This window comes from Mesoplodon bidens, assembly GCF_964165515.1.
Source record: "Mesoplodon bidens genome assembly, chromosome: 7".
Taxonomy (NCBI): domain Eukaryota; kingdom Metazoa; phylum Chordata; class Mammalia; order Artiodactyla; family Ziphiidae; genus Mesoplodon; species Mesoplodon bidens.
Window position 1 is genome coordinate 60,571,765 of NC_138164.1, and position 119,985 is coordinate 60,691,749.

A 119,985-nucleotide genomic window follows, 5' to 3' on the forward strand; every position below is an offset into this window, starting at 1 on the left:
GTGACTGTACAAATTTACATTCCCACTAGCAGTGTGCAAGGATTCCCTTTTCTCCACATCCTCACCAGCACTTGTTATCTTCTGTCTTTTTGATAATCGCCATTCTAACCGGTGTGAGATGATATCTTGTGGTTATGATTTGCATTTCCCTGATGATTAGTGATGTTGAGCGTCTCTTCATATACCTATTGACCATTTGTATGTCTTCTTCTGAGAAATGTCTTAGATCCTTTGCCAAATTTTAAATCAGGTTAGTTGTTTTCTTGCTATCAAGTTGAGTTCCTTATATATTTTAGATATTAACTCCTTATCAGATGTATGATTTGCAAACATTTTCTCCCATTCCATAGGTTGTCACTTCACTCGCTGATTGCTTCCTTTGCTGCACAGAAAAACTTGTAGTTTGATGCAATCCTCTATGAGCCACTTAAGGGCAGGGACCATGTAAATATTCATCTCTGTCTTCCCAAGGTTCAAAGGATTGGCACAAAGTCATGCTAAGTAAATGGTTGATGCGTGTAAAATAAGTAAATGAATGTGTGCTGTGACATTATCTCATGTGAGAAGGGGTATGTCAGAGGGAAAACACTTTGTATAAATGCGACAGTTTGAAACTCAGCTCTGTCTCGGTCGGTTGGCCTTAGACAATTCTCTTAACCTCCTGCAATATCCTTACATGTAAAATCCAGTGATAATATCTCATTAACAGGCTTCTTATGAGGAATAAATTGATGCTCTGAGCATAATGCGCTGTACATAGTGGTCACTCAATAAAAAATAGTTATTATCAATTATTATGAGGCAACTGAATGTCAGAAAGGCTCACTTAGGGTCATTCAGCTTTTAAATAGAGGTTAGAAGTCAGATCTCCACGTCCCGTGCTAGACGCTTGAATGAATTAATCAGGCAGAACTTCAGTCCCTGAGGAACTCGCAATCAAACACGGGAAAGAGAAAGTAACAAATAATTAATATATAGTATGGCAGATGAAATAGCAGAATTGTGTGTAAAGTATTGGGGCAACACAGAGATGGCAATTAATTCTGCCCGGAGAATTCGCAGCGATTGTGACACGAGCTGTAGTGGGCGATTTCTAGACACTGAGCCTCAGAAGCTGCCGGAACCAAAGTGCTGCGGGAGTTGAGTGAGTCTCGGTCGGATATTGTTACCGGACCGGATCGAGGCCGTTCCGTCAGTGTTTTCGGAAGCCCGGCGGTCGCGGCTTCTTGGGCCGATCTTCAGCTGGCACAATTACAGGCCGCGCAGCAGCAAAGGATGAATGGAACTCTGGGAAAGGTAACGTAGTTTCCACGCATGCTGGGCGCGGGGGAGGTGGTGAAAAGAGCTGAGCTGCGAGGTGGCCGCGGGGCTCTCGCGCTGCTGCAGACGTCCGGGTAAGAGACTTGGGAGAGAGCAAGGCCCTTCCCAGAAGCACGTGCGGCGCCTTGTCAAAGGGTTGCGCTTAGTTGTCTGCTCCCGGGGCGTTAACCCGCGCGCCACGCCCCCCTTCGCGCTACCCTCGCCTCGCATTGGCCGGAGCCCCGCATTGGGAATCACAGCGGAATAGGTCCAAATAATATGTTCGACCTTGAGCAGGTCATTTTAATTTTGCTTTAGGTCATCAGCTTCCAGATTTTTTTCTAAGAATACCGTTTTGACTCGCTGAACAGATTGGGATGTGAGGCTACTTGGCGACAAGGGAAGGGTAATAATAAAAAAACATTTTTACTTACAAAACCTTAATTACGTGACTGCAGTAAAACCGTGTGAACCACGTAAAGCATTCCTTGACTTTCCCTTGTCCTCTTAACAGATTTCAGCTGTGCTTTTTCAGTTGTACCATGCTGCTTAGAATAATGACTTTTTTTTTTTTTTAGTAATTCATGGTAAAATTTTATTCGAGGCATTAACTTGGACACTGTACTCCATGATACACAGCATGATCATTGCTGCTCATGGATCTATTGGTCCTAACTTCGGGGCAGCCCCTGAATGTCTCTAGGTTTGTTTCCTTAAGGTCCCAAACCTCACTTCATGCTTAATGAAGTAACTCTCTGTTGTTCACTTTAGCCAAATTGTGAGAATTTAACTAGATCTGGTGAAAGGATAATAGAAAAAAATCAAAGTTTTAAAATTTAACTGTTAAAGATGGTCAGATTGGTGGCTCCATGCTCCTGCTCTAAGAGCCTTGATTCTGAGGAATGCTGAAAGGGAGGGATCATTGTTCAGGGAATACTGTTTTTAGCCATTCTATACTCCTGAACAGCCCATGGAAATCTGTCATAGGCTATCACCTAAAGATACAAGGGCATATAGGGCCCCTCTGGGTCTGACGCCACTGTTCCCTTCCAGACTCCTTTGTTACTGACTTCACTCTTCCGTTCTGCCGTATTGCTCTGGCCAGGTAGTCTCTTCTTTATTTACCAAATGCTGATTCCTAATCTTTGATCTTATGGAGCTTTCTCACTTGGAATGCCCTCACCTTTTTCACCACCTATCCAAATGCTCCATGGTTCAAGGCCCAGCTCAGGTCTCATCTTTTCCTTAAAACCTGTCAGACCATTCCAGCCAAAGTGCTTGTTTATTTTTTGAACTCTTAGCTGGTATTATCTTTTGGCATCTAATCATATGCAGTCTTGTGACCATCCTTGTCTCAGCCTGTCTGGAAGTGTTAGTTAATGCTTTACATTTATAAGGAAAACACATGGGATTTGCATCAGACCTGTGTTCTATCTCTTGCTAGCTGTGTGACCTTAGGCAGGTTACTTGACCTCGCTGTGCTTCAGTTTCTTATCTGTAAATGCAGATAATGGTGCCCATCATATGGAATTGTTGTAAAGATTATAGAAGATAATGTAAGTAAGAGTATTTTCTAAGTGTGAAGGACTATACAAATAGGAATATTGATATTCTATAGTTAATAAACTGCTTTCATTTCCATAATTTTATTTGAGCTTCATGATATGACATAATACTGGAAGACACAACAGATAAGGAGGTGGAAGCTACTGGTGCAGTATCTGATACATAATAGGTTCTCAAATGCTTTACCAAATGCCTGAATGTATGAATGCCTTGCTTATAGGTCAACAGTCTCTTTTGTGGTAGTGCTGAACTTGAGCCTAGATTTTCTACCCCTCCTAAAACCCCACTGCCTTTCCTCTTCTGAGTATTTTGTATCTCCCTAATTTGATAATAATCTTGGTTTCTCTCATCTGTGAAATGAGGAATGAAAACCTTCCTTGACCTTCCCAGTTGTCAGTCCTTCCCTTCTTTGTGACCTGTGCAGCCCATTATACTGATCTCATTTCAGTGTAATAAATAATTTGCACATCTACTTTCCTCATTAGAAAGATTGAGGGTAGGGACATCCCTGGTGGCCCAGTAGTTAAGAATCCGCCTGCCGGGCTTCCCTGGTGGTGCAGTGGTTGAGAGTCTGCCTGCCAATGCAGGGGACACGGGTTCGTGCCCCGGTCTGGGAGGATCCCACATGCCATGGAGCGGCTGGGCCCGTGAGCCATGGCCGCTGAGCCTGCGCGTCTGGAGCCTGTGCTCCGCAATGGGAGAGGCCACAGTAGTGAGAGGCCCGCGTACCGCAAAAAAAAAAAAAAAAAAAAAAAAAAGAATCCACCTGCCAATCCAGGGGACACGGGTTCGAGCCCTGCTCCAGGAAGATCCCACATGCCGCAGAGCAACTAAGCCTGTGCACCACAACTACTGAGCCTGTGCTCTAGAGCCTGCGAGCCACAACTACTGAGCCCACATGCCACAACTACTGAAACCTGTGCTCCTAGAGCCCATGCTCTGCAGCAAGAGAAGCCATCGCAATGAGAAACCCATGCACCACAACAAAGAGTGGCCCCCGCTCACCGCAGCTAGAGAAAGCCTGCACGTAACAACGAAGACCCAATGCAGCCAAAATAAATAAATAAAAATAAAATAAAAGAAAAAATAAAAGAAAAAAGAAAGATTGAGGGTAGGCAACTGTATTTTCTTCATGTCTGTATATACGCAGCCTACAGTGTACTTGACCTGATAAATATTGAATGAATAAGTGAATGAAAAAATGTTGACATTATGTGGTAAGTACACAGTAGAGCTGGGACTAGAACTGCAAACTCTCAGCTCAGTGCCTGGGACCCTAAGAAATCATCTCAAATTTTAGATGAGTGAGAAGCTCAGCTTTACTGGAATAAAACTGGGCGGGATCACATACCTCTTTAGGTCAACAGAAGTAGTAAAGCAGCGTTGATCCAATTAAGACACTAATGCTGATAGTCATCTGACTTCAGAAAACATACTTTTTGATCAAGATGGAAGGATGGTGCCTGTGGAAGTCAACATGCACAGGGAATTGGTAGTGACTCACCTGATGAGTTACTTTGCAGAGAAAATGGATGGTCCTGGAGTGTCAAGCTCAGGTCTGGATGTCACTCACCCTCAGATTACCATTCTTTTCGGGGATTACCATACCCTTGAACCACAAGGATATAATTAGGGGAGGGGTGGTGATCACAAAAGATATGCTAGCCTTACCAGCCCAGAAGGAGCAACCTTGGGGACTGATCGCGTAGTAAGATGTTTTCAAATGAAAACACTGAAAGCTAACATGGAGCAGAGTTCATATAAACAAATAGCAGTGAGGATTGAAAAAAATGACAAATCAACAGACATGAATTAGGAGGACATAAGAAGATATGAAACAGGAGGACAGAAATTTCAGAGGGCCTAGCAGGGCAGGGAGTCCAAAAGCCCAGCAAAATGGTCAAGAAGTTGGCTATTTCCTGGTCACTACTAGACTGTAAGTTCTGGAGGACAGGGACATTTCTCTATTTTATTCATGGTTTTATCTTCAGCACTTGTCACATACTAAAGTACATTGTTTAATAAATGAGGAACTGAACAATCACCACAGTTATTGTCACTGCTCCCAATTTGACCATTAACAATGTGCCTTGCACTTGCTAAGTCCTTTTCATATAATATCTAATTTAATAGTATCAACAACTCTATGAGTTTTTGTTTTTTTTTGTTTTTTTATTTAACTTATTTTTTTATACAGCAGGTTCTTATTATATGAGTTGCTTTATAACCTGTTTAGAGATAAAGAAGTGAGGTTTGGAGAGATTTACTAATTTGATCAGCAAATATTTATTGAGCACTTGCTATGTGCCAGAGTATGCTAGATGCTGGGATGTAGTAGTTCCTGTCTTCAAGGAGCTTATATTTCCAGCAAAATAGACTAATTAAACATATAACTACCTTTTGCTGTATACCTGAAACTAACAAAATATTGTAAATCAACTATACTTCAATAAAAAAGTATAATTACTTAACTAATTGTGATAAATGCCTCAAAAAAAAAAGATTCTGTGTGCTATATGGTGTGTATAACAGCAGAATTCAAGTAAGTCTGAGCAGTCAAGCAAGTTTTCTTGGCGATGTTACATGACTAAGACTTAAAGAATAATAGAATTTAGACTGGGAGAGCATGTGCGAAGGCCCTGAAATGAGAACACGTTTGGAGTTCCAGAGGGCCCAGAGGAAATTGGAAGAGAGAGAAGCAAGGGAGCTTGTATCAAGGGAGAGTGTGAGGAGTATGGGGATGAGAGTTGGGGAGATGGTAGGGGATTGGGCTTACATTTCAGTGACCACAGTTGTTTTGAAACATTTAAGTCCTGGAGGAAGGTAGGGAATTGGGCTTAACAGAGCTCAGCTGTGGCCTAAAAGTGCCATCCAGCAATATGGTGTGAGGCCAGATATTCCTTTCTTCCTCCCTTCCTCTCAATCTCTCTTTCTCTCTTTCTTTCTTTTTAAAATCGAGATATAATTCACGTACCATGATATTTACCCCTTTAAAGTGGATAATTTGGTGGTTTTTAGTATATTCATAAAGTTGTTCAGCCATCATCACTAATTCCAGAACATTTTCATCACTCTAAAAAGAAATGTTGTACCCATAAGCATATACTCCTCAATTCCCCCCTCTGCCCACCCCCTGGTAACCACTAATCTACTTTATGTCTCTATGGATTTGTCTGTTCTGGTCATTTCATATAAATGAGATGATATAGTATGTGAGGCCAAGTATTTCTTTTCTTTTCTTTTTTTTATTATTTTTGCGGTACGCGGGCCTCTCACTGTTGTGGCCTCTCCCATTGCGGAGCACAGGCTCCGGACGCACAGGCTCAGCGACCGTGGCTCACGGGCCTACCCGCTCCGCGGCATGTGGGATCTTACCGGACCAGGGCACGAACCCACGTCCCCTGCACTGCACCACCAGGGAAGCCCCAAGTATTTCTTAAGTGACTTGCCAAAGATCATACAGCTAGTAACATGGAGGAGCTGATATTCAAACCCAGGTCTGTGTGAATCTATAACCTGTGTTCCTAACTGCCTAAAGACTCAGTGCAAAGACGGGCTTTGATAGTCACCATATTAAACACATTCAGAAGAGAATGGCCAAAGGCAAAATTACAATCAATTTCGAAAGAACTTAGGAAAAGGTCAGCTCGAACACCGCGTATTAGCTGTGTGCATCAGACATATTAATTAACATTTCTGAGCTTTGGTTTCCTCACAGTAATATGGGGGTAGAAATATCTACTTTACAGAATGGTTGTGAGGGTAAATGCAAATGATGTTTGGCATAAAGCAGGTGCTCAACAAATGGTAGGATTATTTAGGCTATTATTATTATCATTATTATATGAATTTCGCTGCTATTAAATTGGTATTGTTCTTTTGAGAGGTAGTATGGCAGAATGGAAAACATGGGTTTTAGAGTCAGATTTGGTTTGAATTCTTGGCACTTCTTACCAAACCTATAACTTTAGGCAATTTACCTAAGCCTCTGTTTTTTCTTCTATAAATAGAGGCAATTATTTCAATGCCTCTATTAGAGGATTGGTGTAAAGATTGAGCAGAGTGCTTAGCACAAAGGATGTACTCAATAAGTGATAGTAACAATGCTATTTTAAATAATATTTGTTAATATACAAATATATTCTGTTAATATTCATAAGACAGTTGCTTGCCTCATGGGCCCCTTACCTACTTCTGTCACCATCCACCCCAGGGCTCTGGTGTCTGAAGCTACTCACACACCATAGATTTTGCCCCGTGACTTCAGTTCTTAAGTAGCTGTGTAGTCCTTTTCTGGTTCCTGACTCCCGAGCTCATGGGACAAGTATTTTTGTAACCCACTGCAACAGCTCTGTCCTCATTCATTCATTCAGTAGAGTCACTGGCCTTTTCTTCCATTTGGTCCAGAGCTGGAGCTGCTCTTCATTTGCTGACTGCGGGGAGAGAATATTTGTGGATATAGTCCCAAAATAGATTACTTTTGTCCTGATAAGTGATGCCGAGCATTGCAGGGGAGAGGAAGCACGTTTCCCAGAGCTGAAAGGGAGAGTTCACACCACAGTTTGAATGTCTTCCAGACAGTTGTCAACCTTTAAAAAGGTTTGGCTTGGGCTTCCCTGGTGGCGCAGTGTTTGAGAGTCCGCCTGCCGATGCAGGGGACACGGGTTCGTGCCCCGGTCCGGGAAGATCCCACGTGCCGCGGAGCGGCTGGGCCCGTGAGCCATGGCCGCTGAGCCTGCGCGTCCGGAGCCTGTGCTCCGCAACGGGAGAGGCCACAGCAGTGAGAGGCCCGCGTACAGCAAAAAAAAAAAAAAAAAAAAGGTTTGGCTTTTAGATAATTAAATCCATAGCTATTGTGGAGACTCAGAAATATGAACAATTAAAGTGAGGAAAAATCAGTCTCATCTAGATCTTTCTTCCCATCCAATACCTCTTCTGTATGAAGTGACCCACTTAAGAATACATTCTGTTCACTCTGATTTCTATTCTGTTTGTCGTGGTTGATAGATCTTGCACCTGGAGGGACGTTAGAGTCATCTGTTCTAACTCCAGAGAGGGGAAAATTACTAGCCAATCACTAGTATGGTGACCAATGTGGGAGGAGCCAGCCAGAGCTCCTGTGTCCTGGGGCTCCCAGTTGCCTGCTCTGTCTTTTATTCTGGCCAATAAAAGGTTAAGCATATTCTACACATGTTTACAAAGTCTTTTAGTATCTGATTTAATTGTCATTTTTAGGATTGTCTGCATACTTTGTCCTTCCTTCTGTTATTCATATCCTTCCCAATCTTCATGACCTCACATTCTCTGAGAGACTTTTCCTAAATTTGATCATTTCCCCCGCTGAATTCCTAAACACTAATACATTCATTTATGGCAGAGAGGGTGTAGAATAGTGGAAAAATTATAGGCTTTGGAGTCAGAGAAACCTAAGATCCTATGCTAGTTCTGAAAGTAGCTGTTTGACTTTGGGTAAATTACTTAATCTCAGTTTCCCCAACTGTAAAATGGGATAATAATACTTATCCTGTAATGGAATTATGATTTAGACACATGGTAGGTGCTCAACAAGATAGATGTGGGTGGTAATAAATGGTAGCAATGATTGTCACTTATTCACTTCTTCCTAATCATTTATTTATTTACTAAAACAACAGGAAGATGATATGACTCTTGCCCTTGATCTCTTGGTTTAGCATAGTGGCCTATGGGTGATGTTAAGAGTTTCAGTGAATCTCTTGAAGTAGTATGCAAACGTTTCTTCCCCCTTACTTACTTAATTTATTTGGTTCTACATACTACATTTAAATTTTTTTTTTTTTTTTTTGGCCACACCATGCGGCATGCGGGATCTTAGTTCCCCGACCAGGAATCGAACCCGTGCCCCTTGCATTGGAAGCGTGGAGTCTTAACCACTGGGCCACCAGGGAAGTCCCCACCTGCTACATTTAAAAAAATTGAAGTAGAGTTGATTTACAGTGTTTCAGGTGTACAGCAAAGTGATTCAGTTATATATATATGTATATATATACACATATTATATATATAGATTCTTTTTCGTATTCTTTTCCATTATAGGTTATTATAAGAATATAGTTCCCTCTGCTAAGTATGCAAACTTTTGTATATTCGTGTCTATATGTATTTGTCTGGGGAGAAGGATCATGATTTGGGGGAGATTATCAGCAATATCTGATCTATAACACCCCAAAAGCTAAGAACTTCTCCTGGCCATCAACACCTGGATTCCCTGCCAGAGGTGCTTGTTGTTTGTGCACCTATTTTGACTTAATCATATAATACTGTGGTATTGCTTAGCTGTTTAATACAAATGTGTATTCATATCTTCAGCCATTCAAATTCCTATAAGACAGGGGTTGTGCTTACATTTTTTAAACAGCTTTATTGAGATATAAGTCATATACCATATAATTTGTCCATTTATAGTATACAATTCAATGGCTTTTAATATCTATAGAGTTGTGCAACCATCACTACAATCAATTTTAGAACACTTTCATCGCCCCAGAAAAAAACCCATATCCCTTAGTTGTCATCCCCAGCTCCCCAGACCCCCCCAGCCCTAGGCAACCACTAGTCTTTCTTTCTCTATAGATTTTCCTATTCTGGCTATTTCATATAAATGGAGTCATACAATATTGGCCCTTTGTGACTGTCTTCTTTTATTTAGCATAATGTTTCCAAGTTCATTCATGTTGTTATATTTTGTTTTTACAGTCCCTTTCATATTCAGCACACTAGTTGACACATAATAGGCTTTTTTAAAAAATCTATTTTTATTTTTAAAAACTTTATTTATTTTTGGCCTCGTTGGGTCTTCGTTGCTGCGCGTGGGCTTTCTCTAGTTGTGGCGAGCAGGGGCTACTCTTCGTTGCGGTGCGTGGGCTTCTCGTTGTGGTGACTTCTCTTGTTGTGGAGCACAAGCTCTAAGCACATGGACTCAGTAGTTGCAGCGCATGGGCTGTAGAGCATGCGGGCTTCAGTAGTTGTGGTGTGTGGGCTTAGTGGTTGTAGTTCGCAGACTGTAGAGTGCAGGCTCGCTAGTTGTGGCACACAGGCTTAGTTGCTCCGTGGCATGTGGGATCTTCCTGGACCTGGGATTGAACCCGTGTCCCCTGCATTGGCAGGCGGATTCTTAACCACTGCGCCACCAGGGAAGTCCAGGCTTTTTTTTCTTAATTTAAAAAAATATTTATTTATTTACTTACTTATTTGGGCTGTGCCGGGTCTTAGTTGCAGCATGAGGGCTCTTAGTTGTGGCATGCAGCCTTCCTAGTTGTGGTATGTGGACTCTTAGTTGCGGCATGCGAACTCTTAGATGCGGCATGCGTGCAGGATCTAGTTCCCCAGCCAAGGATCGAACCCAGGCCCCCTGTACTGGGAGCGCAGAGTCCTACCCACTGGACCACCAGGGAAGTCCCCATAATAGGCTTTAAAAAAATAAAATTTAGAACAGTTTTAGAATTACAGAAAAGTTGCAAAGATAGTACAAAGAATTCCCATATACTTCATATCCAGTTTTCCCTGTTATTATCTTACATTAGTATGGTATGTTTTTCATAATTAATAAACTGATATTGATATATTATTATTAAGTCCATACTTTATTCATATTTCTTTCATTTTTTAAAATCCAGTGTGCTTTTTCTGTTCTAGGTAGGATCCCATCCAGTATATTATATTACATTTAGTCATCATGTCTGCTTAGGTTCCTCTTGTCTATGACAGTTTCTCAGACTTCCCTTTGTTTCTGAAGGCTTTTACACATAATAGGCTTTTAAGACATAAATGTTGAAGGAACTGAAATTGTTCCTCAATAGTGGACAGGATTTTCTCTTTGTGTTATGGGACCTTAAGGGCACTTATTATTTATTATCTAGTTACTTTATAAAAAGAACTCCTTTATGTTAAGCACTTCCTTAGTAAACCTATAGCAGTGATCTTTTGAGTAGGTGCCAGCAGGGCAGAGTGAGATTAAAATAACTGGGTTGTTGGGAGTAAGATTGTGGGGAGTGGGGGAAGCTGCCCCTGCAACTGCCTCCTCTCATTATTATTGTTTTGTTCATGTTGATATATTATTATTATTATTATTATTATTATTATTATTATTAAGAGAGTGTGGTGTAATAGAGGCATAGTCTTTGGAGTAAAACAGTCCTCTTAGCCACTTATTAGCTATAATTTCTTGGAATATAAATTCTATGGGCCTCAGTTGCCTCACCTGTAAAATTGCCTTGCAGTGTTTTGAGAATTAGGGAAGAGTTCAGAAAGTCCCTTGCATGGCGACTGTGCTTGACACATACATAATAGTTGTTGATTGATATTAGAAAATATAAATTAAGGACTTCCCTGTTGTCCAGTGGTAAAGAATCCGCCTTCCAATGTAGGGGACGCAGGTTCGATCCCTGGTCAGCGAACTAAGATCCCACATGCTGTGGGGCAACTAAGCCCACGTGCCACAACTACTGAGCTCATGTGCCACAAACTACAGAGCCCATGCACCCTGGAGTCTGTGTGCCACAACTAGAGAGAGAAAACCTGCACGCCACAACTAGAGAGAAGTCCGCATGCTGCAACGAAAGATCCCACATGCTGTAACTAAGACTTGACGCAGCCAAGAAAATGAATAAATAAATAAAATAAATAAGTATTAAAAAAAAGAAAATATAAATCAAATTAGAAAGGGGAAATAGGGTGAAAAAAAAGCAACCCAAGTAGTGCAGGGGGGTTGGGCTTCTGTTTTTCGAGCATTTTCTGTAGTGGGTAGAATAGGAAAGAAGATGGCCTTGGTTTACCTGCATGTTTGGTATTAACTGTAGGGCAGTTTCTTTGCTAGACAAGAGACTTTGGTTCCATTTTGTTATGTGTACTGTGGGTTTCTAGCCTCTTTGTGAGAGGTACTTGGAGATCTGTGAATGCTTACAATTGTTCTAACATGGCTATTTTGCTGTAGGCGCTGTGTCTGAGGAATGACACCATTTTTAAGCAAGCCTTTTCCCTCTTGAGGTAAGGATATTAATAACAGTAAAAATATAGCTAATATTTGCATTCCACTAGGTGGTTCACACAGCATTCTTCTTTCATCATCTCCACTTACATGTTTACTAAGCATCTCAAGCATTAACTCCCCTGCAAACTTACTCCTTCCCCATTCTCAGTAAATGACAACTCCATTCATCTAGTTGCTCAGGACAAAATACTTGGAATCATCCTTGACACTGTTGTTTCTCTCACTCTACATCTAATTCTTAAATAAATCCTGTCAGCCTTGCTTTTGAAATATGTTCGAATAATGCAAGGCTATTGCAAGAACGACTTCACTGGTCCTCTTCCCTCAGTTTCACGTCTTCCTATTCATTGCTCACCTATTGCCAGGGTTAACTTTCTAAAACTTAAACTTGATCATATCACTTTTGTGATTAAACTGCCAGGAGCTTCCCACTGCCCACACAGAGTAAAGACAAAACTCCTTAACACAGTGTTTGAGGTTTTCATAACCTGACCCCTGATTACCTCTTTTACCCTGCCCCCTTCCCTGCTGCTTAAGTGCCACTCACATCCACCTGCTTGCTGTTCCCCAGATATACTATTTTCATACCTCTGCCTAGAATGCTTTTCCTGTGGGGCTAAATAATCGAGAATAGTTCTTAATTTTTTTTTTTTTTTGGCGGCGCGCGGGCCTCTCACTGTTGTGGCCTCTCCCGTTGCGGAGCACAGGCTCTGGACGTGCAGGCTCAGCGGCCATGGCTCACGGGCCCAGCCGCTCCGTGGCATGTGGGATCTTCCCAGACCGGGGCACGAACCCGTGTCCCCTGCATCTGCAGGCAGATCCTCAACCACTGAGCCACCAGGGAAGCCCGAGAATAGTTCTTAATTTTGAAAACCTCATTTCAAATAGTTTCACCCCTCATGAGCATGCTTTCCTTTGTATTACACCAAATCTTGTACATGATTTTGTTCTGGATAAGCACTGTACTGTGGCTCGCATCTGTTTACATACCCTCCCAACTAGACCATAGATAGAGACATTTTACTTACTTTTGCATCCTCAGGACCTAACAGATTGACCCATAGTAAGTACTTAATAACGTTTACGGAAAGAAGAGAAGGAGGAAATAAGGAAATATGTAGCATTGATATATCCTTAATGAGGAGCATACAAGTTTTGGTAGCTTTTCAAATAGATGTGGGTATCTAATTGTATTCAACATACTTTCTTCCTCTTTTTAGGTTCAGAACCTCAGGAGAGAATCCCATCTGTTCTGCAGGTAAACAGTTATTTCCTGATGTAGTCTTCCTGCTTTAAGTGACCCTCTAACTCTATAATAATTTTGTCTAAAAAGATGCCTAACATATATTTGAGAAGAGTGCCTGGGACCAAATCCTACCCCTCACATGGAACAGGACAAAGGGCAAGAACATAAAGTAGTGGTTTAAGAGCAAGAGTTCGGTAGTAAGTTTGGATTCCAACTCTACCACATACTATTCTGTGACTTTGAAGTACCTCTCCATAGCTTGGTTTCCTCACTTTAAAAAATGAGGAGAATTATAGTACAAACTACAGTGAATTATTTGAAGATTCAGTGAGATAGAACATATAAAGTGCTCAAAAAAAGTTAGTATTGGGACTTCCCTGATGGTCCAGCGGCTAAGACTCCGCACTCCCAATGCAGCGGGCCCACGTTCGATCCCTGGTCAGGGAACTAGATCCCACATTGCCACAACTAAAAAATGATCCCGCATGCCACAACTAAGACCCAACACAACCAAATAAATAAATATATTTTTTAAAAAGTTAGTATTGGGCTTCCCTGGTGGCGCAGTGGTTGAGAGTCCGCCTGCCGATGCAGGGGACACGGGTTCGTGCCCCTATCCCGGAAGATCCCACATGCCGCGCAGCGGCTGGGCCCGCGAGCCATGGCCGTGGAGCCTGTGTGTCCGGAGCCTGTGCTCCGCAACGGGAGAGGCCACAGCAGTGAGAGGCCCGCGTACAGCAAAAAAAAAAAAAAAAAAAAAAAAAGTTAGTATTATTATTATTCTTGCTACTATTTCAGACCTGTCTTTCATGTCCACTATCTACCAGGCTAAGGCTTTTCTTTCAGTATTTTATCCAAAATGAGTGTTCATTCAATCTGGTCAACTCAATGAATTTCAATCTGTTTCAACACTATTATTTGCCAATTTTGCTTTGTCTATTATATGACAAATTTCAAAGCAGCCATTGGATAGTAATGACATCTGTTTTTTGACTGAAGAGTATCAGAAAGAGGGAATTCCCTGGTGGTCCAGTGGTTAGGACTCCACACTTCCACTGTAGGGGGCACGGGTTCGATCCCTGGTCGGGGAACTAAGATCCTGTAAGCCACGTGGTGTGGCCAAAAAAAAAAAAAAAGTATCAGAAATAAAGGAATGGGAGCAAGGAAGGGAACTAACATTTACTGAATGCCTAGTATGTGCCATGCAGTGCATAAGAAGTTTTACATCCATTAATTATTTCAGAAGATGGTGGCAATGTGTAGAGAATCACCACTTCTACCAGGCCTAAAGCCCAGCTTCTCAAAATATGTGCTTCTTTTTATTTATTCATTCTATCAACAAACATTTATTGGACCAGGCTGTGTTTTAGGTGCTGGGGGAACAAAATTAAGATGATATAATCCTCGCCATTTGGAACCTTACAGTGTTATAAGAAATAATTTTTCCCAAAAGAATATTATAATGAACACTTCTATACCCATTACTTAGATTCAACTGTTGTTAACATTTTGTCATGTTAGCTTTCTTTTTTTTTTTTTGTGGTACGCGCAGGCTCAGCGGCCATGGCTCACGGGCCCAGCCGCTCCACGGCATGTGGGATCTTCCCGGACCGGGGCACGAACCCATGTCCCCTGCATCGGCAGGCAGACTCTCAACCGCTACACCACCAGGGAAGCCCCTCTTTTTTTTTTTTTTAATAACAAGTTGCCAACAGCACTTTATTTTTTCTTTTCAACATCCTGTTCTGTAGCTTCCTTGGCCCTTTTTGACCAGATGCCAAAGAGCTGGGCATTGGCGTGGGCCATGCAGAGACTGGCGAAGGCCTTGAAGTTCTTCTCCTCCTCTGTGATAACTCTGGCCTTCTCCTTCTTGTAGATGTTCCATATGGGCATGACTGGTCCGGTCAGCTGGGTGGCCAATTTGAGCTTTGCAGCAGAGCTGTCTCCCTTCTTGGGGGCTGAGGTCTTCCTGCGGATCTTGCGTGCCGGCTGGTTGAACCATGTGGCCACGTGCCGCTGCCAGTTCTTGTGGAAGTGGGGCTTCAGGATCATATCATTACGGCTGGGCGCCATGGCTGTGGCCAACTGGCCTGGGGAACAGGGAGGACGGAGAGCGAGTTAGGGCCCGGGCGCGGCGGCCCGAGGTCGCGCGCACCCATGTTAGCTTTCTTGATCAGATGTTATGATACTTCACCCCTGAATACTTAAGCATGCATTTCTAGAAACAAGGATATTCTCTACATTCTATTAAAGAACCACAATAGCATTATCTCCCTGAAGAAAATTAATAATAATGCCCCCATGTCATCTAATACTCTATCCATTTCCCCAGTTGTCCCCCAAAAGTCTTTTATGAGGTTGTTTATAACCAAGAGCCAATGATGGTTCATGCTTTGCATTTTGCTATGATGTCACCTTTAATGCAGAACAGATCTTTCACTAATTTATTTCTACAACAGTTGCTTTTTGATTAGGCTGGACCATTTGACTTATAAAATTTCCTCCCTTTTTAATTTGATTATTTCTGTGCGGTATTTTATAATATGTCCTTCTGTTCCTTTCCTACAAACTAGAAGTTACATCTAAAAGCTTTTCTAGATTCAAGTTACACAATTTTAGCAAGAAAACTTAATAACTGATGCTCTGAACTTCATATTGCATCCTATCAGGAGAGGAAAAAAAAAAACTGAGAAAATCTGATCATAAAAGTGAAAAGCAGCCATTTTAGAGAATATGGAAAATAAACACACACACACACACACACAATACACACACGAAGAATCTGAAGGAGCTGAAGAAAATAAAAATCACTTGTAATCCTACCATCCAGAGATTATTGCTTAACATTCTGGTGTATATCCTACCAGGTCTTTTTCTAGGCGTTTCTTTCTCTCTTTGTGTGCGTGTGCATGCATGTGTGTGTGTGTGTGTGTATTTTTTTGTCTTGCAGTAATGGGAACAAATTATATATAATGCTTCATAATCTTTTTTTCTACTTAATCTATGGTGAACATGTTTCTACTATAATAAATAAATAAATATCTACATAATTATTTTGAATATACTGCCTTAAATGGAACAACTTGTAGGGTAAGAATCTGAGTCTGGTTTTGAACATGTTGAGTTGGAGTGCTTGTGAGGAAGATATACTAAGTAGTCCATTGGAGACACTGATCTTGAGCTCAAAATATAGGTTTGGGTTGAAACTGTGAATTTGGAAGTCATCATATTGTTGATTTTAATTGAAGTCTTGGGAATGAATGAGACTACCTGAGGAGAACAAGTAGAGAAGAGGCCCAAGGATCAGGCCCTGAGGAATTCCAACATTAAAAAATTGGGTAGAGGGTGCAAGATATGGCTAATGAGCTTGAAAAGGGAGGCCAACGTGGTAGGAGAAAACCAGGTTAGTATAGTTTCATGGCAGCCAAAAGGAGAGTGTTTCAGGAAGGAAAGAGTGGTTAACCACATTACAGTTTCAGCTGTGTGCTGCTGAGAGGGGATCGCAAAAGACATGAACTAACGTCGTTCCTTGGTTTCGACAACAGAGGTGACCTTAGGGAGAGTAGTATCTGTGTAGGTGTGGTGAGGTCTGTTGTGGAAATCAACTGCATTGACAGGTGAATGGGAGTTCAGGAGTTAGAGAAAGCTATTACAGACAGAACGTTTAAGAAGTTTGTCTTTGAATGGGAGGAGAGAGAATTGGCAGGAGCTGGAGAGGGATGTGGGATTAAGGAAAGATTTTTTTTTGATGGTTATTTTTCTCTTAATTATACCTTTAATTTTGAAAGATATAAAAAGTTATAAAAAAGTGAAAAGGGTGATATGTCAAATAAACCCAGATTTGGCAATTATTAACATTTTGTTAGACTTTCATTTTTTTTCTTGTGTGTTAAAAAATAAGGATTATGTTCAAGACCCATTTATTCCCTACTCTTGGTATCATCCCTTATCCCATAACCAGAGAAAAAGTTCATTTTGAACTGGTATGTATTCCAAGGAAGGTTTTAAAAATATATTAAAATTATCAACTGTTAAAAATTATAGGGCCTCCCTGGTGGCGCAGTGGTTGAGAGTCCGCCTGCCGATGCAGGGGATACGGGTTCGTGCCCCGGTCTGGGAGGATCCCATATGCCGCGGAGCGGCTGGGCCCGTGAGCCATGGCCGCTGGGCCTGCGCATCCGGAGCCTGTGCTCCGCAACGGGAGAGGCCACAACAGTGAGAGGCCCGCATACCGCAAAAAGAAAAAAAAAAAAAAAAAAAAAAAAAAAAAAAAAAAAAAATTATAAAAGCATGCAAATGGTAAAAATAAATATAAATTGACAAAAGGGTGTATGATGAAAGATTGAATTTTTTCTATTTCCCACCTAGTCTCACTCCTCAGTGTTATGCATCGATAGCAGTTTCTTGTATATTTTTCAGGAAAGTTTTATGCATATATGAACATATATGTTATAATGCTGGACATTTAGCTTGTTTTTAGTTTTTGTTATTTCAAAAAATGCTGCAACAACTGTTTCTATACATCTTTATAAACTTGTTCTGTACATTTGTAAGTTAAATTCCTGGAACTGAAATTGCTGAGTCAATGGGTTGTCAGTTGAAAATTTTGGTAAGTATTGTCAGATTGCCCTTCAGAGAAGTTGTATTAATTTACATTTCTATTTTCCTGCCAAAACTGGATTTTACAAAACATCTTACTTTTTTGCTGGTGAAAATTGTCTCATTTTAATTTGCATTTCTTGAGAAAGTTTGTCATCTTTTCATATTTTTTTGGCCATTTGTATTTCTTTTCTTGTAAACTGCCTGCATATATTTTTTGCCCATTTTTCTTTTGAATTGTTTGCTTTTTCATTTTTGATTTGTAAGAACTTTTTATATAGTTCTTTTTTTTAAATGGAAGTTCTTTTTAAAATTTATTTAATTAATTAATTTATTTTTGGCTGCGTTGGGTCTTTGTTGCTGTGCATGGGCTTTCTCTAGTTGCGGCGTGCGGGGGCTACCCTTCGTTGCGGTGCGTGGGCTTCTCATTGCTGTGGCTTCTCTTTGTTGCAGAGCACGGGCACTAGGCACGCAGGCTTCAGTAGTTGTGGCATGTGGGCTCAGTAGTTGTGGCTCGCGGGCTCTAGAGCGCAGGCTCAGTAGCTGTGGCACATGGGCTTAGGTGCTCTGCGGCATGTGGCATCTTCCCCAACCAGGGCTCAAACCCATGTCCCCTGGATTAGCAGGTGGATTCTTAACCACTACACCGCCAGGGAAGTCCCATGGCCAGTTGTTTTAACATTTATTGAAACATCCATCTTTTCCCCATAGATTTGAGAATGTCACCTTATCATATAATAAGTTTCCATATGGATCTAGAACTACTGTATTGTAACTTAGTATTGTTTTATAGATCTGTCTGTATATTTGATACCAGTACCAAGCTGTTTTAATACTACTGGTTACTGTAGTTTTGAGGTATATTTTAGTATCTGATTCCGAGGTAGTTTTTTGTTTTATTTTGCTTTTGAAACTGGATTAAATGGGGCATGTTAAATGCTGTTGAAAAAAATCCAGTTGAATAAAAGATCCTTTTGACAAGAGAGGTAGGGACAGTAACAATTTACTCAAACAGCTTCCTATTTGGAGAAATGTAAGTTGTCTCCAAAATTTTGCAATGTAAACAACACTACGATAAACATCCTTGTACATTAGTATTTCTGCCCTTTTGTGATTATTTACATAGGATATATTTCTAAAAGTTTAATTGTTGGGTCAAAGGAAATGCACATTTTAATTTTTTTTTTTTTGGCTGCACTGGGTCTTTGTTGCTGCACGCAGGCTTTCTCTATTTGTGGCGAGCGGGGGCTACTCTTCGTTGCGGTGCGCGAGCTTCTGATTGTGGTGGCTTCTCTTGTTGCCGAGCACGGGCTCTAGGCATGCAAGCTTCAGTAGTTGCAGCACACAGGCTCAGTAGTTGTGGCACGTGAGCTCAGTAGTTGCAGCGTGCGGGCTTAGTTGCTCTGCAGCATGTGGGATCTTCCCGGACCAGGGATCAAGCCCATGTCCCCTGCATTGGCAGGCAGATTCTTAACCACTGTGCCACCAGGGAAGTCCCAAAATGCACATTTTTAAAGCTATTGATGTGTATTGCCAAATTGCTCTTCAGAAACATTGTACCATTTTATAGATTTTTTGGTATTTGAGAATCCCTTTTTATACACTTATCAACATTGTTATTTTTTTAATATTTGCTGATATTAATAAGTTAAAAAATGCCATCCCTTGTATTTGTAATTTGCATGTCTTTGATTACTAGTTGGTTGAACATATTTTCATACATTTACTGGCCATTTATCGGTTCCTTTGCCCATTTCAATTGTGGAATCTCAGTGCCTAGAAGGCTCCAAGGCCCAGGGTAACTCACCAATATCAGCATGCCAAGGTAATTCTCTTTGAAAGGACACAGCTTTGTTGGCATTTTTCATGCGTCTTTGAGATTTCTTTAAAGTCAGAAATTTCAAAATCGAATTATAATGGTGTTCGGAAAAGAAGAGAAGGAAGCAGTGTCCTATTCCTACCTTTACACATCATACTCTCTGTGGGCCCTGGGTACCATCCCAGCTGCTCTCTCTAAGGGATGGGCCTCATTGTAGTGACCGTCTTTTTCTTACTGATTTAAACGTACATTGAGAGGTAGAAGTAAATATATAAAGAGGTCTAAAGAGGTTAAATGAAGGGAACTCAGACTCTTCTTATTATAGCATGAGCAAAAAGGTGGAGTCATCAAAACATGGTACATTCGGGACTTCCCTGGTGGCTCAGTGGTTAAGAATCCGCCTGCCAATGCAGGGGACACGTTTCGAGCCCTGGTCCGGGAAGATCCCACATGCCACAGAGCACCTAAGCCCATGCGCCACAACTACTGAGCCTGCACTCTAGAGCCCGCGAGCCACAACTACTGAACCTGCATGCTACAACTGTTGAAGCCCGCGTGCCTAGAGCTCGTGCTCTGTAACAAAAGAAGCCACCGCAATGAAGCCCACGCATCACAAAACGAAGAGTAGCCCCCGCTTGCCGCAACTAGAGAAAGCCCACACGCAGCAATGCAAACCCAACACAGCCAAAAATAAATAAATTAATTAAATAAATTTATTAAAAAAAAAACATGGTACGTTCAAGTCCAAATAGTTCAGTGTAATTAGAAAAACTGAAAGAAGTTTGAAAAGAGATTTTGAAAAAAGTGGGTAGCCGCCAGAGCCAAATCATTGCAGATTGTCTTGGTAAAATATATCTAGAATTTCAAAACAAAACAAGCAAACAAAAACACCCCAATGCTTACTGAGCACATACCATTTGCCACGTGCTGGGGTGTATCTGCCCTTCAGGGATGTGTATTGGATGGAGAAAATGTCCTGTAATTAGACTCTTGGCTGGGGTTACTCCAGCTTTTTCCTCTTTCCCTCCTGCATAGCCCTGCCAAAATGCTTGTTCCAATTTTGAAGGAGAAATAATTAAAATGAAGTTGTTTATCCCCATCCTGGATTGATGGGTTTAGTTCCCAGTTTAGTAAACAAGGACATTGAAGGACAGTTGGCTCTGGCATATATAAAGGGAAGGGATGTGTTGTGGGAGAAGTCAATACATGATTACATTCTATAATTGTACTAACTGAAAGATTTTCAAAGCCTCCTTTTGAAATCATGGGGTTTTGTATCTTCTTCAACGAAAAGAGTTGCTTTTTCTCTCAAGAGGCTGCAATGTTAATATGACAGCAGGAAACCAGCTTAATGACACAAGCAGGGGAAAAAATTCAGTTGAACTTAATGGAAATCAGAGGCTTTCAAACTTGTAAATTTTATAATGAAAACAACTGGCTAATTAAGCAGTTTAACTACTGGTAATTTGACCAAAAACCTTTCATTTAAGAGAGAAAAGGGTTAATTTAACAGTAGTTTGAACCAGCTTCTTAATTAACCAACTGCTCTAATTATAGAAATTGCCCCAAACTAAATTTGAAAATGCCTCCTTGCCAAGGAATTCCAGTAGATTAGAGGATGAGGCAAGCATTTGTGGCATTTTCACCTAAGATGTGTCATCATCTCAAAGATCACTTTTGGTTCTGCTACTTGAAACCACTGGTGGGTGATTGAATTTCTGTGTACTTAAAGATGGTGACGAGTGCCCGGGTTGTTGTTGTTTTTTAATTTACACAAAATATTTTACTATATAATGGAGGCATGGGAGAGCTGCACCTGTAAACTCTTGATGATGTTTGTATGTTTAGGGCAGCACGGAGATGACATTTAAGCTGGCCATGGAGGCTGTGAAGGATATCACCTGTCAGAGAGGTCCAGTCCCAGCATGGGGGACAGCCCAGCACCACACAGAGGCATGAGAACTGCATGGTTTATACAGAATGGCAAGTGTAGCTCTGTGGCTGAGAAGCAAGATTTTAAAAGCCTGGAGGATGGAGAGTGAGGACGTGAAGTGGTTGGAACTAGATTATAAAATTGAGACTCTTAAATGCTTGCCTAAGGAGTATGAACTTCAGGCAGTGGAAAATCATCAAACATTCTGAAATATAGGAAGGACCTTCCTTGTCTCATTTATTGGTATTACTGTAGTGCCTGATACAGTGCCTGGCACAGAGTAAGTCCTTTTTAAAAATTGTGTGTGTGCAGTGAATAAATGGTTGAATTAATGAAAGAGAATAACATGATTAGGTTTGTGTTTTAGAAGGATTAAGTTGTCAGCTTTAGAGGATGGAATAGAGAGGGGGGTGTGGATACAGGAAGACTAACAACAACAACTCAGCCAAGGATACTACTTGAATCTTTGCTTGAACTTCCATCCACACTCCCCCTCCCACCACCTTCCACCCACAACAACCAAAGTGATCTTTTAAAAACACATTAGACATGTAATTTCTCCGCTGTTCAGCATGAAATCCAAACCCTTAACATGGCTCAGAGTGGTGGGTTCCAATCCACTGCCCTAATCTCTGGTGCACTCAGCCCCTCTCACTTTGCTTCAGCCACATGGACAGTCTTTTTGTTCCTTGAATGTGCCAATCTGTGTCCCCCTCGGGGGCCCTTGCACACGCTATTCCCTCTGCCTGGAACATTCATTCTCTATCTTTTTACCTAATAAACTCCTATCTGCCTTTCAGATCTCAACTTATTTTATTTATTTATTTGAGTAGATAATGCATGTACATGGAACAAGTTTTAAAAGATACAAGAGTATAAAGTCATCAGTAAGTCTCTCTCTCCTGCCGTCTAGCCACTTCTCCCTGGGGATAACCACTGTTACTATTTTCCTCTGAAATCTGGTTTCAGTTCACATGTCATTTTTTTTTAGAGGCCTTTCCTGATATTCCAATCTAAAATAGATCCACTGATTGTATTGCCATAGCGCTTTTTATCATTCATCACAATTTGTAATTTCATATTTATTTTGTGACTATTCACTCCTCCATTAATGATTCCCTCCTCCTACTAGACTATAAGCTCCATAAGCAGAGTTTTGTTGGCCTTGTCCCCTGTTATATCTCCACCTCATTTCACAGTGTCCAGCACATCATAAGTACTGAATAATTAAGCCCTTCCTAAACTTTTTGCCTGTTTCTGTAAGCTCATCTCTTGCCACCCTGCTGCTTATACTCTGCCTTGAAATTCTCTCTCTGGGTCTTCCCCTCCCCATACTGTGTTCTCTCTAACTCCTAGTCATCTGTCAGGTTTTACTTAAAAGCTACCTGCTTTAAGAATCCTTTCCTGACACCACAAGTCCAGCCTTAGTGCCTCTCTCATGTATATAGCCCTTATTGTAGGTAGCCCTTATCACCTGCATTGATATTACTGTCTCGCCACTAGATCATAGATTCTGTATTGCAGGGACTTTGTCTTTGCCCATTGTTACAGCTCCAGCATCTAGGGCAGTAGTTGGTACCAACCCAGGCCTGCCATGGATATTGGGTTGGTTGTACATTGCACAACTCTAGTGTGTGCCATTCACATGGTTGTGAGGGTATAATAGTTTCTGGCTACCCCAGTGGGTAGTAATAAATATTTGTTGAATGAATAAACATGCTTTGGAGAGTTCAGTGCTTTTTAGGAGGTCATGTTTTAAAGTCATAATAAAATCTTTTTGGATGGATTAATTTTCAAGGCTCTGATCTGAGGATGATTGAGTACCCAATCAAGGGGATTTGGATATCAGCTGTTTGGGTGGGGCCCCAGGTTGCAGAGTCTGGAACCTAAAGCCTCAAAGAGTCATCTGGGACTGTGGCCAAGAAGATACCTCAGTTATGTTCAGTGCTCTTTGGAAGCCTGTGCCAAAAATACCTCCTTCTTCCATGCTTGGTAAACTCTTACTCCTCTTTCAAGAATACAGCTGTTGGGACTTCCCTCGTGGTCCAGTGGTTAAGAATCCGCCTTCCAATGCAGGGGACACGGGTTCGATCCCTGGTCGGGGAACTAAGATCCCACATGCCGCGGGGCAACTAAGCCTGTGTGCCACAACTAGAGAGAAGCCCATGCACTGCAATGAAAGATCCCGTATGCCGCAGTGAAAATCCTGCGTGTTGCAACTAAGACCTGATGCAGCCAAATAAATAAATAAATAATAAAGCTGAGAAAACGGACTTAAAAAAAAAAAGAGTTCAGCTGTTACCTCCCTGAACCTATTCCTCTGTACCGTCTTCCACTTCTCCCCGCTCACCCCTAAGGTGGAGTTAGTTGTTTTTTCCTCTAGGTTCCTTGCTCTCATCTCCATTAAAGTATTTTGTACACTATAAGGTAATTATCTGCTTTTCCATCATCCTTCCCCAGTACACATTGAGTGTCTCCAGGGAAAGTAGTATATTTTAGTCATCTTTGTAACTGTCCCAGTATCTATTCAGTTGTTGGCATATAATAGTAAATGCGGACTAATGCACATCATGGAAGGGATCCATGATATACCAGGGTTGTCTTGATGAAATACTGTGGATTGTAAACATAGGGTAAGTCTCTGAAGCCACGATTCTTGATTGGCCTGGCACAGAGCAGACCTGCTTGGAAACATATTTTAGAAAAGAGAAGCTTAAGAAACATTTCACTTGATGTCATTAGACTTTTCCACACCATTTTGTGTTTAGCCCCCCACAAAGTGGTGGCCCTGGGGAGATGCAGGACCACAGGAGCTGGGAGGGAAGGGAGCAGGACCTAGGACTAGTACTTTTCCAGAAGGTAGGGAACAAGCAAGAGAGACAGACAGGCATAACAAAGCTCTGTAGGGCTGGTTCCAGTGAAGGGTAGAGATAAGGAGCTGATATCAGATATGGGAACGATCAAGTCTAGCTAGATTTTTTTTTTTTAATTTGGCTGCATCGGGTCTTAGTTGCGGCACGCGGGATCTTCGCTGTGGCATGCGAGATCTTTCGTTGAGGTGCGTGGGCTTCTCTCTAGTTGTGGTGTGTGGACTCTCTAGTTGCGGCACGCAGGCTCCCTAGTTGTGGCTCGTGGGCTTCAGAGTGCACGGGCTCAGTAGTTGTGGCGCGCGGGCTTAGTTGCCCCGCGGCATGTGGGATCTTAGTTCCCCAACCAGGGATCAAACCCACATCCCCTGCATTGGAAGGTGGTTTCTTAACCACTGGACCACCAGGGAAGTCCCTAGCTAGATTTTGTATTCCAGAAATTCAGATGTTATAACACATCTGAGAACAGGCTGTTCAGTCACATAGACCTGGGTTTAAATTGCAGTTCTGCCTTTTACTTGCTGGTTGACCTTGGCCAATTCTTATTTTTTTGAGCTGCAGTTTCTTTATTTGTAAATGAAGATAAAAATAATGAGGATTAAAGGAGAATATATATATATCAGCAAGTCCTTCTTTGACGGGAATCTGGATGGCATATCTCTGGGTCTACCACAGTGAATATGTGTATAGAGATCCTATTTTTTACATACACACTGTTCTGTACCTTAGGTTTTTAGTTGTTATTGTTATTCACTTAAAAAAGTATGTTGGAGATTATTACATATCAACACAAATAAGGCAAATTAGATAGTTTAAAAAACTATGGAAATCTGTGATTGTCCTTTTTCCTGGTTGTATTTGCCACCTGTCTCTTTCTCTGAACAATCTTCATTGGAACACTTCAAAAAGATTATTGCCTGTTGAGGAACAGAGAAAATGAGAGCCCTGTGAGAATGTATTTTGTCCCCCTACCACCAGTGGCTCTAGCAGGAGAGAATATCTCAAAGAAAGATGGGTGGTGGGGGTTAGATATAGTTCAGGGGCCAAACGGAGAGAAAAATGGGGTAAACCGAGTGTCAGCTCAGGATCAAGAAATAGCTCTGGTTCTTTAAACCAGCAAGAGGCTCACTATCCCCAAATATTGCATTTCACGATGGAGAATTTGTCTCCTCATGTATGATCTATCTGTCCCTGGAGGAGCTTTGAAACAGATTTGTCTTATTTTCTCTCTTTTAGGTGGCATTCTGCTGAGCATCAGTCGGCACTACAGGTCACAGCCCACGCATGGCATTGGAAGATACAAGCACCTAGTTAAAGCACAAGAGGTAAAAGGGGCAGGGGTCCTTTAGAAAAGGATAGCGTGCAGCTTTTACAAAGACCCCGAAGATCAGACGTGCATAGGTTGGATTATACTGGAGCTAGAAAGGATAGAGGGTTGTCCCTCAATCCTCTCCAGTTAATTAGTTTGGATATGATCCAGAGTGGAGACGTTTTTGCCAGTTCCTAATCTTGTCCCTAGGCCAGGTTATCACAGTGAAAAGCAAATGATTTGGTTTTATTATTTGTGATGCTTAAAGAAAATATCTTCTTAGTACTTAGTTCAATACGGACCTCACAATGGAAATGATATGTTCAGTTCAGTTGAATGAATGGTTTGTGGCACATAGAGGTGGATTAACATTTTCAGCCAAATAGCTGATTTTTACAGTATTTACAGATTTAAAATATGTATGTGTTTCTTTAATCCATTATCACAGATAACTGGGAGTTATTTCTAAGCATTGTAAGATTATTTAGCCTATTTCTTTGGCTCCAGCTGAAGGATTGCTTCTGTGGTGGTTATTAGATTTTTTGTGCATTTGCAGAGGATTTTGTAGTGGGATGGACACAAAACTGGCTTGAAGGTCAGACATTCTAGCTTTGGGTCACGATTCTATCACTTCCTGTAAACAGTATAGTTAGGAAGATTTTGCTGGGGAGATTTCAACATCGCTTTTGGTTCTTTGGCTTAGTTCGATGCTCCCATGCAACCCCGCACATCTCCCATTGCCTCTCTCACCTTGGCAGAGGTCCAGTACCACTGCATTTGGGCCTCGGAAGCCACTAAACTTGCCACGTTCTCCTGAGCAACATCCTTATATCAAGGAATTTCATGACAGGAGTGTTGCCACACCTGAGGCTTGTATCAGGCACCTTCCCAGCAGGAAACAGCCCTACTAAAATTGCTCCTTTGTGATGAGAAGAGTACTGAATTGGGAACCAGGAAGCTTGTGTTCTAGGCTTGGTTCTGCCAGTTATTAGCTTCGTGATTTGGGGTAAGTTAACCTAACCTCTTTGGGCATGGCAGGCCCTGAAATTATATGTAAAATGTTTTCTATGTGTGACTTTTTCTGGGAAGAGAGTCCATAGCTTTTGTCAGACTCTTCACAAAGTTTGAGAAACTCTGGATTAGAATATCTTCAAGAGTCTTTCAGCTCTGATATCATGTAACTCCATAATGCTCTGATATATTTTTCAAACATTTATTATGTACTAGGTACTGTTGGGGGTGCCTTGCCTATTCATACTGAGTTGAAATAAAATTTTATAGTATGAATGAACAAGACCTGGTTCATGCTCACAGGGAGCTAATAAACCACTAGAGATAAGACACAAATAATTATGCTCCCAAGCAGAAAGTGACAAGTGCTAAAAGGAAGATACAAAGTTCTATTTAAAATTCAGAAGAAGGAGTGATTTACACCCTTTCTGAGTTGTGACACCTCAGAGTAAGTTCTTGGAGTTATTTTATTTGGGGATATCCCCCTTCTAAAAGTCTCACATAAATTAGCAGAAAATAAAATTAGTTTTGTTTGGGTGTGAGTTTTTTGTTTTTTTTAATTTCTTGGGATCCTCCCTCATAGATAATTTTCTGTATATACCATGCTCTGGCCCACTCCTTGGCTTGTTATAAAAGGAAGCTTAATGGCATGTCTAATGCCATCTGTCCCATCTTTCTCTCCAGCCTCCTCTCCCATCTCATGGATACCATACTCAAATCGTCATACTGTTTTGAGACCTCTCACATGCTCTTCTGTCTACTTGGAAGACCTGCTCTCCTTCTTCACTTGGCCAATACATTCTGAACATCTAAATCCCATTGAGGTAGCAGGATGAGGAGGGGAAGAACAAATCTCCCCTTCTGAGAAACCTCTGATTCCCTGCACTGGGTTACTTGTCCTACCATGAGCTGCTGGAGTTCCTTGTGCTTCCACTATCCTAGGACTTGCTGCTCTGTTTTAACCACCTGTTTTGATGACTGTTTCTCCTCCTAGATGATGAGCATACTCAGGGTAGAGGCCATGTCTCATATTTTTTCTGTATCCTCAGTGTCCAGCACAAAGCCTGGCATCAAGTAGAGGACAATAAATATTGACTGAGCTGAACCTAAATGTGGTTATTAGAGCTGCCCTGAGGTTTTGTAAATCAGAGCTGGCAAACAACCCATTCTCTACAAACAGCTGCCTCCAGATGACCTTGGTTGCTTGAAGGGAGTGATGCTCCCTTTTGTTAGGGCTGTAGGCTTTTCTCTGATGTCATTCATTGTTCCAGGGTGGCTAGCACAATAGGGCTGGATGGTGATGGAAGCTGCTAGAGGCTCCTCACTTCCCGCTCGGAACAGCACAATGAAAACTTTCATCCGCCAGCTTACAGAGGCTCTGTCCCAAGTCCCTGTCTCTTTTGTACCCCTGGGGAACTGGACTGGAAAAGCTAGAAGTCATCTTTTGGCTTCCTTTCTTCCCTGAACTTAGAACCTAGAAAAAACAATAAACAGCCACATTCCCGTTTTTTCTTCTCTGACTCTCAGACTGGCTCCTCTACTCTCCTGAGCCCTACATCCCTGAGACAAGAGTTAATTCTCATGCACAAAGTGGCCAACCCTTGTCCCTTTTCTGCTGGTATAATCTCTTCACTCCTCCTTCCAAAGGTCCCACAGTCAGCCTTATGACTCCTGAACCTTGGGAAGGAAAAGGCACATCTACCTCACCTCAGCTTTCCTTGTCAATACTGGTTTTATCTCTATCGTGCATGGCCTGGTTTATAACTCTAGGTTGGTTCCCATCCCTCCATCCTCTGCCCTTGTCCTTGATGCTTCTCTGAGGAGTTAGTGAGAAGAGAGATGAAAACGAAGCTTCCTCTTGGGTGGCAGCATGGGGGATGATAGCAAACCATTTTTTCTGTATCCCCAGTGGGATTTCAGGTCTCTCAGCACAGACCCAATCTCCTTCTCAGTGATTTCCCATTTTGCACGCTATAGTTCAGGCACATTTTCTCATACACCCATTCGGTCTCATGCTTCTGTGTCTTTGTACATGCTCTTTCTTTTTTAAGACATGATATCTTCCTTTTTCTTCTCTCATCATGTAAGACCCACCTTGACTCATGGCAGTGGGGGATCACACTTCAGAGCATATCTGCAGCCATAGCACTGTGTCTCAGTGTGTAATCTCATTATTCCTTCAACAGCCCTGCATCATTCTGTTAAATTTAAAAGGCTTCACATTGTTTGGAGTGATTTTTATTTGATAAAAATAAAAAGAAGGGGCTTCCCTGGTGGCTCAGTGGTTGAGAGTCCTCCTGCCGATGCAGGGGACACGGGTTCGTGCCCCAGTCCGGGAGGATCCCACATGCCGCGGAGTGGCTGGGCCTGTGAGCCATGGCCGCCGAGCCTGCGCATCCAGAGCCTGTGCTCCACAACGGGAGAGGCCACAACAGTGAGAGGCCCGCGTACCACAAAAAAATAAATAAAAATAAATAAATAAATAAATAAAAAGAGTATAGTCCTTCACATTTGTATAGTGCTAGGTCATATCTCCCAAGACCACTTACTTACTTGCCCTCAGCTGTTGTTCAGCCTCCAATTTTAGGGTAATAGCAGCCCAAGAATAAAAGCATTGCCAAGAGGAAGATGTGGGAGGATGAAATGGAGACAACATAAATTGCTGTCAGTTTTAGCTGTTATATGTTCTATTTTTCAGGCTCTGGGGCAAGAGAGTAAGGTTTTTGAACTCAGACAATTTATTTCCTCTTTGTAGAAGGGCCACTAGGAATCAAGATACCTTTTCTCTTGGAAACTTCATGCTGTTCTGACTGTTGACATAGAGGAGGTGTTTGTCATTTCTGACACCTACTTATTTTGTTGTAGCACTCATAGACTGATCAGCTCTAACAGCCACAAGTCTGTGAGGAGACTGTGACATCACTCCCAGAAAAATCAGCAGATCAGAATCACTTTGTGGTGATAGTCCTAGCTTCCTGGAAACAGAAAGATTGGTTTTGCTGGCCTGGTGACTGTAGGGCTAGACATGGATTATAGGACTGGCTTACAGAGAGTTGTTTTAAACTAGCATCCATGTTTTCCCTCAAGTCTGCCTCCTGTAACTCATTGAAAAGAACAACCGTTATTGAGTGTCTGCTATGTGCCAGGCACTGTGCTTTGCACAGATGATGCTGTGGTGAGTGGGACACAGTCTCTTACTACAAAAAGTATGAAGTGGCCTGGGAAGGATAGTGCTCAAAAATGTAACTAGGGCTTCCCTGGTGGCGCAGTGGTTGAGTGTCCGCCTGCCGATGCAGGGGACACGGGTTCGTGCCCCGGTCCGGGAAGATCCCACATGCCGCAGAGCAGCTGGGCCCATGAGCCATGGCTGCTGAGCCTGCGCGTCCGGAGCCTGTGCTCCGCAACGGGAGAGGCCACGACAGTGAGAGGCCCGCGTACCGCAAAAAAAAAAAAAAAAAAATGTAACTAAAATACACATGGGAAGTGCTTTGCTTGGGAAATGAACTAAATATCAAGAGAGCAAAGTTAAAGATGCAGTTCTCCCTGAAAGTGTCAGTGGAGGTGTTATAGAGTTCAGCTCAACAAACATTTATTAAATACTACCTGTATTCTTACACTGAGTATGTAAAGTGAACTGACACTCATCTAGGAGTATGCAGTTGCTTAGGGTAGCTGGAAACACTGGGGCTGTAAAAACTATAAAAGAGTTTCCCAGAGCTTTGCCAGACACAGAGCGATTCCTGTGAAGACCTGACTTTTAGCCTGTGCCATTAGAGCACCCTGGTCTCCAGCCCACTGGGCTCTCATCCTGCCTTGCCTGTTTTGCTAAATTACAAGTGTCAGAGTTTTAGAGAGATTCATTTTTGATATGAGTAAAAGTAATGATCTCTTTCCATTTTCAAAGTGTTTTCCATCCATTATCTCAGTGCCTCTCAATCCATAGGCCCTTGGAACACTGGTGATCCTAGAATGGAACCTCTCCTCAGGTTTAATAATGGCAATCTTCCACATTTTAGAAAGACAATTAAGTTAATGGATAGAATTTTCTAAATTACACGTTTTTCTCCCATCAGTTTTACTTGATGAACAGAGAAACTCATATGTTTTCATATTTTTTGAAATGCAGAGAACTCCATTTATATAATCTAACCATATGTTCTGCTAGTTAAGTCATTCTTGTTTTATACAGTGAAAGCACATTGATGAGTATTTCATGTGCTTCACAAAGGGAAATGTGATTTTTTCTTAGGCCCTTTGTAACCAACAGATTTGAAAACCATGCTTTTTGCTTCACCAACTATCCTGTGAGGTAGACTGGGCAGAAAAGGAAACTGAGGAGCATAAGTGATTTCTCTATGACCATATGGCTAGTAAATAACAGAATTAGAACCAGAATTTAATTCAGCTCAACTCAACATTTAATATTGCTGGGCTCTAGAAATAGAGAAATGAATGAGACATAATACTTTCTTATTGAGGTAGTGGTTTGGCTGCCGTAAGAGGGAGATCCACTCAATCAAGGGGCTTAAACAAGATAGAGTTTATTTTTCTGTCATATAAAGTATAGGTAGATATTCCCGCCTTTTGTTTTGCAACACTTATCATACTGCTTCTATCTCATAGTCTGAGATGGCTGCCTCCACTTAAGCCTTCATGTCCACATTCCAACCAGCAGGAAGGGGAAAGGGAAAGCAGTATGTGTGAGCTTGTATCCCACTGGCCAGAACTTGGTCACATAACCATACCCAGCTGCAAGATTGGTTGGGAAATGTAATTTTTATTATAAATGGTCATGTGCCCAGGTAAAATTCAGCAGGTCCATGATTAAAGAGAAAAGAGAGAATAGATATTGAGGAATCTGGCAGGCTCTGCGTACCTTCCTTAAAGAGAAAGACAGAGAATAAGAGAAATGTTTTAGAATTAGGCAGACCCAAGTTAAAGATTCAGTTCTTATGCTTACTAGTGTAAGTCCTTGGGTAAGTTACTTAACTTTTACAAGCCACAATTTTCTTGCCTTTAAATAACCATGTTATTTAAATGCTTTGTGAGAAGTAAGTTAAAAAAGAAAGCTTTAAGTACTTAGCACAGTGTCTGAAACATGGAGCCCATATGTAGTTACTGGTGGTGATAATGATGATGCTGATGATGGCATTAGTCCCTCTTTTTACAATCCCATAGCACTCTATTTTCCTCCCTCAAAACATGCATCTTCTTATAATTGCTCTATGTATGTCTTTCCCAATAGATTGCAAGTTTCAGCAAGCAGAGACTATGGCTGTCTTAGTTACTATCATATCCCCATTGCTAACCCTGGTCTGGCTTATCACAGAAAATATTTGTTGAATAAATGGATACATGTGATAAGTGATAGTGGTGTATAATGAGGAGGGGGTTGCTATGGGAACACATAGGAGTAGTACCTAACTCAGCATGAGGAATGAGGGAAGTCCTCCTGGAAGAGCATGAACAGAGTCTTAAGAAATGACTAGAAGGGACTTCTCTTGAGGTCCAATGGTTAAGATGCCACGCTTCCACTGCAGAGGGCATGGGTTCCATCCCTGATCGGGGAACTAAGATCCCGCACGCTGCGTGGGTGCCGCAAAAAGCAACAACAACAGCAACAAAAAGTTACTAGGAGTTACTCACATTGAGGATGTTGGGTGAAGAGTCAGACTCTGCAGGGAGGGGAAACATTCTGTGCAAAGGTGGAAAGTCATTGATCCTGGAGATGCAGTTGGGAAACTTTTAGCAGTTTGTTAATCCTGGAATCTCAAGTGGGCACTAGAGGATGAAGGGACATGAGTAGACAAGTCTAGATCAACTTTTTTTAAAGTTGCCATTTATTGAGGAGCTACTGTATACCCTCATATGTCATGCAAAAAACCTGAGTACTGACCTGCTCGTTGCACTTTCAGCTGCGGCCACCTGAGGTCATTGCTCTTGGGTTTTAATTGACGTGGTGTAGCAAGGTAGCTTGTGTTGAACTTGCCATGGGAGGTGGGCTGCTTGTTATGATTAAATTGAGAGGATTGGTTCTTTTTCTTCTTCTTTTTTAAATTAATTAATTTATTTATTTTTGGCTGCATTGGGTCTTCGTTGCTGCGCACAGGCTTCCTCTGGTTGTGGCGAGCGGGGGCTACTCTTCGTTGTGGTGCGCGGGCTTCTCATTGCAGTGGCTTCTCTTGTTGCAGGGCACAGGCTCTAGGCGGGCGGTCTTCAGTAGTTGCGGTGCGTGGGCTCAGTAGTTGTGGCGCACAGGCTTAGTTGTTCCACGGTATGTGGGATCTTCCCGGACCAGGGTTTGAACCCGTGTCCCCGGCATGGGCAGGTGGATTCTTCACCACTGTGCCACCAGGGAAGTCCTGAGAGGGCTGGTTCTTTCATGTGTGTCTTCTCTCTCCCTCTTTCTCTGAACTGTAAGCCTCTTTAGAGCTTGGACTGTGTTTTCTCTTTCTTTGGTTTCTTTCTTTAGAGTGGTTGAATCAGCACTTTGCACACAGCAGGTGCTTAGTAAATGTCTCATTCTGTAAAGCATACCAGTAGGATACTTGGTGCTTACCTCCAATTTGTAGTAAAAATAATGTCCTATCTGTGTACATTACTCAATCTTTCTTTAAAGATACCACTTATTGAGCAACTACTATATACCAGACGTGTAACCACTGTGTGCCAGGTTTTAAAAGCATTATTTCATTTTACAGTATTATAAATGGTATATTTTATTTAATCCTCAGATATGCTGTGGTTATTAAGGACCCTGTTTAAGGAATCTAAGACTCATTAAATGACTCTCCCAAGTGGCTATTATTTCCAGAGCCATTATTTGAACTGACAGTGGTCAGAATCCATCTAATGTCCATGCTATTTCCATTTCACAGAAATTCACTATTTTGAGCTTCACAAGAACTTTAGAGGTTAGAGATGAAGACACTGACACCTAGAGAGGTCACTCAATGTCATGTAGTGACTAAGACAGTACTTGAGCCCAGATTTTCTTTTTTTTTTTTTTTTCACCCATGCTGTACAGCATGCAGGATCTTAGTTCCCCAACCAGGGATCAAACCCGTGCTCCCTGCAGTGGAACCGCAGAGTCTTAACCACCGGACTGCCAGGGAAGTCCCTCAGATTTTCTTTGGCTTCCTTCTTAGTCTAGGGCTCTTTATGCAGCACCAGGCTGAGCCTCTCTGCCATCCCAGTCAGGGTCAGGCCTTCTGTCTGGTGTACATTTCTTGAGTGTGCTACACTGAGTTATAAACATAACCACTTGATTTCTGTGCACCCTACGGCTCATTATGGACTGTTCAGAGTACCATCACCAAATCATTTAAGTCCCCAGGTGTAGCTTTTAAAATTTCCATCAGCAGAATTTCTGGAAGCTGTATGTGCTGCAGGCCTGTCAGCTTTTCATTTGAGGATTCAGATGATACAATTTCTTCCCAACTTTCCCACCCTAGAGAATGCCACCTATAGTGATAGGCAGCTACTCTCATTACTTTTGCAGAATCTAGAGGAGATAGCCTGGGTTTGGGGCCACAGACTCATCTTCTAGCCATGGCTAGACCCAAAGTGGTTGCCTTTTCCATTTCCTTACTATTGTAACCTTTAAACAAGTCATTTCCCCTTTCTGGACCTTGACTTCCCCCTTATATAAAATTAGGGGAGGAAAGAAGGAGAAACTAAGTTATCTCTAAGTTATCTTCCAGCTATAACAGTCTGTGATTCTAATCTGAGTCCTTTCTCTATCTGTTCTTTGCCAGCAAAGTTCCCCAGTAGCCTTGGCCAAATAACATCCTTCAGAGGACCTCAGTTTTCTGTCTGTAAACTAGGAGTAATATGGATATTTCTGTACAAAAATGGTTTAGTGATTTATCCCATGGCCCATTTTGGGCATCATATTGTACTTCTACAGGGATCCAAGGATGGCCGCCCTGGGCCAACTCATGGTGAATCCAGGTCAGTCACAGGAGTACCAAAGTTTGATGGTGGACAGTAGTCCATCTTCCCTGCCATCTTTCTTGTAGCCTCCATTCCTTTCCTGCCTACCTCTCCTTCATGGGCAGTCAGGGTGGCCTTCCCAAAACACAGCCCTAGTTCTGTACATCTCTTGCACAGATATCTTTAATAGCTCCCCATGGCAGTCATGAAGGTCTGAACTCAGGCAGTAGGAATGAAAAGGAGGGGATGAGAAAGATTGAGCAGGTAAAATTATAGGAACTGGTGTCTGAAATCTCATGCACTCAAGCTCTTGCTAGCTATGCTGTGCCCTGGCTCAGAACGGAAATATAATATCACAGTGGACTCCTGATGGTGTGGATTGGTCCAGACAGATCTAGGCCAACATGGAAAAGCAAGTGAGATGCCAAGAGGGATACTAGAATCAGCTTTCTTCTTTTTGTTCTCCTAAAGCGACACCTTTGAAGAGCCCTGGCATTTTCCCTGGTTAAGAAAAGCCTCCTGCAGGCTTCAAAGAAGCTCCTCCCTTCCCTGATGGAAAATTTCAGCCACTCCCCTTTGCATTCTGACTTTAGCATTCTTCACAGCTCTGACTGCAGTACTGTCAGGATGAGAAGTCTGGATCGCTGCATTTGGCCTCGGGTATGGTGGGCTCTGCAGGAGAGCCAAGCCCCTGCACCTTGATGGTTGGTTATAGAAGTTGGCTTCTCACTCATAGCAAAGTCTAGGACCCTGGGGTGACTACCACTATTAAGAACTTTAATAATGCAGAGGCTTCAGTGAAAAAATTTCTGCATTGGGAGTCAGGAGGTCTGGGTTAGTTCCTAGGATCTGTCCGGTGTGGCTGTGTGACTCTGGGGGACATGTTTAATCTCTCTGGGCTTCATATTCTTCCCCTGCAAGGATGAAGAACTGGGAAAAAGTTATCTCTAAATGCCATCCTATTCTAAAATTCAAAAATAGTGATTCACTGCATGTTGTCTCTCTGCTGGGCCCTGTGCTAGATGTGAGGAATATGAAAATGAAAAAATAATAATAAAAGTTAATGTTTATTGAGTGTTTAAATATGTGCCACAGATTGAATTAACTATATACAGTATTTTGTTCAGTTCTCAGAATATCCCTGTGAGATCAGGTTTGTATCAGTTTTACCGGCCTTGTGAAAGGACCATTTCTTGGTCCTCCCCCTGTTTCCCCAGATTGGGCCCCTGCTCTCTTAGACTGACCTGGAGAGCATTTATGTGAGAGAACCACTCTAGGTGCTCTGCCAGGAACACCTCTGCTATGGCAGTAACTAGGCTGTTGGCTGTTAGATAGGGGTGACTTAAGACATGTAAATAGATCCCCACCCCATTTTTTTCTTTAAAAAAATTTTCTACCAAATAGAAAGATTTATTCTAAATCTCCAATAATTAGGACAGTGTGATATTAGCTCAAGAATAGACAAATAGCCCAATGGAGCAGGATAAAGAATATAGAAACAGATCCAAGTATCTCTGAACATTTATTATATGACATAAGTGACACTGCATTGCAATGGTGCTGGGGTACTTGGGTCAATTGGATTGAATAGTCATGTGAAAAAAACTGACTTGACTCCTATTTCACACTGTACACAAAAAGCACTTAAAATGATTGTAGATCTAAATGTAAATATTAAAATAATCAAACTTTAGAAGATAACATACAAGAATATCCTCATGATCTTAAGGTAAGCAAAGATTTCTTAAACAGGACACAAAAGTCACTATAAATATAAAAGAAAAAAATGAGTAAATTGGACTACCTTAAAAATAAGAATTTTTGCTCATCAAAATGCACCATTAAAAAGTGAAAAAGGAAGACACAGAGAGGAAGAAGATATTTGCAACATGTATGTTTAACAAAGGATCATGTCTAGAATATAGAAGGAACCTCTGCAAATCAGTAAGAGAAAGGAAGGCAACCCAATCTAAAAAATGGGCAAAATACTTGAATAGGCATGTTATAAAAGAGAATATCCAAATGGCCAGTGGACATATGGGAACATGCTCAGGTTCAGTAGACTTAAAGGAAATTCAAGTTAAAGTCTCAATGCATTACCACCTCATACCAACCAGAATGGCTAAAAGAAACCGACCAGAAAACCTGACTATACTAAGTTTTGTAAGTATTGGCAAGAATGTAGAGCAACAAGAATGTTCGTGTACTGCTGGTGGGAGTCTAAATTGGAAACCACTTTGAAAAACAGAGAACTTATTAAAGATGAACCTCTACATTGTCTGTAACTGAGTAGTTCAAGTTCTGGGTATATCCCCAACAGAAATACATACATATGTCCACTGAAAGATACATGCAAAAACATTGGTAGCAATACTGTTCATAATGGCTCCACACTGGAAACAACTCTAATTTCCACCTACAGTAAAAAGGATAAATAAACTATAACATATTCATATAATAGACTTACTAGGGCAATGAGAAGGAAAGAATTCCTGTTTCACCTGAAACATGATGAATCTTACAAACATAATGAGTTAAAGAAGCTGGACACAAAAGAGAACATAATATATTATTCCATTTTCACGAATTTAGAAAAAAGGCAAAATGAGCATATGGTTCTAGAAGTCAGACTAGTGGTCACCAATTTGGGGGGCAGGAGACTTTTGGGGGTGCTGGTAGTGGTCTGTTTCTTGTTCAAGATACTGTTTATACAGGTATTTTCACTTTGAAAATTCATTGAGCTGTGTACTTATTTATGCATTTTTAGTATGAATATTGTAAAAACATTTTTACTAAAAAATTTTAAAAAGCAAGGTAGATTTTAAGATTCTAACTTTGAATTGATAAAAGATTCATATTATTAAAAATTCAAAAAATATAGAAGGGAAATAGTTCAAAAGTCTCCTTCCCATCCCTGTGCCCCATCCATACAGTTCCCTCCCTCATAGGCAGCCAATGGTATTAGTATTTTTGTATACCCTTCCAGAGTTATTTTTTGATATGCAAACAAATAAATATGTAAGTAATTAAACACACACATCTATTCTCCCCCACCCACCCTTTGTATATGTATGGCAATATTCTGAAAGCATTATTCTACAGTCTGCTTTTATCATTTAATTTATCTTAAAAACCTTTCTGTATCAGTACATAAGGAAGTTCCTTATGTCTTCTTACAGCTGCATAATGTACTATTGAATGGATGTGCCATGTTTTATTTAATAAGTTCCCCTCCTGATGGGCATTTAGGTTAAATTATTTCTGGTTGAGAAGCTTTCTTGATCCTGATCTATGTCGTGTTACATATCTGTTTTCCCAGGGCTCATACTTTTTACAGCAGTTTGCACAGGTTGATATGTAGTGAAGCAATACTTTATATGAAAGAGAAGGGTAGAAATAAAATAATTTGTCTGCCTCTAAGTTTTTAAAAGGAAGGTTGTCTAAATAATTGGACTGCAGAATTTCAAAGCTAGGAGGGCTGGAGAGAAGTAATTCTGCACTTTCTTGTGATTGATTTCTTTAGGATTCCGATGAAAGTTAAGATTCTCTCCTTAGAAGAAATGTGTGCACATGTAAAATTTTGCATATAAGTTTTGGGGTTGACACACCCCTTGAAATTCCTTTATGGATTCTAGATTAAGAATCTGTTGGGAGGGCTTCCCTAGTGGCACAGAGGTTAAGAATCCGCCTGCCAATGCAGGGGACACCGGTTCAAGCCCTGGTCTGGGAAGATCCCACATACCACGGAGCAACTAAGCCCAAGCACCACAACTACTGAGTCTGCACTCTAGAGCCCGTGAGCGGCAACTACTTAGCCCACCTGTGTGCATAGAGCCGGTGCTCAGCAACATGAGAAGCCACCACAATGAGAAGGAGCCCGGGCACCGCAACAAAGAGTAGTCCCCGCTCGCCAGAACTAGAGAAAGCCCGTGCGCAGCAACGAAGACCCAACGCAGCCAAAAATAAATGAGTAAATAAATAAATTTATTTTTAAAAAAAGAAAAAAAAGAATCTGTTAGGAATTCCCTGGTGGTCCAGTGGTTAGGACTGTGTGCTCTCACTGCCAAGGGCTCAGGTTCAATCCCTGGTCAGGGAACTAAGATCCCACAAGCTGCAGCAGCCGCATGGCACAGGGAGATCAGCTCGGTGCTTTGTGACCACCTAGAGGGGTGGGATAGGGAGGGTGGGTGGGAGAGAGATGCAAGAGGGAAGAGATATGGGAACATATATGTATATGTATAACTGATTCACTTTGTTATAAAGCAGAAACTAACACACAAAAAAAATAAATAAAAAAGGATTCTTTATTTCCTGTAAAAAAAAAAAAAAAGATCCCACAAGCTGTGCAGCATGGCCAAAAAAAATCCTCAAGAATCTGTTATCTAGCATAACCCCATTAATATAAAAATTGGGAAACTGAGGGCCAGATTTGGAAGGTGAGTTTCAAAACTAGTTAATGGCAGAAGACAGTCCCATGTATTTATGTTAAATAATGCCAGCAATATTCCCTCTCCTTTCATTGACTGATGCTACAGCCCAGAGTGTCAAGGGAGGCTGCCCATTCCTTCCCAGGAAAAGTTCAATTTATAGGTAGGATAACCTGAGAGAAAAATGGTAAACAAATTTAACTGAAAGATTGATTTTTTTAATGTATATATATCAAGATGGTATGGTTAGAATTTCTTGTACAATACTTTGATTTAGTTTCTTTTTCTTTTGTTTCCTGTTTAGCCCAGGAAGAAGAGGGGAAAAGTGGAAGTGAGACCCATTAATCTGGGGACAGATTATGAATATGGGGTTTTAAACATTCACCTGACTGCATATGATATGGCCCTGGCAGAGTGTTATGCCCAGTATGTTCACAACCTCTGCAACCATCTCTCCATTAAAGTTGAGGAAAGGTATGAAAGATGCCTTTGCATGGGATGTTCTTGGTGTGGGTAGTATGCTCTGCTTTGTTAAATGAAGTTTTGAGATATAATTTACATGTAGTAAAATTCACTCTTTTTAGGTATATAGTTTGCCACAATCAAAATATAGAACAAGTCCATTAAGTTCTTAAAACAAAAAGTTCCTGGGTGCCCAAGGTGTAGTCAATTTCCTCTCTCTTTCCTCTCAAGTCCCTGGCAACCACTGATTGATTTTCTGTCCCTATTGTTTTAAGTTCTCCAGAATATCATATAAATGGAATCATACAGTATGTAGCTGTTTGTTTCTGGCCTCTTTCACTTAGCATAATGGGTTTAAGATTCACCTGGGGTTTTGCAATATTCTGTTGCTGAATAGTATTGCATTAAATGGTGAACCTTAATTGGTTTATGCATTCAACAGTTGATATACATTTGGATTGTTTCTAGTTTATTGGCAATTATGAATAAAACTGCCATAAGCTTTCTCATACCAGTTTTGTAGGGGCATGTGTCTTCCTTCTTCTTCAATAACTACCTAAGCCTGGGATTGTTGGGTTGTATGGTGAATGTATGTTTAACTTTATAAGAAACTGCCAAACTTTTTCCAGAGTGGCTGTCCTATTTTGTATTCCCACCATCAGTATATGAGAGTTTCAATAACTCCTTACCCTGGTCAGCACTTAGTTTGTCACATTTTTTTAAAGTTATTCTAGGACATATATGGTGGTATTTCATAGTGGCTTTATTTTCTTCTTCTTCTTCTTTTTTTTTTTTTTGGCTGCACTGCCCGGATTGTGGGATCTTAGTTACCTGACCAGGGATCGAACCACTGCCACGGCAGTGAAAGCACTGAGTCCTAACCACTGGACCTCCAGGGAATTCCCCATACCACACTATCTTGATCACAGTAGCTTGATTACTGAAAAAGCAACTTTGTTCTTTATTCAAAATTATTTTGGCTATTTTAGGGCCCTGGGTTTTTCATTAAAGTTTTAGAATTAGCTTGTTGATTTCTACAGAAAAGAGCCTGATGGAATTTTGGTGGGATGTGTTGAATCTGAGGATCAATTTGAGGAGAATTGACATCTATTTTGAGTCCTCTGATCCATTAACATGGTATATCCCCCCATTTATATAGATATTCTTCGCCGCCTCTGCTTTTTACATACTCTTTGGGTTTGCTGCAAAACTGTAGGGGAGAAGAACTAACATTTACTGACTATCTATGCCAGGCCAGGCACTTTACATATCTTATCTCAATGTTTGAGAAAGTGTGGGATGCCCTGTGGTTTGCCTTAAATAACATTAAATCACATGGTGAGAAATTTCTTCCCTTTTTAATTCTTTTTAAACCTAATTATGTCAAGGAGAAATTCTTAGTGTTGTGCTGGTATGTCCTTAACACCACTGAAGTACTTCCTAATCTTTATAAGAAAGAGGGGACCTCAGGTTCAGAGTCTTTGGCAAACACCACCATCTAGCTAGAATTTTATAACATTGTTTTGTTTTCACTGTATTTATTTTTAGCTTACCTTCTTTTTATGTCAACTGATACTCATTTTTCTATTTACTGTAGTGATATAAAGTCAGGCTTATTGAGGTATAATTTACGTTAGTAAAATTCACCATTTTAGTGAACAGTTTCTGTGAGTTTTGACAAATGCATGCAGTAGAATAAATACCATCATAATCAGGATATAGAACATTTTCATCATCCCAAGAAGTCCCCTCCTCCCTTTGTAGTTAATCCCTTGTCCCACCCCAAGTCCCTGCAACTATTGATTTATTTTATGTCCTTGTAGTTTTGCCTTCTCCAAAATGTCATATAAATGGAATCATGCAATATTTTTCTGTTTGAGTCTGGCTTCTTTCACTTAGGATAATGTATTTGAGATTCATCCATGTTGTTGCCTGTGTCAAGTAGTTTGTTCCTTTTTGTTGCTGAGTAGCATTTCATTGAATGGATGTACCACAGTTTGTTTATTCATTTGAAGGACATTTGTGTTGTTTCCAGTTTCGGGCAGTTACAAATAGAGCTACTATAAACATGTACAGGTGTTTGTGAGAACAGAAGTTTTCATTTCTCTAGGAGTGTGATTGCTGGGTCAAATGGTAAGAGTGGTGTATTTTTATTTTTATTTAGTTTTAAAATAAATAAATTTATTTATTGGCCGCATTGGGTCTTCGTCACTGCACGTGGGCTTTCTCTAGTTGTGGCGAGCGGGGACTACTCTTCGTTGTGGTGAGTGGGCTTCTCCTTGTGGTGGCTTCTCTTGCTGCAGAGCATGGGCTGTAGGTGTGCAGGCTTCAGTAGTTGTGGTGTGCAGGTTCAGTAGTTGTGGTGCGCAGGCTCAGTTGCTCTGCAGCATGTGGGATCTTCCCAGACCAGGGCTCGAACCCGTGTCCCCTGCATTGACAGTCAGATTCTTAACCACTGCACCACCAGGGAAGTCCTGTACTTTTAAATTTGTAAGAAACTGCCAAGCTGCTTTCCTCAGTGGCCATACCACTTTTCACGCTAACCAGCAACATGAGTTCCAGTTGTTCCACATCTCAAGTTTCTTTTTAAAATTCATTTTTAAGTGAGTTGATTTAAAGAAAAATATTTAATAAATAATAGTTTGGGTGGTTGGTTTGCCATTGTAGCAAGGTAATACGTGGCATCATATGTGGATATGGCAAAAATTATACTTTCTTACTCAATAGATATTAGTATATTCCCATTTTATAGATGAGTAAACCAAGGCTCTGAAAGGCCAAAATTCACAGAACCAGTAAGTTGCCTGGATTTAACCCAGTTCTCCATGACTCCAGTATTTTTAATTATATAGTATTTTATTTTAAGTCCTTAAGCCAAATTTGAACTTTTAAACCTTTTTACTTAGAGTATAACTGTGCTAAATGTGCTCCTTAGAAGATTGGATAATCAGCTGTGACTTTAGCTCTCACAGCTGATAGTACTTCAATTGTTTTAGGCCTAAAGATGTGCTTTATCTTTTTCTGATGCCCCAGAGAGTTGGTTGCTCTTTCAGCACTTGACACATACCTCTATCATGTCACTTAGTGCTCTGGGCTGTAATCATCTATTCATTTGCCAGCTCCCTTCCCCCCTGACTACATGGGGACTTGTGTTCTTCTTCATTTCTTCAGTACCTAGCATAAAGCCTGCCACATGGGGAACATTAAGCCATTCTTGAAAGAATGACAAGTTCTTGAATATGACTACACAATCCAGTTGTGTAGTATTCATTTCCTAAAGTTTAATGAAAGTGCTTTTAAGTACTTAATTAAAGAACTGCTGGTTGAGTCTCTTCTTGCTCTGTGGTAGGCATTGGACTAGACATTCTGACTGGAGGATGCAAAGGTAAATGCCCGATTTCAAGGAGAGTGTGTGTGTATGTGTGTGTGCACACACACACATACACACACCAAAAAAAATAATTATAACATAATATGAAAGTGATAAGTGAAAGATAAAGTTTAATATCAGTTCCAGGAGGCAGAGTAGCATAATAATTTAGAGCAATGCTTCTCAAAGTACCACTCTGCGAAGATATCAGGAGCTTATGCCAAAATGTACATTAACGCTTTGCTTCCTTCATCAAGAAACTCTTGCTATTGAAAACAAAATGTTGATTGAATTAAAGTGTGTTTACTGACTGTTTCGTGCTTCTTATCTTGTCTTGAACTGATAACAAGCAGTTTGCTTAGCAGCTTGTCTTTGGATCACACTTTGAGTAACAAGTGGTTAAGAGTAAAAGCTCTGGAATCAAACTGTCTGCATTTAAATCCTAGTTCTACCAGTTATTAGCAATATGACCTTGAGAAATTCTGAACCTCAGTTTCTTTGTCTTCATAATGGGGATGATAATTTTCCTATTTCTTTGAGTTCTGAAAATTAAATAAGAAAATATATAATAGCACTTAACAGAACGTTGTAAACACTCTGTAAATAATATTATTGTTATTAGTAATTAATGAGATGTTTTTCAGCTGGCAGGGATTAGGGGTAGCATCTCAGACATGGTGGTGGCAAAGAGGCATTAAATGCCATTTACAGAATGTTATCATACCTACAGTGGATCAGCTCCTTGGAATAGTGTTTTAAATTTTCAGAAGGACTTTTTAAAATATTTTGTTTTTAATACCCTACTGTGAAAAGCTCTGGCTGCATTTGAGTAAAGGCAGGCAGGCAGTAACATTTGTTGAGCACCTACTATCATAACAGCCAGCCACTCTGCTAAATACTTTTTTTGTATATTATTTTACTTAATTCATACAAGCACCTTGCCATAGTGTATCAAAGCATTGATTCTGGAGCCAGACTGCTTAGGTTTTGCTCTTGTTCTGCTACATTCTTACTGTGTGATATTGGGCAGTTTCCTTAACCTCTTTGTGTCTTGGTTTCCTCATTTGTAAAACGAGGCTAATAAAAGTACCTATCTAATAAAGCTATTGTGAAAATTAAGGGAGTTAATATATTTAAAATGCTTACAACTAAGTCCAGAAACTTTGGCTGCTATTATTATTATTGTTATCATTATTATTAGTAGTAGTATAATAAAAGCTTGCCTATGGTCATAAGTGTCAAGGTCTGGATTTGAACCCACTTCTTTTCCTCCAAATTCGTAATTCCCTGTGACTGGTTCTCCACACTGCTTTTAGCGTAATCTTTCTAGAATGGAAATATGATCATGTCACTCTCATGCTTAAATTCATTCCATGGCCTCTCATTCCTTTAGGCTCAAAATAAAAGTTCCTCACATACATTGCTAGGCGCTCCATGGCCTGGGCTTGCCTCTCTCACCTTAACTCACACTTCTCTCTCCCTCTCCTTCTATCTCCAGTTACACTGACTTTGTTTTTTGTTCTTTCCCACCTCAGGAGCTTTGCACATGCTCTCTAAAGCCTAGAATACTCTTTCCCCTTCAGCTAATCAGCCCCTATTTTTTTCTTAGGCTTTATTTTATTTATTTATTTATTTTTTGTGGTACGTGGGCCTCTCACTGTTGTGGCCTCTCCCGCTGCGGAGCACAGGCTCCGGACGCGCAGGCTCAGTGGCCATGGCTCACGGGCCCAGCCGCTCCGCGGCATGTGGGGTCCTCCCGGACCGGGGCACGAACCCGTGTCCCCTGCATCGGCAGGTGGACTCTCAACCACTGCGCTACCAGGGAAGCCCTCTTAGGCTTTATTTAATGTCACTTCTTCAGAGAACCTCATTAAGTTAGGTCTTTATGTTATATATTTAGGAGAAGTAAAGTGTATATTCTTCCCTGGTGGCGCAGTGGTTAAGAATACGCCTGCCAATGCAGGCGACATGGGTTCAAGCCCTGATCCGGGAAGATCCCACATGCTGCAGAGCAACTGAGCACATGCACCACAACTACTGAGCCTGCGCTCTAGAGCCCTTGAGCCACAACTACTTAGCCTGCGTGCCACAGCTACTCAAGCCCGTGCACCTAGAGGCTGTGCTCTACAACAAGAGAAGCCACCACAATGAGAATCCCGCACACCACAACGAAGAGTAGCCCCTGCTTGCTGCAACTAGAGAAAGCCCGCACGCAGCAATGAAGACCCAACACAGCAAAAATAAATAAGTAAAATAAATAAATTTATTTTTTTTAAAAAGGGTATATAACTTCTCTTTCAAAATGCTCATTCCTTACCCTCATAATTACTTGACTATTATTAGACTCTAAGATATGTAAGGCAGGGATTGTTTCCGTCTTCATCAGCAGTCACGCTAAGACCTTGCCCAGTACCTGACACATAGTAGGCACTGAATGAATATTTGTTGACTTGGATTGAGTTCCAGTAGGCATGAACATGAATTCTAGGATGACAGAATGAATGATGTGCTGCTTTTTGCCTCTTTCCTGGTTCTTTGCTCCAAATAGTAGAGCATAAAGAGATGTTCATTTTTAACAATTCACTTCTCTGCACTGATTGAGGTTTTCAGACCATCATATCAGGCATTCTTACTGCCCAGCTTTTCAGAGATAAAATGATTTTCTTTTCTTCTGATTTTCATTTTATCTTGATCCATTTTTCCTTTAGTAGTTGGGGGTAGGGCTCTGACCTTGAGATGGAATTGAGCAGGAGAGCTGTGTGCTAGCTTTTGTTCTATAAATGGTCTGCCTTGCTGCAGCTGCAGCTCACCCAGAAGATGAGAGGAAGGGGCCTCTCCTGTGGGTCCTTTAATTTGCCTGCATCCCTTGCTGAGCAGGTGTCTGGAGAGATGGAAATCTTACTCTTCTGGGAGCAGTTTCCAAGCCTGAAGCTGACCCAGCTCCTGTTCTCTGTGGAGAGTAAAAGCATCATTCATCATCATTCTCTGTAAGGCTGCTCTTTCCTTTTTTTTTTTAATCCACTTACATTTTTTAAAATGGAGATATAATTTATATATAGTAGAGTCCACAGATTCTAAGTTCCCTAGCATCCCAGCAGGGTCCCTTGGGTCCTATCCCAGCAGTACTCTTAAAAGCTAGCACTATTTTGTCATGTTAGGTTGACTTTTGAAATTCAACTACTTCATTTCTTCCCTTCTGTTTTTTTTTTAATATTTATTTATTTAGTTAGTTACTTTGGCTGTGCTGGGTCTTAGTTGCAGCATACGGAATCTTCATTGCAGCCTGTGAGATATTTTTTTACTTGTAGCGTGCGGACTTCTTAGTTGCGGCATGGAAACTCTTAGTTGCAGCACACATGTGGGATCTAGTTCCCTGACCAGGGATCAAATCCGGGCACCCTGCATTGGGAGTGTGGAGTCTTACCCACTAGACCACCAGGGAAGTCCCTTCCCTTCTGTTTTTACTATCTGATCATCCAAGTAATGTTTATTGCAGAAAATTTGGGAAGTACAGAAAAGAGTAGATATTAAAGAAAAAGATACCTATACTCTTACTACTCAAAGGCCTATTATACTTTGAAATGACTAGAGTTCTCAGTATTTTTTTTTATCGAACTATGCCTGGTTTTTCTGTCGGTTCTCTTCGAGGGCCTCATGCCTCCTTATTTTTGTAGAATGCCATTTTTTGGAATGGCAAACATCTATGTTCATTCTTTACATCTTGATAAAGCCCTACCTCACCCATGAAGCCTTCCCCAAACTCTCCCCCTTCTCTCCCTCTTGTCCCTGTAACGTTTGGTACATACCTATATTGCCTTTGTCTTCCTGTAGTGCAGGTGTTTGTGTACATACCTGTCTCTCCAAAACACTCTTAGCAAGCTCCTTGAAAGCATAGACTGCATAGTGCCCACCAGACTGCCTAGGACAGACAGGATCTCAGTAAATGTTTGTTGAAAGAGTGAATGAATGAATAAACAAATCAATGGAATCTTGTAAGTGTTGAGGAATAAAATGCATGTTTAGTGGCAAGAATGAACAATTCTCACTTTATTCAGTCTTATCTGTGGAATGTCAAAAAGGAAAAAGAGCATTTTAGAGTGCTGTTTACTTTTTTGAAAGCTTTTACATAATTACTTTTTTTGATTTTCCATAACAAGTCTATGAATGCATCCCAATTTTTTTTTTTTTTTTGGCTGCACCACATAGCATTCGGGATCTTAGTTCCCTGACCAGGGATCGAACCCATGCTCCCTGCAGTGGAGGTGTGGAGTTCTAACCACTGGACCGCCAGGGAAGTCCCCAATTTTTTTATATAAGGGAGTTATTACCAAAGGTAAATTTGAAGAGATCAGAGATTGTGCTATAAAATGGAAAGGGATGTTATTTAGGGAGGCTATCTGGAAGTTTGCAATACCTAGCATTTACTCACTGTTTATAAGGGCAAGGGAATTGGCATTTGTAGGCACAGTACACCTGGCAAATTACTTATGTAATCTTATTTAATTATTGCTACAACCCTATGAACTAGGTATTATTATCTTCATTTAATAGCTGAAGAAACTAAGACTCAGAGAGCTGAATTAGTTTGTCCAAGGTCAAATAGGTAGTAAGCGGCAAAGCCAACATTTAAATCCAGTACTGACTCTCATGTTTCTAATCCATTTTCCGTTATGCCAAACTTCTTTTCGTAGCAGTCCATCTGTAGAGGGCCATACTCCTTACTCTTAATTGATGAAGCTTTGTGTGGCATGAAAATTCAGCAATCCTACTGTTGTTATTATTATTCCATTTATCTTTAGTTTGAGGAATTTTTGATAAGATGAACACAACACTAATACCATATTTCTGTGTAGCCATCAGTCCTATCTCATCACCATATCTGAGTCTCACAATAGTCTACTGATATAAGCCTAGATTGTAATCCCCTTTATACATGGAGAAACTGAGGCCCAGAGTGGGAAGGGACTTGCCTAAGTAAATATTGCTAATAAGTGACAGGGCCAAGAATTGACCCCAAGTCCAGCACTCTTTATTGTGGCATGGAGGTCTGCTGAAGCCGATTGAAGTGAGCAGAGACTACAACAATGGTTCTCAACCTGGGGACATTTAACAATGGTGATAATTTTGATTGTTAGCACTCCAGGGGTACTACTGGCACTTTCTTGGTGTAGTGGTTAGGGATGCATACTCCAGCCCCCACAACAAGAATTATCTGTTCTAAAGGGTCAGTAGTGCTGATGTTGAGAAATCCTGCTCTAGAACTGGAGCAGGGGACTTCCCTGGCGGTCCAGTGGTTAAGACTCAGTGCTTCCATTGCAGGGGGCACGGGTTCGATCCCTGGTCGGGAACTAAGATCCCACATGCTGCACGACACAGCCAAAAAATTTAAAAATAAAATAAAATAAAAATAGAACTGGAGCAGGATTGGGTTTCGTGCTTCGTTTCTTCAGAAGAGGTGAAATACCCAAGGTTAACCTCCAAAGTGTACCTAGTGATGAGCTTGATTCTTTTAGAACTGGCTATTCTTTAGTAGCAGTAAATACTTAGTAATCACCAGGTTTTATTCAGAATGTTATATTAGGTATGACTGGGGATGCAGAAAAGTATTAGACATGGTCTGTCACCTCACGGAGTTTAGAGATTTCTGGAGGAGGCACAAGAGGATCTGGTTACTTTGCCCCTGGCTGAAGATAAACAGCCCTAGATTGCAGGAGCTACTGCGTGCAGTAGTGGCTGTACTCAGGGACTACCCTGACTGAAGTGGTGCTGCTGGCTTAAGGGAACCCTCCCAATAGCTGACTCTTCCTTCCCACAGTTATGCGATGCCCACCAAAACCGTGGAGGTGTTGCAGTTGCAGGACCAAGGCAGCAAAATGCTCCTGGACTCAGTTCTTACCACCCATGAGCGAGTGGTTCAGGTAGGTACTCTGGGAGAAATTTGAAATGTATTTGCCTCTCCTGGTTCTTTTCTCTATCCTGATCTCTTGGTTGAGCTTCAAACCTGCTATCCAGTTGTCTACTGGGTTTCTCCACTAAGATGTTCCACAGGTGCCCTCACTCAGTGTATACAAAACTAATTGTAGAGGGACTGATGTTTTTTTCCTGTAATCCTCCTCACCTTTGAGCTTAATGCTTGACCCTTCTTTGCCCTTGGGTATCCATTCATTCTCCAAATTCAGTGGCTTCTACCCCTAAAAATCTTTCAGATCCATCCACTTTGCTTTACACTCATATCAATGTGATCGTGTCATTGTCCTGCCTAGAACCCCTCAGTGGCTTCCCTTTCGCTCTGTACCCATTAGCAGCACTCCTCTTTCCCCATCCCCCCAGGTCCTGGCAACCACTAATCTGCTTTCCACTTCTATGGTTTTATCTCTTCTAGGCATTTCTTCAAATGGAATTATATAAAATATGGCCTTTTATATCTAGCTTCTTTCACTTAGCATGTTTTCAAGGTTCATCCATGTTGTAGCATGTATCAGTATTTCATTCCTTTTTACTGCCAAGTAATATTCAAATGTATGGACATCACCCCTTTTTGATCCACTCAAGAAACATCAGGAAGGTAACCAGAGGGATGTTAAGGTAGTAACACCCTAAATCTATGTTAAATTTTTAAATAATTAAAGTACTTACAATCTTGGTTCTTTAAATATTATCAGGAATAAATTATTTGAGCTACATTTTATGACAGCTCTAACTTGCCACTGAGGCTCACAGGATAAAGTGTGAACTCTTTGATTAGCACCTAAGTGCCTTCATGTTACTCTTCCAGCTTTTCTTCTTCACACCCCCTTTCATTCCGGCCACACATGGCACTAGTTTCAATTCCCTAGTACTGTGCTATTCCTCCACATTTTACTGAATATTGCTTCCTCTGCCTTAAAAAAAACTCCACACTACTGTTGAATTCTCCCGATTTACTCCTGTATTTCAAGACTCTAACCAGATGTTACCTCTTTTGGAAGCTTTTTCTGACCCTCCTGATTGTTAGGTAGGTGTTTCTCTTGTGGGTTCCCACAGCCCCCTGCATGCCCTTCTACCACACATCTGATTTAACTCTGGATTCTCAGCACAGGGTCTGACAACATCAGGTCCCGGTCTATGTGGGTAAACCTGAGTTGATTCAGAAAGTCATCCTGGACTTGACCTCTTGATCCAGTTATGACATTCATTGCCTACAAGAGCAGATATTGGCCATGACCATCTTAGTAACCAGAAACCAGACAACTTGGTAGATCAGCAAGAGAAATCCTGGAAAGTCTGGGCTCCAAAACCAGCTCTGGGTGTTAATCCTTCACCCAAAGGCCCTCTAGCTCTGCTGCAGCTGACATTTGAGCCCTTGCCATGTCTGCCCAATCACCTAGGTTTCAGTGCCTCTCTTAGAGCATCTTCTTTCCTTTTGCAGATCAGCGGTTTGAGTGCTACATTTGCAGAGATTTTCTTGGAAATAATCCAAAGCAATCTTCCTGAAGGAGTCAAACTGTCAGTGAGGGAGGTAGGTGCTAATTTGAGAAGAGGCCTGCTGGTGGGCTCAAAATATGGAATAGCAAATCTGGACTGGCTGGCTTTAGAAACAGAAAGACATGTGAATAATTTAGCCCAGATAATAATCATCAGGAAAGGTGTGCAGGCTGCTTGACCGTGATCATTATTCTGGCTTTTCCAGTGCATCAGGGATGATGCTTTATAGACCATGGAAGTTGAACTCCATCACAGCATCCTGATATTAGGCGTGAGCCCATTACACCCACAAATTCCCTCCCTTGAGGCAGATGTATAGCAGAAAGAACATGATTTACGATCACATACAGTGTAATTAAACAGAACACAAATAGGGAAATGTACTTAAGGCAGGGAGAAAGTCCAATTCAACGTTGAATCCTTGATACCTAATATAAGTCTGGTACATAGTAGCTACTCAGTAAAAGTTGAATCTAAATCATTTTCTACAGAGCTGGCTGATGGATCCTTTTCTGATGCTGGGCATATTTGAGTAACTCTGTAGTAATTCCCTCTTATCTTCTTTTTCTTCTCCTCAGCACACTGAAGAAGACTTCAAAGGAAGGTTCAAAGCTCGGCCAGAACTGGAAGAACTGCTAGCCAAGTTGAACTAGCTCCCTGCAGACCCTTTCGTGCCATCACTGGTGATACTGAGTGGCGACGGGAAGAGCTTCCTGGGTGGCCAGAGTCAAGCAGCAGACCCTGACCCTCAGTATCATAAGTACCCATCTCCACAGCCAGGGGTGCCTCCTCTCCTCTGTGGAAGAGTGCTTGCTGATGGTCACCACTTTCCTTTGAGCCAACCCTAGGTATCTTCCATCTAATAAAAATCTGCTGTTGATGAATGTGTGTGTATGTGAGAAGTCAGTCCACCCTGTCGAGTATATTTAACTAAGGGATTCAATTTCTCTTTGCCTGGTGCCTTAGCACATAAGCATGTCCCCCTTCAGTATTTCTGCAATTAGAGTGAACTCATCCTTTAAATCAACCTGGCATGGAGTCCCTTTAGTGAAGCAGACGATCGTAAGTAAACTCTCTGTGGATAGAAGGCATAGGGAGGGAGATTTTGTATATGAAAAAAACCCTCGGGCCTCCCTGGTGGCGCAGTGGTTGAGAGTCCGCCTGCCGATGCAGGGGATACGGGTTCGTGCCCCGGTCTGGGAGGATCCCATATGCCGCGGAGCAGCGGGGCCCGTGAGCCATGGCCGCTGGGCCTGCGCATCCGGAGCCTGTGCTCCGCAACGGGAGAGGCCACAACAGTGAGAGGCCCGCATACCGCAAAAAAAAAAAAAAAAAAAAAAAAAAAAAAAAAAAACCCTCCAGATAGGATCAGGGTCTGTCCATAAGTGAAAAAAAAGTACCTTGTGGGGTAGTGAGTGACCTGTCATAAGTATGCAGGTAGATGTTACATAACTGCAAATTAGGGTTGCCTGGAATGAGTTTAAGCAAAGAATTAAAGGTTGATCTTGGTCACGTATCAGAAAACTACTACTTGTGAGCCAAATCCCAACAACTGCCTATTTGCTTTTTAAAAATAATTTATTGAGGCGAAATTCACATGTCACAAAACGAACCTTTTTTTTTTTTTTTTTCCGGTACGCGGGCCTCTCACCGTTGTGGCCTCTCCCATTGCGGAGCACAGGCTCCGGACGCGCAGGCTCAGCAGCCACGGCTCACGAGCCCAGCCGCTCCGCGGCATGTGGGATCTCCACGGACCAGGGCACGAACCCGTGTCCCCTGCATCGGCAGGCGGACTCTCAACCACTGCGCCACCAGGGAAGCCCAAAACGAACCATTTTAAAGTGAATAATTCAGTGGTATTGAATGCATTTGCAGTGTTGCGCAACCTCTATCCAGTTCTAAAACCCCATTGTCTGTTTTTGTAAATAAAGGTTTATTGGAACAGAGCCCTGCTCATTCATTTACACATTGTGGCTGCTTTTATGCTTCAATGGCAGAGTTGAGTAGCTGTGACAGAGACTGTTATGCAAAAACATTTTTACATGGTCCTTTATAAAAATAGTTTGTCAAACCCTGATCCAAGTCATTGGTTCTCAAACTTAAGCATACATTAGAATCACCTGCAAGCCTTTTAAAAATATTTAGTTATTTATTTATTTATGGCTGTGTTGGGTCTTCGTTGCTGTGCGGGCTTTCTCTAGTTGTGCTGAGTGGGGACTACTCTTCATTGTGGTGTGCAGGTTTCTCATTGCGGTGGCTTCTCTTGTTGCGGAGCATGGGCTCTAGGTGCACGGGCTTCACTAGTTGGGGCACGTGGGCTTCAGTAGTTATGGCTTGCGGGCTTTAGAGTGCAGGCTCAGTAGTTGTGGCACACTGGCTCAGTTGCTCCGTGGCATGTGGGATCTTCTCAGACCAGGGCTGGAACCCGTGTCCCCTGCATTGGCAGGCGGATTCTTAACCGCTGTGCCACCGGGGAAGCCCCTGCATGGCCTTTTAAAACACAACTTATGGTCGCGTGTAGGGCGCCTGTGCAGAGGCGTCAGGAGCCAGCACGGCGAGGACCATGTTGCTTCCGAACACCCTGCTCACCGGTACACCAGGGGTTGGAAAAACCACGCTAGGCAAAGAACTTGCATCAAGATCAGGACTGAAATACGTTAATGTGGGTGATTTAGCTCGAGAAGGGCAGTTATATGATGGCTATGATGAAGAGTATGATTGTCCCATTTTAGATGAAGACAGAGTAGTTGATGAGTTAGAAAACCAAATGAGTGAAGGTGGAGTTATTGTTGATTACCATGGTTGTGATTTCTTCCCTGAACGCTGGTTTCATATAGTATTTGTGCTGAAAACAGATAACAGTGTTTTGTACAAAAGACTTGAAACTAGGGGTTATAATCAGAAGTAACTAAAAGACAATATTCAGTGTGAAATTTTTCAAGTTCTTTATGAAGAAGCCTTGGGATCCTACAAGGAAGAAATAGTGCATCAGCTGCCAAGCAATAAACCAGAAGATCTAGAGGATAATATCAATCAGATATTGAAATGGATAGAGCAGTGGGTCAAAGATCATAGCTCTTGACTTAACAAGAATGCCACTTTACAATCACTCTTGATACCTCTCTGCTGACATCATATAAATTGTTCAATTATCAGTATCAGTACAACTTTCTTATTGAAATTGTGCTGTTGGACTCATAGGTGGATAGTATAAAGGTTTATGTTTAGTTTTTTTCTCCATGAGAAAGCTAAACAATCTCAAATATAATGAATAGTATTATTAAGGATTGAGAGTTAAAACTGTAATTTTTTAATGCTTCAGTTGCTAAAGAATAAATAAATCTGATTTTAAAAAACCCCAAAAAACAAAAAACAAAAACACAACTTACTAGGCTCCATCCCCAGATTTTCTGACTTAGGAGATCTTGAGCAAGGGTGATGCTGCTGCTGGTCCAGAGTTACCTCTTTCAGAACCACTAGTCTAAGTTGACCTCTAATGTTTTTCCTATTCTGAGCATTAGTGCATTCATACTTTTGTACAGAATAGCTATAATTTATTGAGCTAGACCCTATGCTAGGTACTACATTAGCTCTAATCCTCACACCAGTTTTTTAGGGTGTATATATGAGTGTGCGTGTGGATAGTAACTGTATCTGAGTGTGAGTGTATCTCACTCACATTTATTGAGCCCTAATTTGCTATATACTTTATACAGATTATCCTTGAGATTGATGGTATTATCTCAGTCTTACAGGTGGAGAAACTGAGGTTTGGAGAGATGAAGTGACTTCCTAGGGTCACACAGTTATTAAGTGGCAGACCCTGTCCCCGCCTACTTTTCTGGAATACCCCTGCATAGAGGTCTGTGGGACCTTAGAGCATTCTTAGCATTGTGTGTACTTTTCTGAAACTCATCAGTTTCAGTCCTGAAGTTATTTTGTTTTTTTCGACTTGGTTTCCAAAGGCAACAAGAGGAAACTCAGATTTCCTCTCAAGGTGTAACACTAAGGGAGGGCTGTCAAGATAGCAGGTGCCTTCAATTAAAATGCTTTTCTGAATTCAAATTGAAGGCTCAGCAGGCCAGGACTTACAAGTGAACCCCTTTGGGAGTGTGGGCAGAATTTGCCAGGTGAGGACTGATATTTTGGTTGCAGAATTGCTCATTGCCGAGTCTCCTTTAGGGAAGATGAAAGAGCAGCAGCTAATGGATGAGTGTAAAGTTGGAGGATGTGTAGTGACTTGAAGATAAAAAGGTGAATAAACGCATGTATACACACAGACACACGCTGCCTCCATATCATGTGGGCAATGGGCAATGTCATGTGGACCCCATTTAGGAGTCTGGAATACAGTGGTATTTTCCAGTTGCCCACCTTTCCTTGTTATTAATTTGTGAAAGCACGATGTAAGGTTTCATAAATTGACAAGATATTAGAGCTAAGGGACCTTGGAACCCAGCCAGCCTAAAGCAAGTGCAGGTTAGGGGCCCAGGAAGGGCAGTGCTTTACTCAAGGTGACAGGGCACCTCGTTGGCAGAGCTGGAAGCAGGATTCAGATCTCTTGATTCCCAGTGCATCACTTTCCATTACATCACTGAGGGATGAGTCAGGCTTCTCTCTTAAACAGGAGGCTGCTGGGTTCTGTCACCTTGGAGCTCTTGTGTCACTGACCTAGTTGATTTATCCTCTGACCAGAGCCAAAGGGCTTTTGTTGCTCATGATTAGTCTGACCTGAAACAAATGGAAATTGCTCATAATGCCTTATCCTGGTAAGAGGGACAGATATTCTGATTGCTAGAACCTCAGAGTTACAAAACAATTATAAGCTTCATTTGATTTTCCAGAGGGAAATGAACTTCCCTAGGATCACATGGCAGTGAAATCAAATGGAATGCAAATCTCTGGGCTCTAGCTTGAAAATACCATCCCCTCCCTTCGTGAGACAACCTACAATATTATAAAGAAAAGAGGCAGACAAACCTGAGCTATTCCTAATTTCTACATTTATTAGTTTTGAGGCCTCAGGTGAGTTATTTTAACCTCATTAAGCCTCAGTTTTCTGATCTGTAAAGTAAGGATAATCCCTTGTAGGGGCTTGAGATGGAGATGATGTATAAAATGGGCAAGCATGTGCTCAGTAAATGTTAGATTACCTTCCCATCTAAACCTCACTATACATTTTTTTTAAGTTTATTTATTTATTTAGGCTGCCTCGGGTCTTACTTGCAGCACACAGGATCTTCTTTGCAGCATGTGGGATCTTTGGTCGCAGTGTGCGGGCTTCTCTCTAGTTGTGGTGCCCAGGCTCCAGGGCATGCAGACTCTAGAGCACGCAGGCTTGGTTGCCCTGTGGCATGTGGGATCTTAGTTCCCTGACCAGGGATCAAACCCGCGTCCCCTGCATTGGAAGGTGGATTCTTAATCACTAGACCACCAGCAAAGTGCCTCACTGTACTTTTATAAAAGATTATTTTTTCACTGAGGTATAATTTATCTATAGTGAAACACACAGATCTTAAGTGTATATTTGATCAGTTTTGAAAATGCAGTCACCTATGAAACCTACACTTATATCAAGTTAAAGAACATTTCCATTTCCCCAGAAAGTTCCCCTACATTCTTTCATAGTCATTCTTCCCAGAAACAACCACTAATCTTATTCCTATTGCCATAGGTTAGTTTCACCTATCTAGAACAATATATAAATATCATAGAGTTATAACCTTTTGTGTCTGACTTCATTCACTTACCCTGATGTTTTACCCACATTGTTGCATGTAGCCATAGTTCATTCCTTCAGCATACGTTTAGTTTTGAACCCAGTTAGGGTTAAATTATGCCTAGTACCGCTGCAAAAACATGAGAGCTAGGCAAGAGAGAAGAAAAGGAAGGTCAATGGATTAGGAATCAGGGTAGCTGGGTTCTAGTTTTGGCTCTATCAATGCATAACCTTTGAAATAATCTGTTTTGATCTTCATTTTACAGATGACTTAACTGGCCCAGGAGGGAAAGAAACGTGTCCAAGGTCACTCACAGGGATAGCTCCAGGTCACTCAATTCCTGGTTGAGTACACATTACTGAGATTTTTAGAAATGGATTTTTATGTGGATCAGTAACTTTCAAGAAGGACCAAATGTCCAGGTTAAATGGGAAGTTTTCCTAGTGAAGGCCAGTGGATTCCTCAGCTTGTTTGTCCCTTTCTTCTGGCTGGGGATGCCTTGTTCCTCCACCATCGAGCCTAAAAATTGCCAGCTGTGGATTCTGAAAGGGTATTTTTTAGTTGGACAGAAAGAAATGGAATCTGGATATTCTGGCCATTCAGACAATATAGCAACACTCAGAGACCCCAGTCCCCACTGTTCTAGGATGTAAAGTATGTAAAGCTCTCTAAGCATGCATTGGGTTATGTCTGGAACTAGACCTGCTGACAAGGCACTACAGACAGAAGCAGCCAATGTGTCTTGTGCTTGTTTAATCTGTACTTTAATCTTTGTGCCATTTTTGTCTTCATATGTCTGATCTCCCTGGAGAATTTGAAATGATTCATTTAGTTCTTAAACCGCACCCCCCCGGAATAACTTTCATTCTCAGACATTTCAGGTTTGGAGAATCAGCTCCATATTTAGACAGAATAGCCAGGCTCTGAAAGATGTCCAGGCTCTGAGGAATGAAAAGTCTTCAGAAGATAACTGCTAGAGAAGGAAAGAACCCCTCCTGCTTCCTCTGCCTGTTTTAAGTCCCTGCTGGAGCAGAGCACGGAGCCCTAGCTTTCCATACAGTGGAAAAGTATATAAGGTTTCAGCCTGGACTTCCTCCAGTTCTCCTCGGATTTCTAAAGTCAGCAGCCCAGGATTTGGTCTGGCAACTTTACCTGAGGGAGGAAGAGTGGGAGGAGTATCTCATTACTCATCTAGTAAAACACTTTACGGTGCACCTTTGTACTGAGCACTGGCCATATCTCCAGCCAAGGAACTTGCAGGGAAGAGCCAAATCATGAGTCTGCCCTAGGCCTAGCCAACGGTGGCACCCAGCCAACAGATCTCTCCACTCATCCCTGGCACCAGGCCTCTCTGCAGAGGTAGATGTAGAGTGTATAGGGATAGGCATGGACCACCCTAAACTCCCAGTCCGTGGCTGTTGGCTACAGAGCCGAGAGACTAAAAAACCATACTAACCTAGAACACTGTGGGGAACTTTCACTGGTTAGTTTCCTTTTTTATAAAGCACTAAAAAAAAAGTAAAGTAATATGTATTAACACAGTAAGTATGGTTACTTACTGTGTGTTAAGCACCATATACGCACTGGATGCTTGTGAGAGAGAACAGAGAATAGCACAGGCTTTAGAACATACACTTGGAGTCTGACGCCCAATCTGTCCTTTATTTCCTCCTCTCCTAAAGGAGAGTTAGTAGTGTTATGAGGATTAAATGAGATAATGTAACTCAGGACAGTGACTAGCACACAATAATAATAATAGCTAACATTTAGTGAATGCTTACTATGTGCCAGATGCTATTTCTAAGCTCTTTACCAATATTGACTCATTCTTTCAACAATCCTATGAAGAAGATCTACATTTATTAGCTTTGATGCCTTTGAGGAAGGTATTATAACTGCATGTCTACAGAAGAAAACACAGATCCTGAGATGTTAAGTAGTTTGCCCAAAGCCACACGGCTAATAAGTGGCATAGTGGAATTTGAAAGCAGCATATCATAGGGATTGAGAGCACAGACTCTGGAACCAGATAGCCTGAGTTAAATGCTTCATACATACTAGTTATAGTAGTTCAATAAATACTAACAACTTTTATTACCAGGTATTTATATATTACCTCTCATTTAATTCTCTTAGTGTACCTATTAAATAGGAATTATCCCCATTTATTGATACTTGAGGAAACAGGCTTGGGTGGCAATAGAGCCCTCTTTGCCCAAACACATTCTGTGACCGTCCCAGCGTTAGCTCCCTGTCAACTGGAGTCCTTCCAAACCTGCTCCCTCCACTTAGCTGGTTTGAAAGCCATTCCTCCTGCTGAGGTCCTTCCACCCTTTCCCTTTGCTAGAATACCCTGCCCCCCATGACCTATTATTTCTATTTTAATTATACAAATTAATATATAGGTACATTTCTGTTGTAACATATTTGAATAAGAATACAGTCCTTACTGATAGAACTTCACACTGTGACCACTTATTCACTGTTATAAACAATGCTGCAATGAACATAATAGATGTTTAAGCGGATTCCTAAAAGAGGTTAAATATTTAAAACAGTTGTAGATCTCACCAAATTGCCCTGAAAAGCTTTACTAATTTATGATCCCTTCAATAGTGTGAATGTGTCTGTTTCTCTCCATCCCCACCAACACTGGTCATTATAAATACTTTTAATTTTTGTCAACAGGATCATCTAATAGTACTTTTGTTTTTAAAATCTGTATTTCTCTGATTATAAGTGATGTAGAATATATTTACATTTTCGTATGTTTTGGGGGCATATTTAACTTTGTTCACTTTTCAGTTGGGCTATTTGCTTTTTCTTACTGATTTCTAGTTTTTTTTTTTTTTTTTTGCCGCACCATGCGGCACGCAGGATCTTAGTTCCCCAACCAGGGATCAAACCCGTGCCCCCTGCAATGGAAGCAGTGTCTTAACCACTGGACCACCAGAGAAATCCCTCTAGGCACTTTTTATTTGTTGCAGATGGTAATCCTTTCTGCTATATATGCTACAAATATGTAGTGTCTACTTCATCTTTAATGGTGTCAACTCAACTACCTCCCTTCTCTTTGAGATTCTTGCTGACAGCTGCAGTCCACACTGCTACCTCCGATGACCCACAGCACTGGGTACACATGGCCCAGCAGAGATTCATTCATCCTTTTACACACACACACACACACACACACACACACACACACACACACACACACACACACACACACACACACACACACACACACACACACACACACACACACACACACACACACACACACACACACACACACACACACACACACACACACACACACACACACACACACACACACACACACACACACACACACACACACACACACACACACACACACACACACACACACACACACACCCTTCTGCCTGAAGGCTGAAATTGGATTTTATTGTTCTTTGAACTCATATTCCTCATATCTTCTCCCCTTCTCTCTTTCTCTCCTTCCTGAATACCAACACAAAGGCTCAAAGTAGTTTTAGGGCCTGCTATATTTCAGACTTGTGCTTCTAATATATATATATGCTTAAGAAATGTTACTGGGCTTCCCTGGTGGCGCAGTGGTTGACAGTCCGCCTGCCGATGCAGGGGACACGGGTTCGTGCCCCGGTCCTGGGAGGATCCCACATGCCGTGGAGCGGCTGGGCCCGTGAGCCATGGCCGCTGGGCCTGTGCGTCCGGAGCCTGTGCTCCGCAAGGGGGAGAGGCCACAACGGTGAGAGGCCCGCGTAACGCAAAAAAAAAAAAAAAAAAGAAATGTTACTGATGATGATGAGAGCATATGACCCTTTGCATTCCAGTTCCATAGCAGGGGTCACCCTCCCAACTCCCTTCCCACTCCCAAATGTCAGACAGAAAGTAATAGACTGGGTAATGCAGTTCCATGGAAGAAAAATGAAAAGTGGTGGCAACTGTTGTGAACTGGAAAACACATCCACCTAAAAGAGAAATTGTTAATTCAGCTCCAGCAAATTGTTAAGTAAGAATATAAGCTCCATGTTGGCAGCTTCTCCACTTTTCAAAAGCTGAAAATCTGTATGTTAAATGTACTTTTGAAATGCCAAGCCAACATTGTGTGTTTTTTTGTTTGGGAACATGTTGAGGTCAGACTCTTCATCTGTTAATGCAACAGAGTCTGGCATATGAGAGGCACTCAGTATTTGTTTTCCCATTTGCCTTCTTCCTTCCATTAGACTGACTGAAACATCCAGAACAACTGATGAAAAAGAAAGTCATTTACATCATTGTCAGGAATTAATTAGTTATTCTAGTGTTGTTTTGTTTCTCTCTTAAACCAGACTAAAGCAACACAAAGGCAGAGATCATATTTTCATCATATCAATTTCCTACACAGTGCCTGGCACATGAGAAGGTCTCAGAAAAACTTGATGTTTTTGAACCAATGACTGAATAAATGAAGAACTGACTAGGTAACCAATTTACCTTTAGATTGTAAATTTACTTTACAATTAAATGTCCATGTAATCAGCGCAGTACTTGGCGCACTGACCCAAGATGTAGCGTAGGAGAGCATCCCTTAACCCATTTCTTTGTTTTACACGGCAAATACTGGTCAATATTTAATATCGGTGATATAAGATGGGTGAGGATGTGTGGGATCTCAACATGACAATATGACTGCTCTTTATGGCAGTCATGTCCAAACCCATGGCTGCCTGGCTCTCAACCCCAGGCCCAAATACTATCCCCAAGTCTTACACTTCTTGGCCCACACTTCCACCGTGGAAGGATTTCTTTCTCCCATGATCTCTCTGGGTGCTAGTTTCTGCAGGGCCATCCTCTGGGGACAGGTGGTGTGAGGTCTCAGCTGTGGGCACTGCTTTGCTCTTTCCTCCTCTGCAGCTCCTCCCGTCGCCTTGCCTGCTGTTCACTCATGCAGTCCCTAAAGGCCTGCACCTGTGGCTGGCACTGTCGCCAGTCCTGGTGCTGGGCCATGCACTCCTGCACTGCATAGTGGGAAGCAGCACAGCCAGAGCGGGAGATCAGCTGGTCCAGTGGGTCCTCTTCTTCATCTTCTTTCTTCACCTGTCGGGACCAGGTATGGCCTTGAGCTGACATCTTTAGGAGTCTCTAGAACATCAATGGAGGCAAGGTTAGAGTAGGGACATGATTATATATGACACTGTTCCTGTTATAAATAACACTGACCACTGCACTGTTATAGCCTATTTAAGCATATGTCTCCCCTTGAAGGTTGTAAGCTATTTGAGGACAGATACTGGGCCTGATTCACCTTGGTACCCCTAGCACTAGGCCTGGCAGAAAGCAGGCCTGCAAAATGGTCTAAACTGAACAGAATGAGATAAAGTGTATGAGAATACTTAGCACAGCACTAATAACCTCAAATAGATTCTACTAATGGAATCTGAATTAAGTGAAATGTTTCCTTTCTGGGGAAGCTATGTCCTTTTCTCCAATTAGCCTTATTCTATGTCTGGAAAAGAACAAAGTTTAGCACTTAGGAGAGTATCCAGATATGTGTAGAGTTTGACATATGAGAGAATGGAGAGAGTTGTGTGGCTGTAACATAGAGCATACAGGGTCCAGGGCAAGAAATGAGTCTGTGAGGTGTGAGAGTATTTAACGTGAGGTGTATCTGCCCAGACTGTCTTCCTACAATCATCTGCTTCAGAACACCTAGCACAAGGTAGCATACAGAAGGAACTTAAGAAAGGTTTGAAGATAAATGACCTCAGCCTTTGTACAAATTCTACCATGACAGACTGTAAATGAGCTAAGACTACTTAATGCTTTTCCTGGGTCTCTGATTCATTCAACAAGTGATCACTGAGTACCTATCATGTACCAAGCACTATGCTAGATTTGAAGATACAGGAATGACCTAGACAGACACAGTTTCTGCCTTCATAGAGTTTACAATCTAGATAAGTAGGCTGTTTACTTGTGTACAGTGTGTACAGACAGCTAAGATTGGGAAAACAGTGGAGGAATACCTAATCCAGACAAGGGCAGGAACAGGCAGGGAAGGCTTCTTGGAGAAAGTGATTTCTAAACTGAGGCTTAAAGGATGAAAAGGAATAAGCCAGAGATGTAAAGAATATTCCTGGTCAATGGAACAGCAAGGTGGGGGTTTGAGACAGAATTTGGCATGAGAGGAACTGAAAGTTCTACGTGACTGGAGAACAGAGTATGAGAACAGGAAAATTAATGAAATTGGTGAGTTGAGAAAGTATCTGATCATAGGAAGGCCTCATATTAAGGCGTTCAGAGGGCAATGGGGAAGTCACAAGAAGGATTTAAGAACTCTATAGCCCTACACAAAACTCATTTGCTTTAGAGGCAGTATAACCTAAGGGAGGAGGGGGAAACTGGGCTTTGAAAACAGACTTGGATTGGAAACTTAGCTTTGTCACTGACTCACTGGGTGGTGACTTTGAGCAAATCACTTCAGAATCTCTCTTGAAAAATAGAGATCAAATCTACCTCAGGATTGTTGAAGACTAAATGTGATAGTGCGTGTAAGGAGCCTGGCACGTCCAAAGAGTTGGATAAGTAATAGCTCCTATGTTTTCCTCTTCCTAAATACACTGTGAGCTCTTTAAAGACAAGGGCAGGGACTTCCCTGGCGGTCCAGTGGTTAAGACTTTGCCTACCAATGCAGGGGGTGTGGGTTCGATCCCTGGTCCGGGAGCTAAGATCCCACATGCCTAGTGGCCAAAAAACCAAAACAGAAAACAGAAACAACACTGTAACAAATTCAATAAAGACTTTAGAAATGGTCCACATCCAAAAAAAATCTAATAAATAAATAAATAAAGACAAGGGCAAACCTCTTGGAACAGTGCGGTGGAAAGAACAGTGCCTTGGATCCTAAGCCAAGAAATCTGGGTTTAAATACTTTACTCACTTTACTATGCACACACCTTAGCATGCAATCTTTTTTAGTTTCCTTCTTAAGGTAATATTTAACTCTTAGAATTACTGTAAGGATTAATATCCTGATAAGTCACAAGTGAGTGCATGGGCTACAATAGGACTCAAGTAAATGCTGCCGTATTCTTTCCCCACTACAACCTAGCTTCAGTCTTCCCTAGAGTAAAAAAAGGAAGACCCTCGCTCAGAGATCAAGACAGGCTAAATGGTCGGTAGCTGGTTCGCGGAAACCGGCCGGGCAGAGGAAGGCACGGTAAGGACGGGAAAGCAGAGAAACCCAGGTGGCTAAGTCACCTATGGCTTCTCTGGCTCCTCTCCCACCTTCAGAAGAGGACGCATGCGCGTGCGCGGCCGCTGGGCACACCCCCAGTTGTGCCAGCTAGGCTTCACGGCGCAAGATCGCGGCACACAGTGCTCACCGAACACGCGGACAAGAGGACCCGAACGCGCGCTCCTGCACAGCTGCGTCGGTTTTGCAGGCACTTGGAACTCTTCCGACTCTCCTGTCAGGAACCAGCCTCCTGTAGGAAGCGCGGGCGCACAAAGGGGCGGGGAGGGGAAAGAGGATCCACCGCGCATTTTCATTGGTGGCCTCTCGGTGTAGATCCCGCCCGTCGTTCTCGACGCAGCGCCCAAGCGGGGACCCACTTCCGTGAAAGAGCGGAAGACGCGGGTTGGTGGAGGCGGGATCAAGATGGCGGCGCCTTTGAGGATTCAGAGCGACTGGGCCCAGGCTCTCAGGTGAATCTAGGTCCAGAACCGGGACGGAGGAGGCGGGTAGCAGATGTTGTGTTTAGGTTAAGGAGAGCCATGCCCGATCCAGGATATCCGTAGGGGTTACCTCATCAATTGTTGAGGGAACCCTGGGTCTAGAAAAAGAAGTCTCAAACCCACATGGTCATTGTTTTTCGTTCTCTCAAGAGCTGGGCCGAGGCCGAGGAAAGACATATGCGCCGTGTGATTTCAGAGACAGAATAGGATCAGTGAGTTGGAGAAAGACAGAAAAACTCAGAAAAACTGGGAGGCAGGAAGACTCTTGGCCAAGTAGTCATGGTCATTTAGCAAATAGTTATTGGTCCTCAGTTATTTGCAAAAGTCCCAGTCCTTTCCACCACCACATTGTCTTTGAGTGTATGATGGAGTCTTTGTATGCTCCTCGACCCCTAGTGGTATATTAGTCATATTGTACAGTTCTTTTCAGGAAACAGTGTAACGCCTACCATGTCCAGACTCTGACCTAGATAGATGCTTGGCGGAGTTCAGATGTGTACTCTAAAGTTAAGGGGTGGTTCCTGCCCTCCAAAAGGAAACAGCTTAATTGGAATGCACAGCAAACCATTCATTTATTTAACATATATTAATCATATACTGTGCAAGTTATTATGCTAGGCACTAGAATGAGTACAGCAGTGCCATGAATGGCAACTATTATACTAATACGTTTTTCAAATGGAAACAATGGTGACGATGACTAAAACATAGTCTCCTGCATTTAAGAAACTTACACTTTTCTAAGTGGGCTGAAATAAAATATACATTGCTTACTACAACACAGAATGTGTAAAAGGAAGACCAGTGACATTTATTGAGGGCCACCAAGTGCCTTTGAGAGCATGCAAGACCAGAATCAAGAAGTAACTTTGACCAAGATTGTGCAACTAATAAGTATTTCATGAAATGTTTGATGAAATACTTGAGCTTCATTTAACCAGCAGATCTATTCGTTAAACACTTAATCCACAAATATTTCTTCAACAAATAAACAAAATTTGTCTGTGCCTGGATGAGATGTTAGACTAGATCATGTCTAAGTGCTGTGGCCAAACTAGAAGTTATATGATATTTCTCCCTTGCATCAGTACCATCCTTTTTTGACATTGAGTGAGCCTAATTAGGTTTTTGTCTCTCTTCATAGGAAGGACGAAGGGGAGGCCTGGCTGAGCTGTCACCCCCCAGGTAATGTCCTTAAATCTATATGCCTTCCCTTTAGAGAAAGAGGATTTACTACCCCTAGGAGAGAGCTTCCTTTCTCCTAGCCCAAAGTTCTTGCATAGTGCTAAGAGTCTTCAAATGTTCTTGACCACTCTGCTGTAATGATTCTGCAACTCCATTCTAGGGGGAGACCTTCAGATTGGTTTTCCGTTTGGAAGCCACAGACTTATTCATGGAGACATTGCTGATGCTTCTTAGCAGTCTCTTAGCCATATATTATTGTATTCTAAGCAGTTCTATAGCTTCAGTTGTGACCTTCCTGATTATGATTCCTAGATCTATAGCTCTAGTTCTGACCTCTCTTCAGTTTCAAGCAGACATTGAGTAGTTGTCTGCTATGCATTTCTGCTTAAAGCTGTCACTGTCATCTTGAGTTTATCAAATCCAAAGCCTGAAGCTGAGCACTTCTGTTGTCAAACAGGTTCTCCTTGATTTTCTCAGTTCTTAAGTTACCACCATTCTAGGCATCAGAGTAAAACACCTGGTCACCTCACCCTGTCATTTACCATTCCCAAGGTTTATAAATTTTCCTTTGTTTTACTGATTATTTGTCATTTCAGAGACCTTTGATATCTTTTTATAATGAGATATTTTATTTCTGTGAGAACTAGAGTTTTAAACAGAATTTTCTTTTGAGGAAATTGATGCTGCATCGAAGAAGACAGGGTAGCTATAAGGTCTCCAAATCAAGGGTTTTTGTTTTATTTTTAAAGATGGGAACTAATTGGAGAGCAATTAAAATATAGGTTGTAGGTAGAGAAGTGAAGGACTAATAGAAAAACCATTGTCTTAGAGGAGAGAGAAGGAGATTGAATTAAGTCTAAAAGCCTAAGATGAAAGAAGGTGAGGGTAAGTGTAGATGTAGATAAATGCAAAGACATGAATATGGAAATGTGAGAGTATCTTATAGCCTCAGTTTTCTTTGTGATGTTGGAGGTAGGGTCAGCTTTTTCTTTGAAATAAAATGTGCACTATCTATGTTCTAGATGCTTTACATACATTATTTCTATTCCTCACAACCGTATCAGGTAGGTACTATTAGCATTCTAATTTTTTTTAGATAATAGCTGTAGTGAAATATAATTCACATATGATAAGGTTTATCTTTTTAAAGTGTACAATGCCGTGGATTTTAGTATATTCATAGAGTTGTATGTCTGTCACCACTAATTCCATACATTTTCATCACCCCTAAAAGAAGCCCTGTGCTCTTTAGCAGTCACTCCACATTTTGCCCTCCTCCTAGCTCCTAGCAACCACTAATTGACTTTCTGTCTCTATGGATTTGCCTGTTCTGGACATTTCATATAAATAGAATCATAATATGTGGCCTTTTGTGTCTTTCATTTAACATAACATTTTCAAGGTTCATCCATTTTGTAGCATTCATTTGTTTTTGCGGCCAAGTAATGTTCTCTTGTAAGGATATATCACTTTTTTTGTCCATTCATCAGTTGATGGACATTTGAATTGTTTCCAATTTTTGGCTGTTAAGAAGGAAGAAGGTTTTGATGGCAGGCTAGGTGTTATAAGAACTGGCTGCTCTGGGGAACAAAAGGGGCAAAAGGACTGCAAAACTGTGCAGAGTTTGGAAAATGGTAAATTGTAGTGGTGCCAGTCTGCACAGTTGTGTCCTTTTCTGTGTCTGCACTCAGCAGCCTACATGTAGAAATGTAGAAGGTGAGTAGTTGGATCATTCCCACTTTTGTTATATAGACAGAATACTGAGACTGAGATCATTTCAGAGACTTTACAAATGTAGAGAGGTCATTGAGGGTGATGACAGGGGATTGGTTGAAATAATGTACCAAAAGGGCTAGACTTCATAGGATGGTTGGTGAAGTCAGGAGGGAATCATGAAATGTGACAAAAAGCAGAGTTCACTCAATTCTATTTTTGTGGCATCGTTCCGAACTAGAATTTCATGCAATTTCTCTGCAAAACCTACTTGACTAGATCTTCTCTAGTCCATAACTTCTACCCTAGATGGTGAGTTACTCCATTAGTATCTTTCAACTACCAAACTGGTATATTAATTGATGCCTCCTTCTGCCTTGTTCTTTGTGACTTTTTCTTATTCTTGACACGCCCCTCCCTGACTTGGGGTTTCCTTTCCCTTATCTTTGGCCTAGTCCTATCTTTTTTCAAGATCCTACTTAAGTCCCACCCTCTCTAAGAAGCTCTCCCACTCTGCATGAATCCATGATGGTTTTTACTTCCCTCTTACTCCTAGAATTTCAGTTTGCTGCAAGTTACTGAATAATTTGTAGCACCTTGCTAGTTTCTGAGCTCAAGGACTTCACAGTCTGGTGGGGAGGCCAGAAATGTAAACAGCGTGTTATGGGCTGTTGCAGAAGTGTATATATAAAGTGCAGAAGAAGAATAGAATGTTTTTAACTCCATTCTACCATCTACATATGTTTATGTGTAGGATAATTCTTATTTAGCCCATATCACTGCAAAAGCAGTGTCCTACTTAAGCAAATTTTCCAGTTATTGAAGCTTAACTCTTTACTCTGTATTATGTGTATATACTGTGGATAAATGCATATGTTCATGTTCATCTTCATCTTTCATCCTGGTAGAACTCCATTTCACAGCCAGTAAAACTGAGGTTGAGATTACTCTAGTCGTTTTCTCTACAAATACTATATTGTATCTCAAAATCTTTGTTCCTGGCTTTTAGCCCTTGAATATATTTCTTCCAAATTAGGTTTGCCTAGACTAGTGCTCTTTTTACTTCACCTCACTTTTAACACAAGTGCCTGCTTTTCTTTCATGAGCCAATTTCCTCGCATTTTTACAGATGCCTGAATCGGGTCTTCAAGGAGAAAAATGTTTAATTCTTCTTATTTTTTTGAGACATGCTTTTTTGTGTTATATAGGGAAACCAACTTTGTATGGCAGCCTGACTTGTCAAGGAATTGGCCTTGATGGTATCCCAGAGGTTACAGCTTCGGAAGGATTTATTGTGAACGAAATAAACAAGGTAGGTTTTCATGTCTTCTACATAGCACTGTGTCCAAAACTATGGTAGTACCTATATATGTACTTTAAATATTTATACTGTTATCTGCGTATCAGTGTCGTCTCCATTTCATTTCTATAATAATCATAGTTTTTACCGCCTTTGAATGTCAAGAGTTTTCTTTTTCTTTTATATGTACATATGCTTTTAGATGGAAACTTCCTCTTACTTCCCTTGTACGATTGCTGTCCAATAGATGAGTGTGAGCCACATATGTAATTTTTTTTATTGAAGTATAGTTGATTTACAGTGTTTCAGGTGTACAGCAAAGTGAGTCAGTTATGTATATACATATATATTTTTCAGATTCCTTTCCATTGTAAGTTATTACAAGATATTGAATATAGTTCCGTGTGCTATACAGTGGGTCCTTTTTTATCTATTTTATATATAGTAGTGTGTATCCACATGTGTAATTTAAAATTTTCTAGTAGCCACCCAAAAGTAAAAAGAAACAGGTGAAATTAATTTTAATAATGTATTTTATTTAACCCAGTATATCTAAAGTATTATTTTAACCTGTAATTAATATAAAAAATTATTAGAGATAGTTTTTTTTTTATTAAGTCTTTGAGATCCTATGTATATTTTACACTTAGAGCACATCTCAATTCAGACTCTAATTTTTTTTTTTTTTTTTTTTTTTTTTTGTGGTACGCGGGCCTCTCACTGCTGTGGCCTCTCCCGTTGCGGAGCACAGGCTCCGGACGCACAGGCTCAGTGGCCATGGCTCACGGGCCTAGCCGCTCTGCGGCATGTGGGATCTTCCCGGACCGGGACACGAACCCGTGTCCCCTGCATCGGCAGGCGGACTCTCAACCACTGCGTCACCAGGGAAGCCCCTCATTTTTTTTAATATAAAATTTATTTATTTATTTTTGGCTGTGTTGGGTCTTCGTTGCCATGCACGGGCTTTCTCTGGTTGCGGTGAGTAGGGGCTACTCTTCGTTGTGGTGTGCGGGTTTCTCATTGTGGTGGCTTCTCTTGTTGCAGAGCACGGGCTCTAGGTGCGCGGGCTCAGTAATTTTGGCTCGTGGGCTCTAGAGCGCAGGCCCAGTAGCTGTGGTGCATGGGCTGAGTTGCTCCACAGCATGTGGGATCTTCCCAGACCAGGGCTTGAACCCGTGTCCCCTGCATTGGCAGGCGGAATCTTAACCACTGTGCCACGAAGGAAGTCCCAGACTCGAATTTTTTACTGGAAATGCTTGATATGTATTTAGGTTTTTAAAAATCTACAGTTGAAAACAGATTCACATATCTAAGTAGTTCCAAACGTACTTAAAAAGTTTTCCAGTAACTGAATCAAGTATGTTTTTAAACTAAACTTTAAATAAAATTAAAAATTCATTTACTCATTTGCATTAGCCACATTTTAAGTGCTCAGTAGCTTTATGTGGCTAGTACCCACCATATTGTACAGTGTAGTTTTTTTTTGTTTTTGTTTTTGTTTTTTTTTTGCGGTATGTGGGCCTCTCACTGTTGTGGCCTCTCGCGTTGCGGAGCACAGGCTCCGGACGCGCAGGCTCAACGGCCATGGCTCACGGGCCCAGCCGCTCCGCGGCATGTGGGATCCTCCCGGACCGGGGCACGAACCCATGTCCCCTTCATCGGCAGGCAGACTCTCAACCACTGCGCCACCAGGGAAGCCAGTGTAGTTTTATAATGTGTCTGGGCACACCTTGGTGAAGACCTGTATTAGTAGTACTTAATTGTTTTTCTCATTGGTCTTTGAGGTGAGTAGGTGGCCATATGTAAGTGTTGCAGAACTCATGATCTGACTTTCCTTCCTCTTTTTTTTTTTTTAAATAATTAATTATTTATTTTATTTTAATTTATTTCTGGCTGCGTTGGGTCTTCGTTGCTGTGCGCGGGGGCTACTCCTTGTTGCAGTGCGCAGGCTTCTCATTGCGGAGGCCTCTCTTGTTGCGGAGCACAGGGCTCTAGGCACACAGGCTTCAGTATTTGTGGCTGGTGGGCTCTAGAGCTCAGGCTCAGTAGTTGTGGCGCAGGGGCTTAGTTGCTCCGCGGCATGTGGGATCTTCTTGGACCAGGGCTTGAACCCGTGTCCCCTGCATTGGCAGGTGGATTCTTAACCACTGTGCCACCAGGGAAGCCCTCCTTCCTCTTTCTAATGGCAGCAGTCAGTGTGCTCTGCTGAGATGATTCCCAAAGGGTGAAACAGCCTTTTTTGGTGTGTGTATAATTAAGCTTTTTCAGTTGTAAAATATTTCAGGTGTACTGACAAGAGTAGAGAATACTTTGTTTTTTACATAAGATCTTTAGATGTTCATTCATTACCCTCTGTGCAAAATAATAAGCTACATGTTATTATATATTTTATATTTGTTTTTCATAAACAGTATTGTAGAAAGTTCCAGAAGATCTGGGTCCAAGTCTTAGTTACTGTGACACTTACTAGCAATATGATTTTGGACAAATGACTTAGTTACCTGAGCCTCAGCTTCCTCATCTATAAAACAGAGACAATATTCTACCTCATAGGCTGATTAGTGGGGAGTGAAATTGCATATGAAAGAAACTAAGATATTAAAAGTGAGTTATTGTTTATCATAACAATCCTGTGGGATTGGCATTTTAAATTTACATTTTGCAGATAAACAAACAGATTCAGAGAGGTTAATTAACCCCTAATAATCAAAGCTAGTTAGACTATGTCAGAATTGAAACCCAGTTCTATTAACTTCAAGTATAACACTACCTTGCAAGCCTACATTTTTTCCAGGTGTTTGCCAATATCCATCCACAGCCTGGGCGCTGACTTCCTTTCTTCCCTTTGTACTCAGGCTGTGATACAATCCTTATCTTTTCCAATATCATTACTAATTTCTGCAGTGTACTTGCTAAGTCAGACAGTAAATGCTTATGGTTGAACGTTCATTTGTTTCCTAACTGCAATGAGTCACTTTGCTGTTTGATGTTGCTACAGTGTTCTGTTATACAGATCTGTCGTTATGCTTAAAAACCTAACCTGGAAAGATAAAAAGTTTGACTTTTAATTTTATCTTAATGTGGAATATTCACACTTCCCCCTCACACTGAATTTTGTCTGTTTTGATATCTCCTGCAGCTTTTCTTTAATATCTTTTCATTAACAGCATGATTCTCTACTGCTAGAAGGTAATTCAACATTTATCTTCCTTCATAGTCTGTTTATGGATTAAAGGGTGATTTGCAGGATCGATAAGCAGGAGAAAACCACTGATTCTTGAAATCTTTTACATAATTAGCCCCAAAGAAATAGTCTTCTGAGAGCAAACCCAGTTCTTACAGAGGCTCGAACACTAAGCTTTCATAGCTCCTCATGTCCTTGCTTGGTATGAATATTTAGCCAGGAAAGTTTAGCTGACACTTTAGTTTTGGGTACAGGAGACAATTCCAAATCCGGGTCAGCTCTTGCAGCTGTATGGGCTTTGTCATGTGGTTAGAAGCAAAAACTCATTTAATGAAAGGCCTGCAGGCAGCCAGGCATAGATACGCTGGCTAAGAAAGTACTGTTTGTATAGATAATCGAATTCTCTTTTTAAAGGAGAAGACCTGTAATAAGAACATACTGATTTTCAGTGATGAGAATATTATAACTTTGAAACTGTTCTTTCTAGTGAACTATGAGGACTGCGCTTGTTTTACATAGATTAGCCTTATAAAGAGGTTCAGAAAATCTTGATTATTGAAGGCATTTTCATTGTCCAGCAGAATTTCCAGAAACTTTCAAGTACTACTGCAGAAGAGATAACAGGTTAGGGGCCATTTGGTGAGAGCAGCTCCTCAGCTCTGTGTAGGAGATATACACTTAGGGGATGGTGTTAGTATTCTGCACATTAGAGTAAGGGATTGTTGTACTGCAAGAATCCTTGAGGCGATGTTTACCAAGCCTTTTATACCTCTGCCTTGAAACACCAACATATTTACCCTAAATGGTTGCAGTCTGCCTTCAGCAAGTCATGTCACTTGAGTCTAACATCTGGTTCTAGGTGTAATTTACTACTATGTCACTAGTGTTATCTTGCTGTAGTAGCTGAAATATATGTGATAATGACTAGTCAAAACATGTGGGAAATCATAAGACAGCTATTTGGTGATGACCAGTCTATGAACATGTATAGTCAGTTTAAGTCCTAGTTGGGAATGGGCACCACAAGCCTGACCAGGGCCTACACATTGTGTGAGTATACCGTAATTTACTTTACCTACTTTCTTACTCTGGTAACTATACATGTCGGTAGTCTAACATTTTTTCTGAAAGTTCTTTTATAGGCAGCAAGTTTACTTTTAGACTAGTCTTTTCAGCCCTAGGCCCGGGAACTGATGCTGTTTTTTCACAACTGTTGGTACTATTCCTTGCCACACTGCTGACTGAGAGTACTGGTATTAGATTTTCTTATGAAAATTAATGTTCTCGTGTTTGTCATTTGTATCTTATTGTTGCTTTGTCTTCTATGGAACAGTTTTCTTCAACATAAAAGCATAATGGCTCAGCAGTACCAAATTACATTGCAGCCCTCTGCAGTAAAAGGACTGCTGATCTGTAGGGGAGTGATAGTGTCTTGGGTTGGGGAAGGAGGATTAGGGTACACACTTAAAAGGTAAGAGTGTTCTTTCGTCCTAATGTTTTCTTTAAGAAGCTTTAATTCCATTGGAGTAGCTTTACTGATGGATTTCATTTTTCCTTCTCTGTTTAGAAAAGCATTCATATTTCATGTCCAAAGGAAAATGCATCTTCGAAGTTTTTGGCACCATATACTACTTTTTCCAGAATTCATGCAGAGAGTGTAAGTATTCTGATTAAATGAGGAGAAAATATAATAACATGTTAGTTTTTCATTTTATCTGCTTGTCTAGTGCTATAAATATATTCATGATTAATGTGTTTTTCATTTACTTTGCATTATAAGATGACACAGCTGATAAAGTGTGGTATGTTTGGCAAAACTGGTACTTGGGTCCACTTAGAATAAATATACAAATCCACTCACTGGTAATCTCAAAGAAAGGAATTGTATGAAATTTCCTTATATATGTTTTACCAGAGCTACTTACCAGCTTTTGGATAATGATGATAGTAGTTGATGTTTGAGTAATTTGCCACTGCTCATATTTCTGTCCCTTTGCCTAACGGAAGGGGCATTTTCTCAAAATTCCAAGTACAGCATATTGAGGGATAATTTTCAAAGGTCTTCGTGATAAAGGCCTTTCTACTACCATAAGCTTTTTAGAAGCAGAAATGAGAAATAGGTAAATAAACTGATTATATTAAAGCCTACTGCTTCTTAGTGTGTGGTACATTTTCAAAAATAGCTGTTTTTATCCTTATTGCAAAACAAATATATATTTTGATGAAAATTTAGGAAATGTAAAAGTGAAAATCACTCATTTCTATAATCTAAAGATAACTATTGTAAGCTTTTGTTATGTAACACTTATGAATAATAATCACAGTAATCTTGCCATTTGCAGCAACATAGGGGGACTTGGAAGGCATTATGCTAAGTGAATTAAGTCGGAGAAAGACAAATACTGTATGATGTCACTTATATGTGGAACCTGAAAAATAAAACAAACTAGTGAACATAACAAAAACAGACTCACAGATATAGAGAATAAACTAGTGGTTACCAATGTGGGGAGGGAAATAAGGAGGGGCAAAATAGGGGTAGGGGATTAAGAGGTACAAACTATTATGTATAAAATAAATAAGCTACAAGGATATATTGTACAACATAGGTAATATAGCCAATATTTTATAATAACTATAAATGGAATATAACCTTAAAAAATTGTGAATCACTATTTTGTACACCTGTAACTTATATAATATTGTATATTAATGTATCTCGATTTTAAAAAGTTAAAAAATAATCATAGTAATAGCTGACATTTATTGATCACCTGCTATGTGCCAGCACATGCTAAGCTTTACATATCATTATTTTACTTGATCCAGTCTTTTTTCTTTAAATATTTTACCAAGTAGATTTTTACAGTATATGTTGTTTTATAAGTTATTTTTTAATTCTTAATAATATATTATGTACATCATTGTGTGTTTTATGTGTATTATTTTAAAAGTTGCATAGTATTCCACTGTTATGACTATACTATAATTTATTTTTCTAATCTTAACATTACCAGACATTCAGTCATTTCCGATTTCGTGACTTCATATTTTGATGTTATAGCTAACCCTTTTCTCACAAAGATAAGAAAAAGTTAGAGTACATTTATAAAAGTATAATGTTGAGTCACAGGAAATATACAAGGCTGTTGGTATGTTCTAACTGACTTGCACTTAACTGATTTGAGTCAACTGTTGCTCTACATTTCCTCTGTAAACCATTCTGACTTACGCCCACAACACATTTGCAGCTTGTAAAGTCTCTGAGGTCTGCATACTGACACTCCCAGTTAAGCTGAATGCTTACCAAGAGTCAGTTACAATGCCAGTTGTATTGTTTTTGAAATTATGTTAATTAAATATATTAAACCCATGAAATATGAGTGTGAAAGACACAGTGACTATGTCTTTGAAAACCAAGTTGATTGCTTCATAGAGACTTGATAAAGAAGAGGTTTTGTTTTTTTTTTTGTCTGCACCACGCAGCATGCAGGATCTTTGCTCCCTGACCAGGGGTTGAACCTGTGGAGTCCTAACCACTGGACTGCCAGGGAATTCCTAAGAAGTGTTTTGTTTTTTTTTGTTTTTTTTTTTTTAATTTATTTATTTTATTTTTGGCTGTGCTGGGTCTTTGTGTCTGTGTGAGGGCTTTCTGTAGTTGCGGCAAGCGGGGGCCACTCTTCATCGCGGTGAGTGGGCCTCTCACTGTCGCGGCCTCTCTTGTTGCGGAGCACAGGCTCCAGACGCGCAGGCTCAGTAGTTGTGGCGCACGAGCCTAGTTGCTCTGCGGCATGTGGGATCCTCCCAGACCAGGGCTTGAACCCGTGCCCCCTGCATTGGCAGGCAGATCTAAGAAGAGTTTTTTAAAAACCTGCTATTTTAGTATGTGTGGACAAGATAAATGTAGTAGAATATTAGGGGAAAGATTTTTTTTTTAAACCCTGTATAAATCTTTGCTCTTAGATTGCTTTGTAAGTGTGACTAAAGATTTGCCTTGCTTTAAGGAAATTGGAAGTTGTGTACCTTTTGCTTATAGTATATTACAAGCAAGTCAAGATAAAGCTTCCTCATGGTAATTAGTGGACTGATGAAAAGATGAGTGAATATTAATGTACATTTATATATTTGAGTTAAAATAAAATATAGGTATTTATGTATCATTTTTTATTATTTCCTACTCTAACTGAATTTTTTGATTAACTGACGTGCTACTGGGCCCTATCCATTGACTAAAAAGACTTTTACCATATTGCTTTTCTACCAGTCTGACTTGACATTCTCTGCTGATACTGGGTATTCGAATTTTTTGAAGTTTTACCATTTTTAGGGATGGTGTTTCATTGCTATTTTAACTTACATTCCTTTGATTAGTTATGAATTGACCACTTTTTCATATATTTATTGGCCTCTCTTCATGTCATTTGCCCATTTTTCTAAGTGTGAATTTTTTTCTTTATTGATAAGAGCTCTTCTTATAATAAGGGTATTGATCCTTTGCTATATATTTTGCAGTTTTTTCTAGCTTATTGTTTATTGTTATTTGTTTATTGTGTCTTGACATACAAAATATTTAATTTTCTAGATAATGAAACCTATCAATTTATGGTGACTACCTTTGGGACCCTGCTTAGGGTAGTCCATGATTTTATATATATAAATATATTTTATATATATATATATATATAGTAATTACACAGCATAATGGGTAAGAGCAGGGACTCTAGAGACGGGCTCATTGGATTTGACCCCCTGGATTCGAATTTTGGTTCTACCACTTACTAACTGTGTGACCTTAGGCCAGGTACTTAACCTTCCTGTGCTATAGGTTCCTAATCTGTAAAATGGGAGTAAAAATATTTATCTCTTAGGGTTGTTATGAGGATTGAAGCAGTTAGAATTGGGTCTGGAACATGGCAAGCACAATATAAATAGTGTTTGTTAAATAAAATTATAAATATAGTAATCTTTGAATTTTTATGTTTTATTTTTTACATTTCAAACTTTATTTTTGTTATTTGATTTGAAATAGGGGTCTAACTTAATTTTTTAAATTTATTTTATGGAAGTTTAGTTGATTTACAATGTTGTGTAGCTTAATTCTTTTTGAAATGATTAGCTTGTTACAGCACTACAAAGTAATCCACCCTTTATCTCAAGGACTTGAATTGTCATCTTTTTTTTTTTTAACCTCTTTATTGGAGTATAATTGCTTTACAATGGTGTGTTAGTTTCTGGTTTATAACAAAGTGAATCAGCTATACATATACATATATCCCCATATGTCTTCCCTCTTGCGTCTCCCTCTCATTCTCCCTAACCCACCCCTCTACGTGGTCACGAAGCACTGAGCTGATCTCCCTGTGCTATGCGGCTGCTTCCCACTAGCTATCTATCTGTTTTACATTTGGTAGTGTATATATGTCCATGCCACTCTCTCACTTCGTCCCAGCTTACCCTTCCCCCTCCCCGTGTCCTCAAGTCCATTCTCTAGTAGGTCTGTGTCTTTTTTTTTTTTTTTTTTTTTTTTCTTTTTGTGGTACGCGGGCCTCTCACTGTTGTGGCCTCTCCCGTTGCGGAGCACAGGCTCCGGACGCGCAGGCCCAGCGGCCATGGCTCACGGGCCCAGCCGCTCCGCGGCATATGGGATCCTCCCAGACCGGGGCACGAACCCGTATCCCCTGCATCGGCAGGCGGACTCTCAACCACTGCGCCACCAGGGAGGCCCAGGTCTGTGTCTTTATTCCTGGCTTGCCCCTAGGTTCTTCATGACCTTTTTTTTTTTTTTTAGATTCCATATATATGTGTTAGCATATAGTATTTGTTTTTCTCTTTCTGACTTACTTCACTCTGTATGACAGACTCTAGATCCATCCACCTCACTACAAATAACTCAATTCCGTTTCTTTTTATGGCTGAGTAATATTCCATTGTATATATATGCCACATCTTCTTTATCCATTCATCTGTTGATGGACACTTAGGTTGCTTCCATGTCCTGGCTGTTGTAAATAGAGCTGCAGTGAACATTGTGGTACATGACTCATTTTGAATTATGGTTCTCTCAGGGTATATGCCCAGAAGTGGGATTGCTGGGTCATATGGTAGTTTTATTTTTAGTTTTTTAAGGAACCTCCATACTGTTTTCCATAGTGGCTGTATCAATTTACATTCCCACCAACAGTGCAAGAGGGTTCCCTTTTCTCCACACCCTCTCCAGCATTTATTGTTTGTAGATTTTTTGATGATGGCCATTCTGACTGGTGTGAGGTGATACCTCATTGTAGTTTTGATTTGCATTTCTCTAATGATTAGTGATGTTGAGCATCTTTCATATGTTTGTTGGGAATCTGTATATCTTCTTTGTAGAAATGTCTGTTTAGGTCTTCTGCCCATTTTTGGATTGGTTTTTTTTTTTTTTTTTTGCGGTACACAGACCTCTCACTTTTGTGGCCTTTCCCGTTGCAGAGCACAGGCTCCGGACGCGCAGGCCCCGTGGCCATGGCTCATGGGCCCAGCCGCTCCGCGGCATGTGGGATCCTCCCGGACCAGGGCACAAACCCATGTCCCCTGCATCGGCAGGCAGACTCTCAACCACTGCGCCACCAGGGAAGCCCGGGTTGTTTGTTTTTTGATACTGAGCTGTGTGATGAGCTGCTTGTAAATTTTGGAGATTGACAGTTGCTTCATTTGCAAATATTTTGTCCTGTTCTGCGGGTTATCTTTTCATCTTGTTTGTGTTTTCCTTTGCTGTGCAAAAGGTTTTAAGTTTCATTAGGTCCCATTTGTTTATATTTGTTTTTATTTCCATTTCTCTAGGAGGTGGGTCAAAAAGGATCTTACTGTGATTTATGTCATAGTGTTCTGCCTATGTTTTCCTCTAAGAGTTTTATAGTGTCTAGTCTTACTCATTTTGAGTTTATTTTTGTGTATGGTGTTAGGGAGTGTTCTAATTTCATTCTTTTACATGTAGCTGTCCAGTTTTCCCAACACCACTTATTGAGGAGACTGTCTTTTCTCCATTGTATATTCTTGCCTCCTTTACCAAAAATAAGGTGACCATATGTGCATGGGTTTATCTCTGGGCTTTCTATCCTATTCCATTGATGTATATTTCTGTTTTTGTGCCCGTACCATACTGCCTTGATTACTGTAGCTTTGTAGTATAGTCTGAAGTCAGGGAGCCTGATTCCTCCAACTCCATTTTTCTTTCTCAAGATTGCTTTGGCTATTCGGGGCCTTTTGTGTTTCCATACAAATTGTGAAATTTTTTGTTCTAGTTCTGTGAAAAATGCCACTGAGTTTGATAGAGATTGCATTGAATCTGTAGGTTGCTTTGCGTAGTATAGTCATTTTCACATTGTTGATTCTTCCAATCCAAGAACATGGTATATCTCTCCATCTGTTTGTATCATCTTTAATTTCTTTCATCAGTGTCTTGTAGTTTTCTACATACAGGTCTTTTGCTTCCTTAGGTAGGTTTATTCCTAGATATTTTATTCTTTTTGTTGCAATGGTAAATGGGAGTGTTTCCTTAATTTCTCTTTTCAGATTTTTCATCATTGGTGTATAGGAATATAAGAGATTTCTGTGCATTAATTTTGTATCCTGCTACTTTACCAAATTCATTGATTAGCTCTTGTAGTTTTCTAGTAGCATCTTTAGGATTCTCTATGTATAGTATCAATGTCGTCTGCAAACAGTGACAGTTTTACTTCTTCTTTTCCAATTTGGATTCCTTTTATTTCTTTTTTTGTCTCTGATAGCTGTGGCTAAAACTTCCAAAGCTATGTTGAATAGTAGTGGTGAGAGTGGACAACCTTGTCTTGTTTCTGATCTTAGAGGAAATGGTTTCAGTTTTTCACCATTGAGAATGATGTTGGCTGTGGGTTTGTCATATATGGCCTTTATCATGTTGAGGTAATTTCCCCTATGCCTACTTTCTGGAGGGTTTTTATCATAAATGGGTGTTGAATTTTGTTGAAAGCTTTTTCTGCATCTATTGAGATGATCATATGGTTTTTCTCCTTCAGTTTGTTAATATGGTTTATCACATTGATTTGATTGATTTGCGTATATTGAAGAATCCTTGCATTCCTGGGATAAACTCCACTTGATCATGGTGTGTGATCCTTTTAATGTGCTGTTGGATTCTGTTTGCTAGTATTTTGTTGAGGATTTTTGCATCTGTGTTCATCAGTGGTATTGGCCTGTAGTTTTCTTTCTTTGTGACATCCTTGTCTGGTTTTGTTATCAGGGCGATGGTGGCCTCATAGAATGAGTTTGGGAGTGTTCCTCCTTCTGTTATATTTTGGAAGAGTTTGAGAAGTATGGGTGTTAGCTCTTCTCTAAATGTTTGATGGAATTCGCCTGTGAAGCCATCTGGTCCTGGGCTTTTGTTTGTAGGAAGATTTTTAATCACAGTCTCAATTTCAGTGCTTGTGATTGGTCTGTTTATATTTTCTCTTTCTTCCTGGTTCAGTCTCAGAATGTTGTGCTCGTCTAAGAATTTGTCCATTTCTTCCAGGTTGTCCATTTTATTGGCCTATAGTTGCTTGTAGTAATCTCTCATGATCCTTTGTATTTCTGCAGTGTCAGTTGTTACTTCTCCTTTTTTCATTTCTAATTGTACTGATTTGAGTCTTCCCACTTTTTTTCTTGATGAGTCTGGCTAATGGTTTTTGAATTTTGTTTATCTTCTCAAAGAACCAGCTTTTAGTTTTATTGATCTTTGCTGTTGTTTCCTTCATTTTTTTTCATTTATTTCTGATCTGATCTTTATGATTTCTTTCCTTCTGCTAACTTTGGGTTTTTTTTATTCTTCTTTCTCTAATTGCTTTTGGTGTAAGGTTAGGCTGTTATTTGAGATGTTTCTTGTTTCTTGAGGCAGGATTGTATTGCTATAAACTTCCATCTTAAGAACTGCTTTTGCTGCATCCCATAGGTTTTGGGTCATCATGTTTTCATTGTCATTTGTCTCTAGGTATTTTTTGATTTCCTCTTTGATTTCTTAAGTGATCTCTTGGTTATTAAGTAGTGTATTGTTTAGCTTCCATGTGTTTGTATTTTTTACAGATTTTTTCCTGTAATTGATATCTAGTCTCATAGCGTTGCAGTCAGAAAAGGTACTTGATATGATTTCAGTTTTCTTAAATTTACCAAGGCTTGATTTGTGACCCAAGATATGATCTATCCTGGAGAATGTTCCATGAGCACTTGAGAAGAATGTGTATTCTGCTGTTTTTGGATGGAATGTCTTATAAATATCAGTTAAGTCCATCTTTAAATGTATCATTTAAAGCTTGTGTTTCCTTCTTTATTTTCATTTTGGATGATCTGTCCATTGGTGAAAGTGGGGTGTTAAAGTCCCATACTATGATTGTGTTGCTGGTGATTTCCCCTTTTATGGCTGTTAGCATTTGCTTTATGTATTGAGGTGCTCCTATGTTGGGTGCATAAATATTGATAATTGTTATATCTTCTTCTTGGATTGATCCCTTGATCATTATGTAGTGTCCTTCTTTGTCTCTTGTAATAGCCTTTAACGTCTGTTTTGTCTGATATGAGAATTGCTACTCCAGCTTTCTTCTGATTTCCATTTGCATGGGATATCTTTTTCCATCCCCTCACTTTCAGTCTGTATGTGTCCCTAGGTCTAAAGTGGGTCTCTTGTAGACAGCATATATACGGGTCTTGTTTTTGTATCTATTCAGCCAGTCTGTGTCTTTTGGTTGGAGCATTTAATCCATTTACATTTAAGGTAGTTATCGATATGTATGTTCCTATTACTATTTTCTTAATTGTTTTGGGTTTGTTATTGTAGGTCTTTTCCTTCTCTTGTGTTTCCTGCCTAGAGAAGTTCCTTTCGCATTTGTTGTAGAGCTGGTTTGGTGGTGCTGAATTCTCTTAGCTTTTGCTTGTCTGTAGAGGTTTTAATTTCTCCTTCAAATCTGAATGAGATCCTTGCTGGGTAGAGTAATCTTGGTTGTAGGTTTTCCCATTCATCACTTTAAATACGTCTTGCCACTCCCTTCTGGCTTGCAGAGTTTCTGCTGAAAGATCAGCTGTTCACCTTATGGTATGGGGATTCCCTTGTATGTTATTTGTTGTTTTTCCCTTGCTCCTTTTAATATTTTTTCTTTGTATTTATTTTTTGATAGTTTAGTTAATATGTGTCTTGGCATGTTTCTCCTTGGATTTATCCTGTATGGGACTCTCTGCACTTCCTGGACTTGATTGACTATTTCCTTTCCCATATTAGGGAAGTTTTCAACTATAATCTCTTCAAATATTTTCTCAGTCCCTTTCTTTTTCTCTTCTTCTTCTGGGACCGCTGTAATTCAAATGTTGGTGTGTTTAATGTTGTCCCAGAGGTCTCTCAGACTGTCCTCAATTCTTTTCATTTTTCTTTATTTTGCTCTGCAGTATTTATTTCCACTATTTTATCTTCCAGGTCACTTATCCATTCTTCTGCCTCAGTTATTCTGCTGTTGATTCCTTCTAGAGAATTTTTTTATATTTATTTATTTTATTTATTTTTATTTTTTGGCTGTGTTCGCTCTTTGTTGCTGCTCGCGGGCTGTCTCTAGTTGTGTCAAGTGGGGGCTACTCTTCATTGTGGTGCGCTGGCTTCTCATTGTGGTGGCTTCTCTTGTTGCAGAGCATGGGCTCTAGGTGTGCGGGCTTCAGTAGTTGTGGCTTGCAGCCTTCAGTAGTTGTGACTTGCGAGCTATAGAGCACAGACCCAGTAGTTGTGGCACACGGACTTAGTAGCTCCATGGCATGTGGGATCTTCTCCGGACCAGGGCTCAAACCGATGTCCCCTGCATTGGCAGGCAGATTCTTGACCACTGCGCCACCAGGGAAGCCCCCTTCCAGAGAATTTTTTATTTCATTTATTGTGTTGTTCATCATTGTTTGCTCTTTAGTTCTAGGTCCTTGTTAAACATTTCTTGTATTTTCTCCATTCTATTTCCAAGATTTTGGATCATCTTTACTGTCATTACTCTGAATTCTTTTTCAGGTAGACTGCCTATTTCCTTTTCATTTGTTTGGTCTGGTGGATTTTTACCTTGCTCCTTCATCTGCTGTGTGTTCCTCTGTCTTCTCATTTTGCTTAACTTACTGTGTTTGGGGTCTCCGTTTTGCAGGCTGCAGGTTCGTAGTTCCCGTTGTTTTTGGTGTCTGCCCCCAGTGGCTAAGATTTGTTCAGTGGGTTGTGTAGGCTTCCTGGTGGAGGAGACTGGTGCCTGTGTTCTGGTGGAAGAGGCTAGATCTTGTCTTTCTGGTGGGCAGGACCGCATCCAGTGGTGTGTTTTGGGGTGCCTGTGACCTTATTCTGACTTTAGGCAGCCTCTCTGCTAATGGGTGGGGTTGTGTTCCTGTCTTGCTAGTTGTTTGGCATAGGGTGTCCAGCAGTGTAGCTTGCTGGTCATCGAGTGGAGCTGGGTCTTAGCGTTGAGATGGAGGTCTCTGGGAGAGCTTTCGCCGTTTGATATTATGTGGAGCTGGGAGGTCTCTGGTTGACCAATGTCCTGAGCTCGGCTCTCCCACCTTAGAGGTACAGGCCTTACACCCAGCCGGAGCACCAAGACCCTGTCAGCCACATGGCTCAGAAGAAAAGGAAGGAAAGAAAGAAAGAAAGAAAGAAAAAAATAAAATAAAGTTATTAAAATAAAAAATAAAAAAATTATTAAAAATAAAAAAGATTAAAAAGTAATAAAAAAGGGGGGAAAAAAAGAAAGAAAGAAGAGAGCAAGCAAACTGAAAAACAAATCCACCAATGATAAGAAGCACTAAAAACTATACTAAAAAACAAAAAACAAAACAAACAAAAAAAACAGATAGACAGAACCATAGGACAAATGGTAAAAGCAAAGCTATACAGACAAAAATCACACAAAGAAGCATACACATACACACTCACAAAAAGAGAGAAAGGAAAAAAAAGTATATATCTTTTGGGAAGTCTGAGATCTTCTGCCAGCGTTTGGTAGGTGCTCTGTAGAAGTTGTTCCACATGTAGGTATATTTCTGATGTATTTGTGGGGAGGATGGTGATCTCCACATCTTACTCCTCCACCATTTTGAAGGTCTCTGAGTTGTCATCTTTATCCAGTATTTAGGAATGCTCCATTGATCTGTCTGTTCTTTTGCTGTAACTAAGGAATAGATCTTTAGCTTTAGGCTCTGACCTAGGTTTGTATCCTAGCTCTGCTCTGTCCCCTTGGGGAAATTAAACTACCTCTTAAACCTCAGATTTCTCACCAGTACTTAAAGATTTTTGAGTGGATTATATGAGAGTAGTGTCTGTTACATGTCTGGCACGTAATAGCTAGCTATTCAATAAATGTTAGTTCTCTTTCCTCTTTCTCTTTAATAAAAATCTGGAGGAAGGAGACAACTGGTATGATGTATAATCTACTGTTCAGTTTTCTATCACTTTGGAAGAATAGATAGTTCAGACTTAATTACTTTTTAGGTCTAGGAACTAGGGCCCCAAAGGTATGTAACTGAGATAAATAACACAATATCCCTATTCTCTCCAGGAAGAGTATATTAACTGAGAGGGTACCAAATAATATATCAGAGTTTCTCAACCTTGACAGTATTGACATTTTAAGCTAGATAATTCTTTTTTGTAGGGGGCTGTTGTATGCACTGTAGGATGTTTAGCTGCATCACTGGCCTCTAGCTACAAGTTGTCCGTTGGATATCGCCCCCAGTTGTGACTACTAAAAATGTTTACAGACATCACCAAATGTCCCCCCAGAAACAAATTGCCCCTGGTTGACAACCACTGTGATATATTGAGTTGGCCAAAAAGTTCGTTTGGATTTTTCTATAACATCGTATGGCAAAAACCCAAATGAACTTTTTGGCCAACCCAATATAAACATAGAAGCTGAAGACCACTGGGGGAGGAAGTGGTGAACTCCTTGGGGAGTTGGGAAAACCATTTACCTTTTGAGGAGTGGGTCATTTTTTAAAAAATAATTAATTGTCCCTTTATTCTATTTCTTATTCTCCCTTTCTCTTATTTGAGCTCATTATTAGGTGATTCACCCATTTATTAATCACCTACTATACTCCAGATACTCTTCTGGGCACTGGGTCTATATAGTAATGGATAGAACTGTGGTATAGAGCCTGTATTCTAGGGTGTGGGTCCAGACAGGATTTGCCAATGACTTGGATATGAGATGTGAGAAAATGAGGAGTTGGGATAATTCCAAAAATTTTGGCCTGAGAATTGGGTAAATTCTGGTGTCATTTACTTGGGGGACAAGTAGTTGCATTGGTAGGGAGTGGAGGAAATAAGAGTCCTGTTTTGGACATGTTAAGTTTCAGGTATCCACTGTAAAGCCAAAGATAGATGCCTAGCAGGCAGTTGGATAGATGGCACCTGAGTCCGGAAAGAGGTTGGGCTGTATTGCTTTAGGGATTAAATTGACTTCAGAGTGAGTAGGAAAGTGTTTAAATATGTTTTGTTTCTGGGACCCTTGAATGGGGACAGTAGCTGGTCTCATTGATACAGGTCAGATGGCTTTACTTTCTTATCTAGTCTTGATGAGCTGCTTCATCCCTCTTCCCAAACTGTTATTAGGTATTTGTTAAGTAGTTACTCTGTACATAGCCTGTGATTTGTGTGAGAAAGTGCTGGACATGGTTCTGACACTTACAAAGCTCATCATGTAGTTGGGGAGCCAGAATAGAGTTGAACTTGACAGTACTGGTAGTAAGATTTAAGGCCCAGGATTAGGGTGGTAGCAGTGGTGTTGGAGAAGAAAGATAGATCTGAGAAATGTCTCCTACACTAGAATGTGAAAGCAGTATCCACCAATGAGAAGCTAGGAGCAGAATGGGATTATTATGAGGATCAAATGATTCAGTGTATTTGAAAATGTTTTATAAATGATAAAACATGATATAAATGTTAATTGTTGTCGTAATCCTTAAAATTAAAAGAACTACAATTAAGTTAATGGTCCTTTTATTGAGGAACCAAAATAAAGAAGAAAAAGTCTTAGAAAGGGTTAGAGTTGACCCATATATCCCTTTAGTTTTTGCCAGACCTATTCATTATGGCTTAATTGACATAGAAATGTAAAGTGGAAGGTTGAATAATTAAAGGCAAAGTTCCTATTTTTTTTGTTTTTTGTTTTTGAAAGTTCCTACTTTTTAAAAGTAATTTAGGTCATATTGGAATCATAGTTGCTGTGAATATGACTGTGATTATGTATCTCAGTCATACATTTCTGGAATATTTGCAACTGGGTGTTTTTAATAAAAAGGGGATATTATGTATGCAGGTATTGATATATGAAAGAGACTTGGCTTTCTGATCATGGCTTATTCATGAAGTGATTCCTAATGTTGAAATTGTATAAGTGAATTTGAGAATTTTTCTATTACTTATTCTGAAATACACACACAGACAGTTAAGATTTTACGGAGGGAATGTAAAGTAGTAAATTGGAAGCATCTTTGCTTTTCCTTGAATCCTGGTGCATCTTGGAAATCTGTCTTTTTGTGTAAGTGGGTTCCTAAGAATTAGGAGAGGTATCTTAATTTTAAAATAAAATAGCAAAAGATAGAAACTATGGAAATGATATGGGAATAAGTAACTTTATAGCTGAAGCAGGAGATTATAGATGACTACAAGAATAGTTTTTTGTTTCGAGAAATAAAGGGTTTTGGCTCCAGCCTTGTTGGGAGATTGGTGTTGATAACTCAGCCTTCATATGAAACACATGTCCTTTGTGTTGGGAAGCATAGGCTTGAAGAAGTCTTAGAGGAGTGTGAAATGAGAGAGGTTTATAACATATTTCAAGGGAAAAAGAGCATTTCGTTATTTGTAACAGTGGTTGTTTTGTCGTTTAAACAGATAACATGCCTGGACATTTCCAGTGGAGGAGGCCTTGGTGTGTCTTCTAGTACCGATGGGAGCATGAAGATCTGGCAGGCTTCCAATGGAGAGCTCAGAGTAAAGGCTTTGGGTACACTTTTAGGGTGGTCTGAGAAACCTTAGACTGGGCCGTGGAAAGAAGAGTGGCCCATTCTGAAAATGTAGGAACACTGCACTTCAATTGATCTTTGTTCTTCCATTTGTTAATCTGAGAACCATGCTCAAGTTTGGTGATTTGCCAGAACAGATTGGGGCTGGAACAGTGGAAGAGCCAGGCTAGTGAATGTCTGTGGGTGGATGGTATGAACTGCCTTCAGTGACCCATTTCTAAGACAGAGTAGCTAGGCTGTTACACTGACTATGTGGCTGAGCCCCCCAACCTGTACAGAGGATTTTAAGAAAAGACAAGTAAAAGAGCCCTCAAGCCTCCTCAGCTCCTTATATGTAGAACTAGACTTAGGGATGGCTATGAGAGCTATGGAATTCAAATTCACAACATTTGCAGCCAAAGCCCAGGAAAGGGAGCCAACAGCTCTAAGAACATTACCTGGTATACAGATGAACTAAAGAGATTCTTTGGACCTCTTTTGTTTTAAAATGCAGCATGTAGATATATCATTTACGGGACTAAGGATATGGGAGGTAAGAGAACATCAAGGGATGGACAAGAGAACTAGCATGGAATTTTCTTTTGTTTTTCCAGAGAGTATTGGAAGGACATGTGTTTGATGTGAATTGTTGCAGGTTTTTCCCATCAGGCCTTGTGGTTCTGAGTGGGGGAATGGATGCCCAGCTGAAGATCTGGTCAGCTGAAGATGCTAGCTGTGTGGTGACCTTCAAAGGTCACAAAGGAGGTATGAAGAGTGATTTCTCCTAAAGGTTTCTCTAATGATCCCCAGAAATGAATCACCAAAAAAGATAGAAACAGAATCCAGTTATCCACAAAAACACAAGTAATTCATCCAACTGGCCATTTAAATGAACTGGTATTTCCCCAAGGATTAGAAATTCCTTTCCTTCTCAGTCTTATTATTGCTATCTAGAATTAACTAACTTACATAGGTCGTTGTTTTCCACAATTGATAAGGGGAAAAAAGCCTCCTCCATCGGAGATCATCTGCTTGTGTGCTGGGGAAAAAAGAGAGAGAGGTGTGCCCACTATTTCACATTAGTCCTTTGGCTGAGGTGATAGTAAAAGCTGTGTTGCAAACAGCTGCATCACCAGACCTCAGATAGACCTTGGTATTGAGGGTCGACTCCTGTGGATTTAAATCACAGTTCCGTTTTTTAAAATGGATTAACCATACAACCTGTTGATACCAGATTGTAGAGACAGAGTGAGAACATCTTCCCTCTGTAACTGATTGGTTGGTTTGTTGGGAAAAAAAGTTAATTTAGAGATGTTTTATCCTTAATTTGGAATGTTCAAAAAATGATAAATATGTCATTCTTATTTTTACAAGTTTGGATATTTTTGAAAATGTAATAACATCCCCAAATAATTTCTTACCTTGATCCCTCCTTTGGGACCATAATACACATCATCTCACCACTCATTTGGGAATTTATTATGTATTTGGCCTATACTTATGGTATTTAACCCAGTGTTTTTGCCTTATGTACCTGACTATATTATAAATAGCTTGTGTGTAGAGGTTGATTTTTTTTAAGTTTTAGTATTTCTTTATAATGGTTTGTCAGATTACATACAGATCATCTAGCAAACACATGTTAACCTTAGCAAATAAATGGGGTTTTGGGCTTCCCTGGTGGTGCAGTGGTTGAGAGTCCGCCTGCCGATGCAGGGGACACGGGTTCGTGCCCCGGTCCGGGAAGATCCCACATGCTGCGGAGCAGCTGGGCCCGTGAGCCATGACCGCTGAGCCTGTGCTCCGCAACGGGAGAGGCCACAACAATGAGAGGCCTGCGTAACAAAAAAATAATAATAATAATAATAAAATGGGTTTTCTTCTGAAACTTAAGTACATGGGTGCATTGAAAGGGAATAGAAGGGATATATAGAGCCTTCTTCACGTTCAGTCCAAAGAACTGACAGGTCCGAGGAGTCAAAGCAGCCTGCACTGTTGGGGAATCCAGGAGCCAAAACTGTCTAGAAGAAGAACACTGAGGGATTCACCTTAGATCTGGCCACCTTGAAGATTCAAGGCATGGGGGACCTTTCCAGTGGAACAAGGCATAGCTCTGCATGTTGAACTTAACAAGATGCATATTTAACATCTGTGCACACTTAACTTCAGAATACCTTTGGATTACTGTAGTTACTGACTGTGCCCTCCACATGAATCCTGAGTCTCCCAAATGTTCCTCAGTTCTCCTTAAGAATCCATGTGTGTCACTTAGCTTAGGGTGAACTGTAGAGTGTTTGTTGATCTGATTTAAGCTTTTATTCATATAGTTGTTCCATTCTTTTGGCCTTGTGAGAAAGTCCTGGGGTGGGGGTAGGCGCTTCTCCAGAGTATAACAACCCTTACTTTTGTTTCCTTGAGAGGGTTGTTTTTTATTATTTATTTATTTATTTATTTATTATTTTTTTTTTTTTTTTTTTTTGCGGTACGGGGGCCTCTCCCCGTTGTGGCCTCTCCCGCTGCGGAGCACAGGCTCCGGACGCGCAGGCTCAGCGGCCATGGCTCACGGGCCCAGCCGCTGCGCGGCATGTGGGATCTTCCCGGACCAGGGCACGAACCCGCGTCCCCTGCATCGGCAGATGGACTCGCAACCACCGCGCCACCAGGGAAGCCCTTGGTTTTTTTTTGTTTTTTTTTTAAATTAGATTGAACAGAAATGATAAGCTTTAGGGGAAATTGCATGAATTCAGATCCAGGTTAATGTCTGTCAGGTCTTGAATGCTTCTCTCCAGTTAGTTCTATAAAGGAGCCCCGGGTTTGGGGTTGCCCATTCTTCAAAAGTATGGAGCCAAAATCAAGATTAATCTCCAATAACAGTGGCATATATGGGTCACTGTCTTTACCTAGTTGACTTCCAATTTGCTTTGTGTGGCTCCTTTTTTACAGTCTCTTTAGTTCTGAGATTTTGAAGCATTTTAATAAAAGTCATGAACCACATGAAAAACAGAAGAATTATTATTTGCATTTGTGATCTTTAGTGTTTTCACAAGTGGTGACTAAATAAGAGAAGCAGAAGATAGTGTTGAAGTGAACATGGTCTTTTATTGCCTAGGTAAGTCTTGGCAAGCAAGACATAAAAGGAAGACTAGACTGAACATTACCTGATGCTTATTGCAAAGAATCGTTTGGACACTAATAGAGCAGCTCTGTATAAAGATCTGTTATAAAGGATAACCTTTCGTTAGCTTAATTAAGTCCCTGGCTTGCTTACTGCTTCTGGTATATGGAAACATGATAGTAAGGGAGCCAGTACAGTAGAGTGGCAAAGCATAGTATTTGGAGACATACAAATCTTCGTTTAAATCTTAATTCTTCCATTTAAAGTCTGGGAAGCCTTGGAAAGTTGCTTAACTTTTCTGAGCCTTATTTCCTCATATGTAAAATGGGGATAATAGTATTAAATGAAATAGTGCATATGAGAGATTTAGTATAATCCCTGGTATGTAATAAGTGCACATTGAATGCTATTATTGTTCATAAAAAATATGACACTATACTTTAAACCCTGCCAGGAAAGTTGAACCTGGTGATGTTTTAAAATACTTGTCAAATGTGAAAAGCAGAAATTGTTATTTCTAATACAATAGACATTTTTTATCTTAGTTGATATGTAATTGGTCTTTTCTAATACTTTTAGATATATGTTTTATATTTATTTAAAGGGTTAGTGTGTTCTTAAGCAGAGGTAAGATTTTTGTAAATCTGTCTAATGAAAAGATAAACTGAAAGCAGTGTTCTATTTGTAATATATGAGTTTACTAAGTAGCTCTAAAATGTACTTTGATCAGTTTGAAAATTTTTAATTGACCAGGCCATTTAATTAAGGTTGGTGAATTTGGAGATATATATTCATAATCTTAATTCTTTGTAATAAGCACCAGGTCTTTCATAATCTGTGAAAACACTGAGACCAAATGAAACACCATTTCAGTTGATTGGTTGAGGTTTTTTGCTCACCAAGGTAGGAAAGATGCTTACATTTGAGAAACCAGGTTGCATTCTTTTCAAACTCTTATATACTTTCTCTGAAATAGGATATGCTGCCTCCAAGTAATAGGTGCTTCAAGGCTCATTATTTTCTGAGATCTGAATAGAGTAAACTTGTTAAAAAACCTGCCTAGAAATATGAAATTTGCTCTGTTTCTTACTAATACTTATTTCAGTCATAGTTTCATCTAACATTATTCTTATTTCCCAGACTTTGGCTATGATGTTTATATGTGAATCAGCTGAATCTTTTCTTGAATGCACATTTTTTTTCATCTTCGTTTATATGTTGAGGACTTCTGTCTGTTTGATTTGATATCTAAAGCCTTTGTAACTCTGCTAGGTCTTAGCTATGGCTACTTCTCTTACAAAGGCATTCCTGCTACTTTCATAGCTTCTTCTTAAGGTAATTCCTCACAGATTCCTGCTCCTGTAAGGCTTCTCTTTCTTTTATTCTTGTCACCTAAGAGTAAAGAGACCCACACTAGATGCCACTGTGTTGTAAGTGACATTTTATTAGAGAGGGAGTGATAGTTTTCCACTCTACTTTCATAAAAAAGGAAAACTTCCTAGATGGCAGCTCTTTACTGAGTATTAGTTGAAATTTGTACACAGTTAATACCATTCACAGCTCCCTAGCCACAGCTGTAGCATCCTGCCTTGGATACATATTTTTCAGAACTTTTTTTTTTTTTTTAAGTTTGCATCACTTCCATGGAACTCAGCATTTTTAAATAGTGGTTGGAACTTCCCAATAAAGACATAATCAGATCTTTGATGGCTTAGTAAGAGTTGAAGCCCCTTCCTTATGTTCCTATTGGTGATTCCTTAAGATTCTTGAAAGATCTAAGCTCCTTTTCTAGGTAGAATGCTGAGTGTGTTATGGAGATAGAGTGGAAAGGTGGATTTTCTAAACTCAAGGTACTTTATGATTACAAATTATGTTGTAAATAAGAAACATAAAATAGCAACAAGATATGTTGCCTCCTTAGATCTGCTTCTGAGGGAAAGACTACTTTTAAAAACATATCTAGGCTAACACAACACTGTAAAGCAACCACATTCCAATAAAAATGAATTAAAAAAACCAACATATAACCAAAAATAAATAAATAAATAAAAGCTTATCTATATGGCCTTTATCCAGGAGATATATAAGTACAAGGATTACATTTTATTTTTCCAACAACTGTAACCAGCTATATAAATTGTATTTAGTTTTTATTTTAAATTGGATATATTTGGAAACTTACCCTGTGAATTAGGTCCCACCTGAGAAAATCATATTTTATCAAACAGGCCCTAAATTGGCTACTTTTTAAATTTGTGGCATTTTTATGAATTCATCTTTTTTCTGAAAAGGGCTTTCAAAGTGAAATTTCCACTGAGAGTTGAGGCATGTGGTTAACTGCATGTCTCATTCATCACTTGTACCTTATATTGAGGCTTTTGTAGAGTTTTTGTCAAGGTTTGTATATCTGAAGTCATCTCGTCTTGAGCAGAATGGGAGCAAGCCAGGGCACTAGTTTACTAAGTAACCTTTTATCAGGTACTCTTATTACTCAGCCTGCAAGTGTTTATTGGGCACCTATAATAAGATAATTAAATGGGTTTTAATAAAGCAAGTACTAGCCCTGCCTGTATCACCATAGGGCCAGACTCCCTTTTTACTCTACAGTCCTATGTTGTCGCATATATGCCTCTGAAACTTTATGTCCTTGACTGTCTCTGCCTTTTTACACTGTGTGCTCCTGAGGCCAGGGATCATAGCAAATAGTCAGATAAGGGGTGACAAAAGGCTTCAAAAGTTATAAAAATCTGTGGACATTTTGGATATTATAACACTCTGCATCTTACTTGATCTTTTTTAGCAGATGGTCCCCTGTCGAGGTATGGTACAGGGGCCCAGGAGATGTGTATACTCAGCTTCCTGCTGGGCTTCTCTAACACTGCTCTGGCAAAAGTGGAGCACTGGCTCACGCTACCTGTCTGCAAACAGGTGAGGTAGAAGCTCAGCTTCCCCTTGACCTTGCTGACGCCTTCCTGGTAAAAATGGGGCACCATCTTGCATCACCTCAACTTGCACCACTTCCTTTCCTCCAAGTGGGTTTGAAAGCTCTGTTTCCTGCTGACTGACGCCAGGGGATGGGTTGGGGAAAGTGGAGTGCTACTTCCCTTTCCCTCATGTTTTACCTCTTTCCCCCATTGGTGCTGGGTGAGAGTAGAGGCCCAGCTCCCCGCTGACAGTACCCTGCCAGGCCTGGTCAGCATCGCTGGGTGGGGGAAATTGGAGAGCTGTCTCCTGCTTCCGTGGGGGTTGAGGTAGAAATCACTCTCTGTTCAGCCCCACTGAATCTTTGGGAGAGGGGAGGTAGCAGTTTTTCTGTTGCTGTTTGAGTAAGACGGATATTGCCAAAAAGGTTTTCTGTACTGTTAGGCCACCCTTTTCTCAGTCTTCTGCCTAGAGGCAACAGACTTTTCTTGGAGTTGTTTGGTGGTTGTTTTTTGTTTTTAATTTGTGCCTGTTTTTTTTTTTTTTTTTTTTTTTAGTTCTATGTTAGAGGCTTCTGCAGTGTCCTGTCTAGGATATATGGGAGGCAGTAAGGAAATCCAGGGAACTCATTGCCCTGTTGTTCTTCAAGTCCTGAGGTCCCTAGGTGGACTGCTTTCTTCTTTACATCTTTCAGCCTTCTTGTGCTTGTTTGTTGTCTTACGTCCAGGGTTTTTTAGTTGTAAGGGGAGGACCTGGGAGGAATGGGACTACTCCATCTTGGCCAGATGAGAAGTCACTCCTTTTTTACGATTAGCTCCCAATGGAAGCAGCAGGATCTTTTAAGACAGTGATTTTCACACTGAACTGTCTAGGATGTCTACTTAATTTTTGTTGAAAAAACAGGTTTTATACGACCCAGCAATCCCACTACTGGGCATGTACCCTGAGAAAACGATAATTCACAAAGAGTCATGTTGGGCTTCCCTGGTGGCGCAGTGGTTAAGAATCTGCCTGACAATTCAGGGGACACGGGTTCAAGCCCTGGTCTGGGAAGATCCCACATGCTGCGGAGCAACTAAGCCCGTGCGCCACAACTACTGAGCCTATGCTCTAGAGCCTGTGAGCCACAGCTCCTGAGCCCACATGCCACAACTAGTGAAGCCCACCCTCCTAAAGCCTGTGCTCCTCAACAAGAGGAGCCACTGCAATGAGAAGCCCATGTACCACAACGAAGAGTAGCCCCCGCTTGCCGCAACTAGAGAAAAGCCCTCGCGCAGCAATGAAGACCCAATGCAGCCATAAATTAAAAAAAAAAAAGAGTCATGTACCACAATGTTCATTGCAGCACTATTTACAATAGCCTGGACATGGAAGCAACCTAAGTGTCCATCGACAAATGAATGGATAAAGAAGATGTGGCACATATATACAATGGAATATTACTCAGCTATAAGAAGAAGTGAAATTGAGTTATTTGTAATGAGGTGGATGGACCTAGAGTCTGTCATACAGGGTGAAATAAATCAGAAAGAGCAAAACAGACACCGTATGGTAACATATGGAATCTAAAAAAAAAAAAAAAAAACGGTTTTGAAGAACCTAGGGACAGGACAGGAATAAAGATGTAGAGGTGGAGAATGGACTTGAGGACATGTGGAGGGGGAAGGGTAAGCCGGGACGAAGTGAGAGTGGCCTGGACATATATACACTACCAAATATAAAATAGATAACTAGTAGAAAGCAGCCACATAGCACAGGGAGATCAGCTCAGTCCTCTGTGACCACCTAGAGGGGTGGGATAGGGAGGATGGGAGGGAGACACAAGTGGGAGGGGATATGGGGATATATGTATGTATATGTATAGCTGACTCACTTTGTTATACAGCAGAAACTAACACACCATTGTAAAGCAATTATACTCCAGTAAAGATTTTTTTAAAAAATAAATGAATTAAAAAAAAAACCAGGTTCTAAAGCCAAAATAATAACTTGAAAACCACTGCTCTAGAAAACCATATGCCACTAAAAATTAAATCCAAAGCTGCTTTTCCATGTCTGTCTCTTGCAGCTAGTCATTGGGAAACAGGGACCCTGTTCTGTTTATTTCTGTTTTTCTGGCACTTGGATGTGCCCAGCCTGTAGTACATATCCAGTACTTGTTTGTGAAGGAATAGAGTCATTTATGCATATCTGTCTTCTCTGCCCTTGTAGTTCCTTTACTACCTACTCCATCTTAGGGTCTTTTTTTTTCTCTTGCCAGGTATCCTGGATACAGCCATTGTTGATCGGGGGAAGAATGTAGTATCTGGTTCTCGAGACGGGACAGCACGACTTTGGGACTGTGGGCGCTCAGCCTGCTTGGGAGTCATTGCCGACTGTGGGTCTTCCATCAACGGAGTGGCTGTGGGTACTGCTGACAACTCTATAAACCTCGGCTCCCCTGAGCAGATGCCCAGTGAGTTGATAACAGTATATGAATTTATTTTGTTTCCTTATATTCCTTCAGTGTTTGCCTTAGTTTCTCCTTTTCTTCCTCGTTCTCTCCTGCTCTGTAGCTGGTATTTCCATTTTTACCATAAGATTAATATTTGTTGCATATCTACTATGTTTCTGTTGCTTTGGAATCTACAAAGGAAGTATATGTCATAGTTACTGCATTTGAGTAAGTACAGTTTAATTTAGCAGATGAGACTAATGCCTATAAAACAGAGAACAATAAAATTTTGGCTGAAGTAACTTAGTGATTCACTTAATGCAAATATAATGGTTTTTTGGAAGAAGAGAGTGTTTTAGGTCAGTATAGATGAGAGGTGTCACAAAAGAAGTTGAACCTTGAAGGATGGATTCAAGTTGAACAGACAAGAATGGGAAGGATGGGAGAATGGGAACTAGGGCAGGGGTAGAGGTAAGGGCAGTTCACATTAAAATAGTGTGGAGAAGGGCTTCCCTGGTGGTGCAGTGGTTGAAAGTCCACCTGCCGATGCAGAGGACACAGGTTCATGTCCTGGTTCGGGAGGATCCCACATGCCACGGAGCGGCTGGACCCGTGAGCCATGGCCGCTGAGCCTGCGCGTCCGAAGCCTGTGCTCCGCAGCGGGAGGGGCCACAACAGTGAGAGGCCCGCGTACCGCAAAAAAATAAATAAATAAATAAATAAATAATTTAAAAAATAAAATAGTGTGGAGGTAAAATTGACTATTGGGTAGAGATTTGCTTCGTTGGGCCAGAAGTTGGCGTAAGCATAGTAGGGGGAAATAGGTGAGTAGAGTGATAGCTCTGGTTGAGTCAGAATGATAAAGGTCCTAATAAGGCAGCTTGCATTCTTTTCTTATTTTCCTATGATTATAACATACTTGCTTCTCTGTTTCCATAGGACTATTTTTCTACCATCATCTCTGCTTCTCGCATTTTTTTTTTAAAAAGGCTTTTATTTTTTAGAGCAGTTGGTCCACATGAAATTGAGCAGATAGAGTTCTTGTATACCCTCTGCCCACACACCTGCACACCCTCCCCTGTTATCAGCATCCCCCACCAGAGTGGTACTTTTGTTACAATTGATAGACCTAAACTGACACATCATTATCACTCAAAGTTCAAGGTTTAAATTAGGATTCACTCTTGATGTTGTATATTCTGTGGGTTTGGACAAATGTATAATGACATGTATTTATCATTCTAGTATCATGCAGGAGTTTCACTGCCTGAAAAATCCCTTTTGCTGCACCAATTCGTCCTTTCATCCCCTATAACCTTTGGCAACCACTGATATTTTTACTGTCTTCATGGTTTGGCCTTTTCCAGAATGTTGCAGTTGAAATCATAAACTATGTAGCCTTTTCAGATTGGTTTCTTTCACTTAGTAATATGCATTTAGGGTTCCTCCATGTCTTTTCATGCATTGTTACCTCATTTCTTTTTTTCCATTTATTTATTTATTTATTTTTAAATGTTTTTCAGGGGGGCTTTCTCTAGTTGTGGCGAGTGGGGGCTACTCTTTGTTGTGGTGCATGGACTTCTCATTGCGGTGCATGGACTTCTCATGGTGGCTTCTCTTGTTGCAGAGCATGGGCTCTAGGCACACAGGCTTCAGTAGTTGTGGCGTGCAAGCTCAGTAGTTGTGGTGCACGGGCTTAGTTGCTTCGCGGCATGTGGGATCTTCCTGGACCAGGGCTCGAACCCACGTCCCTTGCGTTGGCAAGTGTATTCTTATCCACTGCGCCACCAGGGAAGTCCTTGATACCTCATTTTTTTAAGCATTGAACAATATTCCATTGTCTGAATGTACCTCAGTTTATCTATTCATTCATCTACTGGAGGACATCTTGGTTGTTTCCAAGTTTGGACAATTATGAATAAAGTTGCTATAAATATCCCTGTGTAGGTTTTTGTGTGGATATGTTTTCAGCTCATTTGGGTGAATTTTGCCCCTCACTGTGGACACACTGCAGGTACTCTCCTCACTCTCTTAAACTTCCCATATAGATACACTGTGGTCCAAGAACTAAAATGGTTGTGACTACCACATGTTGCCTGGCCCCTCTTTGGGAATTAATCGATTAATAGGAAGAGTATTTCCCAAAGTGTGACACATGTGCAGTGAGTGGTAAACAAGATCATTTCAGGCAGTACACATTTTTAATAGTTACATATTAATGCACACATCTCACTTCAAACCTAAGATTTCACAGATACTACTTAAAATAAGGTTGAGTTTTTTAAAATTAGTTGGTTTAAAGTAATTTAAATGAAAATATTCTTGTTTCCTCTATTTCCTCACTTCCCACTTACTCTTCAACCCGCCCTAGGATGGTTTGTGCCCCAGCTTCTTAACCAGCAGCAGCTCTTGTCGAGGTCACCAGTGACTCCATGTTACATAATCCAGTGTTACTTCTCTGTGCTTATCTTTCCAAATTCTCAACAGGATACAACATAGTAAACTCTTCTCTTCAGGACACTTTTCTTTTTTTTTTTAATTAGTTTCTGCTTTATAACAAAGTGAATCAATTATACATGTACATCTGTTCCCATATCCCTTCCCTCTTCGTCTCCCTCCCTCCCACCCTCCCTACAGGACACTTTTCTTTCTTGGCTTCTGTAATACCACACTACACTGCTTTTATTTCTGTCTCATTGGCTGCTGCTTCTTAGTCTCCTTTTTTTAAAAAAAACATTTATTTATTTATTTGGCTGCGTTGGGTCTTAGTTGTGGCACGTGGGATCTTTTTTAGTTGCAGCATGTGGGATGTAGTTCCCTGACCAGGGTTTGAACCCGGGCCCCCTGCATTGGGAGCATGGAGCGTTAGCCACTGGACCACCAGGGAAGTCCCAATCTCCTTTTACATGTTTCCTTTATTCTACCTTTAAATATTGGAGGGCCCTCAGCTCTATAATTTCTCTCTTAGGTGATCTCATCATTTCCATGACTCTAAATATTGTATTTAAGCTGGTGATTTCCAAAAGTATATCTAAAGCATAGATCTTTCACTTGCATTTCAGACTCTATTTAGATGTCTAATAGACATCTTGAACTTATAACATGGAGTGTTTGATTTCCTCCCACCCCAAATCTGTTTTTCCCCATCTCAGTAAATGGCACCACCATCTTCTTGCTCAAGCCCAAAGCCTGAGATTCATTCAAGATCCACCCCCACCTTTCCTCATGTCCTGCATCAGCAAAGTCTGTCATCTCTACCTTCAGAATGTTGCTCATATTTTCACCTCACATTCTCCCTCCAGCTCTCCCTTCCTCCTGCCAGCATCCTCATCCATTCTACCATCATCTGTTGCCTGCACTATTCTATAATCTATTCGCCTCAGAGGAACGATCGTGGTCATTTAAAAATCATAAATCAAGGGACTTCCCTGGTGGTCCAGTGGGTAAGACTCCATGCTTCCAATGAAGGGGGCCCAGGTTTGATCGCTGGTTGGGGAACTAGATTCCACACGCATGCCACAACTAAGAGTGCGCATGCCGCAACTAAGAGTCCAGATGCTGCCACGATGATCCAGTGCAGCCAAAATAAAAAAATTTTTAAAAAGTAAATAAATAAAAAACATAAATCAAGTCATATCACTCTCCTTTGTCTCTACTGTCCTCTAGCAGCCTCCTTTTTGTATTTTTTTGTTTGGTTGGTTTTTTTGGCCATGTGGGATCTTAATTCCCCAACCAGAGATCGAACCTGCATCCCCTGCCCTGGAAGCATGGAGTCTTAACCACTGGACTGCCAGGGAAGTTCATAGTGGCCTCCTTTTATACATATGTTTGGCCCTCCATATCCATGGGTTACTCATTCAGAACACAATCCACAGTTGGTTGAATCTATGGATGTGGAACCTTTGGATATGGAGGTCCAACTCTGGGGACTTGAGCATTTGCGAATCTTGGTGTCTGCGGTGGGTCCTGGAAGCAACCTTCTGTAAATACCAAGGGACAACTATGTATTAAAATCCTAACCCCTTACCATGGCTGATTACAAATGCTTACACTTTCTAATCCCTGCAGTCCTCTCCAGCCTCAAGTCACACCACCCTCTGCTAGGTCCACTGTGTCCCAGCCATAGGTCTCTGTTCTTGGAGCACAACAGACTGCCAGCCTCCCGGCTTTTGCCTTGTTCTTCCCTTAGCCTGGAATGTACCTCCCAAAACGTTTCATATGGCTGTCTTCTGTTTACCATTCATGTCTCAGTTGAAAAATAACCTCCATTAAACCTTTTTAAAATTGAAATTTAGGGCTTCCCTGGTGGCGCAGCGGTTAAGAATCCGCCTGCCAATGCTGGGACACAGGTTTGAGCCCTGGTCCAGGAAGATCCCACATGCTGTGGAGCAACTAAGCCCGTGCACCAAAAATACTCTAGAGCCTGTGCTCTAGAGCCTGTGAGCCACAACTACTGAGCCCGTGTGCCACAACTACTGAAGCCTGCCCGCCTAGAGCCCGTGCTTTGCAATAAGAGAAGCCACGACAATGAGAAGCCCATGCGCCGCAACAAAGAGTAGCCCCCGCTCACCACAGCTAGAGAAAGCCCGCGTGTAGCAACAAAGACCCACCGCAGCCAAAAATAAATTAATTAATTTTAAAAATAATAAAATAAAATTGAAGTTTAAAGTTACCTTCCCCCACTCATTTTTCCACCATCTACTCCCTTTTGGTCGTATTTTCCTGTTTTATTTCCTTTGTGGAACTCATCACTGTCTGAAGATATCCTACTTGTTTATTTGCTTATTTTACTATTTCCTATTTCTACTAGAATCTAGAATCTAGAATCTACTACTCCTTGAGAGTAAGTACCTTGTCCTTCAGTAAATATTTGTTTAGTGAATGATGGATAGATCTCATTTCCTCCAGACCGTAAGAGCCTTGAGGGCAGAGACTGTCTACTTTGTTCAGCCTTGTACTCCTGCTCCAAGTATGGTATCTTTCCATATTACAGATGACTTAATAATAATATTTTAAAGTTGGGTTTATTGAGATATATTTTACATGTAGTAAAAGTCATCCTTTTTAATTGCACAGTTCTGTGAGTTTTTACAAATATGTACAGTCATATAAACAATACCACAGTCAAGATATAGAACATAATAAATGTTTTTTTAAGATTAATAAGTGAATCACTAACAGAATAATTCAGTAAACAGCCATCAATAGTTGTGCTTTCTGGGTGCTGCCAGCTGATCAGCCTAGCCCATTATTGACATAGCTCATCTGTCATGCAGGCGAACGGGAGGTTGGAACAGAGTCGAAAATGCTGCTGTTGGCCCGAGAAGATAAGAAGCTTCAGTGCTTGGGACTGCAGAGCAGGCAGCCGGCAAGTGGTTCCTCTAAGACCTTTGAACTCTGGGGCAACCTGGGTCACTCTGATTCTTGGAAAGCTGTTTTGAAGACATTTCTAATTTCTCTGTATGTTCACCTTTTGAAGAAGCTGCATGAGTGAGAGGCAGTACAGTATAGTGATTAAGAGCATGGGATCTGGAATAAGGGCAACATTTAAATCCTGGTTCTTGCTAATGGCTGTGGCATTGGACAGGTTACTTAACCTCTCTGAGCCTCAGTTTCCTCATCACTAAACTTGTCATAGTAGGATTTACCACATAGGGTTATGTGATGAGATTAAATGTCCTACTGCTTTGTGCCCTTTATCAAGTCACTTTCCCTCTGGGCCTTAGTGTGCTGTATGTAAAATGATAAGATTCTATAGATTTCCTTCTTCCTCTAAGGTAATGTGAAGATTTTCTGAGTAAAAGACTCATGCATTCAGGGCTCTAGATTAATGACCAGAATATCTTTTGTAGAAGAATTGAATTTTCTTCCTTCATTCGCTGAGGTTTTGCCAAGCAGACTATGCTCTTACTTAAACTCTGAGTTTCTTGAGATTTTCTAAATTCCTTTCCAGCTCCTGTCATCATCATCCAGACAACTTGAATGATTTGGTTTGACCACAGGCTTTGTATTTTCATTTCATCTCATGACTTCAGTGTGCTGGTGATGTTTCCTTTTTCAGAGTTTGTTCTGGGAACATCACTATTTTTGATCATATTGCCTTTATACTCTGAATTTCCATGCTGGCTTTTACTTCCAAAGGGAAATCAGGGGTTTTTGTTTGTTTTGTTTTGTTTCTTTATTTAGAACTTTCAAACTTTACTGTTTGAACTAACACTAAGGAATAAATAAAAGTCTAATAGTTTGGGTTTTTTTTTTCAGGCACATGGGTGACTTGTGATTCTTTAAATTGCCACTTTGTTTCTTTCCCTTCAAAGGGTTGTCACAAGTGCCTTGAAGCAAACTTAAATGTATGAATTGCAAGTGTTGATCAAATGGAGGGTTGTGCTGAAAAGAGGGTAAAGGAGACTTTTTGGTTTCAAGGATCCCATGAGTCAATGTGTTAAGGGGAAATCGTATGAAACCTGCTGCCTCCGACTACAGTATTATATAACCTGCTTAAGTCCTCAGTCAGCCTCAGGTTCCTGAAATCCTGGGAGTGCTTCCCCCTCAGTTGTTGATGAATGCTTAGTTTAGATCGGAAGTGCTTAAATGTGGAAGAAAGAAATTCTGTACTAAAAATAGTAAAATTCTCCTTTTCTTGGTGCCTGTGTATTCCTGGAAACAAATTAATCTTTAAACAGCATCTTTGTCTCCTACTTGTTCCAGGTGTTCCTCTTTATTGGCTCAGATGCCTTCAACTGCTGTACTTTTCTTTCTGGCTTCTTGTTGTTGGCTGGGACACAGGATGGAAACATTTATCAGCTGGATGTGAGGAGTCCAAGGTGAGTCACCATTTGTTTGCATGATGCAGGTCTTCTGCAGAGTGGAAATTTTTATTGGCTTTCACAGTGATTTAGTCTGGCATACAGATGGCTATTGAATCAAGGGTATGTTTTTCCATTTATAAAGGTTTTCCAGTGTGAATTGTCTGATTGTTCTTATTATTCCTGGAATCGCATTAAAAGGTAATTTGATTCATACTGTCATGATTGTCATGATTGCTTTGGAAATTAAGCTTAAATAATGAACTAACATTTCACTTACAATAATTGTGTAAAACTTTTCATTTTAAGGAGGTTAGTAATTTTCTTCATGGTATTAGATCTGGGTTGGCCTAAGATTGATCATTTTTAGTTCAGGTAAGCCAGCTCTGATTCTTTATTTGGCTGTGATCATAACCTATCTAAAATAGACTTTATCCTGGTCTTAAAGATATCCAAAGGGAATCCACAACCTATTTGTCCCAGGATTTAACAGTTTCTACAATTCTGTCCCTTCCTCCTTCTGTTTCCTTCCTTTGTTCAACTGTTATTTATTGAATGGCTTCTGTAGGCATTGGGCTTTGTGCAGGGCAGTGAAAAACAGGAATAAAAAATAAAAACTCTGCCTTTGAGGCATTTGGAGTCTAATAGTAAAGATGAACAAGTAAAAGACTGTTATGACGCAGTGTGATCAGTGGTCTGACAGAGCTACACACAAGAATTTCAGGAAACATCAAGAAGGAAAGGGAAGAAGGTGAGACTGCTTCTCCAAGGAAATGAGGCTTTAATTGGATCTGGTCTAGTAGAAAGTTCCCAAGTAAAGAAGCGAAGGACCTGCCTTAGGTAGAATAGCATATAGAGAAGCATGAAGGCACGTGAAAGTATGGCACTTTAAGGGACCTCTGTGTAGTTTAATATGACAAGTATGTACCCTGCCGATGGAGCAGTGATGAGAAGTGATGCCAGACAGGAAAACAGGAATTTGCTTAGAAAGGGCTTACATACCCTCCCAAGGAGTTTGGACTTTATTCCAAGAGCAGTGAAAAAATTTCAGCTGAAGAATGACTAGCTTATACCTTTTATTCCATAATTTAAGTTACTTTATTTTTGTACTTGTTTTTGCCTCCATGGAGATAGGGAACCTGATTATTGTTATAAAGTCACATATATGTAATTGATTCTCACCTTCCTCTTTCATTTTACAGAGTCCTGACAATTTTAATATTTCACAGTTGTCTTAATTCTGTCTATAAGTAAAACGATTAACATATTGTTAACATTGTTATCTTAAACCCTTGTCAGGCGTCCCCTAAAAACTGGAAATATCAGTGGTGACTTAGTTCGTTCAGCTCAATAACATGTTTAGATTCACTCCAAGGTGGTTTTGAACAGACTACCTTGATCTACCATTCAAGGATTTTGCCAGGAAGGAAACCATATGAATGTTTAATTTCTGTCCACATTTGTCCTTTGTGCTGTTATGCAGTTAGTGCTGTATGTTGAATATAGTCAAGCATTGCTTTTGAAGGAAAAAAATTGTAAAATTGCCCCATTTATTCTGAATCCTAGGGCTCCAGTACAAGTCATCCACAGATCAGGAGCACCAGTTATGTCCCTGCTGAGTTTCAGAGACGGATTCATTGCTAGTCAAGGTGGGTCCAGGGGCCAGTTGAGGGAGGTGATTTTATACAGTTCAACTAAACATAGGTTTAAGTTCCTGGCCTGTGGCAGGGCTAGGCTCATAGTCCCACACGATTCTTTGGCACACTGTACTTTTTACATAGTATTTAAGACCCTACTTGTAATTGTCTCTGCCCCCTCCAACTTGAGCTCCTTGAGAGTAATGACTGCGCCTTATTCATCGTGTAATCCCCAGCATTTAGTTCAGTGCCCACTATGTAGTTGGTGCTCAATAAACATTGTCAGAGTAAACGCACTGACCCTTATTGCAAATCATTGAGAATTCAATAACGAATCAGTTACAGTCTCTGCTCTAAAGGAGCTCACAGTTAGTAAGGCAGACAGACATGTGGACATGTGATTGAATACCATTTGATAAGTACTGCAGCAGAAGACTATATGGGAACATGGGGAACAGCTAACTCAAGTGGTAGGAGTGCTGCTGGGATGTCTTCATGGACTGGGTGATGTGTAATCCAGTGAATATTTTACCAACTGGATATGTAAATATGCACATTGAAGGCCAAAGCTATAGTGTGTGCAAAGTCATAAATAAGTGAAGGGGGGCAGAAAGAAGGGATCTATCATTTATTTATTAGGTGCCTAGCATGCAGTAGGTACTGTGTTTGATGTTTTACATGCATAGTCTGGGTAAAGTGAGTACCTTGGTGTAGCCAGTACAAAATATTTAGAATGGAGTTTGGGAGTGGGGTTGGGTAAAATACATGGAAGAAGGTGTCCATTAAGGGACACTGAATCCTCATAGGAATGATGTAGGTGAGGAGGACTGGTCTATAGGCCTGAAGGGACCACCTTATGTGAGTATTTTGGTATATCAGTTAGGATGTTTTTGGCTGTTAGTAACAGAACACCCAACTGAAAATGGCTTCAGTAATTAGGAAAATGTACTACTTCACTTAACAAGACATTCAGGTTTATGGTGGCTCCACATTAGATTAATTTAGTGATTTGAAAACAAAGTCAACAGAGAGACTAAGAAAAGTTAACTCAGTATGGTGTCCTGGATTGTATCCAGGACGTTAAAGACTGGTGAAATCCAAAAAAATATAAACTAAAACTGGCTGAGGGGCATATGAGAACTTATTGAACTATCTTTGTAACTTTTCTGTAAATCTAAAATGATTCTAAAAATATTTTCTAAATATTTTAAATTTAAAAAATGAATAAAAGCTTTAGCAAGGAAAAAAGAAATAAAATCAAGAACCCAGCTTTGCTTCATCTTTTGGCACTCTCCTCCCTAGCATGCTGACTTTTTCCTCAGGTTACAGCGCAGGATAGCTGCTGCAAGTCTCATCTTCACATAACATAGAAATTGTTACCCTTTTTAAGAATGAGGAACATTTCCTCAGGAGCAGCCCAGCAGACTTACTCTCCTATGTCATTGGCCAGAATTATATAATATATGACGTGCCCAGAAGACCTAAATAGACATTTCTCCAAAGAAGATACACAGATGGCCAACAGGCACATGAAAAGATGCTCAGCATCACTAATTATTAGAGAGATGCAGATCAAACCCACAGTGAGGTATCACCTCACACCAGTCAGAATGGCCATCATCAAAAAGTCTACAAATAATAAATGCTGGAAAGGATGTGAAGAAAAGGGAACCCTCCTACACTGTTGGTGGGAATGTAAATTGGTACAGCCACTATGGGAAACAGTATGAAGTTTCCTTAAAAAACTGAAAATAGAGTTGCTGTATTATCCAGCAATCCCACTTCTGGGCATATATCTAGAAAAGACAAAAACTCTAGTTCAAAAAGATACATGCACTCCAGTGTTCATAGCAGCACTATTTACAATAGCCAAGACGTAGAAACAACCCAAGTGCCCATCAACAGACGATTGGCTTAAGAAGATGTGGTGTGTATATATGTACAATGGAATATTGCTCAGTTGTTAAGAAGAATGAAATATTGCCATTTGCAGCAACATGGATAGACCTAGAGAATATTATACTAGGTGAAGTAAGTCAGAGAAAGACAAATATATGACATCACTCATATATGAAATCTAAAAAATAATACAAATGAATCTATATACAAAACAGAAACAGACTCACAGACATTGAAAACAACAATAGGCAATCAACAGCATCCAGATTTCCATGGTCATCTCTCTGATATAGGTACCCTTTGTCCCTGTCAAAACTGGTGCCTTATTTCCCTAGCCCTTTGATTTCCAGACCATAGCAAAGAGTAATCAGGAAGAGATATGGGAACATATGTATATGTATAACTGATTCACTTTGTTATAAAGCAGAAACTAGCACACCATTGTAAAGCAATTATACTCCAATAAAGATGTTAAAAAAAAAAAAAAGAGTAATCAGGAATCTGTAGACCTAAGTTTTCTAGCTGTCTGCACTCCCTCTCTCTCAATCTCTTTCTCCCACATGTCTGGGCATCAGTTAGTGATGCAGTGGTACTCTATATAAAACCTTAAAAACAGTACAGCTGGCATAAGCTTGTGACAGCTTCCCTTGATGCTTCTGCCAGCACTCATGATCCTATTTTATTTTATTCCTTTTGCTGCCATACCACACTCTTTCCTTGAAATCTCTGCAGTGTGCCCTCCATCCCCATCCTTCTGTTCAAACTGCCCTCTTGAAGGCCACCACTCATGAGCCTCTTGCTAGATCCAGTGGCCTTTTATGTGTACAGTCCTCTCTTGTCCACTAGTCCCTAAGCTTCCTTGAGGACAGGTGGCACGTCTTCTTCGTGTCTGTAACCCTAGCTCTTGCACAGGACTGAAGAATCTCAGCAGATGTTTGTTGAATGAGTGAGTACATATGTTTCATCTTTCATGATTCTTAGTGGTAATGGATTTTGTTATGTTATTTCTTTCTTAGAACTATGAGGTCTTTTGACTTCGGTGATACTAAATAATCTCCTGATCATTCCCTTTCTCCAGTTACTGCTCCTTTCCCTGATTGCCCTGGTATTGTGCCTAGCATGATTCATGGTTTACTGTAGGTTCTCTAATTTTTTGTTGACGTTGAATCCTTTTGCTCTTCCTAGTATTGTTGCCATCCCTAAACCAGAGATACTTCCTGAGTTCAGCCTTTGTCCTTCTACCTTTTCTTCTCCATGCTTCCTCAAGGACCGACTGTTCTCATGGTGTTAGCTGTTAATGATTGGAATCCATAGCTCTAGCCCTGATCTCCTACTTAGCCTTTATTTTATTGGGCAGTTGCATGATATAGAAAAAGCATGGATTTTGGATGCAAACTGACAACCTAATCAATGAATTTATATCCTCACTCCATCACTTACTATTAGATTCAGCTCTATGAAATTCCTAATATATGGCCATTTTTGATTTATAAAAATGGCAGTTGTATATGGTTTAATCTAATAGTCCTATGACCTTTGTAAGCCACTTCACTTTTCTAAGTCTCAGTTTACTTAGAGATAAAATAGGTACTCGACATAAAGTAGACATTCTATAAGTGACAGTTTCTTCTTACTCCTGTAACTACCCCTTACCCTATAAGCCCTCCTAAAAAGTGTTTCTTCTCATCATGATCCAGTGAAAAAGCACACACTCACAAAAAGTAGAATTATGCTATAGGGAAAGATATGTGGAAGTATCAAAGGAATAATAAGTGTTACAAGAGGTTGATGGGAGGAAGGGTTTACTATATGGGGTGGTTAGAAATGGCTTCCTAGAGGGAATGGGAATAGAGCTGGGGCTTATCAAGTAGATTTGTGTATAGAAACTTGAGTGCAGAATAAGAGCTATGGTAATCAGATTTTCTTATCTCCCCTGTCAGTATTTCTATATGTATCTCTAAAATATATACGAATTCTTTTTTGGAAAAAATTATTTTTAATAATAATAATGCAAGAAATGATAAATTCCTCCTGTATGCTGCTGGTTGCAGTATAGATTAACAGATAAATTTAAATTGATTAACATGTAATTTGGAAAGCAGTTTTTCAGATTTCCAAAAAGTTTCAAATGGTTAATTAATATCTTTTGATTCTTTTCCAGGGTTCTATACAAAGTCATAATCTTAATATAGAAAAAAACCTTATGTATAAAGATATTCTTTTATGCAGTATGCTCTCAACCATGTAAAATAAAACTTTACACAGAAAAGGTTGGAAAAATACATTAAAATGTGAACAATAATTATATTTAGTGGTAGATATGGGTGATATTTTGCTTCTGTTTCTTTACTTTTATTTTTTATTATTTTATTTATTTATTTATTTATTTTGCGGTACACGGGCCTCTCACCGTTGTGGCCTCTCCCGTTGCGGAGCACAGGCTCCGGACGCGCAGCCTCAGCGGCCATGGCTCACGGGCCCAGCCGCTCCGCGGCATGTGGGATCTTCCCGGACCGGGGCACAAACTTGTGTCCCCTGCATCGGCAGGCGGACTCTCAACCACTGTGCCACCAGGGTAGCCCTAATTTTTTTTCTTTTTGGCTGCACCGTTCAGCATATGGGATCTTAGTTCCCCAAACAGGGATTGAACCTGTGCCCCCTGCATTGAGAGTGCGGAGTCTTAACCACTGGACCACCAGGGATGTCCCTGTTTCTTTATTTTTAAAGTTTTCTTCAGTGAGCACGTGCTACTTTTATATTAAATAGAACAGGAACAAAAAAGTCACCCATTCAGCAGTTTATAGATCATTCCAAGTTTCATTTGACCATGCTCTTCTGAGAAAATTAAGTTTAAAAATTAGATATACTTTTATTTTCTTGGTATAACTTTTCTCCTTTGCCTGATTTATGTGGTAAAGTTTATAGATTGAAGAATAATTTTGGAGCATAGTTTTATATATATATATATATATATATATATATATATATATTCATTCATTCATTCATTCATTCATTCATTCATTTATTTATGGCTGTGTTGGGTCTTTGTTGCTACGCGCGAGCTTTCTCTAGTTGTGGTGAGCGGGGCCTACTCTTTGTTGCGGGGCACAGGCTTCTCATTGCAGTGGCTTCTCTTGTTGCGGAACACGGGGTCTAGGTGCACAGGCTTCAGTAGTTATGGCACACGGGCTCAGTAACTGTGGCTTGTGGGCTCTAGAGCGCAGGCTCAGTAGTTGTGGCGTGTCGGCTTAGTTGCTCCACAGCGTGTGGGATCTTTGCGGACCAGGGCTCAAACCCGTGTCCCTTGCATTGGCAGGTGGTTTCTTAACCACTGAGCCGCCAGGGAAGTCCCAGGAGCATAGTTTTCTTAAAGAAAACATTTATACGGGCAAATTCCCTGTTAAAAATCATTGTCTAGGATAAGTCTGCAAATATATGTATAAGCCTACAGTTGCTTGCTCTGTGCCCTTAGCAATTATTGCTAATCAAAGACAACTCTTCTTCCCACTGAGCTTGCACTTGGCCTTCAGATCCTCTCAAGCCCAGCATTTTAGGCAGTCACTGTAGGTCCTCATATTTGGCCCACATAATGAGTCCTGTCTACCATCCTGTGTCTTAGGACAATCTTCTTTAGGCTAGTGATGTACAGAAATAAACTAAAATGTTGAGGGGTTTGGTTTTTTTTAACTTTGCATGCAGCTTTCTCTTCAGTTATCTTAAGTTTTCTTTCTGCCTTTTAGGTGATGGAAGCTGTTTCATTGTCCAGCAAGACTTAGACTATGTCATTGAGCTCACTGGGGCTGACTGTGACCCTGTGTACAAGGTACAGACCTGAGAGGAGACCAGGCCGGGGTGATTCTCGCCTGCGACCTAGGGCTTTTGAGGGGACTGAATCCAGATACTTTGTGGTTATTAGGGGTAATACAATACTAAGAGGTGGGATAGGAAGAAATAATTTTGAGTCAGAAGTGACTTCATCACTTACTGGCTCTGGAAACTTAAAAAATCACTTTACCCCCTCAGTCTGTCAATTTATCTGTAAAATGAGGATAACAGTGAGATAATGCATATGAAATTTCTTTGTATATTTTAAATATTCTGTAGATATTAGCTATTATTACTATTGTTGTTGTTATTATTATTATTTAAGTTCAAGACTGATTTGGTTAGAGTGAAAAGAGAAAAATGAAAGGGGAAAGAATATTTGTTGACCAGACATTGTTCTAGATGTTTTTACGTATATTATCTTATTTAATAGTTGTTATCATCCCTTGAGGTATAATATTATTATTCCTATTTTTTCTTATAATTTAGAAAAATTTTATAATTAATGCATACTTATAAAAATTCAAACAATACAGACTGGTACAGACTTAAAAGTCTGCTTTAAGACTTTTTTGGTTCCACTCTTTCCGGAAGTAACTAGCATTAATAGTTCGACATGTATCTTTTAAGACTGTTTTTGGAGAATTTGCACTTACATCTTTGTGTATTTATGTAAATAATATAGTTTTGTCTTTATTTTGTACATAATTGGGGTCATTCTATATGTATTGCTCTATGACTTGGGTTATTTTACATGACATTTTGGAGCTGTTTCCAGACAAATGAATATATAATAGATACATTTCATTTTTTTAAATTCCTGCATATTGTTCTGTATTGTGAATTAACGTATCATTTTCGTTTTACAAATGAAGAAATGGGCCCAGAGGGGTTGAGAAAGTTGCTCTAGGTCATGCAGCTACATATTAGCAAACCTGTGATTAAGCTAACTCCAGAAATCGTGCCATTTCCATTAAATTAGTGGTGCTTAGCCTTCTTTGAGTCTCAGACTACTTTGAGAATTTGATGAAATCCTCCTCAGAAAAAAAAAGGCACATTTTGAGAACTCCTTTGCATATAATTTTATGAGGTTCAAGGATACCCAGGCCTTTCTATGGACCATCTGCTCCCCCAGTACACACTGTCTGCGCTAAACCATGCACAATGCTAGTGGGTTTGTTCTCCACTTGGCCACTTAGTTTCTCTGTTTTGTAGTCATGAGCCCCCTTGATTCTGGCCAGCTATTTTTTTAAATATATATCATGGATGTAAGTCTTGTCTTTGGAGTCAATAAAGCTTCTCAGACTCCTTTGTACCAGTAGGGGTCAATGACAAGGCTCTATCTTTTTGAAATGGAAGAATCCCGGGCTTCCTTTGAGCTGTGAACTCCTGTGTTTCAGATAGCCACATGGGAGAAGCAGATCTACACATGCTGTCGAGATGGTCTTGTGCGACGCTATCAGCTCTCTGACCTCTGACCCCTTGGGAAGAGGAGTCCCAGTTAATGAAAAAGATTGACTCTGATCAGCAGTGAGCAGAAACATCATCAAAGACCATGGAAGGACCATGGGTGCCCTTTATTGTATTGGGTACCCTTTGGAAGCAACAAAAAGTCAGCTGCGTTGTCCTCTGTGGAGCTATCATTCCATGACAGGACCCACTTTGAAGTGAGTAAGAAGCTCACATGTGCTCGCTGCATTTGTCCCAACTTCTCCCTTAAACTCACCCCAGCAACATAGGACAAGGATGTGGATGCTTATAGTTTGTCACACCGATTGTGTTAAATGTTTACAAGGACCGGAGGACTGAAGCCTGTTCTCTGGAGGAAATAAAGAAAATATGTTTGGAGGAGTCTGAATTTGAGAATCTTTGTTAAATACTCCTGCTCTAGCAAAAAGTCAGTCACGGTGATGGGATTCCCTTCTCAGGCACGTCCTGTTAGCCTGACTGTAGGGTAGGACTACTTGTCAGTAGCAGTAAATATCCCATACTCAACCTGGGAAAGATTCTTAGACAGGTAGGGTAACCAAACTTCCCAGTTTTCCTCGGACTGAGGGGTTTTCTGCTACATGCCTTCTGTCCCAGGCAAACTGATATGATTGGTCACCCTTAATACAGGCGATGAAGTTGAATCATATAATTGTAAAGGCAGCGGCTATCAAAGTGTGGTCCCTTTGGACCACATAACAGCTGTGTCCAATCACCTGGGAACTTGTTAGAAATAGAAATTCTTGGAAACCACCGCCCCCCACCCACCCTTTCAGACTTAAATCAGAAGTTCTGTGGATGGGGCCCACAATCAGTATTTTAACAAGGCTCCCAGGTGATTCTGATTCTTGAGACCTAGAGAAAAAAATGGTGAAGGGCAATTTAGTTATAGATGGAACTCAGGGCTCAAGGGATGGCCAGGCTGGTCTATAGGAGATGAGGCTGGAGAGGTTGACAGGGTCTCAGTTTCTGCTGAGAAATCAGCTGTTAATCTTATGGGAGTTCCCTTGTATGTTATTTGTCATTTTTCCCTTGCTGCTTTCAATAATTTTTCTTTGTCTTTAATTTTTGCCAGTTTGATTACTACGTGTCTTGGCGTGTTTCTCCTTGGGTTTATCCTGTATGGGACTCGCTGCGCTTCCTGGACTTGGGTGGCTATTTCCTTTCCCATGTTAGGGAAGTTTTCGACTATAATCTCTTCCAATATTTTCTCTGGTCCTTTCTCTCTCTCTCCTCCTTCTGGGACCCCTATAATGCGAATGTTGTTGTGTTTAATGTTGTCCCAGAGGTCTCTTAGGCTGTCTTCATTTCTTTTCATTCTTTTTTCTTTATTCTGTTCCACACCAGTGAATTCCACCATTCTGTCTTCCAGGTCATTTATCCGTTCTTCTGCCTCAGTTATTCTGCTATTGATTCCTTCTAGTGTAGTTTTCATTTCAGTTATTGTATTGTTCATCTCTGTTTGTTTGTTCTTTAATTCTTCTAGGTCTTTGTTAAACATTTCTTGCATCTTCTTGATCTTTGCCTCCATCCTTTTTCCGAGATCCTGGATCATATTCACTATCATTATTCTGAATTCTTTTTCTGGAAGGTTGCCTATCTCCACTTCATTTAGTTGTTTTTCTGGGGTTTTATCTTGTTCCTTCATCTGGTACATAACCCTCTGCCTTTTCATCTTGTCTGTCTTTCTGTGAATGTGGTTTTTGTTCCACAGGCTGCAGGATTGTAGTTCTTCTTGCTTCTGCTGTCTGCCCTCTGGTGGATGAGGCTATCTAAGAGGCTTGTGCCAGTTTCCTGGTGGGAGGGACTGGTGGTGGGTAGAGCTGGCTGTTGCTCTGGTGGGCAGAGCTTAATCCCTCATTCTTTTTAATAATTTCCAAAGTTTGGACTTCCCTCGTGGTCCAGTGGTCAAGACTCTGCACTTCCACTGCAGGGGGCATGGGTTCGATCCCTGGTGGGGAACTAAGATCCCGCATGCTGCACGGCATGGTCATTCATTTCCAGAGTATGAATACCATATCAATTACATTATTAGAGAAAAGCAACCCTTGCACTGGGCCATGTAGGCTAAGATCAGGATTTATTTAAAAGAAGACGGTAATTCCTAGCTGGGGTAATATTATGGTTTACAGAGTTCTTAAAGGCTGGTGGTAGGGAGTTCCCTGGTGGCCTAGTGTTGGGATTCCGGACCTTTGGTGCTGTGGCCCAGGTTCAGTCCCTGGTCAGGGAACTGAGATCCTCTAAGCCACACAGCACAGCCTAAAAAAAAAAAAAAGGCTAGTGGTGAGACTCAACAAGATCTAGTGATTTGCCAAGGGTCATAGAGAGTAGGAACTTGAACACGGTTTATCGTAACTTTAAATCCCATATTTTCCTTCCGGTTGCTTTTGCCTAAACCAAATCGAAAATAAAATACTATAATTCATTGAGTATCTGCTGGGTATCTACTCTGTTCTAGGTACTGTATGTAAATATTTAATCCTCGTAACACTCTTAAAAAGGAAATGGGGGCCTCCCTGGTGGCGCAGTGGTTGAGAGTCCGCCTGCCGATGCAGGGGACACGGGTTCGTGCCCTGGTCTGGGAGGATCCCATATGCCGCGGAGCGGCTGGGCCCGTGAGCCGTGGCCGCTGAGCCCGCGCATCCGGAGCCTGTGCTCCACAACGGGAGAGGCCACAACAGTGAGAGGCCCGCATACCGCAAAAAAAAAAAAAAAAAAAGGAAATGGGATTATTCCTGTCTAAAGGATAAAGAGGGACTTCCCTGGTGGCACAGTGGTTAAGAATCCACCTGCCAATGCAGGGGACGGGGGTTCAAGCCCTGGTCTGGGAAGATCCCACATGCTGTGGAGCAACTAAGCCTGTGCGCCACAACTACTGAGCCTGTGCTCTAGAGCCCGCGGGCCACACTGCTGAGTCCGTGCGCCACAACTACTGAAGCCTGCGTGCCTAGAGCCTGTGCTCCACAACAAGAGAAGCCACTGCAATGAGAAGCCTACGCGCCACAGTGAAGAGTAGCCCCCGCTCTCCACAGCTAGAGAAAGCTTGCGTGCAACAACGAATTCCCAACGCAGCCAAAAATAAATTAAATTAAATTAAAAACGGAGGCTCAAGGAATTAAGTACCAGAGCCTTGATTTGGACCTTGCTCAGTCTGTCTCCAAGGCCCATGCTCCTTCCACTATACCATGTGGTCACAAGACCTCTGGGACTAGAGCAATTTCATTCAAGGAGTGATTTGTGATAGGGTCAGGTAGACCCTAAAGGACATATTCCAGAGCTCAGAAACATTGAGTCCTAGGAGGTCGAGGTGGAACCTCCAGGAAGTCAGACTAACAAAAAAGGATGAGGAAGAATATAGCTGAGTTCACACAAGTATGTCTCTGAGTTCCCATTCCAGGACTCGTTCTCCTCCATTGCCATCATATTTACAAGCCCCTTTTCACAGGTCTCCAGAGTTGATATCCTCCTGATTGTGATAGATGCAGTAACCCTTGACAGCTGTCCTGAAGTCCAGACCCAAACAGAAGGAGAAGAGGCTAGCTCTCAGGTACCCCAAAGCCTTATCTACTGTGAATGGAATAATCCCCAGTTTGCAGCAGACAAAGGTTTTTTTTCCTTTTGGGTTGAGGAATGCATTCTGGGTAAGGAAGGGTTGACAACCCCCATCTGCAGCACTGCAGGCCCAGGGAAGCTCTGTGCTAGACCTTGTTTCTTGGCTTTCAGATGCCCCCTTGTGACTTCTTGTGAGAATTGCCTCTATTTCTCAGTCCTGGAAAGTTGGCAGTGGCAGCAGCTATTGAGCATATACTGTGTGCCAGGCACAGTCCTCACAATAGCGTTGCAAAGCAAAGGTTTATTTTTCTTGAACAAGTCTCTTTGTGGATATATTTTATATATTTTTCTAATTTACTTTTTTTTTTTTTTTTTTTTTTTTTTTTTTTGCGGTAGGCGGGCCTCTCACTGTTGTGGCCTCTCCCCTTGCAGAGCACAGGCTCCGGACGCGCAGGCTCAGCAGCCATGGCTCACGGGCCTAGCCGCTCTGCGGTATGTGGGATCTTCCCAGACCGGGGCACGAACCCGTGTCCCCTGCATCGGCAGGCGGACTCTCAACCACTGCGCCACCAGGGAAGCCCCTAATTTACTTTTTATTCTGAAATAATTTCAAACTTTCAGAAAAGCTGTAAGAATAGTTCAGAGGATTCCAGTATATCCCTACCCAGATCTCCCAGTTGTTAACCTCTTATGTTTGCTTTATCATCCTCTCTCTCCCTCTCTCTTTATATATATATATAGATATATTTTTTACACAGGTTATGTATGCTGTATATATTTTTTCTGAATCACTTGTGAGTAATACACAAATTTCATGTCCTCTTTCCTTTAAATACTTCAGTATGCATTTGCTGAAATCAAGGACATGCCTGCATAACCACAGTACATCTGTCAAAACAAGGAAACCTCACTGATACTATACTATCCTCCAGTTTGCCAGCCCCATTCAAATTTTGCTGGTTGTCCCAACAATGTCCTTTATAATCACTCTTTCCTTTGTGGTCCAGGGTCTAATCCAGGATCATACGCTGCATTTATATGCCTTCTGTCTGGAGTACTTCCTCAGTATTTCCTTTTATAACCCTGATATTTTTGCGGTACTCGGGCCTCTCCCGTTGCGGAGCACAGGCTCCGGATGCGCAGGCTCAGCGGCCATGGCTTACGGGCCCAGCCGCTCCATGGCATGTGGGATCTTCCCGGACCGGGGCACGAACCTGTGTTCCCTGCATCGGCAGGCGGACTCTCAACCACTGCGCCACCAGGGAAGCCCAGCCCTGATATTTTTGAAATGTAGGCCACTTTGGGTTTGTCTGATGTTTCCTCATGATTAGATTTAGGTTATGTATTTAGGCAAGAATACTCCCGATGTGATTTTCCATCCTAAGAGCATGGTATTGGGAGCCACACAATGTCAATTTGTCTCATTACTGGTGATGTTAACCTTTTGTTTTGTTTTGTTTTTTGAGATATAATTCACAAACCATAAAATTCACCCTTTTAAAGTATGCAATTTGGTGGTTTTTAGTATATTCACAAAGTCATGCAGCCATCACCACCAATGCCAGAACATTTCATCACCCCAGAAAGAAACACCATATACTTCCAACAGTCACTCCCCATGCCCCAGCCCTGGCAACCACTAATCAACTGACTCTCTGTCTCTGTGGATTTGCCTATTCTGGATGTTTTATTTAAATGGAATCATATTATATGTGGCCTTTTGTGTCTGGCTTCTTTCACTTAGCATAAAGTGTTCAAGGTTCATCCATGTAGCATGCATCAGTACGTCATTCTTTTTTGTTGCCAAGTAATAGCCCACTTGTGATGGTTCATTTTATTTGTCAGGCTTCCCTGGTGGCTCAGTGGTTAAGAATCCGCCTGCCAGTGCAGGGGACACGGGTTTGAGCCCTGGTCTGGGAGGATCCCACATGCCGCGGAGCAACTAAGCCCATGTGCCACAACTACTGAGTCTGCGCTCTAGAGCCCGCGAGCCACAACTACTGAGCCCATGTGCCACAACTACTGAAGCCCGCGTGCCTAGAGCCCATGCTCCACAGCAGGGGAAGACACTGCAATGAGAAACCAGCGCACCGCGGCCAAGGGTAGCCCCCACTTGCTGAAACTAGGGAAAGCCCACGTGCAGCAACAAAGACCCAATGCAGCCAAAAATAAATATAAATAAATAAATTTATTTAAAAAAATTTTATTTGTCAACGTGACTGAGCCATGTTGCCCAGATATTTGGTCAAACATTCTGGATGTTTCTGTGTTTTTTGGATGACACTGACATTTAAATCAGTGGACTTTGAGTAAAGCAGATTGCCTTCCATAATGTGAGGCCTCATCCAATCAGTTGAAGGCCTTAATAGAGAAAGACTGACCTCCCCCAAGCAAGAAGGAATTCTACCAAAGGATTGCCTTTGGACTCAAACTGCAACTGTTCCCTGGGTCTCCTGCTGTACTACAGGCCTACCCTGCAGATTTTGTACTCTTCAAGTCTCCATAATTGCATGAGCCAATTCCTTAAAATAAATTTCTACACACACACACAGTGCACACACACACACACATCTTATTGTCTCTGTTTCCCTGGAGAACCCTAATACACCATTGTATGGATATACTACAGTTTTTTAATCCATTCATCAGATGATAGACTTTGGATTGTTTTCACTTTTTAGCTATTATGGATAATGCTGCTGTGAACATTCGTGTACAGGTTTTTTGTGAACATATATTTTTAGTTCTATTGGGTATATACTTAACAGTGGAACTGCTTGGTCATATGGTAACTCTAGGTTTAATGTTTTGAAAGACTGCCAACTATTTTCCAAAGTGGCTGCACCATTTTACATTCCCACCAGCAATGTATAAGTGTTCTGCCTTCTCCATGTCCTTGCCAATGCTTGTTTTTGTCCATCCTTTTTGTTTTAGTCAGGCAATGTTAACTCAGTTCAAATGGTATCTACCAGGTTTCTCCACAGCAAAGTTATTAAGTATTTTGGGGGGAGCTACTTTGAGAGTATATAAATATCCCATTCCTCATCAATCTTGTATGAACTAATTTTAGCATTCTTCAATGATTTCTGTCTGAATCTGTTATTCCTATGATAATTGCCAAATGGTGATTTTCTAATTCCATTATTCTTTTTACATTTATAATCAGCATTCTACTGTAAGGAAGAACTTTCCCTTCTCCCTCATTTATACATTCATTCACTCATTCGCTCGTCAGATATATTATTATAGATTACTCATGGATTCATCTTTTATTCTATGGATTATAATCCGTTATTACTATTATTTATTTTGCTATTTAGAGTGTCCCATTTGGGCCAATGGGGGCTCCTTCAAGCTGGGTCCTGTGTCCTTTTGACATGTTTCCATCATTCTTTGAGCACTTCCATATTCTCTGGTACCACAAGATATTCAAGCCTCAACTTATACTTTCCAATCCCAGCCCTGGAATCAGTTGTTTGTCTAAATAGCCCTGGTTCCTTTTAGTGGAGAATAGTATTCAGAAACCAAAACCAGGGCAATAATATGCTCTTTACTAGTGGAGTATTATTGCTTCTTGGCCCTATCAGTAGATAGTACGTATACACATCCCTCCTTCTGCATCCATCATTCTATATATATATTAAAAATCATGCATTCACACTGATGTCACCAATTCTAATCCAGCTCCACCTTTTACATATTTACCTCCTTTCTCCAACAATGAGAAGCTTCACTCTCATAATTCTTAGTATATTCACTTATTTGCTCAATACTGCTGTGAGTAACCAATCTTCCAGCCACAGAGGCCACACAGGCCATCTCCTCCCCTTTTACTATGGCCCTTGCACACCTGGTGTCCCTCAGATAGAGTCGCCTCCTTCCTCTCCATTCACCTCAGCCAGTCCCAGACTAAGCAAGGCCTTCCCCCAACCCTCTGAGTTTAATTTTTTTTTTTTTTTTTTTTGTGCGATACGCGGGCCTCTCACTGTTGTGGCCTCTCCCGTTGCGGAGCACAGACTCCAGACGCGCAGGCTCAATGGCCATGGCTCACGGGCCTAGGCGCTCCGCGGCATGTGGGATCTTCCCGGACTGGGGCACGAACCCGTGTCCCCTGCATTGGCAGGCGGACCCTCAACCACTGCGCCATCAGGGAAGCCCTGAGTTTAATTTTTTTTTTTTTTTTTTGCTGTACACGGGCCTCTCGCTGTTGTGGCCTCTCCCGTTGCGGACGGAGCACAGGCTCCAGACGCGCAGACTCAGCGGCCATGGCTCACGGGCCCAGCCGCTCCGCGGCATGTGGGATCTTCCCGGACCTGGGCACGAACCCACGTCCCCTGCATCGGCAAGCGGACTCTCAACCACTGCGCCACCAGGGAAGCCCGAGTTTAATTTTTAACAACACTTTTTTCTGGCAATAAGAGTAAAACAGGTAATTCTCTGGCAGTCCAGTGGTTAGGATTCGGCACTTTCACCGCGGGGGGCCCGGGTTTGATCCCCGGTGGGGGAACTAAGATCCTGCAAGCTGTGTGGCTAAAAAAAAAAAAAAAAGAGAGAGAGAGAGTAAAACAAATGGCCAATACACAAGAAAAAATGTTAAATTTAAGTAATTAAATAAAAATGCAAATTAAATACATAAGAAAGCTCAGAAATGCAAAAAAATATAAAGAGTAATTCCATATTTTCATTTTATAACTAGGCAATTGTAGCTAAAAAACAACTGTTTTAAGGCCATAAAACTAGTAGCTAACAGATAGGATTTGGCTCTGAGTCTACTGCCTCAATGCTGAGGGAGCATCTTCTATGTGATGCATGCTTTGTATAGTTTTATTTAATATATTTTCACACCAACCCTGTGGTAAAGTTCATGTTAATCCCATTTGTTCAAGGAAACTTAGACTTGAGGCCATTAAGTAAACTTGCTTCAGGTCGCACAAATGGCATGTGAATACAGCAACATCAAGATATGGTCACTCTGGGGCTTCCCTGGTGGCGCAGTGGTTGAGAGTCCGCCTGCCGATGCCGATGCAGGGGATGCGGGTTCGTGCCCCGGTCCGGGAAGATCCCACATGCCACGTAGCGCCTAGGCCCGTGAGCCATGGCCACTGAGCCTGCGCGTCCGGAGCCTGTGCTCCGCAACGGGAGAGGCCGCAACAGTGAGAGGCCCGCGTACCGCAAAAAAAAAAAAAAAAAAAAGATATGGTCACTCTGGAATGGATAAAGAAGATGTGGTACATATATACAATGGAATATTACTCAGCCATAAGAAGGAACTAAATTGGGTCATTTATAGAGAAGTGGATGGATCTAGAGACTCATACAGAGTGAAGTAAGTCAGAAAGAGAAAAACAAATATCACATATATGTGTAACCTAGAAAAATGGTACAGATGAACCAGTTTGCAGGGCAGAAATAGAGACACAGATGTAGAGAACAAACGTTATGGACACCAAGGGGGGAAAGTGGCGGGGTGGTGGTGGTGGTGGTGTGATGAATTGGGAGACTGGGATTGACATGTATACACTGATGTGTATAAAATGGATAACTAATAACCTGATGTATAAAAAAATAAGATAAAATAATTAAAAAAAAAAAAGGGGCCTCCCTGGTGGCGCAGTGGTTGAGAGTCCGCCTGCCGATGCAGGGGATACGGGTTCGTGCCCCGGTCCGGGAGGATCCCATATGCCGCGGAGCGGCTGGGCCCGTGAGCCATGGCCGCTGGGCCTGCGCATCCGGAGCCTGTGCTCCGCAACGGGAGAGGCCACAACAGTGGGAGGCCCGCATACCGCAAAAAAAAAAAAAAAAAAAAAAAAAAGGTAGGGTCAGCTCACCCAAAACCTACACTTTACTTCTTAGCTTTTTTTTTTTTTTTTTTTTGCTGTATGCGGGCCTCTCACTGTTGTGGCCTCTCCCGTTGCAGAGCACAGGCTCCTGACACGTAGGCTCAGCAGCCATGGCTCACAGGCCCAGCCGCTCCGCAGCATGTGGGATCTTCCTGGACCGGGGCACGAACCCGTGTCCCCTGCATCGGCAGGCGGACTCTCAATCACTGCGCCACCAGGGAAGCCCTACTTCTTAGCTTTGTAATTGATTTCTCTGTCTTTTGGCCCAATTCCAAAAGTGTGTTTTACCACTTCCAGATATACCTAAATGT

At 40.9% G+C, this 119,985-nt stretch overlaps 5 protein-coding genes across 8 annotated transcripts; 3 read left to right on the forward strand and 2 right to left on the reverse strand.

Moving 5' to 3' along the window:
* Positions 1-1,160: 1,160 nt before the first annotated feature.
* Positions 1,161-52,264, forward strand: MRPL48 (mitochondrial ribosomal protein L48). Of its 4 annotated transcripts, XR_014016269.1 has the most exons (9): positions 1,162-1,296; positions 11,837-11,889; positions 13,114-13,151; positions 25,594-25,682; positions 39,344-39,513; positions 48,687-48,789; positions 50,280-50,369; positions 50,914-51,183; positions 52,017-52,264. XR_014016269.1 is itself a non-coding variant. In XM_081239111.1 (8 exons), exons 1-8 carry the CDS (start codon positions 1,276-1,278, stop codon positions 50,986-50,988), a joined length of 639 nt encoding a protein of 212 aa, XP_081095237.1. In that variant the 5' UTR covers positions 1,162-1,275; the 3' UTR covers positions 50,989-51,219. The 4 variants fall into 4 exon arrangements, 3 of the variants coding, with proteins under 3 accessions (XP_081095239.1, XP_081095237.1, XP_081095238.1); XM_081239111.1 differs by lacking the exon at positions 52,017-52,264 and having other exon boundaries at positions 50,914-51,219; XM_081239113.1 differs by lacking the exons at positions 50,280-50,369; positions 52,017-52,264 and having other exon boundaries at positions 1,161-1,296; positions 50,914-51,219.
* On the reverse strand, positions 14,525-15,567 carry LOC308619887 (large ribosomal subunit protein eL13-like). Its single transcript, XM_081239114.1, has one exon. The coding sequence runs from the start codon at positions 15,210-15,212 to the stop codon at positions 14,859-14,861; it is 354 nt and encodes a 117-aa protein (XP_081095240.1). The 5' UTR covers positions 15,213-15,567; the 3' UTR covers positions 14,525-14,858.
* Positions 52,265-52,854: 590 nt separating the features above from the next.
* Positions 52,855-53,769, forward strand: LOC308620546 (adenylate kinase isoenzyme 6-like). Its single transcript, XM_081240220.1, is given in 2 exon segments — positions 52,855-53,240; positions 53,244-53,769. Coding segments are annotated over 2 exon segments (516 nt in total). The 5' UTR covers positions 52,855-52,898; the 3' UTR covers positions 53,418-53,769.
* A 5,859-nt stretch (positions 53,770-59,628) lies between these two features.
* Positions 59,629-63,559, reverse strand: COA4 (cytochrome c oxidase assembly factor 4 homolog). The gene is made up of 2 exons (XM_081239115.1): positions 63,429-63,559; positions 59,629-61,185 (listed from the first exon to the last, which is right to left on the reverse strand). The coding sequence occupies exon 2, from the start codon at positions 61,171-61,173 to the stop codon at positions 60,919-60,921; it is 255 nt and encodes an 84-aa protein (XP_081095241.1). The 5' UTR covers positions 61,174-61,185; positions 63,429-63,559; the 3' UTR covers positions 59,629-60,918.
* A 16-nt stretch (positions 63,560-63,575) lies between these two features.
* PAAF1 (proteasomal ATPase associated factor 1) lies at positions 63,576-110,645 on the forward strand. Its single transcript, XM_081239106.1, has 12 exons — positions 63,576-63,750; positions 64,925-64,965; positions 67,887-67,990; positions 72,730-72,819; positions 86,047-86,145; positions 86,771-86,921; positions 94,454-94,648; positions 99,904-99,995; positions 101,336-101,451; positions 103,000-103,082; positions 108,710-108,792; positions 110,195-110,645. The coding sequence occupies exons 1-12, from the start codon at positions 63,704-63,706 to the stop codon at positions 110,270-110,272; spliced, it is 1,179 nt and encodes a 392-aa protein (XP_081095232.1). The 5' UTR covers positions 63,576-63,703; the 3' UTR covers positions 110,273-110,645.
* The last annotated feature ends 9,340 nt before the right edge of the window (positions 110,646-119,985 follow it).

Coding starts and splice junctions, on each gene's coding strand:
- LOC308619887 (XM_081239114.1), bottom strand. CDS start 15,212: ATGGCGCCCAGCCGTAATGATATGATCCTGAAGCCCCACTTCCACAAG.
- PAAF1 (XM_081239106.1), top strand. CDS start 63,704: ATGGCGGCGCCTTTGAGGATTCAGAGCGACTGGGCCCAGGCTCTCAG. Junction 63,751..64,924: donor GACTGGGCCCAGGCTCTCAG/GTGAATCTAGGT, acceptor CTCTCTTCATAG/GAAGGACGAAGGGGAGGCCT. Junction 103,083..108,709: donor CGGATTCATTGCTAGTCAAG/GTGGGTCCAGGG, acceptor TCTGCCTTTTAG/GTGATGGAAGCTGTTTCATT.
- MRPL48 (XM_081239111.1), top strand. CDS start 1,276: ATGAATGGAACTCTGGGAAAG. Junction 25,683..39,343: donor ACCTAGTTAAAGCACAAGAG/GTAAAAGGGGCA, acceptor TTTCCTGTTTAG/CCCAGGAAGAAGAGGGGAAA. Junction 39,514..48,686: donor TCCATTAAAGTTGAGGAAAG/GTATGAAAGATG, acceptor TCCTTCCCACAG/TTATGCGATGCCCACCAAAA.
- COA4 (XM_081239115.1), bottom strand. CDS start 61,173: ATGTCAGCTCAAGGCCATACCTGGTCCCGACAGGTGAAGAAAGAAGAT.